We start from the raw sequence: 144,179 nt of genomic DNA, 5'->3' as shown, positions 1-144,179 counted from the left end.
ATTGAGGACAATGACCTTGGGTGAAGTCCAAAGGAGGGGCCAGCTGCCTCCAAGGGAAAGGAACTTGAAACTGTTCAAGAACAGACCGTGGAAGGCTTTAAACCTGTGCCAAAATTACTGAGGAACGTGATTCTTTTGTGCGAATTACCTTAGCCCTGTGAAATTTGTCTTCTGGAACTTTCTCACACTTTAATAGAAATTCCGAACCTTTTGGACTCTTCTTTCAGCCTATATAGTTCTGTGGTCCTCAATGAGTGCTGTGTGTTACTAACACTGCTATGTTGTTGTGAACAATGTGTCTGGGTGTGCCTGGGAAGAAAAGTGAGAAGAGTCAAAGACAAGAGATGCCCTTGTGCGGTCTTGGTGGGAATGACCAGACAATTGTGGTTATGAAGAAACCTTTTTAAAATAAGAATTAGAGGAAGCATCATAAAGAGAAAGATTTATTGAGGCTCGGTGGTTGGATACTGTAAGACTTAGATGCGCTGTGTGTTTGTGAACTATATTTATGCAAAAGTTCATAGCAGGTAATAATTACATCTACCCTTGGACAGATGCTAATCATTCTTTGGCTAGATTCTACCAAACTTCATTTTTAATGTTAGAAAAAGAAGAGCTAAGAAAGAATACTCAATGATGGTATTTTCATGTGTATTTCACTTTTTAAGTTTTATATTTTTGGACTGGAGAGATGGCTCAGCAGTTAAGAGCACCAACTGTTCTTCCCGAGGTCCTGAGTTCAATTTCCAGCAACCACATGGTGGCTCACAACCATCTGTAATGGGATCTGATGCCCTCTTCTGGTGTGTCTGAAGAGAGCAATGTGTACTCATATACATAAAATAAATAAATACATCTTTTAAAAATGTTTTTATATTTTTATAACAATTTGAATGTCAAACAAAATTAAGAGGAAGGTATAGAGATTTCTCCATATACACCCTACATGAAAAGGATTCTCCGTAGATAGGCTTCTACAACAAAGTGGCGCAGCCACAGCTAATGAACCTCGACACATCAGCATTACCTATCTTCCAGTTTCCACTGGGATTACTCAGTGTTACCAGACAAATGTATAGTGCTACATGTCTATTGTTGTATGTCATAAAGTGTCATAAAGACAGAGAAGTACCGTGAGCTCTGCCTGGTCATCCCCTCTCCTTCATAATTCTTCATTAATTCTTCATCTACACTATCTGCTGTCTATACAGTTCTGACAATTCCATGCAACTGTAGCCACCATAGTATGCGGCTTTTTCAGGTTGCTTCTTTTACTTTCGAGTATGAACTTGTTACTTTGATGTATTTTCATTGCTCGATAGCTCATTTCTTATCCTTGAATAATATTCCAATTACTAAATAAAACATTCCTATTTCCAATTAAATCATGTGCATCATACCTAATGGATTTATCTACCCAATGCAAGGAGTCATCTTTGCTCCACAGTTTTGACAATTATCAATAAAGCTGCTATATCGATCTGAATGCAGGTTTGGTGTGAGCATAACTTTTCAATGTCTTTGGGTAACTACTAGGGAGCACGCCATTGTTGGATGCTATGGTAAGCGTATGCTTTGTTCTGTAAGAAGCTTGCCAATCTGTCTCCCAAAGTGAATCATCTGAGGCCTCACCAGCAATGAATGAGAATCCTGTGGTACCCCATCTTTATCTACAGCTGGCGCTGTCATAAGGTTTGGCCGAGTGGGTGTGGAATGGTGTCTCATTTTAGTTTGTGTTTCCCTGGTGATATAAAACCACAAGACTCTTTCCATCAGTATGTGCAGTCTATATGCCTCTTTACGTGTGAGGTATCTATTTGGGGGCCATTTTTAGTTCATTTGTTTTCATCGAGTCTCCTCTGTTCTCAGGATTTGATTATTTGTTACTCTTAAGGACTCGTTTGACTGCAATTAGACTTAGAAGTAGAAGCTCTGAGTGAGAGCAACCCACGTCTCCTGGCACCCAGGTATTTCTCTTTGGTGTCCTTCATTCTCTTTGCCAAAACTTTAGCATACTACCAGCCTTCCTCATGTTTTTTCTAGCGGTTTCTTCAAAGTAATTCAGCAGTATTTGAGTTGCAAAACACGTGAAGTAGTAAGACACTGAATCTTGGGTGCTTTGGTCCTGGGCTTCTGACCTTCTTTCTTAAGGGCTTTCTGACAACATATTGGTGGACATCACTGTAGAGAGCTTGAAAAACATCAGGATTTTGCTAGATCCTTTGGGCCACACCACTAAGGCACAGTCATATTTTTCAGTCTAGGAACATCCCTCTCTCCTTTCTTTACAGTAACTAAGTTGAGAGCGCTCAGATTGGCATCCACTGTACATCCTTGAACAGACTCGATCTGTAAGAATCGTGCTTACTCAACAAGCACGCAGACTCTGCTGTAGGAGGCCAGGAGGTTACAGATAAGCACCAGGGGAACCAAGAATGTTAAGCACACAGCATTGTCTCTTCAAAGGGAGGAATGCATAATCTGTTTTCCCTCCAGGAGGCTGGGGGCAGACATGCTTAATAGCCTGGTAACCTTCGTGCTGTCTGTGTGATGGAGACCAGACCACACTGGATCCTCCTCCAGACCCACATCGGGAACGTGTCAATCTATAGAACCTGTCTTTATTCAAAGTGTCCCTTGTACTTTACAGAGTTTTGATGGAGTCATCTCTTAGATTTTACTGTGCACAGAGGATTAAGTTAATTATCACCAGTTATTATTACCAAATCATGCTGTGCTTAAGTATGCCTAAAATAAACTTACTCTGGGTCTGACTCTCGAAGTTTGAACCAACATCAACTATTTAGTTGTGTTGAACCAAACTACCCTGTTGCCTCCTGTGAACTGTTACTCTGCTGGTCCTGGTGGGTGTAGAAACCCCTGTACTCTGCCATGGATTCAGATACCTTACTTCTTGGGGTAACCTTGATTGTCCTTCCTGTCACTTATTCAGACTCCATAACCCTTCCACTCTTCACCTAGAACACCAGAAGCTACTTGTGCGGCCATGGGCTTCCCATATAAAATATAAAGCTTGCCCTCCTTGTTTAATGAGTTTCTGACAGCTGGTGGCTAGGAAGGGGATACTCAACTTGTCCTTGACACAGACAAAAGAAAAGCATTGATTTTTACTGAGTTTTAAGGAAAATAAACCGGGCTTAGAAATGACATGTTTTTTCTCATATACTGACTACATTTGGGTTGAGTATAGGTATGTAACTGTGAGTAACACGTGAAACCAGAAAGGGGACCATGAGGATAAGAAGTCTACAGGAGGGGAAAGGGCAAACAGGAGAGAATAATAATATGTCATGAAGTAGAGGAGGCCACTATTTGTGGGGAGGATAAGAATCAGCAAGAAGTTGGGGGAAGAGGAGAACTGGAGTTGAGCAAGAAAAAACAAAGAATAGTTCTACATTATGCATGAAAATATTACAGTGAAACCCATGCTAACCAAAAACTTAATAAAAGTCATATTTATTTCATTTTGGTAGCCAAGAAAGTGTCATATCCATTCCAAGAGTTGTGGCTATCCAATCATAATACACCATTCTTTTATTAAGCAGGGCACAGATATTCCATGAGTGAGAACATTTCTTTTACAGTGACCAAAGTAACAAAAGTGTTGCTATGATTGCATACATTCATACCTTTCTGAGTGATTTTCCCAAAATGTTTTGGTTTTTTTTTAAAGTATTGTTGAAAATGTCAGACATCTACAAAAGAGCATAATGTAATAAGCCCCCTGTTATTTTCACTTGGCTTCACAGTTCATCCGCTATGGACACTTTTGTTACATTTATGCCCCCACCTACATTGTTTCTGGATTATGTAAATGAAGTCTCAGGTATTGTTGTGTCCACAAATAGGCCATGGTGTGAATGGAAAGACACCATGTGTGTCCTTCACCCAATTGAAACACAATCTCACTTCCATGCACAAACATTGAAAATGCCTTTAAGAACATTGAATATTTGGTGAGTGTTGAGATCTGCATATGCTCTCAGCACCCTTTTCCAACTGCTTAGCTTAATTATGACTCAGATTAATAATCAGATTAACAATCTGCTCTGATCATCCGCACATCTTTGACTTTTTAATATCCAGGTTGACTTCCATTTCCCTGTATCTATCACTATCGCTCAAACACACCTACACTGGAAGTTAGATTTAAAGACTAAATTAAATTAAAATGTTATTCTTTATTTTTTTATACTACTATATAAGTGGAGTTACTATCTTCTATTGGTGATAATATCAGGCTTTGTTCTCTCTCTCTCTCTCTCTCTATATATATATATATATATATACACACACACATATATATGTATATACATATATATATGTATATATACATACATATATACATGTGTGTGCATATATATATATATGTATATATATATATGTATATATATATGCAACAATTGATGATCTGTGTTTAGGTCTGTTAATCAGAGAACCATAAAAATAGTGATATTTTTACTCTCTTTTCACTTATAATCTGATTTTTTTAATAGAGGGGAAATTTTCCCATCAATTGTTTGGATATGCACTTAGCACAACATGTAGAAGAAAGGCTATACAACTGTGCTTGATTCTCTCTCTTGAAATCAGTTTTCCACTACCACATGGGATTTCTCTAATCCTCAAAAGATAGTGAGTTTTGCTTTTAAAACTGAACAGGCTATATTTTTTTTATTACGTATTTTCGTCAATTACATTTCCAATGCTATCCCAAAAGTTCCCCATACCCTCCCCCCCACTTCCCTACCCACCCATTCCCATTTTTTTGGCTCTGGAGTTCCCCTGTACTGGGGCATATAAAGTTTGCATGTCCAATGGGCCTCTCTTTCCAGTGATGGCCGACTAGGCCATCTGTTGATACATATTCAGTTAGAGTCAAGAACTCCAGGGTACTGGTTAGTTCATAATGTTGTTGCACCTACAGGGTTGCAGATCTCTTTAGCTCCTTGGATACTTTCTCTAGCTCCTCCATTGGGGGCCCTGTGATCCATCCAATAGCTGACTGTGAGCATCCACTTCTGTGTTTGCTAGGCCCCTGCATAGTCTCACAAGAGACAGCTATATCAGGATCCTTTCAGCAAACCCTTGCTAGTGTATGCAATGGTGTCATCGTTTGGAGGCTAATTATGGGATGGATCCCTGGATATGGCAGTCTCTAGATGGTCCATCCTTTTGTCTCAGTTCCAAACTTTGTGTCTGTAACTCCTTCCATGGGTGATTGTTTCCAATTCTAAGAAGGGGCAAAGTGTCCATACTTTGGTCTTCATTCTTCTTCAGTTTCATGATTGGACCTGGAGGGCATCATCCTGAGTGAGGTAACACAATCACAAAAGAACTCAAATGATATGTACTCACTGATAAGTGGATATTAGCCCAGAAACTTAGTATACCAAGATATAAGATACAATTTGCAGAACATGCTATATTTTAAAACACTTATTATTCTGACTAATGCTCATAATACCCTATCTTTTGTTTGTTCCTTCTGGTTGACTGGCAAATTCATCACCAGTGGGATTTTTTTTTCTTTCATTGACTGCTGATAAATTCTCATATCATACTTTTCTGTCCTATGTCTGCAATTCCTCCAAAGCATTCCAGAGAAAGATATTTGTAGATCAAAGTGTTGGTGATGTGTTTAATGATGTGTTCAACAATGTGTTCCATGCATTTATTATAGTTTCTAGGTCATTGCAATAAACATAACTAGAAAATATGTTTTAAATCTTTTGATGATAAAATAGTTTTAGTTTATGCAGATATTTCCAGTTCAATTTTAGGGTAAAGGAACTATACCATTTCATTAAATTTTCTTTATCCTGTGCCTAAGTTCTTGATTTTTTTTTTAGATTTATGTTATTTTATTTGTATAAGTGTTTTGCATGCATGTATATCTGTGTAGTGTGTATGCCTGCAGTGAGCAGAGGTCAGAAGAAATACTTGAATCGCCTGTAACTGGAGTTACACAGTTATGAGCCACTATGTGGGTTCTTGGAGTTGAACCTGGGTCTTCTTCATGAGTAAGTACTTTCAACCACTGAGCCATCAATAAGGCATGAGGAAAATGCTGAATATAATGGTACACACCTGTATATCTAAATACTTTAGACAGAGGAACAAGAAAATGGATGCAAATTGAAGGCCAGCATGGGCTCTAACAGTAAGATCCTCTCTCTCTCTTTCTCTCTCTCTCTCTCTCTCTCTCTCTCTCTCTCTCTCTCTCTCTCTCTCTCTTTCTCTCTCTATCCCTCCCTCCCTCCCTCCCTCCTACACATACACAAACACACACACAAGAAAAAAAAGAAGAAAAACACAAACTCTGATAGAATTAATTAAAATGACCACTAGGCAGACAGAAAATCTCTCATATAACCTACTATTTAATTATTTCTTCATTCTATGGAAGAGGACAGAAAGCATAAGATGTTCAGATGGTGAAATGGCTTATCATCTGCTGCCAAGCCTAATGACCTGAGTTTTATCCACATAAAGGTTGAAGGAGAGAACAAACTCCACAAAATTTTCCTCTGACCTCCATATGGACACGGCTTGGTATATTTGTGCCTGCATGTGTGTGCAAGCGTGCGCGTGTGCGTGCACATGCACACGCACACACACACACACACACACACACACACACACACAGAGCTTTGGAAAGTTCAAGTCAAATATGCTTGGCCCATGGGAAATGGCAATATTAGGAGGTATAGCCTTATTGGAGGAAGCATAGCTTTGTTACAGAAAGTGTGTCAATGTAGAGGTGGTGCTTTGAGTTCTCCTACATATGGTCAAGTCTGGCCAGTGTGATCCAGACTCTCCTCTGGGCTGCCTATGGAAGACAGTCTCCTTTTAGCTGCCTTCAGATCAAGATGTAGATCTCTTGATTCTTCCAGTAACATGTCTCTCTGCAGGCTACCGTGAGTCCTTCCCACCAGGATGATAGTGGTCTAAACCTCTGAAACTGTAAGCCATCCCCAATTAAATATCAGCCTTTATTAGCCTTGGTTATGTTATTTCTTCACAGCAATGGAAACCCTAACTAAGATAGTGTTAGATATTTTTCTGTTGCTGGGATAAGATATCATGACCAAAAACAACTTCAACAACCAATGGCTTATTTTACCTTATTGTTTCAGAGGGATAAAGGCCTCAAAGCTTGGAAGGTATCGGGTGGAGGCAAGAGCAAAGAACTGTCTGTGAATCATATTTCCATCCACACACAGGAAGCAAAGAGAGAGAACAGGAGGTAGATGAGGCTATGAACCCTCAAGCCTGGCATTTTGTGACGTACTTCTTCCAGAAAGACTTCCCCCAAAAGGTTCTATAATCTATCTATGTGCCACCACCGACTGAGAATCAAATGTCGGAGTACATGAATCCGTGAGGGATGTTTCTCATTCAAACCACCCCACCTTGGAACTTTTTTCTCAGACTCTGCCACATGGACGACTGAAGGGACCGAGGAGGCCCAACTCAATCCAACTCTTTTGCTGGCCCAGACCATACTTTGTGAGTTCTAGCAGGACAAACAGCTCCCAGATCTTTAAGTGTGTGGGTGTTTTTAACTTGGATGTGTCTTTGTGATCCACAAACATGTAGTGCCCACAGAGGCCAGAAGAGGTTCGTGGTGGATATGTGAGGCCTGGGAATTGAACCCAGGTCTTCTGGAAGGGCAACCATTGCTCTTAATCACCAAGTCAAGCTGTCTTTCAGCCCCACCTCCCAGATATTAATCCAATAGGTGGTGCTGCAAGCCCAGGAACCCAGTTGTTGGCTCTGTGCATTTATATTATTAGCTGTGCTCCTTTCTGCTTTGGGATATTCCTTTCTATAGAAGAAGATTAACTATGTAATTTATCTATCTATTTACTATTAAGCAATTTACTGTTTCTCACACATTACCTCTCTGTTCAGTAGAAAAGCAGGAAAGATTATTGGGATGAAAAGAATGGGAGCTGGCTTCTCACACAGGAGTCACAACAGTTCCTGTCTGTGGAATTAGTGGTAGAGAAAGTTGTCTCAGATTCCCTGTGGAGTGCATCTTCCTTAATACCTGAACCACAGAGATCTGGTTGTTCCTGATCTGTTTGAATCTCTTCATGGAGTATCCTCTTTCATTTCCTATCCCTTTTTAAAAATCATCTATCAGGGTCCAACCCATATATTCTTAATTCTTATTTTAAGTCCTAGAAATAAATGAACTGGGCTCGGTTCTGGCTGCATAAGACTCAAATGTCAGTGCTTTGGAGACTGAGGTGGGAGAGAGAGGATTTTAAAGTTAGCCTGGGCTACTTAATAAGATGCTGCTGAAAGAAAAGGAAGAAAGAAAAGAAGGAGAGAAAGGAAGAAAGAAAAAAAAGGAAAGAAAGAAAGAAAGAAAGAAAGAAAGAAAGAAAGAAAGAAAGAAAGGAAGGAAGGAAGGAAGGAAGGAAGGAAGGAAGGAAGGAAGGAAGGAAGAAGAAAGGAAGAAGAAAGGAAGAAAGAAAGAAGGAAGGAAGAAGGTAGAGGTGAGATAGAAAGAAAAGAGAATGGCAGACGGGGGTGGGGGGTGTGGAAGCAGTGAAAGACAGAGACAGGGGCAGTCAGGCCAGAGACAGTGCTGTCTGTTTACAGTCCTAGTGCTGGAGAGGTAGAGGCAGAAGAATAGCTAGAATTCACTGACAAGCCAGCCTCATCTAACCCTGAAAACTCCAGGTTCCAGTGATTTTGTCTCTAAAATGAAATAAAATAAAATATATTTTTAAAAACATACTTAAAAAAAGACGGATGGTTGTCCGAAGGAAGAATACCCCAAAGTTCACATCTGGCTTACACATGCACACACACACACACAGTTTATGCACACACACATGCACACATACATACATAAATGCATAAAGGAAGAAAGGAAGGAAGGGAGCATGAATGGCCATGGTTCATGTTCTTGGATGTTTAATTACTGTGCACTTTTTGTTGATCCATATACTTTTGAAAGGTCACATAGCCAGAAGTAGCAGCTGTATTTTATCTCAACAGACACAAAGCTCAGCAAGGGGCAGGGCTTTGAGGCTATTATGTTCATGATGGGGAACATCACACCTGTCAGGCCTCTGTTTAAGTTACCTAGAACAGAAGGTTCACTAAATGGAGGAGAATCTCACAGTAACCAAGGTCAGTTACCATGCATCAGAATGTTTATTCCCCCTGGGTTCTTCCTTTCCTGTCATTTGCATGGGACAGCCACAAATTACAGAGGAAGAAAAGTTATCACCCGCAGCAAAGGCTAGGGAACCCTCGGAGAGGAGGAGGTATGGACATAAACTTAAGATTCCGTGAGAGTCTGGAGTGATGGGGGAAAAAAAGGCACTATTATTATTTTTTTTAGAATCAGATTTCCTAAGGAAATTAGTTTTGATCCTCTTAACTTATTCTCCAATGTTAATGAAGGTACATATTTCATACTTTCTTTAAAATTTTCAATTTTATTTTGCTGTGTTGTGGATTGAACTCCAGACTCTGCACTGCTAGACAACTGCTGTATCATTGAGCTCTGTCCACAGCCCAAATGTATCCACTTTAAACAAAGAAATCAACAATATGTCCAATACTATAATAGCATTCCAGAGATGATGATTTTGAAAAGCAGACGAATTTAAGGAGTACAGTCATTTTATAACATATGTTTGATCCATTACGGCTGGGCTATAGCACTAATCTAGCTCTGAGGGGTTATTTTTATCCAGGGGGGTAAAGTATGCGGACATACAGCTGGTGTTTAAAGAAGAGAGAGTATTAGGTGAAACAACACAATAGCTGAAGAAAAGCAATTAAGGCTGGAGAGAGCATAGTTTAAACTATGTGGACCAGTGCATGACGCCAACATTATAGGAGCTAGTCATTCCTGTCTGGATGAAGCAGCTCCCTCTTAAAGCTAGGAGCCCAGGGTTTGCTCTCATATGAATTGGAAGCTTGGTTTTCTCTTTTCTTAGAATGCAATTCAGAATATAAACGACCAAGAATGTATATGTCTGGGAATGGAAAAGAGTTCTATTGACAGCTTAGACTTGAATCGTTCCTAAGAGGAGAACAATACCTTTTGTGTTGGGAAGTGAAAGAGACAAAGTGTGGAGTAATGAATGGGTGTGTTGGGGCTCAGGGAGCTTCTAGAGGCTGCAAGTACTGGGGTCCCCCTAATGAAAGTAGAGAAAAGTATCTCCTTGTTCATTTCAAAAACTGAAAAATGGAAAGAGTAAAGGTGGAACTTGGATGCCAAAGCCTGAAGGTTGGTGGTAGAACCTCCGAAGGATTCAGGCTTCAAAGAAGTCAACAAGAAGTAGAAAATGAATACACTTCTTGAATGTATACACATTTTTATGGAAACGATGACAGAGTTGTTCTCTGGATAGAATAGCAGCTCAACCTGTGGCTTGCAATCGCATTCACAGGGGTCATATATCAGATATCCTGAAAATCAGATATTTACATTACAATTCATAACTAGCAAAATTACAGTTATGAAGTAGTGACAGAAATGATTTTATGCTTCGAGGGGATCATCACAACATGAGGAACTGTATTAAAGTCTTGTAGTATTAGGAATGCTGAGAAACACTGGTCAAGAGTACTGTGGAGATTTATGCCGAAGAAAGAGCAGTTATGGTCTACAGCAGCCAAGAGAGCGTGAGAAAGCAAACCAGAAGATTTGCAGAAATTATAGTGCAGGCCCTTCTGAACTGCAGGATGGGCTTAAGATGAAGCTTAAGTGAATCATCTGGGGACCAGCATCCTCAGATGGCATTTAAGGTACACTCAGCAAATTATTTATTCCTAGGCAACTTTTTACATGAATCCAGCATTTTAATGGCTTCTTTTTAAAGTGTACTTCCAAAGGTCATATGGGCTCTGAACATCTCCTGCTGTGCTTCTGCACTCAGACAGCCACTCCAACAAACCCTGGGTTTCATCTCCCAATTTCCCTCAATGTTTAAAGCTACTCTTCTTCTCCTGTATGTTTTTAAAGCTTGAAGCAGAAACTAAAGGAAACAACTGAGCATAATGACTGTTAGAATGGTGTGCCCCGTTCTAATTTACTCATGTGGTATAAAATGGTGGGTTTCCAGGCTCTGCTTTGCCCTAGAAAACTCCATTTACAAGCGATTTTTTTACTCCATTTGGGGGAAGAGGGATGATTCCCCACCCACTCACCCAATATAGAATGAAAAATGACTTATTCCTGGAAATAGAAGGGTAGCTACCCTGTAAGCAGAACTGGATGAACTAGGACTTTTGGAGCACATGGGTAGATTGAAATCATATCTGGGAAACCACAGCCAAGAACTTATCAGACATGTGAGACCAGACATGTACTCTACTCATAACGTGACAGACACCTTACTCTATGGTAATATGGCTTCATACCAACTTATCCGCTGCTACCTGGTATGTGTCAAGTCCTGAGGACTCCCCAACTGTTCCTGCAGCTTTGGCTTAACTCTGTTCCCTGATGTTAAAGTAGCCTACCTGACTGCCTGTCTGCTCACAGGTTCACAGTTAGCCCGTCTAGACCAGGTCTTGGTCCGCAGTTTCCTGCTGCTGATCTGCCTCTGGAGTTTCACCTCAAAGCTGAACTCTGCAGCTTCCTTCTTAAATCTGACCCCAGTAGCTCTTGCAGCAGCTCCCTCCTGGCACTGTCTGTGATCTCATTATAGCCTCTTTCTCACTTCTGAAACCCCATGAATTCTGCTAAAGTCTGGATTCATCTCATAAACCATATATGTACACATAGACATATAGATATATTTACTGTGTGATCTGAGAGTCATTAGCAGTTAAGCTTGGAATAAAAGACCTTGCATTCACCTTGGCAAAGCTAGGTATTCTATGGCAAACCATTAAAAATGTTAAACCTTACATATTTATTGTTACTCTATAAATTTGGACTTTATGGAAAGACACATATATGTTTATCTATGTTTCTGGAATAGTGTCCCCAGGACAGTGGTGCATGCCTATAATATGATTGTCACTCAAGTGGTAGAGGCAGGAAGACCTGAAAAGTTCAAGGTCATCTTTAGTTGCATAGTAATGTGAAGCCAGCTTGGTCTAAGTAAGACCCTGTGTCAAACAAATCAAAGAGAAAACAAACCAAAAAATGAATGGGATGGCGCTGAACTCATTTTGCACTGTTTTGAGGCATCAGAGACCATCAAACCCAAGGACATAGAACTCAGCCTTTAGTCTACATTGCTGTTTACAGAGAACCATCATAGAGAGAACACCAGTGCATTGAATGGATGCCTCACCTGTCAATTAAAAAACCTATGGCCTGTGGCTTAGGCAGGAAATAGAAGATGGGACATGGAGGAGAAAGAATTCTGGAGAGAAAGAGGCAGGAGATTTGCCAGGAAGATATAATGAGCTGAACACGTGATACCTGAGGACAGGTAACCAGACACATGGCAGAACATAGGCTGGAATGGAGAAAACATTTTGACTGTTTGATACTGATGTTTTTAAGCAGTTTTTCTTACAATGGATACTTTAAGTTATATCTAGCCAGAGAAAAGAGCCTAGCTATATGGCCAAGGTATTTGTAAATATATTCTGAGTCAGAGTCTTGCTTCTAGGAACCTGGGGCTGGGAGGAAGCAGGGACTAACTTCTACAAACCATAGTTGTTTCAAATTTTTCTTTAGAGGAGACTCTACTGTTTCCTTTTCCAGAACCTAACCAGTTCAGCATTGGAGTTATGTGATAGGAGTTACTCAAAGGAGCCTGAGCTGAATTTCTTCTGTAGTTAGCCTTCTTATCTTTGGGAAAAGACAAACTTAAAAAATGATAAATACATAGACTTAGAAATAATTTTTTAAAAATTCGTTTTTCAGATGTTAAATTCTCAAGAGATGTTGCTTGAGAAACTTTTCTTTAACTGTTGTCCTTTGTTTCTTTCTTTATTTTATTATTTTAATTAGGTACTTTCTTCATTCACGTCTCCAGTGCTATCCCAAAACTCCCCCACATCCTCCCCCACACTCCCCACCCACCCACTCCCACTTCCTGGCCCTGGTGTTCCCCTGCACTGAGGCATATAAAGTCTGCACGACCAATGGGCCTCTCTTTCCACTGATGGCCAACCAGGTCATCCTCTGATACATATGCAGCTAGAGACACGAGCTCCAGGGGGCACTGGTTAGTTCATATTGTTGTTACACCCATAGGGTTGCAGGTCCCCTCAGCTCCTTGGGTACTCTCTCTAGCTCCTCCATTGGGGGCCCTGTGATCCATCCAATAGCTGACTGTCAGCATCCACTTCTGTGTTTGCCAGGCCCCAGCATAGTTTCACAAGAGACAGCTATATCTGGGTCCTTTCAGCAAAATCTTGCTAGTGTATGCAATGGTGTCAGCGTTTGGAAGCTGATTATGGGACGGATCCCTGGATATGGCAGTCTCTAGACGGTCCACCCCTTCGTCTCAGCTCCAAACTTCTTCTCTGCAACTCCCTCTATGGGTGTTCTGCTTCCAATTCTAAGAAGGGGCAAAGTGTCTACACCCTGGTCTTCGTTCCTCCTGAGTCTCATGTGCTTCACAAATTGTATCCTATATCTTGGGTATTCTAAGTTTCTGGGCTAATATCCACTTATCAGTGAGTACATATCATGTGAGTTCTTTTGTGATTGGGTTACCTCACTCAGGATGATGCCCTCAAGGTCCATCCATTTGACTAGGAATTTCATAAATTCATTCTTTTTAATAGCTGAGTAGTACTCCATTGTGTAAATGGACCACATTTTCTGTATCCATTCCCCTGTTGAGGGGAATCTGGGTTCTATCCAGCTTCTGGCTATTATAAATAAGGCTGCTATGAACATAGTGGAGCATGTGTCCTTCTTACCAGTTGGAACATCTTCTGGATATATGCCCAGGAGAGGTATTGCGGGATCTTCCAGTAGTACTATGTCCAATTTTCTGAGGAACTGCCAGACTGATTTCCAGAGTGGTTGTACAAGCTTGCAATCCCACCAACAATGGAGGAGTGTTCCTCTTTCTCCACATCCTCACCAGCATCTGCTGTCACCTGAATTTTTGATCTTAGCCATTCTGACTGGTGTGAGGTGGAATCTCAGGGTTGTTTTGATTTGCATTTCCCTGATGATTAATGATGCTGAACATTTTTTCAGGTGCTTCTCAGCCATTCGGTACTCCTCAGGTGAGAATTCTTTGTTTAGCTCTGAGCCCCATTTTTAATGGGGTTATTTGATTCTCTGGAGTCCACCTTCTTGAGTTCTTTATATATATTGAATATTAGTCCCCTATCTGATTTAGGATACGTAAAGATCCTTTCCTAATCTGTTGGTGGTCTTTTTGTCTTATTGATGGTGTCTTTTGCCTTACAGAAGCTTTGCAATTTTATGAGGTCCCATCTGTTGATCCTCGATCTTACTGCGCAAGTCATTGCTGTTTTATTCAGGAATTTTCCCCCTGTACCCATATCTTTGAGGCTTTTCCCCACTTTCTCCTCTGTAAGTTTCACTGTCTCTGGTTATATCTGGAGTTCCTTGATCCACTTAGATTTGACCTTAGTACAAGGAGATAGGAATGGATCAATTTACATTCTTCTACATGTAAACCACAAGTTGTGCCAGCACCATTTGTGGAAAATGCTGTCTTTTTTCCACATGATGATTTTAGCTCCCTTGTCAAAATCAAGTGATCATAGGTGTGTGGGTTCATTTCTGAGTCTTCAATTCTATTCCATTGGTCTACTTGTCTGTCACTATACCAGTACCATGCAGTTTTTTATCACAATTGCTGTGTAGTACAGCTTTAGGTCAGGCATGGTGATTCCACCAGAGGTTCTTTTATCCTTGAGAAGAGTTTTTGCTATTCTAGGTCTTTTGTTATTCCAGATGAATCTGCCAATTGCCCTTCTAATTCGTTGAAGAATTGGGTTGGAATTTTGATGGGGATTGCATTGAATCTGTAGATTGGTTTTGGCAAGATAGCCATTTTTACTATATTGATCCTGCCAATCCATGAGCATGGGAAATCTTTCCATCTTCTGAGATCCTCTTTAATTTCTTTCTTCAGAGACTTGAAGTTCTTCTCATACTGATCTTTCACTTCCTTAGTTAGAGTCACGCCAAGGTATTTTATGTTATTTGTGATTATTGAGAAGGGTGTTGTTTCCCTAATTTCTTTCTTAGCCTGTTTATCCTTTGTGTACAGAAAGGCCATTGACTTGTTTGAGTTAATTTTATATCCAGCTACTTCACTGAAGCTGTTTATCAGGCTTAGGAGTTCTCTGGTGGAATTTTTAGGGTCACTATTATATCATCTGCAAATAGTGACATTTTGACTTCTTCCTTTCCAATTTGTATACCCTTGATCTCCTTTGTTGTCGAATTGGTCTGGCTAGGACTTCAAGTACAATGTTGAATAGGTAGGGAGAGAGTGGGCAGGACTAAATCAGTCCCTGATTTAGTGGGATTGCTTCAAGCTTCTCACCATTTACTTTGATGTTGGCTACTGGTTTGCTGTAGATTGCTTTTATCATGTTTAGGTATGGGCCTTGAATTCCTGATCTTTCCAAGACTTTTATCATGAATGGGTGTTGGATTTTGTCAAATGCTTTCTCAGCATCTAAGGAGATGATCATGTGGATTTTGTCTTTGAGTTTGTTTATATAATGGATTACGTTTATGGATTTCCATATATTGAACCATACCTGCATCCCTGGGATGAAACCTACTTGGTTAGGATGGATGATTGTTTTGAGGTGTTCTTGGATTCGGTTAGCAAGAACTTTATTGAGGATTTTTGCATCAATATTCATAAGGGATATTGGTCTGAAGTTTTCTATCTTTGTTGGGTCTTTTTGTGGTTTAGGTATCAGAGTAATTGTGGCTTCATAGAATGAGGTGGGTAGAGTACCTTCTGTTTCTATTTTGTGGAATAGTTTGTGAAGAACTGGGATTAGATCTTCTTTGAAGGTCTAATAAAACTCTGCACTAAACTCATCTGGTCCTGGGCTTTTTTTTGTTGTTGTTGGGAGACTATTAATGACTGCTTCTATTTCTTTAGGGGATATAGGACTGTTTAGATCATTAACCTGGTCTTGATTTAACTTTGGTACCTGGTATCTGTCTAGAAACTTGTCCATTTCATCCAGGTTCTCCAGTTTTGTTGAGTATGGCCTTTTGTAGAAGGATCTGATGGTGTTTTGGATTTCTTCAGGATTTGTTGTTTTGTCTCCCTTTTCATTTCTGATTTTGTTAATTAGGATGCTTTCCCTGTGCCCTCTAGTGAGTCTGGCTAAGGGTTTATCTATCTTGTTGATTTTCTCAAAGAACCAGCTCCTTGTTTGGTTGATTCTTTGAATAGTTCTTCTTGTTTCCACTTGGTTGATTTTGCCCCTGAGTTTGATTATTTCCTGCCGTCTACTCCTCTTGGGTGAATTTGCTTCCTTTTGTTCTAGTGCTTTTAGGTGTGTTGTCAAGCTGCTAGTGTGTGCTCTCTCTAGTTTCTTTTTGGAGGCATTCAAAGCTATGAGTTTTCCTCTTAGAAATGCTTTCATTTTGTCCCATAAGTTTGGGTATGTTTTGGCTTCATTTTCGTTAAACTCTAAAAAGTCTTTAATTTCTTTCTTTATTCCTTCCTTGACCAAGGTATCATTGAGTAGAGTGTTATTCAGTTTCCACGTGAATGTTGGCTTTCTATTATTTATGTTGTTATTGAAGATCAGACTTCGACCATGGTGATCTGATAGGATGCATGGGACAATTTCAATATTTTTGTATCTGTTGAGGCCTGTTTTGTGACCAATTATATGGTCAATTTTGGAGAAGGTACCATGAGGTGCTGAAAAGAAGGTATATTCTTTTGTTTTAGGATAAAATGTTCTGTAGATATCTGCCAGATCCATTTGATTCATAACTTCTGTTATTTTCACTGTGTCCCTGTTTAGTTTCTGTTTCCACGATCTGTCCATTGATGAAACTGGTGTGTTGAAGTCTCCCACTATTATTATATGAGGTGCAATGTGTGCTTTGAGCTCTAATAAAGTTTCTTTAATGAATGTGGCTGCCCTTGCATTTGGAGCATAGATATTCAGAATTGAGAGTTCCTCTTGGAGGATTTTACCTTTGATGTGTATGAAGTGTCTCTTCTTGTTGGGTTTTTTTGTTTGTTTGTTTGTTTGATAAATTTGGGTTGGCAGTCGATTTTATTCCATATTAGAATCGCTACTCCAGCTTGTTTCTTCAGACCATTTGCTTGGAAAATTGTTTTCCAGCCTTTCACTCTGAGGTAGTGTCTGTCTTTTTCCCTGGGATGGGTGTCCTATAAGCAGCAAAATGTTGGGTCCTGTTTGTGTAGCCAGTCTGTTAGTCTATGTCTTTTTATTGGGGAATTGAGTCCATTGATATTAAGAGATATTAAGGAGAAGTAATTGTTGCTTCCTATTATTTTTGTTGTTAGAGTTGGCATTCTGTTCTTGTGGCTGTCTTCTTTTAGGTTTGTTGAAGGATTACTTTCTTGCTTTTTCTAGGGTGTGGATTCTGTCCTTAGTATTGTTTTTTTGTTTTTTGTTTTTTTTCTGTTATTATCCTTTGAAGGGCTGGATTCATGGAAAGATATTGTGTCAATTTGGTTTTGTCATGGAATACTTTGGTTTCTCCATCTATGGTAATTGAAAGTTTGGCTGGGTATAGTAGCCTGGGCTGGAATTTGTGTTCTCTTAGTGTCTGTATAGCATCTGTCCAGGGTCTTCTGGCTGTCATAGTCTCTGGTTAAAAGTCTGGTGTAATTCTGATAGGCCTACCTTTATATGTTACTTGACCCTTTTCCCTTACTGCTTTTAATATTCTATCTTTATTTAGTGTTTTTGTTGTTCTGATTATTATGTGTCGGGAGGAATTTCTTTTCTGGTCCAGTCTACTTGGAGTTCTGTAGGCTTCTTGTATGTTCATGGGCATGTCTTTCTTTAGGTTTGGGAAGTTTTCTTCTATAATTTTGTTGAAGATATTTGCTGGCCCTTCAAGTTGAAAATCTTCATTCTAATTTACTCCTATTATCCATAGGTTTGGTCTTCTCATTCTGTCCTGGATTTCCTGGATGTTTTGAGTTAGGATCTTTTTGCATTTTGCATTTTTTTTGATTGTTGTGCTGATATTCTCTATGGAATCTTCTGCACCTGAGATTCTCTCTTCTATCTCTTGTATTCTGTTGTTGATGCTCACATCTATGGTTCCAGATTTCTTTCCTAGGGTTTCTATCTCCAGCGTTGCCTCACTTTGGGTTTTCTTTATTGTGTCTACTTCCCTTTTTAGGTCTAATATGGTTTTGTTCATTTCCATCACCTGTTTGGATGTGTTTTCCTGTTTTTCTTTAAAGACTTCTACCTGTTTGGTTGTGTTTTCGTGTTTTTCTTTAAGGTCTTGTAACTCTTTAGCAGTGTTCTCCTGTATTTCTTTAAGTGAGTTATTAAATTCCTTCCTGATGTCCTCTACCATCATCATGAGATATGCTTTTAAATCCTGGTCTAGGTTTTCGGGTGTGTTGGGGTGCCCAGGACTGGGTGAGGTGGGAGTGCTAAGCCCTCCTGGGCAGGGAGGACACCTATCCTCTGTCAGGGAAGGTACCCGGATGTCTGGAGCCCAAAATGGGGTCTGCCTCAGAAGCTGTCCTCTAGGGACCTTGTGGGTGTCCTCCGACTCTTCGCCCAGGTGACCCAGTGCTGGCACTAACCGGAAGGGACTTGTGACCCTGGTCAGGCCAGATTTACTGCTTCCCTAATGCTGTCTCAGGTCCTGCACAATTGGAATGGAACAGAAGATATGTTCCACTCACAGGTGATCCTAAGATTGCATGGAGAGTCCTCTGGGGACTTGGGTGGGGGGAGTGTTCCCAGACTCTGTGCCCAAGGTGCTTCCCTAATGCTGTCTCAGGTCCTGTGAGATTGGATTGGAACAGAAGATGTGTTCCACTCACAGGTGGTCCTAAGAACGAGTGGAGAGTCCTCTAGGGACCTTGGCGGTGTCTGCCGACTCCTTTCCCAGGTGACCCGGTGCTGGTGCTGACCGGAAGGGACTTGTGACCCTGGTCAGGCCAGATTTACTGCTTCCCTAATGCTGTCTCAGGTCCCGCGCGATTGTAATGGAACAGAAGATATGTTCCACTCACCAGTGGTCCTAAGATCGAGTGGACAGTCCTCTAGGGACCTTTGGGGTGTCCACTGACTCTGTGCCCCAGGTGACCCGGTGCTGGCCCCGACCGGAAGGGTGTCCTTTGTTTCTAAGTGTGTCTTCTTAGTGTCACATCAAACTACGGAGCCATCTGCTGAGGACCAGCCAGTGTTAACTGTACCTACATCCTAATCAGTTTGATTTAACTATGCAACAGATTCTGTTTCTTGAAAATCGAGTAAAGAGACCAGTGCAAAGTTTTCTGGTGGAATCTAAATTTTAATATAGGTTGAATTTATCCAGGTGAGGGACAACCAGTAAATGCTTATTGAGTGAGTATATGGAAGAACATATACTGGCAAAAATATGATATGGATTTGTTCTTAAGGAGCTAATAATTGAGAAAGCTGACTGAAGTATTCATTTAGCAAATGAAACAGCTGAAAAGATCAGCACAGGTTAGTATGTATATGCTTGGGTCATTTGAAGACTACTACATGTATATACATCATAAGGCAAAACAAGGAATCACTTTAATTATTTCAACCAGGTATTTGGATAAATGCCTATTTAACATAAAATTTACTGAATGAGATTGTTGTAGTTGCAAAATCCTGTTACCTCCTTCCAGCCTAGCAAGGCTGGCTGTGACCAAGGCTGGCTCCTTGAGCGGAGCCACCTGCTGTGCTGCTCTTTTGATGTGCCACTACCTGTCTGAGGCCCAACCTGCCAGAGGCTGAACCGGTTCTCTTCCAGGAATCTTCCGGAGTTAACACCAAACTTTGATCTTTGCGAGTTCCCACTAAAAGGCTGACCCATCTATTTCAAAGGAACTTTGCTTGGCCAGGGACGGGCCTCCCTTTTTCTTTATAAAGCCTATTTGCTGACATTAAAATTGAACCTTGAGCAGAGAGCTTTGTCTTGGTTCCTTCCTTATCTCAGCCCAGCCCTTCTTCTCTTCCAGGTTTCCAAAATGCCTTTCCAGGCTAGAACCCAGGCTGTGATCTGCTGGCCGGACACAACAAAATCCAATGAAAACATTTTGACTGCTATTGATAGTTTTAACCAGTTTGTCTTTCATACTGTAAAAACCCATGCCAAATAATTATTTACTATATTATAAGGCACAGTTAGGTTACAGAGAACAAGAGGCTTTAAAACACACTCTGTTTCCAATGATGATTGTTTTTAACCTTGTTGGTTAGACAAGGTTCCTTCCTATTATGATAATGGCAAGAATTACAGGAATTACAAAGGAAGAAGGAGCCTGTTAGGACTGTGGAGGATGGCTTTTGTAGGGGACTGGTGGGTTGAGGGAAATTTGGTGGGGGGGGGGGGGTTGGGCATTTCAGATAGGTAAAGTGTAAATTTTCAGGATCAACTCTGAAATGTACTCAGAACAGTTTCAGTGCAGAAATGGTTATTTGTGTTAGGATAATGGGATCCTTCTCTGGTAGTCATGGCCCACGTGGCTGCACAAGAAAATGGTGGCCACGTAGTACAAATTTTTAATAGCTCCACTGGAATTTTTACTTTATCCCAGGAAAGATTTTTGAGCAAGCAAGCAATCCTGTCAAAATACAGGTTTAATGAGGTGGTTCTTGAGGTGAGACACAAATTAATTTTTAGGGAACAAAGAGTGTGAAGGCAAAGTCCTCAGATTAGGGGGACTTGCTTGTGTCCAGATATAATTTTGAAAAGATTACAAATCAGGCTACAATTGAGAATGAAGAACAGACCGAACCCAGTGCTGGTTGGTCACTGTAGTTTTAGTTTAATGGCACTTATCCATTGCTATACATGAATAATACAAAGGAAATGCCTACTGGTAGGTAATCTTCACTGTAGACGAACCAGCATTCATGGAACAGTAGTTATAAATGAGAGCAGTATGAATTCTTTATCTGCATGATTTCATCAAGAACAGTATTTCCCAAATCCTATTATGTTTTACTTATACAGTTCAGGAAATATTTGAGGCAGGCCATTCTACTGAAAATTTAAGTCCTTGGGAAACTTTCTATACTTTTGAGGAGTTGGTGTATTTTCATCTGTCTCACAAGAGGGCTATGAAGGTCAGAGTTCCCTGAAGCTGGCAGGCTAAGACCCAGGCTTTCAGTTGCCCCACTAATGTTGTGTTGACTAGGTTATAGTCTTCTTGCCCCTTTGTTCTTAATTACTTGACCCTCCCTATATCTTGCTGGCATTTTGTCCTAACTCCTAAAACAGATCTCTCTCTCTCTCTCTCTCTCTCTCTCTCTCTCTCTCTCTCTCTCTCTTTCAGCATGGAACCAGATGTCTTCATCTAGCCCTTTCTTTGCACAAACACTAAGCTTATAACCAGACAGGACCCCCCCCCATCCCCACCCCACCCCACCCCTGGCAAAGCTCCCAGGGACAAAACAACCAACCAAAGATTACACAAGGAGGAACCCAAGGCTCCAGCTGCATACAGAGGGTGGCCTTGTTGGCCATCAATGGGAGGGTAGGCCCTTGGTCCTGTGAAGGCTTGATGACCCACTTAGGGGAATGCTAGAGTGGTGAGGCAGGAGTGGGGGGTGGGGGTGGGGGATCAGGGAGGAGGGGGATGGGATAGGAGGCTTGCGAAGGGGAAACCGAGAAGGAGGACAACATTTGAAATGTAAATAAATAAAATAACCAATAAAAATTAAGAAAATAGAAACAAAAATGTGGTCCTTTACCAACAGGACCAGGCATCACAGAGCCAGTTTTCAAAATTGTGAATTTTCAGACCCCATTACAGAGAAGTAAACCTTGGGGAGAGGCCACAATGCCTGTTGAATTAAGTCTTCCATGTGATTCTGGCAGATGCCGAAGTTTGAAAGCCGTTGCTTTCATGGGTAACTCAAGCTCGATTCTGGTCGATTTGTTCTCCTGCTGATAGTGTCTCTGCTCCATTCTGTATGTTTGGTCTGTTATTCTGCTAAATTCTATATGCACTCTCTAGAGTATAAGAATTCTTTGTGTCTTCGTTAGGGTTTCATTGCTGTGAAGAGGCACCATGACCAAGGCAACTTGTGTAAAGGACAGCATTTCATTGGGGCTGGCTTATAGGTTCAGAGGTTCAGTCCATTGACATCCTGGCAGGAAGCATGATAGCATCCAGGCAAACATGGTGCTGTAGAAGGAGTTGACTGTTTTGCATCTTAATACAACTGCAGCCAGCAGAGAGGCTGGTATCCTCAGGAAGCTAATAGAAAGCTCTCAAAGCCCATCCCCACAATGATGCACTTCCTCCAACTATGCTACACCTCCTAATAATGCCACTTCCCATGGGCCAAGCATATTCAAACCACCACACTTTGTTTCTTCTATCATGGGTTTCATACATGCTTGGCTATAGCTATAGTGGAACTATATATATATATATATATATATATATATATATATATGTATTGGTTTTTCGAGACAGGGTTTCTCTGTGTATCCCTGGCTATCCTGGAACTCACTCTGTAGACCAGGCTGGCCTCGAACTCAGAAATCCGCCTGCCTCTGCCTCCCGAGTGCTGGGATTAAAGGCGTGTGCCACCATTGCCAACTATATTCTTAAGCCCTCTTTTTGCTCTTTCTTCTGAGACAGGGTCTAAGTTTTTTTTTTTTTTTTTTTTTTGAGACAGGTTCTAAGTTGCCTAGGCTGGCTAGATTTTACTCTTTGGCCTAGGCTGGTTTTGAGTTTGGAATTCTCCTATTCTCAATTCCTGAGTAGCTAGCATTAGTACTCTCTCTCTCTCTCTCTCTCTCTCTCTCTTTCTCTCTCTCTCTCTCTCTCTCTCTATCTATATATATATATATACACCTATATATACACATATATAGGTAGGTATGTATACCGACATGTATGTTTAAATATGTATGTATGGAGGCTATCTACTTGTTGTAGTTAATTATAAGTCTTCTGAGTGCTGGGATTAGAGGCACATGCCACCACACCTGGTCCATAGGTTACTCCCTCAGCAGGATTGAGCACATAAACCTGGGGCTTGCTCCTGTCTAAGATACTTGACCTTAAGTGAATATATACAAGACCTTAGCAGAGAAATAGTTGGGAATTTCTTGGCTCACCTACAGTTAGACTCCTTATAGGAAAGAAAAGAGGTGAGGAGTGCTACTTGTCACCTGTACCACTGTCACCTGCACTGCTGCAACTGGAAATGGTCTAGAAGTGAGAAAGGTTACCTGTTCTGAGTTCTGAAAATAATTTCAGGCAGAACTGAAATGAAAGATTCTAAGCAAACTGGCTAAGAATCCAATTCCTACACGACACAGATGCTGTCTGATACATATACATATACATTTACATATACACATACACCATATACATATACACCATATACATATACACCATATACACCACCATATACATATATATGCACACACACACATTTATACATACACATACATACATATTTCATGGAAATGTGTTGCTCAGTGTGCACTTTAGAGTGTCCAAATTCCTCTCTAACCTTTAGGAGATACTTTGGAAATTTAAGTATGACAGCTTAACGAGCTAAATGACAGCCTGTGAGTTGCTTTGTGAGCATTATGGAAGGAATGAACTTTGGCAGAGATCTCCTACTAAGCAAAGACAGGACTCGTAGAGATGGAAAGTTAGGCTTTATTGGGTCACACTGTTATTCTGCATTTCTACAAAACAACGTTGAGTCCCTAAACTTCATCCTATCACAATGTGAAAGATGTTGGCAATAATGCTCCTGATAACTGGGTCAAAGGTGGTTTTGTTTTTCATTTGTTTAATAACAAACAAACACATATCTATTGGATATTAAAGGCACATTTGGGTCTTTCCAGGGGATTTTTCATCTAGCTGCATGTTCAAGATTAACATGTCTGAAGCAATACCCAAAGTACAAGATGATAGATTGCTAAGTATTAAATTGCATTGTCCTTGATGCACTCGGCTCACGCTTAGGTCTCCCCTCCACCTCTGCTGACACTTTCTAATAAGTGTGTGGTGGGCCAGCACTCCTCAGTCTTCAGTGATCTATACATAACCTGCTGCAAACATCTTTGACATTTCATTAGCATGGGATGAAAGTATTCTCATAACTGTTTCAATATGCACCATTCTAAAAGCATGTACTTATTTTTAAAGGGCATAATGGCTTAGATGTATGATCCTTGGTGGGATGATAAAAAATTTATAAATTAAATATTGGAAGAGCATACAGTCAACAGAGCTTGTATTACCTCAGTGGCATGGATGATGCTCTACTGAAACAAAACCCACCCCTAGTCCCTGGACCTGTTAATGCACACTCCTGGGACTTCTTTGGATCTTTCTTTACTTAGGATTTATTTGTATTCTATTTAATTGTGTGTATATTTTGGTATATGCATATCAGCATAAATGTTCAAGGAGGCCCGAGGTTCTAAATCTCCTAGAACTATAGTTACAGACAAGTATTAGAAGCCTGATGTAGGTAGGTACTGGGAATTGACTCTGGTTCTCTGAAATAGCAGTGAATGCTCTTAAAGTTGAGCCATCCATCTACCTTTTAGCCAGAGGTTCTTAACCTGTGGATCTCCACCCCTGCGTGGGGTGAACAACCCTTTCACAAATGTTATATATCTAATATCCTATATGTCAGATATTTACACTACAGTTAATAACAATATCAAAATTATAGTTATGAAGTAGCAATGAAGATAATTTTATGGTTGAGGGTTACCATGGCATGAGGAAGTGTGTTAAAGAGTCACAGCACTAGGAATGTTGAGAAGCATTGTTAGGCCTACTGTGTTGTTTGATGACTTAACACTCATCACTTGATTGAAACGAATGTGAAACAGTTTTATATAGATCCTGGGGGATATATGACCTGTATATTTTAAAAATATGTCTATACTAACTCTGCTTTTAACATTATCTCATAATTAGCATCAGGATGGCCCAAACTGATGGAAAGACAGATGAAAGGTAAAAATTACCATCTTGGTGGTACTTGATGTAAGGAAACCATTGAGCTGATCCTGATTTTCTTCTACCTATTACAGATTTTAAAAGATTTGAAGACATGAAATCCTTACTCAGAACGGAGGCTGCCTGTAGTAGGCACAGCTATTTCTCCCAGGTGTCTCTAGCCCCTGGCTCTTACCTCTTTACAGTTCGCTCAGCTGCAAATGGCAGTCTGACCTAGGGCCCTATTCTCTAGCAGCCGTATTCAGGCACTCATGAAGGGAGACAGCAGCAGGAACTTTTGCTAGGTACTCAGAACAGGTCCAGCCCTGTGGCAGGAGCCCCATCAGTATTAGAGTTCCACTTCTCATCTTCAGTTCTGATACCTTCCCTCTCTGCTGCTCCTTAGGATTCCCAGTAAATACCCTATATGACAACCTCCAAGTTAGCACCCACAACCTAGTCATTGCCCATGGTGTTCTCATGCCTTTAATCCCAGAACTCTCAGGAGGAAGAGACAGGCAGATCTCCATGAGTTCAAAGCTAGCCTGGTCTACATAGTTAGTTCCAGGCCAGCCAGGATTGCAGAGTGAGAACCTGTCTCAAAACCAAAACCAAAAACCAAAACCAAAAACAAACAAACAAACAAACAAGCATTCCCTAAACAAACAAAGCAAGCAAGCAAGCAAACAAACAAAACACCCTAGTCCACAAGAACTCCCTACTGTTCCCAGAAGGCCTGAGACACTGAGAATGTCTGTTCAATTGGGAATCCCGGATTCAAGGTAAGCGTTTAGTCTCTAGGTTCAGCTCCTGGTATGCTATAGTCTCAGCAAGTCTGGATCAGAAACACAACTGATGTCAGGCTAAGGCATTAGGGCAAGAGTGTATTTCTGTTTTCAAATAGCTCGTTCCTCAAATTCCCACAACTTCAAAGCCTAAAGATAATTTTTATATCCCATACAGATCTTTCTATGCTCATCCACTTTACTTTTTGTGCTTCATAACTGGGGATGGTGTTGCTTATTCATCCAGAGACCCACTTGCCCCTAAACAAAGTATATTCCCTAAGTTACAGTAGAAACCTTCTCTTTGCTGCTGGGGTAGCTATCCTATCTAAGAGTTGCATTTCCCTCTCCCTTCATTCTATATACCCATTAACCCTTTTGTTTTTCCCGAAGAAGCTCACCCTCAGTTCTAACCTCTAGTTACCTACTTATTTGGGAGCACAATACAGTGGTTGAGATACAAGATAATAATAATAATAATAATAATAATAATAATAATAATAATAATAAAAAATTGTATGGCTGAAAGCAGGTACTTAGTTTCTTAGGTACTTGGGTACTTAGGAACTTAGGCCTTCACTGGTCCTTCTTAATTAGATTAGGACAGTCACAATAAGATATCTGCCCTAGTTTAAGATAAAATATATATTCAACTTTTTAAATTTTTTTTTCCATATTGGCATAAAGAGTAAGGACAAGCAAGTCTAGATGCTCATCAGTGCTAATCTTGTGACAAAGAGACAACCCCGGGTGCATGTTGTTTAAAGCAGCCAGCTCGCTGAAAGATGCTGAGGTTCCAAATTGAAAGTTATATTGTCAGTTGAAGATGAGACCAGGAGGTGTTTGTGAAGGAGATGTTTTCAGGGAAACAGTAGAACATTTCCTGCCCGTGGGTGCAGTCCTGAGGATTTGTGATAGCCATGACGAAGCCTACCACCATCACCACCGCCCCGACGGGAAACATGACACAGGCCATTATCTTATCGGAATGTGTCCTTGGTTCTTCGGATAATTTCAGATAGCAAGCTGAGGGGATGATAAAAATCAAAGGAGCCGCGCAGAGCACACCCTGTGTGTTGAAGACAAGACACAAGGGAATGTTAGAGAGATGCCTTCTTTGGGTGGTCTTTATGTTCTGTTTTTCTGAGCCAGGGTTTCAATATGTATTCAAGGCTGGCATCAAATAGGCAGTGATGCTCCTGCCTCAGTCTCCCAAGTACTAGGATGACAGACATGTACCTTTAGGTTTTAAAAACTGTTATAAAACACTTATTTTTGGAAGGGAAGGGAAATGGCTCAGTAGGTAAAGGTTCTTGCCACCCTAAAATGCAAGTCTGGTGGCCTAACTTCCATCCCAGGAACCAACTCAAAGACAGAAGGTTAGAACCGAGCCTCCAAAGTCCTGTTTTCCACACATAGGCCAGGGCACAAGTGCTCTCCCACCTTTATCACACACACACACACACACACACACACACACACACACACACACACACAAACGTAATACGTAAAAATTTTAATCATCCAGTTTTAGAAATACTTTTTGTTGCACATATTAAAAGTTTCATAGGTTCAGTTGAGACACCAAAAAACAGAAAGAAAAGAAAAGAAAAAGAAACAAAATATTTAGGAAAGACCATCTAAGTTTTTGCTTTCCAACGGAATAGGTGCAAATTAAAAACAAACAAACAAACAAAAAAAACAATATAATGTGCAGCAAGCCTAAGGGCAGACGACAAGATGGACTCCTGGCAAAGCCCTCCTTCTTTAGTCACATCATCTTTCCTAATAATATCTATAAATCGTTGTATATCTATAGTGCCTTTCTAATCTGAGTGGTTTATATGCCATTTATGTACTAAGAGGGACATAGGGAGGTTTCTTTGCTACTGTGTACAGAGGAGAAATTGGGAAATTGAATGGGCTTCTCTTTTTCTGTTTGAAACTAGTGCCTGTTTGTATCAGAAGGAAAAATTTACCCTCAGGCTTTAGCATGAAATCCCATTTCTAAGCCTCCTTTCAAGTAAAGCTAAATGCATTAATTACCCTAGAGAGGAGAACTAAATGACAGTAACTTGCGACTCTCCCCAACTAGGGTGCCAATAAATTTAACCTAAGGGGAAACTCAGATTGAAAATTACGGGTACTAGAGCTGTTTATTGTAAAAACACAGACACACACTGACTTCAAAGAGAAAGAGGTTTTCCCTTTCAGTAGAACTCATTCTCACTAGAAACTTCACAGATGTTGTAAATGTTCGAATTCACTGTATTTTAGGCAGCACCTCCCCCCACATCATGTTAAGTATTAAATGTTATTAAAACAACAAAATTTTCTGACAAACATTTCTCATACTTCATAAGAGCTTTCTCTGTAAGTAAATCTCATTGTGGATATTAGAGGCTTACAGCACGGTGCTATGGAACACATGCAGGCAACATGTTACTCTAGTGAGACAATTTTAGAGGAGAACTCAATTACTTTTGCATATATGACAAGAATAACTGAATATCTATTATTTAACCTAATTCTCAAACACGGCACAGTGCTGTTAGTCTTTGTCGTTGTACGTTCAGCCTCTAGACTTGTTAAGACCGTCTGTTATCTTCAGCCCTATACCTCTGCTCCTTCTCCCTACCTCCACCCCCATCCCCCACCCCCAGGAACCAGATTTCTAGACTCGGACTCTATTTGCATTTCCCTTTACAAAATAGATTTCACATAATCAGCAAGGTCATGCAGGTTTCTTCTTTTTCATTCTGTGTCTAGCTTGTTTCAATCAGCATGATGTTCGCACACGTAGCGGCAAACGCAGGGTCTCCTTCCTTCTTTGTAAAGCCGAATCATGTACCACCGTGTATACAAGCTCTGTTTTCTTCACTCATTCACTGTGGATAGATGAGTAGGTTGTCTCCATATCCTAACACATGCATATATATAATGCCGCAGTGAACATACCGTGCAGACAGGCGTGCCTGATGCTCAGCGAGTCAGTAAACCTTGAATAGAAAACGCTGGCAGCATGGTCATCACTTCTTGAACTGCTTCAAGAACCTCCGGAACTTCCCCCATAATAGATGACAACCTCCATCCCCTCCAAGGATGCACCTTTGCCAGCATTTGTGTCCTCTTGCTTCTTGATAGTAGCATCTTTGTTAAGTGTGTAACAGTTTATCAATGGTGGTTTCAACCTGCACTTTTCTGAGAACGTTATAACTGCCATCTATTTTTATGTTTTCTTAAACATGAGGAGGTTGTTCAGGTTATTTTCCATTTATTTATTTATTTATTTATTTATTTATTTATTTATTTATCGAAAGCCAGGTTCTCAGCCCTGGCTGGCTTATACTCACTCTGTAGATCAGTCTGTCCTCTAACTCACAGAGATCTGCCTGCCTCTTCTTTCTGAATGATTGCTTAGGTAAAAGACATGTGCCACAATGCCTGGTATGTATGTATGTATGTATTTATTTATTTCCTTATTACTTCTGAAATAGGGTCTCATTAGATGTACAATACTTTAAAAGGCATTCTCCAGGACCCACCAATGCAAACAGAGTTTGAGACTAGGTGATGTAAAATTATAGACTATACCATAAACATCTTTTAAAGAACAAGTTTCTCAGTTCTGTCCAATAAAATATGTTTCATACTAAATTCTCCCTCCATACTAGAAGTTTTCAATTATATATTATTTTATTTTTAGTTTTTACAAAAGAATAGTGACAAATAGATGGCTTTGTAGAATGAGATTGTCCAAGGTAGTATCTAAAAATGTGAGGGAAAATGGTTTAGATCACACCACCAGGAAATATTTCCATAGTAAAAGATACAAGAATAGGAAAATACTAAGAGGTACTAATCTTAGTCCTAATTTTAAAATCCTTTAAATCCTAATTTAAAATATATGGGGCTGAGGAGATGGCTCAGTCACTGAACTTCTTGCCATACAAGCGTTTGGATCAGCGTTCGGATCAGCGTTCGGATCCCCAAAACCCATATAAATACCAAGTAGGCGTGGTGATCCACTTGGAACTAATCCTAACCCGATGAAGACGGGACTCTAGAGCAAGCCAGTTAGGGCGTTGTTATAGTGGCAAGCTCTGCGTTTGATTGAGAGACCTGGCCTCAAGGTAGCTGAGCAGGTGGGGATGGTTGCCTACATGAACTTTGGGTTTCCACATGAATGTGCATGCACTCTCCAACACACATGTGTGCACATACATGCAAACATGCATATATACACACACGTATTACAGAGAGAGATGGAAGGAGGGTGGGAGGGAGGGAGAGAGAGATATGGAGGGAGGGAGGGAGAAACAGAGACAGAGATTAAAATTTGTGGAGATGCCTTAGCAGTTAAAGAGCGTGTACTACCTTTCCAGAGGACCTGAGTTTGATTCTCAGCACCCATGTCCTGTGCCTCACAACCACCCATAACTTCAGCTTCAGGGAATCTGACTCTGCTGGCCTCCTGAAACACCTGCACCAATGTGCATATACTCCCACTCAGATACATACACATAATTAAAAGTAAATAAGTACGTCTTTAAAAGAAAAAAGTGTCTGGAGCCATTTGCTGCTTCTCTGAAGCAGAGAGAGAGAGAGAGAGAGAGAGAGAGAGAGAGAGAGAGAGAGAGAGAGAGAGAGAGAGAGAGAGAGACTGCCTGCCTGCCTGCCAGGCAGAGTCAAGGCACGTCAAGGTCTGTTGGCAGATTTCCCAGTCTGCTGAGACATGCAACGATAAGAGGAGGTAGACCTGAGTCTCAAGGTGAGGGGTTGAAGATTCTATGGACCTTGGTAGAAGGAATAGGGGAGGTTTGGGGTGAGAACAAATGTCTTATGTATATTTCAGCAAAATTGTTTCTGTTAGCTTGTGGCTTTGCTTCCCATGGTTCTGTAGTATAAGAAGGCTATGAGAAATACACTCGGGGCTGGCATGGTATAGACCTGCAGTCCTCCCACCGCTGTCTCTTGCATCTTTTTTTTCTATCTTTCCTATAGTCACCCTCACTACCCCCTCAGAGGACGGTTGGATGTTTTAGACGGGTTATTTATCCATCTAGCACTTGAATAGATCTAAGGATTTATGAAAGGCGCCTAGCAAATTAAAAAATAAATTCTCAGATGGCTGAAACTAACTGGACTGTGAACTGTCAACAAATACTTGGAGTTAAGTTATGAGAAATATTATGGAAATGATGAGAGCCACTTGTGGGGATGAGGGTAGGATCTCACCAGGCCTCTTGCTGCTGCTGTCTAGGTAGGTTCCACTGGCATAGCACTCAGGTGCTGGGATTTGCAGACATGGTCTCTTTAGTCCTATGCAGCAGTCATATCTAGGTGACTACACTGAGGAGGGGCACCCAGGTCTTGGGGAGTGACAAGGGTGACAAGGGTGACAAGCATGATGCACTTCTGAAAGTCCCTGCCTCTGTCCCTGCTTTTACCCCTCAAGGCAGTGAAGTCTGTAGTTTCTCTGGGTATGGAGACACAGCTTCTGAGATCATCAAAGGCCCCGCAGGGTCCAGCCTGCCAACTGCTCTTCTTTAGTAGCCAGAAAGGGCTGCAGGACAGAAGGGCAGGATCCTTGCTCCTTAGAGAGAAAAACCAGACAGGGGGTATATGAAATGATAGTTGGTGATCTAAAGGTGAGACTTTCTCTGAAGCCCCTTTCTCCTTGCTATTGGTCCCTGCCTTCCTAGCACACCAACAGAGCATACCTAATGACCCTGGGGGCTAGCTACTTCTGATGAAGCACCATGCCCTGCAGGCCCCATCCCCTCCTGCAGAGTCCATATTTGCCTTGTTCCTGGTTCCTTTGTCTCCTCAGAGGAATACTTTTGGATCTCCCTGCGTCCCTAGAGCTTTTCTTATCCTTTCCTCTCTCTTCCTCCTTCTCCATTGCTGCAAATATTTAAAAGCAGAAAAGAAAAAAAAAAAGAAAAGGACAAAAATTATCTATCTTTTAAATTTCTTCTTTATAATCAACGGATACTCATGACATTTATATCTTATCTTAGGAAAAAGATAAAAGGCTTCATCCCAGGAAGTATGCCAACTTGAACTCTGGTTTTCTCTCCCAATGATTATATCTCTCTGTCTGGGTTCTCACTAGCTGCTTTCTTCTGCCAAGCAAGCAGTACACAGTGCTTTTGGGGCTGGTTCCTGTGGCCATAGCACCAGCTGTTTCTTTTTTTCTTTCTTTCTTTCTTTCTTTTTTTTTCATTCTCCCCCCCCCCCGCCCCACCCCTTCTTTGTGCTGCAAGTAGAAACCCATAGGGCCCAATTACTGCAAATACATTCTTTTCCCTAACAGCAACATCTAGCCAAGATGCTGAATGGAGTCTTGCAACAGAACAGGTCAAGGACTTTTTTTTTCCCTCTAAAATGGATTCTTTAAAACTGAGACTGTCTCTGCCTTGAGACTATTTCATTGCTGTTCTCTGTTATGAAAACAGTGCAACAAAGGTGACATTCCAAATGGGCTTTGGAATTTACCAGGAAACGGAAAAAAGTTAGCTTATATTTATTCAGTTTTTCCAACAACAGTATTTTTCTAGTTATGCATGTTCTGATCCTAACCCTTACCAAATCTCTGTGGGTGATTGTGATATCTAAAAAGCCACAACAGAGAAGTGTTTCTAAAACACTACAGTTAGTGCCCTAACAGGGCTCTGGTCATGCATATCCATTCACAGAAATTCTATTAATTCATATGAAAACTACAAACAAAAAAATGAACACAGAAATCTTTACTTCCAATTTATTTACAGCCTGGTATTTATTTTAGTTCATTGAAAATCATTTCATGTGTAGCATGGATTATTCTTAAGCTTATTTTTTTTTTTTTTTTTTTTTGGTTTTTAGTTTTTCAAGACAGGGTTTCTCTGTATAGTCATGGCTGTCCTGGAACTCACTTTGTAGACCAGGCTGGCCTCGAACTCAGAAATTCACCTGTCTCTGCCTCCCAAGTGCTAGGATTAAAGGTGTGCGCCACCACCACCCGGCTTATTCTTAAGCTTATTAAAGACAAATTTAATCTCTCCCTCTCTTACTTTCCCTACCCATTATTTTTTTCTGTGCTGTGTATAGGACCCAGACCCCTGAATAAGTTAGAAAAGCACTGAATCCCTGAGCTATAGTCCCAGATTTTGTATGTGCAATGAATGTTATATATTCATACGCATGTCGACATGTTCACACATATGGAAGTCAGAAGACTTTGGGTTTCCTATTATATCAATCTCTACCTTATTCCTCTGAGACAGGGAATCTCAATTGAACCTGAAAATTGATGTTTCAGACAGAATGCCTACCTACTGGGGTCAGGGAGATGGTGTGGTATTAAGAATACTTGTTACTCTTGCGGAGGGCCCAAGTTCAACTCTAACCACACACATGGTAGCCTACAGCAGTCTCTTTCTCTAGATTTAGAAGATTTGGTGTCCCCTACTCCATCTTGCCTCTGAGGGTACCACATATACATCCACTTACATAAATGCAGTAAACCATTTATACACATAACATGAATAAAAATTTAAAAACAAATATGATCTCCTGACAATATGGTTCAGTGGGTACAAATCTGACAGCTTGAGTTCAGTCCCCAAAATCAAGGTGGCAGGAGATAACCAACTTCCACTGACTCTGATGTATGTATACAGTGGCAGACATGTGCCTGTCTGCTCTCTTCTTGCTCACTGTCTCTCAGTCTCTCTTACACACACACATACACACACACACACAGAGAGAGAGACACACACACACACAGAGACACACACACACAGACACAGACACACACACACAGACACACACAGACACACACACACACACACACACACACACACCATGCATGCATAATGAGTAGATAGCTTGAAAACTTTTTTTAAAAAGTAAAAAAAAAAAAAAATAAATAAAAGTTTGGAATTCAAATCGGATAAGTCATAAACCCAGGAAGACCAAAGCAGAACAAGAACCAGGATGGTGGTATTGTGACTTGAATGAGAACTAGGCCCATGTTTTTATTTGAACACTTGGTCCCCAGTTAGTACTGCTGTTTAAGAAAGTCCTCTACAGGGTGTGTCCTTGCTGGAGGAAATACATCACTGGAGGGCAGGCTTTGGGGTTTAATAGCCTTGGACCCATTTCCTATTCTCTGTCTCTCTTCTTCCTTCCCTCCCCCCTTCCTCCCTCCCTCTCTTCCTTTCTCCCTCCCCCCTCCCTCCCTCCCTCTCTTCCTTTCTCCCTCCCTTCTCCCCTCCCTCACTCTCTCTTTCCTGTATAAGAGGATGAAATGTGATCAGTCTGCTTCCTGAATGCTAGGCTGGTCTCACCCTGGCATCCTGTTGCTGTAGCTTCCAGTCATAATGAACTGTGAGCCAAAATGACAAAGTTGCTTTTTCAGAATATTTTATCATAGCAGCAGAAAAATAACTCTATAAGAACCATTAATTTGGACATCTCTACTCTACAGTTGAAATGTTAATGCTACCTACAACACTGTAATATATGTATATGTATACATATATGTATATGTGGTGTATGATAGATATACATATTTTCCTTAATTTCCTGCTTCTATTCTAGTGGATGCTCTTGTATCTATGAATATTTATATAACTGGGTCCTAAACTGTGATCATAAGACATAATCACTTATATAATGATTTGAGCCCAATGTTCTCAACACAGTACCCAGTGTGGTGGACTATGATGAATGTCATAAAATATGCTTGTCTTCAAAGAGCCTACAGTTTGGTAAGTAAAGATAATTCATGGACAGTACAAATATTATGTGTTCAAAGATCATATATAAAAGTTATTTCATAAGGTTATATGAAAACCATTCACAGGAATTAAGATTCCCATATGATTTTACTTCTGCAATATGTTTTAGAGATGAGGTCTTGCCACACTGCTCAGACTGGGTTCAAGTGGTCCTCTTGCTTAGTCTTCTGAGAAGCTAACTAGCTGGGAATACAAAGTTGCAGCAACATACCAAAGGAAGGCTTTTTCCTGTTGTTGGTGTAATGGACGATCCCTTAGGATCCTTAGTGTCTGGGACTTGGGGGAGATGGAGAGTCTCCCTTTCCACGTTATCTGATATAAGAAAAGTCCAAATTATTTACTCCTCAACAGACTATGTTCCTCCTTTCGTCTGGAATTTGTAGTCACATTGGCACTGGGATGGTATTGGGAAAGATAAGCCTTCAGATATGCCCAATTCTCATAGCCGAGGGTGTATGATGAGTTAGTTGGAGTCTCTCCTGTATAACTCTGTCCTTCCTGTGGCAAATGACCAGGAAATGCCAACTGGATTCCTTCTGATTAGAAATCCTGTAAGGCTAGTGTAAGGGAAGAATAATGACCTTGCCGTGGTGGCTTTCATTCATCTCATCAAAGGACACCATTATCCTAACTGGACTAAATAGAATGGAATTATTCTTGATGTGCTTCTCTGTCCCTCTATGTTCCCAATGGAATCTGTCACCAAAGTGTGTTAACTGTGTGTGTTCTTCATCATCTACAAAGCAGCTAAACCTTCATGTTGGTGAGAAAGGTTTGATTTTTCTTATTTCCTTCTGTCACTGTATTTCTACTGAGTAATACAGAGCATTGCTCAATTACTATATGGTCAATGAATAAGTGAGTTAGAAGTTGCACTTGGCAATAGTCATTGTAAGACTTAGACAGACATAGAAAAATAATTATTGCAAGAGGGCAGGAGAAGGAACAAATGGAAAAACATATAAGGCAAAGGACAAGAGGAAAGATCAATATGGCATAGTTACAGGCTAAAAATAAATCTAACAGCAAAGCGAGCCTTTGGAGAAGCACATTGGAAACAAGTTTCCATAAAGGCAAGGGCTAAGTTATAGGACAATAGCATTTCCAATTTCTTTGAAAGAAATGGATCAATTCAGACAGGACACAATAGAGACCTACATCTGAGTGGTATTAGAGATGACAAAAGTCTGAGGAGAGAAAAAATATTTAAAGAAAAAATATTTGGGTCATCCAAAGCAATTATGTAATTGGGATAAAATTTTCTTCCTTCTATAAGTCCAACAAGTCCACAAGATATTTAAATTCCAAGTCCAGTGAAGAATTAAGTCAACGTGCGATATACCTTTATAGTACAGGGACAAGACTTGTACTCATGGAAGCTCTGGAACAAACTATATGTGTCCATAAACAGCAGAGTATCATCATTAGCAATATGTATTATTATGTTGTAAACGGATTTTCATTATACTTCAGAAAGTGATACTTAAAAAAAAGGAAAGCACATTTTGTACTTTAAGAAAGAAAATTTTAAGAAAGGAGGGAGCAAAACATTCAATGTACTTACATTGAGTTCTAAAACTATTCCAAGGCAGTCAATCAGCAATGATACCAGTGTGGCTGCAGTAACGATAACCACTGTTAAGATGGTGTGGAACACTGATGAAAGAGTCCCACCAAAAAACACATTGGCAATTACCTGGCAAAGAAGTAGATCAGACTGAGACATGCCCTTGAGGCTTACTGGAATCACAGCAACACTATGACTGTGTCAAACACTATCAGTGAGGCAATTGGTCAAACCTTAGGTCACTAGGAACATGATTATCCTTCCAAAGTATTTCCATATTCACATACACAGCAATAATAAGTATTGTTTACTAGGTTCCTTGTCAGTTGATGTCTTATGCTGTAGACCCAGAGCATGGCACACCAGTGTTATATTTTTTTAGGGTAAGAAATCTCTTGGATTGTTGCCTTATCCTTCTTGAGCTGGTAGGGTTACCACTAAAACAAACTACAAATATAATTGATTATCTAATGGCCTCTAAGGAAGGTGTTGGGATTTACCCTTTTCATGATACTTGGTGAGTACTGTCCTTTATTAATAGGAAATAAATGCTAGGCACATAAAACCCACAAAGAGGAAAGTCAAACTAAAATGAGTTCATCATTATTTTCTATGAACATGCATACCAGGAGGCTAATCTCTAGTCATCTATTGGATGTATCCCATTCTGATAAATTTACAATAAGAAGATGTCTAAGGGATGAATCCTATTCTCAAGAATTGACATCTCCAAAGAAGACCCATAACTTTTACAAAGAAACAGAGAACAGTTAGTGGCAGAATGAAAAAGACTAAATAACGTTTAGAAAGCTCTCCAGTTGTTTAGAATGGTTCAGTGTGGGGAGTAGAGAAATTCCTGATGAACGTGTAGGGAGCAGATGAAGACTTCAGTGAATGTGTAATATTGACATGAGAGCAGCTATGTCAAGGACCCCAGTGTCTCAGACCAACGTGATTGGCCAACCCTTTCCAGAGTCCTTGTGCAATTGTTGACAGAAAGTGTACTCTGTCTCAGGTTCCTCCTCCCAGATGCTGACAAACTGAGACCTCTCCCAGGACAACCTAACACCTTCTCCTTACCCTGTATATATATAAGCACTTTTGTTTCTAGGCTTGTCAAAGTAAGTGCATTCCATCAGAGCAAGCACATCCCACCCAACTCCAGCTTTTCTGCATGTGTGTCTGTGTTTTTTCATTCCTATGTCACCCCAGGCAGGTTTTTAGAACCAGGGCACACAAGTGTGTCAGCTTCCTTTAAAGTACTCCTTTTTATGCCATTGCTGAAATGCGAGTGACCTGTCAGAGCTTGAGGTAGGGATAAAATTTAGAGTAGAATTACACGCTGAGGCCACAATCTACAGAAAAGTAAAGGAGAAAAAAAATGAAGACGTCATCTATGGAAGACAGAAAGGAGAATCTGAACTGAGCATGTGCAAAATCCCAGAGAAACAAGAAGTGTCATTTGGGAAGAGAGGGTCAGGTGCTGGGTACCATGAAGATGACATGCATTGAATCATCCAGACAGATGATGTCCCCACAGATCAGCTGCTCCAGCGCTGATACTAATGGTGATACTAATAACTGTAGATGATATGAGTTTGATGTTTCCCCAAATTCATCTTCTTTAATCACAACTCTCCCATATATCTCTAAAATGAGATTCTGAGGCTGAAATAACCACTTAGGCATGATAGCAAAGGACATATATCAGGTTTCTATCCTCTTTAGGTGTGCCTGGCCGTTTTACCTATGAAGAGAAATAGTTCTGCTAGCAGCCTTCAGATGAAGAGATAGAACTCTCAACTCCTCCTGCACCATGCTTGCCTGGATGCTGACATGTTCCTGCCTTGATGATAATGGACTGGGTTGTGCCATCTGTGAACCTGGGTATGACTGAAAAGAATGCACAGTACTGAACATCCCCTGCCATGTCCCAGGACTGCCTCTCATTGCCAGACCTGGCCTGCAGTGAGAAATCAGCAGCCTGGCAGATTAGATAGGGAATTTAAGATCCTGTTGGTGGTTCGCTTCATACATTACAGTCATTCACCCAGCAAGCTGTGTAAACAGCCTGTAGGAATAGGTCCTGACTAAGCCCTTTTCACAGTGACTATGAAAGAAGCTCTGTGAGCCTGGATGGTGGGTGCTGCTACTCAGCACACTGGATATCTAGCCAACAGCATAAGAGATTCCTGACAAGCCATATCACCCAGTCTTACATAAGAATAGAGTCTCATCCATTTACACAACTACCTGTATTTGTAACTACGTAAAATTCATATAAAACAGTTAGATAACTATAGATATAAAAATATATCTGTAAACTTATAGTTTTAAGTTTAAGTTTGGTTCCTCATAGACCATAATATTTTAAATATATAAATATATATTTATATTATGTAATATACATTTATACATAATATATGATACTATATTGTATAAATACATGTTATTATATATTAAATATAAAATAAAACCCCCTTTTCTGGCCTATGGTAAATAAACAATGACTTAACTAACATCTTGGCAAAATATAATTTTAGAAACAATGTCTTTGAACTTTCATCCTTAAGTTATTTTTTGACATTCCTTTAAAAATAAAAAGCAGTGATTTTGATTTGGCTGTCCTAAAGGCTGCTACTCACTTGGGAAAGAAGTGGAATATCTGTGTTTATGATAACATAGACTCGACCCTGGAGCATAATTTATAGTTACAACATGTGAAACATTTGATTCTGTAAATATTTGAATATATATTTGAATGATAATGAGGTTATGACCACTCCTGGGTATGGTTGAGGAGAACATTTTTACGTAGATATGAGGGAGAAAAAACAGCCTGAAGCATCTTCAAGAATCCCGAGCAGGGAAAGAAAGAAGCACATTAAACATGACTAATAGACTGGACAGGGCCATGAGAGGAGAGACAGAGGTGAGAAAGCAAGAGAGGAAGAGGAGAGAGAGAGAAGAGGAGAGAGGGCAGACCAAGAGAGGAGCCAAGGACAAGAGATCAAGAGAGTATGTGACTGAAATGGCTGGATTGTATAAGAATCATGAGTGATGGGGGTGAGGTGAAGTGGTGGGGGAGTGAAGCTTGGGATCTAGAGAGATTTAGGGTAGGTAGTTAGGGTGAGAATTGTGGAGGGGAGAAGTGCACAAAGTAGCCCGATTCTGTGAAAAATACTAAGATAGTCTGGCAGCCTATGTCTGCTTTGATATGTTAATAGACACCTCAGTTGGCCATTTGTCCCAGGTTTCTTTAGAACTTAACGATATTCATCTGTAGATTCTGATACTTAATAGCCTAAAGAGAAGGCTGTATGAATCTATCCCCTGTCATCATGTGTTTGAGAATTTGTATATTGAATTATCTATGTCTTCCTAAATGTAGTAGAACCTATGCTTACCTCTCTGGTCACAAAGCATTCAATCGGGTAAGTCAAAATGACAGTGATACCATAACAAAACCTCCCAAAGGTCACCAGGTCATCACTTCTGCAGTAATTTTCAAACAAGTCTCCTGGAGAACAAGAGGAAATAGATTTATTTGCAATGTATTGGGGATAACGAACAAATGAGATTTTCCTTTGTATAAAAGTGATAGCCTCTCTCTCTCTCTCTCTCTCTCTCTCTATATATATATATATATATATATATATATATATATATATATATATATGTACATATACATATATACATATACATATATATACACACATACACATATATATATACCTACACAGACATATATATATGTATACACACACACACATATATATTTCATATCATTAAAAACACATAGATTACCAGGTCTAAGTATAACATACTTTAGTAGCCCCAGGTTTATTCACTGCTATTAAAACTAGTGTATATTCTATTTGAAAGTAAACTTGTCACTGGTAGAGTTCTTATTTGTTTTCAGTATACTTGCCTTAAAGTTGTGCCAACTTTTGAAAAACTACTTAGTCCATTGTTTTGGGTTTTTTTTTCCTCTTTCTTTTAATAATAGAATCAACTCCCTAAATTCTTATGTGTTAGCCTTTATAAATGGCTTCTGGTCTTTGTTTCTGGTGACTGTATTATTTTTAACAAATGTCTATTAAAATAAACAAATTTCTCTTTGAAATGCTATCTTTAGCTTGAGGACAGCCCCACAAGGAAGAGGAGAATCAGGGTATGTGGGGAGCTGGGTTTCCTGTGCTTGAGGTATGCAGGTCCTGATCACAAACCCAGGACCACACCAAGGAATTCCAAAGATACACTGTCTTTCACAACATTTGATACACCCAAAGGTAAATGCATATTTCACTGGTTCAAAATTGAAAAGGGGGGCAATTTCAGGAACGGACATTAACTTTATTTTCAAATCAAGAAATAAACCATATATATATATATATCTTATGCTAGTTCTTATGGAGACCCCATTTGTTTTCAGAAGTCTACGAAGAAAGGCAGGGCTCTATTCTCAGATCATATGCCAGCACATACTTGCTGAACACAGCCTTCTGGCCTCTTTATTTCCTGAACATAACATGGTTAAGCGTGCACACAGCAGTTGCCTTTTTTGAATTAAACCAATTAGAAAATCAGACGGAAGCCACACGCTGTTTCAGAGGAGCTTGTTTTTATTAAAGAGTGAGGAGGCAACCTACTTGCACATCCTCCTTTTGAGACATGCTTTAAGTGGCCATGTTCTTCCCCTCCACCAATGACACCAGATGTGTGTTACCCTTTTGCTCCCCCTTCTGGTCAGAAAAAGATGACAGCACAAAGCAGTAGTGGCAGACACCAAGCTTCAGTGTTGACTGAAGAGTCGACACTGTGAGAAACCCAAGAACAAAGGTTCCCATCACTAACCACTAATAACTAGGTCCTGCATCTTCTATGAGGTCCTAGGGAATAGCAACAGGACACCAGACTTCCCACGACCTTACGGGCTTAAATTTTCCTGATGAACAATGGAGCGTGTAGTTTACACAAACAAGACCAGATCGACTGTAAAAATATATTTTATTCGCCAGATGTAATTGTCTCCCAGGCTTACAACCTCAGTCTGCTAACTTAGGCCTAGTCCTGGAATGCTTTGTACAATCTTATCTAGGCCTGGAATGTTTTCAGCCTCTGAGAGTTGCTGCTGAATATAATTACCCCATCCTAATTCTTTCTGATCTCTGGCTGGCTGGTTCAACTCAGCTGTTCTGGCTCAAACTCCTCTCCAAGCTGACTGACTCATTCTGGGTTCTCTTGGCTTCCCTTGAATTGCTCTGCTTGGCCTCATACTAACTTTGTCAATATATTCTAATCTTTTGGCTCATTCTCATTCTCTGACTTGTTCTGTTTTCACTTGTGTCTGGCTTATTCTTTCTCTACAACCTGTCGCTGTACAACTGTCCCTGTAAAACTGCCTTCTCTCCTTTTCTACACTGCTCTCTCTTAGTTTTCCTTTCCTCTCCTGGTGAGAATTGATCATATCTTATTCTGTCAAATCTTTCTCTGATTTATCATTATGTCTGCCACTCAATTAGACATCACTTTCAAACATGGATGCTTCCTTCTACAGACTAACTTTATCTTCATTGTTTAGGGTTAAAGGTGTACTAAGGGCATGTCTGTATTCCATCCAGAGGGATTAAAGGTGTGTGCCAAGGGCTGAGCCACACCACAACTAGAAACAAGTTTTTCCAGTAAACAACACAATCTCAAGGCTCACAGTGGGCTTAAATATCCCACAACAATTGACCTAAAGAGAAATGAGCTAAAGAAGCAATGCTGGCTGATTTCAGCCTGCGTATAAGTGTGTCAGGGAATTATAGTGAAGAAAAAACAAAAACAAGGGCAAAAACTATGACATCAAAGACTGGTCAGCCTTTTTTATATGGAGATATGTGTGAGAAACAGTGTATGTGTGTGTATATGAATATATGTAGTATATGCATATATGTGTGTGGGTATGTGCATGGACTGTGGAGGCCAGAGAACACCAGGTATACTGCAAATCATGTTCTGCCTTATTATTTTTGAGATAGACTTTCTCACTGAAGCTATGCTGGCAGCCAGGAATCCCAAGTGATCTTACTGTCTCATCCTCATGCCCAAGAATAAGTACATGCACATGTGGCTGCACTCAGCTTAAAGAGCCCCTGTCACACTTTTCTTTATAGGATAAAGTACTACTATATAGCACAGGCTACACATCTCCAGCCTTAACTCCCTGTGGGTTGTGTTGGAATTACAGGTGTTAATGACCACATACAGCTGTTATAAGTATTACAGCATAGCAATTACCAATGCTAAAATCACTATGAAGATGTCACTTGCAAAAACAGAGAGACATTTACAAACCAAGGTTACCATGCACGCAGGAACCCTTAGGCCATTCAGCTTGGTATATTATGTAGTAATCGTGACTGGTAAATGGCAGTGTTTGAAACAGTTCTTATCAAGACTTTCAAGGTTGCTTTTAACTGTACTATCCTAGAGCAGGTAGAACACACACACACACATATGTATGTATGTGTGTGTGTGTGTATATATGTGTGTGTGTATATACATTTATCTATGTGTGTATAATATATATATATACATATATATATATAACTATATTGGTATCACATTAATCATTCAGTTTTTAAAAAATCTTTCTTATTTTCTGAGAAATGTATGTATATAATCATGGTGATCTATGACAGGTATTCAGATCAAGGCATCCCAAGAGTACCACAGTGACACAGAAAACTAAGCCAAGAGGAGCTGGACACTAAGAGACTACTAGAGGTTCTGTGCAGATCAAAACTTGGGAGACAGACAGAGAAGGGGCAGGGAGAATATCTGAGCTTGAGCATCAGTAGACGGGAGTACTGGTTGCTACCAGCCAGCTGGGGCAAGTTACTTCTATTTCTGTGTAAGCAGGAAGAAGAACTAGTTATTCCACTTACATTCAAAGGGTTGTGGGAAGGTCAAGTGAGATCCTAGACCTGCAAAAGCTGCAGAATACATGGATCATGGCATCTGGCTGCTGTCAGGCTACCTTGAGTACTAAACCCTTAATGATTGGATAAAAGCGTTAAAAGCAGTAAAACGGGGACCACGTAGTTACTGGGACCACGAGATACAAGAAAAGAGAAGTCACTTTGAAGGCAGAGAGGGAAAGGGCTGGCTTTATAGGAAAGGTGATGTTTGCTGATTTAATCCAGAATGAGACAATTAAGCAGAAACATCCTACAGGCCTGGGCTTCAAGGGCAATGGGAAGATCACTCAGACTATTTGTCAACAGAAAAGCAGGGCCCCAATCCTTGAGTGGCGTGGGAGATTAGAAAGGTCTGAGGAAGAAAACAACAACAAAAATATTAGCACAGAAAAAGAAGAGCGGTAACAGTACAGTTATTCTTTCCTCAAGTGGGAGGCAGTTCAGTACAGCTGACTCAGAAAGGTTCAGAGAGACCAGAGGCAGAAAGGTTATCAGCTTCAACTTTGGGAGGCTATTAGTACCCAGGAAAGGAAAAGTACAGAGCAGAGGGGAGCCAGAGTTCACGTCTGGCAACAAGCAAACAAGTGCACCTGGGAGCAGAGAGTACGGATCACAGAACTAAATCTGAGAGGTTAAGAAGAGAGAAATTGTGGAGCAGACAATAGACAGGCAGGAGGAGAAAGCGGAGAGTGGGTGGAAGAGGGCTGGGGTGGGATAGTCCCCTGGAAAAACTTTTCCAGAAGTGGGCAGAACACTGATCAACTGGTACCAGTGCACTTGCACCAGGATGGGCTGTGCTTTAGTCTTTCATGTTACCTTGAGTGAAGCCAGTAAAAGTGAAGTACCCGCACGTTGCAAAGAGCACACAGATGAATACAGAAACCAAGATGGATGTGTGGATAATCCGGCGCCACTTCGCTACTGTGGGCTCTTCGAGAGAACCGTAGACTAGGAAGCAGTTATGGTGGCAAATGAACGCTGGAACACAAAAGAAAACCTCATGACTCGGGAAACAGCAGGACTGTGTTTTCTACTTTGAAAAGGTGAGAGATGTATACTGCCTTAGAATATCTAATATCTAAAATGAACATATATTAATTTACAGCACTAAGTAAGCCAGAATGTAAGGCCTACATACAAGGAACTTCACAGAAGGCTTACCTAGTAACTTCATGTAACTCGCAACATAAACCAGACCTGTCCAACAACTTTCCTATTGTTTCCTCTTCCTCTTCCTATCTTCAGGAAAATTTGTACCTTGCTTTATTTGGCAGCTGGGACATAGTGGAGTTATAAATATCTAGCGAAATCCTAAATCCTTTCTGCAAAGACTTTATAGAAGTCTATGACATTTACTGGACTTTCAAGTTAGGAAACACACAAACCATTGGTGGAACTAACACAGGTTTGACAAAATCACACTGGGAAACAGGTCTCATGTGGGGGGGCTTATTAAAGGGAGGGGCGATAGAACATAAAGGAAGGAAGGAAAATGAAGTGGTTTGGGGTTGGGAAAAAAGTGGCTTTTTATTGGGGCCATGACACATGAGCAGGAGGACATGTGACAGGGGCAACAATGGGAATTGTTTTGCCTCTGAGCAGCCAGGGATGATATGACTTGTTGCCCAGTCCCTCGGGGCTGGCCAGGAAGGTGCCTGATTGCTAACATTGTCATGGGGGTCCCTTTGGGCTGGCCAGGGATGTGCTTGAGTGCTAACTACTGTCATGAATGTCCAGCATCGAAACACTGTTCTCCAATTAGAAGCAAAATTTAGTAACAAATGAGAAAGTTTAATAATGGACAAGCCAGGCTTGAGCTTGATTTTATATCAACACGAACTAGATTGTGTACTGCTAATGGGGAATCTAAACGTAAAAGACCCTCTATACATGGACCAGAACTTCTTCACAGAGCAGATGTGTCATACTGACAAAGAGTTTTGAAACCAGGTACTCACCAAAAGACATCACCCCAATAGCCTGGATGGCATTGGGCTTTGCAAACACCCAAGCATTGTCTGTCTTTGGTCTAGAAGAAATTCATTTAATTAGATACATTATTAAACAAGTGTAATAATAAGTTTACTGGAGAATGAGAAATGGTGTCACCCATAAAAACTGAGTATCTTTCAATAGGAACTTAATAAGTGAGCTGGAGAGACAGCTCCGTGTTTAAAAGTACTTGTTTTCTTTGCACAGGACTCAGGTATGGTGCCTAGTATGCCCAAGGTGACTCATGGCCATTTGTAATTCCAATTCCGGGGTTGAATGTCCTCTTATGAACTCCTTAGGCACCAGATACATCACACACACACACACACACACACACACACACACACACAGAGAGAGAGAGAGAGAGAGAGAGAGAGAGAGAGAGAGAGAGAGAAGGATACAGAAACAGAGAGACAGGAAAACAGAAAAAGAGAGAGAACAATTTTATAGACAATAATACCCATACATATAAAATAAATAAATTACTGAAAAGAAAAAGAGAAAATTAATAAGTGGTTTTCATCAACATACCTTTCCTGAGGGCATCAGAGTTTCCCAACCCCACTGCTCTAAAATGCCTGTTGAACACTTGGACAGATTCTGTGTTTAATTATACATATAAAATACTCACTGACTGCGTGACTTGGGGAAATCGATTTGCTCGATCAATATAACAACAAAAGTTAATATGGAGTCATCACACAAGATCCTATGGGAGATAGACAATTGCCAGTATCCTATAACTCCTCTCCATTCACCTCTTCAGCTTTTCCAGTTCCATCCGCCTGAGAGAGGTGGAATGAGGAGGGTACACATGAGTTGATGCTGACTGAGGGTGTACTGTCTATTTCTGGGGGAAATATCCTGTGTTATTTCATTTGTTTCTTGCAGAGACATTTAAGAATTATCAGTGTTTACACCAGACATAGTGTAACCTTAGCCTCTAGTGGGCAGAGGCAGGTGGATCTCTATGAAGTCAAGGCTAGCTTGATGTACACGTTGAGTTCCAGCTCAGTTAGGGCCACACACTCTGTCTCAAACCAAAACCAAATCAATTATTTTTGTTTCACATCAGGGTAGTCTCTGCTTCATGGTCTGATTTGCTTTGCTGCCTGGTGTGTTTCGTACAAAATCTTTTCGTGCATTGGCCTCAAGAGTCTACCTGTTGGTAGACTTCTCAAGAGGAATTTTGATCATACACACTTTTAAAACTTATATTTTACTCAGTTATTTGTTTTTGGGACAGAGTTCCAGGTTGGCCTCAAACTTGTGATCCCCCTGCCTCAGCCTTTATTATAGCTCTGGGATTAAAAGGGTAGCGTCATCATGCCCATTTACGCACTTTACATTCTCGAGCAGCATAAATCCCAGTAGAATTAAAACATCCAGAATCAGCACGGATTGGCCTACCTAATACATACCTTCCCCTCTACCTCTGGTAATAATGGATAGTACAGGCCTGGAGTCTGTTCCTCTGGCCTCTTCTACTTATTGGCTAAAGCATGTCGTTAGCCAAGTTAATCGATCCCTGTTTCAATTTCTGCATTTGTTAAATGGGTGTAACCATATTATCTAATTCCCTGAGCTATTGTACCGATTAAATGAGATAAGGTGTGTAAATCTTCTGAGCAAGGAACTGTAAGGCAGTATCTATTCAATAGACAGTCTGTTTTATCAGTACTGTTTATTAATATTGGATTAATAGCCTTTCTTAAGTGTTCAAAGGCAAATAAGCATCCACAAGCATGGCACGCTTCTATTGACAGGTTTGAATGAGACTCAGGAGAGTGTCTGGAGGTAGACAAGGAGCCCACTGGAGAGCACGCAGTTACTTGGGGGCTAAATAAAAAGGGCAATTCTCGAGATGAAAACTCAGCTTTCATGTTTGTTATTCATTGTCTGAATGAAGAGGACACAAACGAGTCCCATTTGTTTTGTCAACGTCTGTGGAGTTTGTGCAGTATATCATCTTTCTATAAATGAACTGAGCAGCTCTCAGAGGGGGAAAACTGTCTTTCAGGAAAGCTAGCCTAAGCGGGAGGCCTCCTGTCGTTTCCGGACCTGCTGGGAATCTCTGTTCTTTGAGTGGAAGCTACTGCCACCTGCTGCCTCCGCTGCTCTCTCTCCCTCCAGTCAGCCTGGCAAATTCCAGCCTTAATGAGCAACTGAAACGTGCACACTTATTTAATATATTTATAAAATGATCCCTGTTGGGCAGTATTAGCAGAGGGCTTTAACTTTCTGATATGCTCTGAATGTGCAATGTGTTCCAAGTCTAGGAAAATGATAGAGGTAACAGGATGTGGGTTTTCAACGGTTTGTCACAGAATAAGACTGAGTTCAGAAACAGGTCCAGGAAGGAGAAGGGAGGGAGGGTGGAGAGAGAGGGAGGGGGAGGGCAGAGGGAGGGGGAAGCGCAACTAAGGGATGGGGATGGGGAGGGGGTAAGAGACATGGGGGACAGAGGAAAAGAGAGAAAAGAGAAGAAAAGGAATGGCTATCTCCTCCTGGTATAATTTATGAGATGACATAAAATTTGATATCCAACCTAGCTGAAAAACCAATGAAATTACAGTCTTTCTGCCTTTAGATGACAAATGTCAAATACAAAGATATTAGCAATACGTTCAAGCAATTTGTATGATTAATACATCACCAGAAATGGCCTTCATAATCAATGCCAGGCTAGTCTCATAGAAACATTTGTTAGTACACTTACCATGTTAACAGATTAGTGTGGGAAAGCATATGAATTTTAGCACATACACAAAAGCATATGATTCAGCATTTCTTTTCTTAGTCATAGCAAGCAAGCTGTTTTCCTACAATTTTACCAAATCAAACTCGTATTGGATGCTTAAACAGGCACATGTACTTCAAACGAAATTTGTGGTTTTAAGTGAAGGAATATTTTTAAGGGTTACTCTCATAGATTTCTTCCCAAAGATTTCATCTAAACACTAATTCTGATATTTCTTACTTTTTCTTCTTTTAATCTTTGGATCACATGTAGAGTAACAGAGACTAGAAACTGGCAGGTAAAGGAGGGACTCAGGCTGGGTGGTGGTGACACACTCCTTTAATTCCAGCACTTGGGAGGCAGAGGCAGGTGGATTTCTGAGTTCGAGGCCAGCCTGGTCTACAGAGTGAGTTCCAGGACAGCCAGGGCTACACAGAGAAACCCTGTCTTGAAAAGAAGAGACTCAGAATAAAGCTGGTAGAAAATTTGTTAGGTTTTTCATCTGAACAAAAATCTGCATATGTATGGAGGACCTGTGATTTTGTTGTGATACATGTATAGACCAGGTAAATTTTAAATCAGGACAAACACACACACACACACACACACACACACATGCCCATTTACATACTCGATCATTTATTCTTTATCATAAAAATATGTAAAATACTTTTTTCTAGCTTTTAACCATAAACAGTACATTATCATTATCAATAACCATTCTACTGAATATAGAACTTATTTCTGTTAATTGTGGCTTTGTATACCTCCTTCTAAGCCTCTCCTGGCAACCATTTAACTCTTTAACTTGTAAGAAAGTAACTTTTTTGTGTGCTTTTTGGAGACATGCTCTCATTCTATACCTTAGCTGGCCTGGGATTCCTACAGATCTGCTTCTTTCCACCTCCCCAGTGATGGTAGTAAACACATGTGGGACTAAACCCTTCCTGAGATCAACTTTCAAAATATTACACAAGTGAGTGAGATCATGCAGTACTTGTCTTTCTGTGTGTGGCTTTATTTTATATTTTTATTTATGATTTTCAGTCCCCTGTTGTGGCACATTATATGATTTGGGTTTTGTTGTTGTTGTTGTTATTTTTTTGTTTTGTTTTTAATGGTGGAATAGCATTATGTTGTATGTGTTTGTTGTATTTTCCTTATTTATCAGTGGGTAGAAACTTACATTGTTTCTTTATCTTCATTATTAGAAATAATGTTGCAGTAATTAGTTGGATAATTTTTGAGAAAGAATTACTTATCTACCTGTGATGACTATTCTTGGTTGTCAACCTGATTATGTCAGGAATTAACTAAGACCTCCAAATGGAGCACATTTGTGAGGGATTTTTTTTTTTAAACTTGAAGTGGGAAGATCTACTTCTAATCTGGATATTTGTGGTGGGAAGACACACCTTTAATCTAGATCTTTTGAGGATGGAAGACCTAGTTGAAATCTAGTCCACTCCTTCTATTTAGGGATTTTACTTTTTACCTGCTTGCTTTCATTTCGATAGCATGTCCATTCCTCATAATTGTCATTAGAGCCAACTTCTTGGAGATTCCAACATATATAGAATGCCAACTAAGATATTTATCCTCATGGATGGAATAACTATTGGATTCTTGAAACTTCTATTTATAGGCAGCCATTGTTCAATTAAGTGGACCACAGCCTGTAAGTCATTCTATAGAAAATGTCATTCTGTAGAATATATACAGAATATATTCTATATTCTAGAGAACCCTGACTAATATACCATCCCTTTCCATTAGATAACAGCAGAGTATAAACTCCACAGAAAGAGAAATAGCTTTTCTAAAGCATAAAATGTCTTTGAAATAATAAAATTTGCACTTACACCTCCATGTAAACCAATACTAAAACTTTTAACCTGGGCCTAGAGAGATGATTTGGCAGTTGAAAGCACTTCCTGCTCTTCCAAAGGATTCCAGTTCTCTTCCCACTATCCATATTGGACCTCTTCTGGCCTCCGCAGGTACCAACACACACACACACACACACACATGTATAGTTGATTATATAACTAAACAAGGATAGGACACATGGATTTCCCCCTCTGTCCTGAGATCCCAGAATCTTTTACTAAAAGAAGAGACATCTGAGGAGAAAATATTTTGTGAAAAGAAATTGGATGTTTAAGTCATAACTGTGGAGAATCATGAGGAAGACACACATCATGAGAAAGAGTGGCTTAGGTCATGCCAGCTGGTAGTGGGCGGGGCTCAGACACTAGTGAGCTACCCTGGGTGTGCCAATAAAAGGGGAAAACAAAGAAAAACAGGGTGCTTTGGGATCCTGGAGAGAGAGTGTCTGGAACAGGGAAGAGGCAGAAGGTGGGGGATGGGGGTGGGACCCTAGGGTGGTGGTGGGTGGTACTGGAACAAACAGAGAGGCTGATCTCTCTAGAAGGCTTAGCAGAACAGGAAGCCAGTCAGGGTGACCCAGTATCTTACCTGTGTGAGCATTTGGAAGAAGGTTAACAAAAGGGATTAAGTCTAAAAGTCAAACAGGGCAAACCAGCAAACAGGAAAGTGAAAGAAGGAATGAAGCAGGGAAAAGGGAGAAAGGGGTAGGAAGGAAGAGGAAGAGAAGGAAAGGGACTTCATTTTGAAAACTTTAGTGTCTATGAATTACAAGGTCTGAAGTGACCTTGGGCTTGGTATAGAGCAGTTTGCAGCCGTAGAATGACCAGTGCTTCAAAAAGAACTGATTGCTTCCTTTACATAAAAAACCTTAACAGATGTTAATTATATAATTTTTGTTTAGCCTTTTTGGTGGGGGTGGGGGGATGCTGGGATCAAAATCAGGGTTTCCTGTATGCTAATCACAAAGCTATATACATAGTCCTATATGCTTTTAAAGAAAAAACTTATTTTTAATCATTTTTACTTATATGTATGTCTGTGAGAGCATATGTCATATATGGGCATGCCTGAAGAGGCCAGAAGAAGACATAAGATCTTCTGTTGCTGGAGTTGCAGCTGGTGGTGAGCTGCCAGATGTGGGTGATGGTTTGGATCCTTGTAGTCCTGCATCTTGTATTGATTAGAAACTTACATTTGTTATCTTCATAATGGCCGAGGGATCAGAAATGTTGTCCTACCAAATAACCCTGTCTTTATGAAGTGATTAAAAACAAGCTTCAAGCTGGGCATGGTGTCTCACCTGAAATCTCAGCTCTCAGGAGGCAGAGGCAAGTGGATGTCTGTAAGCTTGGGTTAGCCTGGTCTACAAAGCAAATTTCAGGCTAGCGTAGAATATATTGAGCCCCTGTTTCTAATAAATAACACAAAACAACAACCAAGCTCTGAGATATTCCTGCTGGACCTTAGGACACTGCACCTCTGGGCCAGGAGGCTCAGAACACCTTGTACCTTCTGGTAGCGCACACTCAAACTCTTCCGCAGAGCACAGGATGCTTCCAAGTGATCCAGTGTAGGCAGAACCTGTTCTAAATTAACTGCTTCAATCAGACACAGCTTAGAGTTAAATGCTCTGGCTACCCCTAGGCACAGCTCAGCGTTTCCTGTTTTCTATCATAGCACAAGCTCTAAGCGACAGGCAGAGCTGACCACTTCCCCAGGCTCAGCACCAGCTGGCTCCTCAGCCACCGCTCCCTCCCAGAGCATTTGTGTCAGACTCCTTGATACAGATCTGTGTTTGACATGAGCTGGCAGGAAAAAAAAAATCCTCCCTTGTGATTACGCTCAATGTCAAAATGGATTCACTGACTTTAAATACAATTTTTAAACTTTGATTTAAATTTTCAGAAAACTTAATATTGATTTTGGGGGGTGGTGGTGGTGACAGAATTTACTTTTGCTCTTACAAAAAAATGACCCACGGGCTGGAGAGATGGCTCAGTGGGTAAGAGCACTGACTGCTCTTCCAAAGGTTCTGAGTTCAAATCCCAGAAACCACATGGTGGCTCACAACCATCCGTAATGAGATCTGACGCCCTCTTCTGGCGTGTCTGAAGACAGCTACAGTGTACGTACAGTGTACTATTATATTACATATAATAATAAATAAATCTTTAAAAAAATCACACACAAAGAAAAAAAATGACCCACATGAAACAAGTCATATAATCATGGACATGTTTTGTCACTTGAGATATCAACTTCCTTTGATTCTAATTATCATCTATTCTTTGATTCCCTTGCTGACTCTTCACTAAGTGCTCTTGCTGGGTTGATTTCACACAAACAAGCAGGTGGGATGGAGTAGAGTAGGATCTTACCTCAGAAACCATCAATAGCATCATTATTGCTGTTGCTGTGTGTTTTGTGTATTCATTTGAAGAACACCATTATGGGTGTGTATAAGAACATGAGTGTGTAAAGGTCAGAGGACAACACCAGTGTCTTCCTCGGTCACTTTCCACCATACCCTTCTTCCCCCATCATAATATTTCTATTTATTCTTTGAGGATTTCACATCATACACCCCTATCACATTCACTTCCCAGTTCTTCCCTGCCCACCCACTCCCTTGTGACCTCACCCCAGCAAAAAGAGAAAAGTCTACTGAGTGTTATCGCCATACTTACTAGGGCTTGCTCAGACTCTCAGTGGCCTGCCCCTTCAATAGAGCTGAGCGTTTCTCCTTCTGCAGACCTGCTGGAAGGCAGTTATTGTGGAGAGCAATATTTCATCATTCTTTCACAGGTTTTTGTTTTTGTTGTTGCTGTGGTGGTGGGTTTTTTTTTGTTGTTGTTTGTTTGTTTGTTTGTTTGTTTTTGAGACAAGGTTTCTCTGTGTAGCCCTGGCTGTCCTGGAATTCATTCTGTAGACCAGGCTGGCCTCGAACTCAGAAATCCGCCTGCCTCGCCTCCCAAGTGCTGGTATTAAAGGCATGCACCACCACTGCCCGGCCTATCACAGTTTTTAAGAGATCTCTTCGACGGCTGCCTGCTATGATGTTACTCTCTATTTGGGGGAGGATTATTTTTCAGTGAACCTGGATTAGTTGAGTCTGGTTGGCCAGCGAGCCCAGAAATCTTCCTGTCTCCATTTTCCTACTACTGGGATCACAAGCATACACCAATGATTTAGCTTTACAAAAGGGGCTCTGGAGATTTGAATTCAGGTCCCCATGCTTGCGCTACAGGCACATAATGACTGAAGCATCTCTCCCCAGACTCGTAATTTTTTAATATGATAAATATTTGCTAGAATTATGGTGTTCTTTGGATCTCTGATGGTTATATGCCCAACTCTACCCTCAATAAACTTTAATAGCTCCACAGAGGGGGACTAGGTTATGTCTACCTTTGTAGCCCCATAACCTAGAACAACTGACTCAATAGGCATTGATTGACACTAGACTCATCTGTTTCAGCCTTTGGTGGTGAGTTCTGGACCACCTATGAATCTAATTGTTTAAGCTAAAAACTTTGGTATCAACCATCACTCTATGCAACTCTTTCTCCTTTAGCCCCATCCCATAGTCACTAAGTCTAATTAACTTTATCAGCTTAAAGATTCCTCCTTCTTCATGTCTACTATCCATGTACATATACTGTACCAGGTATCCTGTGCCTGGACTCTTGGCATAGGCAGCCTTCTTCCAGGCTTCTGTTCTCCCCTTTGCCCTTACCTCGGGCTGTAAGAATAACCCAATTAAAACAGGAGCTTTATCTGGCCACACTTCTGTTTCAGAACTGCTGCTCTCTGCCAGTTTGACAAGAAGACAAGAATTTTACACTGCAGCAAAGTCTTCCCTTCATCTTGGTCTCTTCCAAACCATCTATGGTTTAGCAAACTATTTCTTTGTATACTCCAAGCAGACTTTTACCCAGAATCAACAAAACTCTAGTTATGCCTTAAACACAGTATCGATGTAGTGGGGGAAGCTAGTAATAGAAAAGTGGGGGTTAGTGGTCATTATGATCTGGGTTTGAAAGAAAACTTAAAAAAGTTTGCCTTGATAGTAAATACTTTTACATGAAAATTTCATTACCTCGGGTTGATTCCTATTCTTTAATTATATTGAAATTGTGTTCGGCCAATCCTGGGGGTGAACTGATGAAAGCCAAAAGGCATATGATAGCTGTCCAACTGGTGATCTGGCAATTCTTTGCTGAGCATTGAAGTCTGGGCTGAACATTTTGGAGAGCTAAGCATGCAGTATGAAAGAGCAAATGTGACCTCTGTTTTCTGGGTACTTGTAGCAAGATGAAAGACATCAAGTACCCTACAAGAAGATGCTTAAGAGGTGAAAAGAGAAAATTCAACAAGAAAAATGATCATTTTATTTCTAAGTAGAGAACTCTTCTCAATTCCTTTTGGTAAAAGCTCCAAATTTACAAAGCTCCAAATTTAAAATCTCAAGTTCTGAATCCATTCCCAATCGCCATTCCAGGACAGCATCCGAAGCTCCTGATGTAAAACTCACATTGCCTACATGACCTTCAGTACAAAACCAACTGTTCCTCTCTGTGTCCTTAGGCCACACTTTCAAGAATGGATATCCCAGCTTCTATCTAAGGATCATGCAAACAATGCACCAAATGCTGTCAAGAGTTCCTAGAAGCCGGATATGGTGACACACAACTTTAATCCCACCATTTGGGAGCTAGAGTTAGATGGATTCTGTGAGTTTGAGAGCAGCCTGGTCTTTATACTGAATTCCAGGACAGCCAGAGCTACATAGTGAGACTTTGTCTCACCCGCTCCTGCCAAAATGAGTTAATCTTTAGATTCATCTTTTGATTTTTTTGATTCATCTATAATTTGCTCAATAGTTCCTACATTTAAAATAAAATAAGGTATTTTAGCTCTTTTTTCACCTTAGGCCAGATTCACCCACCACTTTACCTCATTTGATACTCTTTATCAAATAAGGAGGATGGGAAGACAGAAGAAGAAAGAGCTTTGTCTAGATTCATTGTTTTCTACTGAAATAACTTTTAACAGTTATACCATATGGTTTATAAGTACATACATGACATGAAATACTTCGTTAGAAACATGTGGGATTTTTCTTTTCTTTTTAAAAATTTCATTAAACCATTTCTCCAGGTTTCAATAGGAGTATTTTTTTTTCATGAGGATATTTATCATTCACTTATATCTTCAATTCTGTTGTGTGTTCTTCCCATACCATCTAATACAACCCCTGTAATCTAAATGGATCCTGTAATTTGCAGGGTACACTGGCCCATCCACATTTCTAACCATTACTGCTTTGATGTCTTCTGGGGACACTCATTTTCCTATTCAGTCTGGATGTATACTCGATCGATGTGAACCTATTTTTCGCTCCAAGGGTGGGTACCTAGCAGGAGATCACAAGCAACTCAGCACAGATCCTGGGGTAGGAATCTGTATAGATCCTCAACAGAGCCAATTGGGAATAATCCTTCTAGTGCCCTGGAAGCACCTGAGAGGGAAAATTTTCTCTTTTTGAGGACTTAGACGTGAACAAGTATAAGTTGAGATGACCTGCTGTTATCTTAAGACAGTAAGCAGGCATTTCAAACACGAGTAAGCAAAAGACATGGGGATAAAGAAGGGCCACGTCTGACTTCATTAACTGAGCTCCTGGATACAACAGACGTATATTACCCTACCCAGCACCCAACCTTGACCCTTTATGGTTGAGTTAATAAATTGTCTTTTACTGCAGTCAGATTACAGTTTGGTGATTGTCATTTACAACGAAAGCAGCAACAGTTCATATGTCATAACAGTTAAGTGATTGGCATTTGTCAGAACTAATCAAAACTCTCCCTCAAATATGTACATTTACATATTTTTAACCCATTTCCCCCCCGATCCTCTCTTGAATCCTATCTAGTTTATTAAGTAATAGCATTTTAGGCTTAGAATGACTGAGTAAGGAAATTAGTGTTGCTTGCCAGGTTCTAGAGTATATTTGTGTATCTAAATGTGTCTGTATATAGTATAGGCATATATACTCCAGTTATGCTTAGAATGCTAAGTTATTGATTAAAATGCCATAACAGATATCATATAAAAAAGTTTTAAGTTTGGTTACATGTGATGATTTCCACACTGATTGTAAGATATAAATATTAATCATATTCCAAATAAAGAATTTTTTAAAATGCCTCTTATTTAAGTTAGAAAAAAAAAAAACCAAGTGTGTTATTGCATTTTTATACTTGTGCCCTTTCTGGAAAACAATTAAATTGCCTTGCTACCTCAATTTTTTATAAAGCAAAGACCTAGAAAATACAATAAAACTGAACATAATTTCCAAGAGAAACAGAGAGTGGTTGGGCTGTGGCTATTTGAAATCATACCAGAAAGCAGAATTTATGGCCCTATGAGTTATGGAAAAGGAAATTGAATTGTGTTTTATTTTTAAACACAACCACTAAAAAGGTGTTTCCATGGTAACAAGGTCAATACCAGCAGCTGTGACAGACCTGCCTCTCTTCTGATAGTGGGTTTAAAGATCCTTTTTCAAATACCATTTTAGAAGACCTAGGGGGAGAGGAATCTACAGCTTTTCTGATCATTCATCTGAACTGAAAACGAAGGAAAGCACACACGGTGCATTGGATTTCTCATGTCTTGTGGATGATGAGCATCTTTGCCTGTCTTATTTCCAGAGAGAAGCCTGCATGGCCAGCTACTGTGCCAACCTCTACGGAGATTTCATTAGCCTGGCAGAAGTTGTTTGCAGAGCTATTCAAACAGAAATAGGGGGCGGCACCGTATGAAAAGGTACACTTCTTACACATCTAAATATTGCGAGAGTTAAATAAACAATCCCCATCACTGTAAACATCCAGTCCCGGATAAAATATTATATCACCAGCAGAGGCAATTAAGGCTACATTTTTGTTTAGAACCCAAACAAACAGTGCCTTAAGCTCTTTAGTCACAAAATGAACTCGTTTAACCTGACAGGAAGTGAACATCGCTGCCTGGTAGTTACCTACAGAGCACTATTTCCCCACTAAACGGGAGACCCTTGAGAGCAAAGATATTTTTTTTCTCTTTGTATTCAAAATAGTCTGTCACATGACACTTTCCACATAAAAATAAATACTGGAAAACACAAGTGAAGAATGAACCACCAACCACCGACATTGAGAAGAAACAAAAAGCCCTGGTTTCAGGTGGGGGGTGGGGCGCAGTTGATGTATACTTGTGGCCAGTCTCTGCGTCAGAGGTTCTTTCTAGCCTCTGGCTTCTGGCCTCTAATTGTTCCATACGGAGTACAGTTGCCTGTCCCCTAAGCAAATGCTCTCAGAGGCTCAGTGGGTGCGTAGTTGGCACGTCAGTGATTTAAGCCAGTCAGGTAAGTGAAACGTGCAGTGGAGTTTGGGAACATCATTTGCCCCTCCTGGAGCATAAGTGAGTTCTGATCCATCGACTTCTCAAGTCCCCCAATTCTCTCTCTTCCTTTCCCCTCTTTGATACTGCCTCACAGTGTTTTATATATCCAGTGAATAAAACCTTTTATTACATATACTTGCTTAGATTTATTTCTCAGTATGAAAGTTTCAGTCATCATACTTATGTTTCATATCATCACCATTTTGCCTAAATTGTTACTTATTGTATTATTTAACCCATTGACTATCTTCTGGTTCCTGTACCTCAGTTTTTGAAAACCAGGATGGAATACAGTATCAACGCAGTCAATACCGAATGATCAGCAATCGAACTGGCCATACGCCCATGTGTTTCCATGTGCACATTTATGGAGACTACAAGGCCTTTATCCACTTATCTTTCTAAAAAAAGTTCTAATCTATCTGTGAAGATACTCGGATCACACACTGTTCCCTCCTCAGGAAAGCTTTCCTAGATCCAAGCAGGTCGTGATGCCCTCCCTAGTTCGGGCATTACCTCTAGCCCCCCTTATCACATGTATGGCATTTATTTTCCTTCTGGTTTTAGAACATCCAACTGATGAATAACTTGCAGTAGATGCTGATTTAGATAATGCATTCCTCTTTTCTCCCAGTTCACAGCAAAATCACCAGAAACAATAGGTGCTTAATGAGAGCCTTCTGAAAGTGGGGAATAAATGGCCATGTTGACCTGAACCAAATCATGTATGTTTCAAAGCTGTTACAGGGGTGTAGGGCTGGATTAGTGACCCGTCCCCTCCCTCCCTCCCTCCCTCCCTCCCTCCCTCCCTCCCTCCCTCCCTCCCTCCCTCCTTTCCTCCCTTCCTTCCTTCCTTCTTCTTCCTTTCTTTTTCCTTTCCTTTCCTTTCCTTTCCTTTCCTTTCCTTTCCTTTCCTTTCCTTTCCTTTCCTTTCCTTTCCTTTCCTTTCCTTTCCTTCCCTTCCCTTCCCTTCCCTTCCCTTCCCTTCCCTTTTCCCTTTTCCCTTTTCCCTTTTCCCTTTTCCCTTTTCCCTTTTCCCTTTTCCCTTTTCCCTTTTCCCTTTTCCCTTTTCCCTTTTCCCTTTTCCCTTTTCCCTTTTCCCTTTTCCCTTTTCCCTTTTCCCTTTTCCCTTTTCCCTTTTCCCTTTTCCCTTTTCCCTTTTCCCTTTTCCCTTTTCCCTTTTCCCTTTTCCCTTTTCCCTTTTCCCTTTTCCCTTTTCCCTTTTCCCTTTTCCCTTTTCCCTTTTCCCTTTTCCCTTTTCCCTTTTCCCTTTTCCCTTTTCCCTTTTCCCTTTTCCCTTTTCCCTTTTCCCTTTTCCCTTTTCCCTTTTCCCTTTTCCCTTTTCCCTTTTCCCTTTTCCCTTTTCCCTTTTCCCTTTTCCCTTTTCCCTTTTCCCTTTTCCCTTTTCCCTTTCCCTTTCCCTTTCCCTTTCCCTTTCCCTTTCCCTTTCCCTTTCCCTTTCCCTTTCCCGTTCCTTTTCCCTTTCCCTTTCTTCTATAGGGCTGGGTTAACAACTTCCCTCCTTTTACATCCTTCCTCCCTCCCTGTTCCTTCCTTCCTTCCTTCCTTCCTTCCTTCCTTCCTTCCTTCCTTCCTTCCTTCCTTTCTTTCTTTCTTTTTCTTTTTCTCTCTCTTTCTCCTTTCTTTCCTTCCTTCCCTCCTCCTTCCTTCTTCCTCCTCCTCCTTCTCCTCCTTCTTCTTCCTCTCTCTCTGTCTCTGTCTCTGTCTCTCTGTCTCTGTCTGTCTGTCTGTCTGTCTGTCTGTCTCTCTCTCTCTCTCTCTCTCTCTCTCTCTCTCTCTCCTTTTGTTGATCTTGGGTAATGACTTAAGGGCCTCCTTGCATAGGAGCTACCATTCCCCAGCTATCTGTCCCAATCCTTATGACAAAGCCCTGATATTTCAGTGTGGTGGTGTCTGACAAGAAGGCCCTTGGGAGGTACTAAGGCTCAGATGAGATCAGGAGGGGAACAACATAGCTGGTTGCCATGTGGTGACCTGTAGCAAGGGGACAAGAGACTCTCCTAAATCAAAGCATGTTGGCACCCTGTCTCAGATTTCCTACCTACTTGAGTCTAGTTGTTTGGTTTGTGATTTTTTTGTTTTTTGGGGGTTGTTGTTTTTGTATTGTTTTGTTTTGAGCATTCTTTTCTGGCAAGCTATGGAGCTTTTCATAAGTATGTGCCTGAAGAAGCAACAATTAATCAAGAAGGAAACAGACTCCCTGTGCACTGCACTACCAATCAGACGTATGCACTGGTTTCCCTCCCCCTTTCTTTTCTTAGAGACCATACATAGAAGACAGTGTTCCTTGCACTGCTTAAGACACAGCACAAATTACCTTCTATAGTGTTTAGTACATTGCAGGTCTCTCACTGCATTTACTAAGTGTAAGTCTTTCTCTGATTCTTCCAGGTACTAACTATATAGGGTTTCTTACAGCTGTGTGTGTGCGTATGACCGCTTTCTTTCTTCCTTTTTTCCCTTTTTCCTTACTGATTTCCTATTTTGAGACTGAGTCTCCTGTCTGGCCTTGACCTTGCTACATAGCTGAAAATGACTTTGAAATCTCAATCTGGCTGCCTCCTTACATCTGGCTGTATCTTTTCACTTCTTATGTTCCTGAATATGCTATATTTAAGCAAATCTCGATGTAAAATCAAAGATACAGCAACACTTACATGTTTGGTCCCAAGGAAATGGCCCTTGTCATTACAATCCCAAGAATTATAGTTGTTAAAATTGTAGAGATGAAAGAGATCTGCAAAAAGAAATGCAAAGACATCATCACTATAGGATGCAGATAAATTATGCAAAATACTGCACCATTTAAAAAAATCTATAAACAAAGGGGAGGGAGAACCTGTAGATACCATATAGAGAGGTTAAGCACAGACCCTTGGTTGAGAGATGGGGCCACCCACCCATCTCCAAAATTTTAAACCAGAATGGCTCTTCTCTAAAGGAAATACAGGGACAAAGAATGGAGCAGAGACTGAAGGAAAGGCCATCCAGTGACTGTCCCACCTGGGGATCCATCCCATATGCAGACACCAAACCCAAAGACTATTGCTGATGCCAAGAAGTACTTGCTGACAGAAGCCTGATATAGCTGTCTTCTGAAAGGGTCTACCAGAGTCTGACCAATAGATGCTGATGCTCACAGCTGACCATCAGACTGAGCACAGGGACCCCAATGGAGGAGTTAGAAGAAGAATTGAAGGAGCTGAAGGGGTTTATAACCCCATAGGAAGAACAACAATATCAATCAAACAGAAACCCCACCCTGAGCTCCCAAGGACTAAACCACCAACGAAAGAATACACATGGAGGGACCCATGGCTCCAGTTGCATATGTAGCAGAGTATGGCCTTATTTGACATCAATGGATGGAGAGGCCCTTGGTCCTGTGAAGGCTAGATGCCCCAGTGTAGGGGAATGCTAGGGCAGTAAGGCAGAAGTGCATGGATGGGTAGGGAAGCACCCACATAGAAGTAGGGGGAGGGGGATAGGATTGGGGGTTTTCAGCGGGAAAACAGGGAAAGGGGATAACATTTGAACTGTAAATACAGGGGAAGGGGATAACATTTGAACTGTAAATACAGGGGAAGGGGATAACATTTGAACTGTAAATAAATAAAATATCCAATAAAATAAAATAAAATAAAATAAAAAACAAACCAAAAAAAAAGACAAAGAACAACAACAAAAATCTATGAACTTATTCATAGACTGTCTTTATCCAGTTCCCAAGTGGTTTATACATATATAGACCAGTGGGTATGTAGACTACTTATCATAACATGATTTTTGTCCCTAAGCCACAAACAGAGAATCAAGTGTCTACTGTGATCTTACAACAAAGCTTTAAGAGCTTTTATCTACTTCTGGCTCAGGATACAAAATGAGGATTTGTCCTGGAACTTGCTCTGTAGATCAGGCTGGCCTCGAACTTATAGATCTACCAGCCTCTGCCTCCCAAGGGCTGCTATTAAAGGCGTGCACCACCACTGCCCAGCCAAAGTGAGGACTTTTAACTTAGAAAAGTAAAAGTGAAAATATCTTGTTTCCTTCAGACCCCATTTTAGTATTGACTTATAGGGCTTCCTACCGATAATCGCTTCTTCTATTTTTATCGTCCCCTTCTTTCAACATAACATGCATACACTCATTTTCATTGTGGGTTTTTTTTTAATGTCTGCCATTTCCTCTTAGCTCTCCAGCTAAGTTAGTCTATTTGTCTGGTGTAGTTTGCCCTTTGCTCTGTTTCTGGGTCTGTTCTTTGTCTTCCTCTCGGCGCTATGCCTATTTCATCTGCTTAAAACACAATCTGGTGCGGGTGTGCATGCGCTCTGCTCTGTATGTACACTTACTCCAATAGGTTTGTGGTTTAAGTCTTCATTTAAAAATGAGTAAGCACATTTGAGAAGGTTTCTATGACAAGGGAAAAAAAAAGTCTCAGAATGCTTTTGTTTCATGTGATTATTATTAACATTGGGTTCTAAGTTTTTAATGTTTAATTTGAAATACACACCTATGATGAGTTCCCAGTCTTGTGAAGAACAGGGAGAAAAATTAGCAAATTGAAGTTCACAGCTAGAAAGTAAAGGGGCAGTATTCAAATGCCACAGGCATATTCCAGAGGGAGCCAGTGCTGTGCTCTGTTCATTGGGATTTCAGTATGACATCTTCAGGGGATAATTACTATGTTCAGTAATACCACTTCCCCATGAATGTTTTTCCTTTCTTCTCTCAGAAGATAATACTTATTATATCTATATTGAACTTGTGAAGAGAAAAATTGCTTACTGATTCATAGAATAACTGGCAAATGAAGATTTTCCTTTTGATGTACTTTTTTTTTAAAGACAAGATCTCATTCTATAGTCCTGGTTGACCTAGAATTATGGATAGATCAGGTTGGCTTCAAAGTCGTAGAGATTTGCCTGCCTCTCCCTCCAACTCCTAAATGCTGGGATTACAGGTATGAGCTGCAATGTCTGGCCTGCCTTTTAATACATCCTTCCTTGTCTCTTGATGGATGTTAAGGATGGAAAGCCTGGTGGTAAGAATACTCAGGAATGGTGACTCTGTGTGCAAATCTGTCTGGAAGAAGGGGCTTCATCACTGGATATACGAGGTCAAAAATGAACGCAAGGAGTGTGATGTGCTTGATGGTTGCAGTTTTCAAAGCAGGTTGTAAAAGTATCTCATAAGTAATCATTATCATAATGTATGACCATGTAGACATAGTACCAATTATACTTTGGGTAAAATAGATATATTCCTTGGCAATAAGAGAATAAAATGTAGGCAGATACGGGCCTGGAGAGATGGTTCAGTGGTTAAGAGCAAAGACTACTCTTCCAGAGGTCCTGAGTTCAATTCCTAGCAACCACATGGTGGCTCCAACCATCTGTAATAGTATCAGATGCCCTCTTCTGGTGTGTCTGAAGACAGAAAACAGTGTACTCATGGAAATAAAATAAAAATTTAAAATATACAGGCAGATAATAAATAGTTGATATAAATAAGCTTCTATGGGTAAGTCAAATAATTATTTAGTTAATTTTATTTTAAAAATTTAGTATCATAGGTCAAATTCTCAACAATTAATCAATCAACAAATTGATATTTAAATTCACAGAGTGGAAAATGTGCATAAAAGACATTGGAATTTACAAATTTAAAAGATTTTACATCACTTAAGGGATAATTTGATTTACCATTAATTTTGACTGATATACAAAACATAATATAGATTAGGGGTACCACAGGAAATTTGTTACACACATATTATACAATGTTACATGCATAAGTTATACAATGTTACCTAAGATTAAGCGTTTATGACTTCAAACACTCAACGTTTCTTTGTCACATTTAGCTTAACTGTTTCAATTATCCATGAGAAGGACGGGGGCACTTTCTAATAAAGTAGACTTGCTTTAAATATAGTTCTCTATATTTTCTAAATTTAAAATTATTGTCTGATATCATGTTACCTACTTTAGTGGAGACAAAGGAAGAACATATTTTATTCATAGTTAACCACCAGTTTCCTCAAATGAGCTGATCACAGTTTGCTCAAGCATACTTGTAACTAGTATACATGCATACCAGCATGCTTGTATAGGCTATTGTAACTTGAAGAGGCTGTAAATCCATAAAGCTCGGGCTATTTAAGATATAAAAATGGGGCTGGAGAGATGGCTCAGGTTAAGAGTACCGGTTGTTCCTATAGAAGACCGGGCATGGATTACCAGCACCCACATGGCAGCTCACAACCCTCTCTAAACACTCCAGTTCCAGAGATCTGTTGCTCTCTTCAGGCTCCTGCAAGCCCATGGTTCACATCCGTACATGAAAGCAGAACACTTGTATACATAAAAAAATAAAAATAAATAAATCTTTAAAATGTAAAAATTACCTTTCCAAGCTTTGCTATATCTCGGTACAGTGACAATGGCAGAGTACATGTAACCGTTGAAACCACAATAATGAAGTGCCGACTAATAAACCAACCTCCAGGATCAACTAAAATATAGTAAATATTATTTAGTTTGCAGCTATAAATAGCACATTGGTGATATATTTAACTACCTAAACATTTCATTATGAACAATGAATTAAAAAACATAAATCATATATAAAGATTATTTTGAGTTAATAAACAACAACAACAAAAACCATTTTAAAATAGAAACATACCAGGGCTGGAGAGATGGCTCAGTGGTTAAGAACACTGACTGTTCCAGAGGTCCTGAGTTCAATTCCCAGCAATCTCATGGTGGCTCACAACTACCTGTAAAGGGATCTGATGCCATCTTCCAGTGTGTCTGAAGACAGCTACAGTGTACTCATATACATTAATGAAGTAAAAAAATAAATCTTAAAAAAAAGACTGTGTGAGCTAAAAAAAAAAAAAGAAACATACCACAACATATAAGCATAATAATAAAAAATTAGCTTATACTTCATATGATGTCATAGAATTTTACATTCCTATGAATAAATAGCTTCTTTAAAAATTTATTTATTTACTTATTTAATGTGCATGGCTCTTTTGGTGTACATACGTCTTTGCATTGTGTACATGACAGTGCTCAGGGAGGGTGTTGGATTCCCCTGGACCTGGATTTACAGATGGTTGTGAGCCACCATATAAGTGCTAGGAATTGGACCCTGGTCTTCTGCAAGAACAGCCGGTGCTCTTAACCAGGGAGCCATCTCTCCAGCCCCAATAGCCCCGAAGTCAGAAGGCAACCAGACACATGCCTCTGAATCACACTCATAACCAGGACATGATAACATAGCGAACAGGAAGAAGGTTTGTGATGCATGCACAATTGCCCCACAATGGAAACAATACAAACGTTCCTTAGCTGAGTGACACACTGGTTACTTTGTATTTCCACACTATGGAAAACTCCTAATAGAAATATCAATGGATTACTTATAGAGCCCCAGGGAGTGACAAATCTCATCTACATACAGCCCACTGAGTTTGAGAAGCAAGACTCAGAAAACTAAATGTTCTTTGGTGGCATTTCCTTGGTAATCTGAAAAAAAAAATGAAAAAGCAAAACTATAAAGAAATAAAATGGAAGTTTATGAAAATTAGCTTTTTTTTTTTTTTTTTTTGGACAGGGTTTTTCCATGTAGCCCTGGCTGTCCTGGAACTCACTTTATTGATCAGTGTGACTTGGAACTTGGAGAAAGTTGGAGTGTTGGAATTAGTAAAGCCATGCACCCCCATGTGCAGAGAAAAATAGAAACTCTTAAAAGCTAATATAGATCTGTGGCCTGGGATAGATGTGGATTATGGGAACTGCGAAGTCTGTGAGGTAGTGCAACCCTTCATCAAATATTTTACTTATAAATGTTTATAAATTACGTGATGGCTATGCAACATAAGCTTATGCAAATCAATCACATTTCATTTTTACCTACCTCCTGGGAGTCTTTGAAAAACTTTGCTCAAAGTATCTCCAGTTATTATGTTGTAACTTATCATAGCTGAAAACACAGGGACAAGAATGGTCATTGATAAGGCTGTAATATTTTATCTTGCATATTCTAAACAACGGAAGTTATTAGTTTTTAAATATTTACATATTTTAACAAGTATTTTATATACTTTCTAGTATGTGCAGATTAAGGATAACTTGACTGTTGATGTTTGTTCTGTTGCTGTGTATTGTAATGCTAAATTCTATACCCAAAGGTCTAGGACTATGAGTGATTTCTCGTGTTTACAAGCTTTTGTTGTGCAGACCTTGTTCCTTCATTTAAAACTATTGGTTAAATAAAATTGGCAGGGGGCTGGTGAGATGGCTCAGCAGTTAAAGCACTGACTGCCCTTCCAAAGGTCCTGAGTTCAAATCCCAGCAACCACATGGTTGCTCACAACTGTCTGTAATGAGATCTGACTCCTCTTCTGGAGTGTCTGAAGACAGCTACAGTGTACTTACTTAATAATAAGTAAGTAAGCTCTTCCGGTCAGAAAAGCACCGGGGTAGCGAGGGCGCAGGGTCGGCTGACACTCGCCAGCTACCCACAACACCCGCCACAGGATCTTAAGACTTCTGGTGAGTGGAACACAGCTTCTGCTCCAATCCAATTGCGCGCGGACCTGAGACTGCATTAGTTAGGGAAGCAGAAACCAGCCTGAGTAGGGCCACAGGCCTCATCCGGCCGGATCAGCGCCGGGGAAGCTAGAGCGCAGGGCTGCCTGACACCCGCCAGCTATCCACGACCCCCGCCACAGGATTTTGGGACTGCTGGTGAGTGGAACACAGCTTCTGCTCCAGTCCAATCACGCGGGACCTGAGACTGCTCTGGTTGGGGAGAGAGAAATCCGGCCTACATAGGGCCACAAGCCTCTTCCGCTCAGAAAAGCACCGAGGTAGCTAGGGCGCAGGGTCAGCTGACACTCGCCAGCTACCCACAACACCCGCCACAGGATCTTAAGACTTCTGGTGAGTGGAACACAGCTTCTGCTCCAATCCAATTGCGCGCGGGACCTGAGACTGCATTAGTTAGGGAAGCATAAAACCGGCCTGAGTAGGACCACAGGCCTCTTCCGGCTGGACCAGCACTGGGGTACCGCCAGCTACCCACGACCCCCGCCACAGGATTTTGAGACTGCTGGTGAGTGGAACACAGCTTCTGCTCCAATCTTTAAACAGTGACAACGATAACAACTAACCCCAGAGATTACCAGATGGCGAAAGGTAAACGTAATAATCTTACTAACAGAAACCAAGACCACTCACCATCATCAGAACCCAGCACCCCCACTTCGCCCAGTCCAGGGCACCCCAACACACCGGAAAAGCTAGACACGGATCTAAAAGCACATATCATGATGATGGTAGAGGACATCAAGAAGGACTTTAATAACTCACTTAAAGAATTACAGGAGAGCATGGCTAAAGAGTTACAAGTCCTTAAAGAAAAACAGGATAACACAATCAAACAGGTAGAAGTCCTTAAAGAAAAACAGGATAACACAATCAAACAGGTAGAAGTCCTTAATGAAAAACAGGAAAACACATCCAAACAGATGATGGAAATGAACAAAACCATACTAGACCTAAAAAGGGAAGTAGACACAATAAAGAAAACCCAAAATGAGGCAACACTGGAGATAGAAACCCTAGGAAAGAAATCTGGAACCATAGATACCAGCATCAGCAACAGAATACAAGAGATGGAAGAGAGAATCTCAGGTGCAGAAGATTCCATAGAGAACATCGGCACAACAATCAAGGAAAATGTAAAATGCAAAAAGATCCTAACTCAAAACATCCAAGAAATACAGGACACAATGAGAAGACCAAACCTACGGATAATAGGAGTGGATGAGAATGAAGATTTTCAACTCAAAGGACCAGCAAACATCTTCAACAAAATTATAGAAGAAAACTTCCCAAATCTAAAGAAAGAGATGCCCATGAACATACAAGAAGCCTACAGAACTCCAAATAGACTGGACCAGAAAAGAAATACCTCCCGACACATAATAATCAGAACAACAAATGCTCTAAATAAAGATAGAATACTAAAAGCAGTAAGAGAAAAAGGCCAAGTAACATATAAGGGCAAGCCTATCAGAATTACACCAGATTTTTCACCAGAGACTATGAAAGCCAGAAGATCCTGGACGGATGTTATACAGACACTAAAAGAACAAAAATTCGAGCCCAGGCTACTATACCCAGCCAAACTCTCAATTAACATAGATGGAGAAACCAAAGTATTCCACGACAAAACCAAATTCACACATTATCTCTCCACGAATCCAGCCCTTCAAAGGATAATAACAGAAAAAAACCAATACAAGGACAGGAACCACGCCCTAGAAACAACAAGAAGGTAATCCCTCAACAAACCTAAAAGAAGACAGCCACAAGAACAGAATGCCAACTTTAACAACAAAAATAACAGGAAACAACAATTACTTTTCCTTAATATCTCTTAATATCAATGGACTCAACTCCCCGATAAAAAGACATAGACTAACAAACTGGCTACACAAACAAGACCCAACATTTTGCTGCTTACAGGAAACTCATCTCAGAGAAAAAGATAGACACTACCTCAGAATGAAAGGCTGGAAAACAATTTTCCAAGCAAATGGTATGAAGAAACAAGCTGGAGTAGCCATTCTAATATCTGATAAGATTGACTTCCAACCCAAAGTCATTAAAAAAGACAGGGAGGGACACTTCATACTCATCAAAGGTAAAATCCTCCAAGAGGAACTATCAATCCTGAATATCTATGCTCCAAATACAAAGGCAGCCACATTCATTAAAGAAACTTTAGTAAATCTCAAAGCACACATTGCACCTCATACAATAATAGTGGGAGACTTCAACACACCACTTTCACCAATGGACAGATCATGGAAACAGAAACTAAACAGGGATACAGAGAAACTAAGAGAAATTATGAATCAAATGGATCTGGCAGATATCTACAGAACATTCTATCCTAAAACAAAAGGATATACCTTCTTCTCAGCACCTCATGGCACCTTCTCCAAAATTGACCACATAATTGGTCACAAAACAGGCCTCAACAGATACAAAAATATTGAAATTGTCCCATGCATCCTATCAGATCACCATGGACTAAAGCTGATCTTCAATAACAAAATAAATAATAGAAAGCCAACCTTCACGTGGAAACTGAACAACACTCTTCTCAATGATACCTTGGTCAAGGAAGGAATAAAGAAAGAAATTAAGGACTTTTTAGAGTTCAATGAAAATGAAGCCACAACATACCCAAACTTATGGGACGCAATGAAAGCATTTCTAAGAGGAAAACTCATAGCTCTGAGTGCCTCCAAAAGGAAACTAGAGAGAGCACACATTAGCAGCTTGACAACACACCTAAAAGCACTAGAACAAAAGGAAGCAAATTCACCCAAGAGGAGTAGACTGCAGGAAATAATCAATCTCAGGGGTGAAATCAACCAAGTGGAAACAAGAAAAACTATTCAAAGAATCAACCAATCAAGGAGCTGGTTCTTTGAGAAAATCAACAAGATAGATAAACCCTTAGCCAGACTCACTAGAGGGCACAGGGAAAGCATCCTAATTAACAAAATCAGAAATGAAAAAGGAGACATAACAACAGATCCTGAAGACATCCAAAACACCATCAGATCCTTCTACCAAAGGCTATACTCAACAAAACTGGAGAACCTGGATGAAATGGAGAAGTTCCTAGACAGACACCAGGTACCAAAGTTGAATCAAGATCAGGTTAATGATCTAAACAGCCCTATATCCCCCAAAGAAATAGAAGCAGTCATTAATAGTCTCCCAACTAAAAAAAGCCCAGGACCAGATGGGTTTAGTGCAGAGTTCTATCAGACCTTCAAAGAAGATCTAATCCCAGTTCTTCACAAACTATTCCACAAAATAGAAACAGAAGGTACTCTACCCAACTCATTCTATGAAGCCACAATTACTCTGATACCTAAACCACAAAAAGACCCAACAAAGATAGAAAACTTCAGACCAATATCCCTTATGAATATTGATGCAAAATCCTCAGTAAAGTTCTTGCTAACCGAATCCAAGAACACATCAAAACAATCATCCATCCTGACCAAGTAGGATTCATCCCAGGGATGCAGGGATGGTTCAATATACGGAAATCCATCAACGTAATCCAGTATATAAACAAACTCAAAGACAAAAACCACATGATCATCTCGTTAGATGCGGAAAAAGCATTTGACAAGATCCAACACCCATTCATGGAAAGATCAGGAATTCAAGGCCCATACCTAAACATGATAAAAGCAATCTACAGCAAACCAGTAGCCAACATCAAAGTAAATGGTGAGAAGCTTGAAGCAATCCCTCTAAAATCAGGGACTAGACAAGGCTGTCCACTTTCTCCATACCTATTCAACATTGTACTTGAAGTCCTAGCCAGAGCAATTCGACAACAAAAGGAGATCAAAGGGATACAAATTGGAAAAGATGAAGTCAAAATATCACTTTTTGCAGATGATATGATAGTATATATAAGTGACCCTAAAAATTCCACCAGAGAACTCCTAAGCCTGATAAACAGCTTCGGTGAAGTAGCTGGATATAAAATTAACTCAAACAAATCAATGGCCTTTCTCTACACAAAGAATAAACAGGCTGAGAAAGAAATTAGGGAAACAACACCCTTCTCAATAGTCACAAATAATATAAAATATCTTGGCGTGACTCTAACTAAGGAAGTGAACGATCTGTATGATAAAAACTTCAAGTCTCTGAAGAAAGAAATTCTAGAAGATCTCAGAAGATGGAAAGATCTCCCATGCTCATGGATTGGCAGGATCAACATTGTAAAAATGGCTATCTTGCCAAAAGCAATCTACAGATTCAATGCAATCCCCATCAAAATTCCAACTCAATTCTTCAACGAATTAGAAAGTGCAATCTGCAAATTCATCTGGAATAACAAAAAACCTAGGATAGCAAAAACTCTTCTCAAGGATAAAAGAACCTCTGGTGGAATCACCATGCCGGACCTAAAGCTCTACTACAGAGTAATTGTGATAAAAACTGCATGGTACTGGTATAGTGACAGACAAATAGACCAATGGAATAGAATTGAAGACCCAGAAATGAACCCACACACCTACGGTCACTTGATCTTCGACAAGGGAGCTAAAAACATCCAGTGGAAGAAAGACAGCATTTTCAACAAATGGTGCTGGCACAACTGGTTGTTAACATGTAGAAGAATGCGAATCGATCCATTCCTATCTCCTTGTACTAAGGTCAAGTCTAAGTGGATCAAGGAACTTCACATAAAACCAGAGACACTGAAACTTATAGAGGAGAAAGTGGGGAAAAGCCTTGAAGATATGGGCACAGGGGAAAAATTCCTGAATAGAACAGTAATGGCTTGTGCTGTAAGATCGAGAATTGACAAGTGGGACCTCATGAAACTACAAAGCTTCTGCAAGGCTAAAGACACCATCAATAAGACAAAAAAACCACCAACAGATTGGAAAAGGATCTGCACCTATCCTAAATCAGATAAGGGACTAATATCCAATATATATAAAGAACTCAAGAGACGATGCTGGGGCCTAGCAAACACAGGAGTGGATGTTCACAGTCAGCTATTGGATGTATCACAGGGCTCCCAGTGGAGAAGCTAGAGAAAGTACCCAAGGAGCTAAAGGGATCTGCAACCCTATTGTTGGAACAACATGATGTACTAACCAGAACCCCGGAGCTCTTGTCTCTAGCTGCATATGTATCGAAAGATGGCCTAGTCGGCCATCAATGGAAAGAGAGGCCCATTGGACTTGCAAACTTTATATGCCCCAATACAGGGGAATGCCAGGGCCAAAAGAATGGGAATGGGTGGGTAGGGAAGTGGGGGGCGCTACGGGGGACTTTTGGGATAGCATTGGAAATGTAATTGAGCAAAATATGTAATAAAAATATTTAAAAAATAATTAAGTAAGTAGATAAATAAATAAATAAATATTTTTATTAGATTTTTTTTCATTTACATTTCAAATGCTATCCCCTTTTCTAGTTTCCTCTCTAAAAATCCCCTATGCCCTTTCCCCTCCCCCTGCTCCCCAACCCACCAACTCCTGCTTCCTGGCCCTGGCATTCCTCTATACTGGGACATAGAATCTTAGCAAGACTAAGGACCTCTCCTCCCATTGATGGCTGACTAGGCCATCCTCTGCTAAATATGTAGCTAGAGACATGAGCTCTGGGGGAGCTGGTTAGTTCATATTGTTGTTCCTCCTATAGGGTTGCAGACCCCTTCAGCTCCTTGGGTACTTTCTCTAGCTCCTTCATTGGGGACCCTGTGTTCCATCCAATAGATGTCTGTTAGCATCCACTTCTGTATTTGCCAGGCACTGGCATAGCCTCACAGGAGACAGCTATATCACGGTCCTGTCAGAAAAATCTTGTTGACATATGCAATAGTGTCTGGGTTTGGTGGTTGTTTATGGGATGGGTCCCTGGGTGGGGCAGTCTCTGGATGGAGACCAAAGTGTGTATTTTGTTCCTTCTTGGAACGGGGAACAAAATATCCATGGAAGGAGTTACAGAGACAAAGTTTGGAGCTGAGACTGAAGGAAGGACCATCTACGATAAAGAAATCTTTAAAATAAATAAATAAAATTGACTACAGCCAATGACTGGAGAGATTAGAGATAGGTGGGTTTGGAGTGACCTGGTTGGGGGAGGGAAATGAGAAGAGGAGGAGGAAGGAGAGAGAGGCAGCTGCCATGAGGGTAGACTGAAGATGGATACATGGCCAGTAGAAACAGCAAGTACCTGGGGTACACCACTGAAGAGGTAGCCAGGTCAGCAGTTAGAAGAGTAAATTTGACCACCCAGTAATTGTCAAAACCAAATAAAATAACCATAGTCTGAGTCACATTTATTTGTAAGCTAGTCAGGGATAAGCTTAAATTGGTTGTATACACTTGATAGATTTACATCAGAGTGTCAACTTGAGCTTCAGGAAGATTCTCACTTTATAATTGGTTTATCCTAGAATCCTCTCAAGAATTGAGTTTGACACTCATTTAAAATGTGATTTATTTTGTTGTTGAAGGTTAGTCTGCAAACACTTTTTCAGGAACATATTGTGCTGCTTAAATTGAAATCAAATAACCATAGTAAAATTTAAAGGCACAACCCCCACCTCAAAATACCCTCAACTGAAATGCAGGCAGCATATTTTATATTTTTGTGGAAACATGTAGACTTACTCCAAGCTTCTTTGATTTTGATATAAAACATGAAGTCAACATTGAAATTCTCAAAGAATGAATAAGATGTTTTATAAATGAACTAAATTTGGTCATTCATTTATATGAACATTTTATCTATTTAAGAAGGAGTAGGGGCTGGTGAGATGGCTCAGTGGTTAAGAGCACCCGACTGCTCTTCCGAAGGTCCAGAGTTCAAATCCCAGCAACCACATGGTGGCTCACAACCATCCGCAATGAGATCTGGTGCCCTCTTCTGGAGTGTCTGAAGACAGCTACAGTGTACTTACATGTAATAAATAAATAAATCTTAAAAAAAAAAAAAAAAGAAGGAGTAGTCTGCTTTTCACAACTCTAGTACAAACATGGGTATACAACTCCCCCAAATCCTTATGTTTTCATAAAACAAAATAAAACGAAGATAACTGTATTAAGCCTTAAGAGAGACTTATTGTCATTCACTTTAAATCCCAAATCATTGTAGTTATACAATGTTTGTGTGCATTTGTGTGTGTATACAAGAATATATGTGTATGTACACATGCCTCTGTGTGCGTGCGTGTGTGTGTGTGTGTGTGTGTGTGTGTGAGTGTGAGTGACATTTTTGTGTGTATGTATGTATGTATGTATATTATATACTTATATATATTCTGATGACCGGGGTGGGGGGAGAGAATAGGACACGTAAGGAAAATCAAAAAAGTAACCAAATCCCCATTCATTTTAGAAAATATAGTCACAGAATAGGTTGAAAGTACCAGCAAATCAGAAAGAAAATAATTAATATGCAAACACTTAAATTAGACAACATTACCACTACTAATTTGATGACTCTCAAATGTCTATTAAAGCTACTGTTATTCATTCAAAAAAGACCATGCTGGTACCAAGTATTGTAGCATCTGTCTTCACAGCCATCTATCTTACCTATGAAAGGGTACATAAACTGTAGGGTAGAGAGCAGCAGGTACCCGGGAAAGCCAAAGGTCTTGTTAACCAAAGACTGGTAGGAGTCTGTTCCAGAGAGGGCTCCTCCTTTTATCAATAAAACTAGGGAGAAGTCTGTAGTGAAACAAAACAAAACACAAGTCACTTGATATAAAATGTATTTGGTTAAAGCATTTGATACAAAGCGTTTGCATGCCTCAACTGAATTGTCTTAGAAAACAAAGGATGCCCATGTAGCCCGGGCTGAGCTCAAACTTGCTATGCATCCATGGATGACTTTAAACTCCTCATCTCCCTGCCTCAGCCTCCTGAGTGCTGAGATTATAGGCAAGTGCCACCACGCTGGGACGTTGGAACATGGCCTGAGAATGGGATTGTGGGAGAACCTGTAAGAAGACACCAAGAAAACAAGAAAAGGGGCTCGAGACCTCAGTTTTCCTCAAAACTACAGAACTGCTCTTGGAATGTGCTCTCGTGCCCCTCCCGGGTGTAGCAGAGAGGAATGAGATTAGGAGTCTCCAAAACTCTTGCAGTAGGAGAACGACTAACATTTACTACCTGTTGATCTGAAGGCTTCATCAGAGGCTGTAGGAAAGCAAAGGAGGCTGGGTGTGATGCATACATACACATATATTCATGCATAAACACATGCACACACCTTGAACACTAGCACTTGCAAGGCAGTAGTGGGTAGATCTCTGTGAGTTTGAGGACAGCCTGGTCTATATAGCAAGTTCCAGGGCAACCAGGATATCACAGTGAGACCTAGTGACATATACATAGGCAAGAGAAAAACCATAGATGTCTGGAGATGTAGCTCAGTTGTTGAGTGCTTGTCTATCATATATAAACCTTGTGTGTGATCCTCAGCAACGTACAGACTAGGCTCGATGTCCCATGCCTGTAATCTCAGTACTCAGGAGGTGGAGGAAATAGAAAGCTCTTCTACCCAAGAGTCAGCCCCGAAATGAGATTTTTGTCTCAAAAGAAATCTAGAGATAAACCACCATTTAATTGTAGTGTTCCTAAGTAACTTCCATAGGGTCAAATGGCTAATAAGGACCACAGAGTTAAGGACACAGGATTTAAATGGGAACCTAACTTGAAGACTTAAGATTTTTAATTACTATGTTGTCCAATAGAGCCGTAGCTTTTAAAAACAAAGACTAATTCCATTAAAAAAAACAATTTTAGTGTTAATTTAAAAAAAAATTAGTATACTGTACTTGCAGATTTTGCTCTTCAAACATAAGAAAGGAAATGAATATATTGAGATATAAATTGTTTGGCTTTTGTGAAGGGAATCTTTGCTTGATTAAAATTCTTTAAGGATTTGGATGCTGATAGTAAGTGACGTGGTCAGTCATTACTCCTGAGAGTAAGCTTACAGTGCATGACTTTGGTGAGACTGTACATTGTGGGTAGGCCAGCAATGGAGCACGCTACTTCCATTATGATTTATTTAGATGTAATAGGATGTAGGTTTACCAAACTATTCATTTTCTTCCAACCCTGACACATGGGTGAGATGTTTAATTTTCTCTGCCTGCTGATTTATAATTATGTGTTTACAATACGCTAAAGCTAGGGTAATACACCTGGGTGGAAATTAAATATTTGTCAGCACTCACTGGGAAGCAGGAAATTAAAAAATGACCAGGCTTTTAAAGATACTTGTATTTGTATGCATAGATTAACGTTTCTATGCATATTCAGGCCTGGTCAGAGGAGCTGCGTTTTGCAGTGGGCGACAGTTGATGCATAGATTCCCAATTGAGGGCTTGACCCTAAGTGAGACATATTTACTGCCCCTTCTACAGTTCAGGAACATTGTAAAAAGGGAGCCGAAAAATGGAGGAGCCAGCAGGAGGGAAGGGGGCTATGAGACAGTGTCTTCTGCACACTACACATGCACTCATGAACACTTTACCACCTGCACAAGATAGGGGTCCATTATCACCCCATCATGCCCACTGGGGAGAGGCTCCTGAGACTCCACCCTTCCTTGTTAATGGTGGCTGGGCAGCAATGGAGGTTATCATTTTCTTCAGTGGTATAACCAATGGTAAGTTGTCCATGTTCAAATAATAACCCCTGCCTCTGCTCATGCAAGGTACTGTAGTTAAACTCAGTGGGACACACACACACACACACACACACACACACACTTACTTCATGGAATGACTGGATAAGGCAGAAGAAACAGGTGTGTCAAGGAGGGAGTCTTGGGTGGAGACTAGCAATGCCCCAGGATTGATGGTGTATCTCGGGAACCCCAAGTGTACCTCCCATTGCACTATGCCTTCCCTGTGGTTGAAACAAAGTTTGACTGGTTTTTGGACTGTTAACAGTAATTGCCTGAATCCCTTGTGAAACTAGGATTGGGGAAAGTGTATAAACTCATAGGAAGAGGGTTTCTTGAGGCCCAAGCCATAAGTTCAAAGAGGAGACAGTTGAGGGGTTTTCCACTAGTTGGTAAAAGGCTTCCATCTAGACTACCACTGATAACTGTTACCACAGCAAAAACAACAACAACAACAAACAAATATGTAAACAAAGCCCTGTGTATCTGTTAATGACTGCTGCTCTTTCACAGTGATCCTAAGTCAGAGAAAAGCTTTACAAAGTAAGCCGGTGGGATGGCGGGATTGGCTGGATTGAAAATTATAGCAAGGAGACCTGGTCTGAGTGCTGAACTTGCCTTTACCTGAGGAGTGGCAACCTGTGGTGACAACCTGTGGGTGAAGATGGATGTTGGATGAGCGGGGAGTAGAAGAGAAAGCAATCTGGAAGCAGCTTTCTGTTGTGCAGGAAGGCACTGGCAGACACAGCACACACGGGCAGCACTGGAGAGAAGGGGCTGGCCTTGCCAGCTGAACACCCAAACCCCCAGCATCACCTACATAAACACAGCCAACAATGGCTGCCAATCTGCATGCACCTGCCATATAGCTCTGCCTTGGGCACTGGGGGGTAGTGTCTTCTCAGCTGCCACCAGCCTTGGGAAACGACTTTCTCATCCACCAGGTTCTGCTTGAAGTGAAACAGCCACATGACCAGCTTTAAGCTTTGTGATATAGCGCTACTCTTACTAATCTGTTTAAAGGATTAGGGAGGAAAGCAAATGCAAATCTCCTCAGATGTGGTGCTTAAATTCCTTAGGACACTTTGATGCACTTCTTAATGAAGTAGGAAATCCAATTGCAGGATGTATTTGTGCAAGTGAAGAAGTCATTGCACAACTTAAGTTGCAGGGATATGCAGTTATATGCTACTTACCTGTGATGTATGAGACCAAGAATAAAAGCAGTATTCCCAAGGGAAATCCAGCTTGCTTCATTGAATAAGGCAATCCTGGAAAAACATAAAATGCCCCAACCTCACGTCAGAAAGGCATCTAGAAAATGCAAAAAGCTCTCACAATTCATATATAGAAGGTAAAATCAATTATATAAGTGATTTAAAAGTTGTGATGTGGGAATGGGGTAGTCCAGAATCAAATATCAGCATATTAGCACTTATTTCAGAATGGAATGTCATTAGCTTAAGGACCTGTCAAGAAAGCCAGAGCATGAGGTGACAGAAGAAGAATTAAAAAGCAGCACATGAAAACCTGATTCCAGTTCACACAGAAAATGCTCATCTCCGGGTGATGGTTAGTGCCCTGGACTCCTCGTAGAAGGACCACCCCTTCCCTCCATGCTGCTGTGGAAAGCACCAGGGCACAGCTGGAGGATCTTAGGGAAGACTGATTCCGGAGCCCAAATGGGGAAACCATGTAGAAAATAGAGAGCATGTGGAGGGACAGGAAAGCAAAGTGACTTTTTCTCAAGCGCAATGGGGTTTATAACATTATTTTTCACTGCTTTGTACATATGGGTCATTTTAGATTATAGACTATAAAATATCCAAAGTAATATAATTTAAGCACTTCTACCCAGAACATTTCTTTTTCAGGAAAAAAAAAACCAAAAAACAAAAACCTCTTTTAAATAATTCTGCTGAGGGCAGTGAAGGGGAACATTTTGACTTTGCTAAACTGGATTAGCCTGGAAAAGTTTTCACATCAGGAATTCTAGAATTCTGTCAGGTTGAACGCTCCATACTCCCTTGATACACGGAGACAGGGTTTTAGACAAGCATGTGTCCCTGCTCGCTTCTGCTTTACCTCAGGAACCTCCAAATTATTGTTCATTTAAAAAAATGTGTATGTGGATTAATGTAAAGCCAGAAATCACAGCATCTTGTGGGGAAAAAAAAGGAAATTAACCCAGGGGCTAGAGGGATGGCTCAGCAGTTAAGAGTGCTTGTTGCTCTTACCATATACCTATTTTCCAGCACCCACATGGTGACTCACATCCGTCCTGGAACTCTTGTTCCAGGTTATCACACACCCTCTACTGACCTCTGTGGGCACCAGGCATACCTGTGGTATATATACATGCAGGCAAAACACCTATACACGCACATAAAATGAAATAATAAATAAATAAAAATAAAAACAATCCATTTGATAAACTCATACTTTTAAGTAAATTAAAATCTGGAAAATTTATAGTTAAAGAGTTATATATTTGGTGTGTATTGCAGTAGATAGGTTCTTGTTTTCCTTGCCTTTTCTGAAATGGAATGTCTCCAGCTATAAAAAGAATAATAAACACTGGAAAATACTGCTTCTGTTAATGGAATGCAATAGCTTTTAAAGTTTTTACTTTTATAGAAGCTTGCCCTTGCTTCTAACTTGTTGGGATAACAGGGACTATTCTTACCAATTGTAAGCACTGCTGTAAATGAATTCTATTAATAACTAGATGTAAACAGTATTTCATAAGGTCATATTTTAAATTTAAGATCATATAGGTGCACAAGGAGATATTATCTAGTTTAATTTTCATAGGATTCTTAAAAGTCTCCCATTAAGCTTTTGTACACATAATATACGCAAGAATCTGCAAGTTTCACACTGACACTAAGATGGTTTTTGTAATACAGTCTGCTTCAGAAAGAAGAAACAAATGCATTTACTTGACATGATCCACTGACCAGGTAATCTATGAAAAGCCCATTTTCCCTGGCCCCTGTGCAGCCTCTCCCCCAACTGGAGGATGCTATTGTCTGATGTGGGGGAAACAGTGCATCTTCCGCATAAAGAGGACAGATCATTACTAGGATGGAAAAAAATATAAAAGCTTTTGTGGAAGAAAACCCCATTGAAGTTTTAGTGAAAGCTAGCATCATAATAACACTTTGAAAAACTTGTCTTTTTACTTCATAAACAGAACCAAGCAGACACGGGTGGCTTACCTATTATCCCAGATCCTATAACAGAGTTGACTACATTGAAAACAGCGGCAGACTGACTAGATTTCCCTCCGTGTTCATGTCCGGAGACCAGGCTTTCTCTGTCACTCGAGTCTGTCTCTCTCTATTTTAATAGATAAAATAACGATTTTACTAGTTTGAAAATGAAAAAAAGTCAGATAAATAAGCAACGCAGGATTCAAACATAGTAATGACATCAAGTTATGCCTATAGTGTTAACAATACGTCAATAAGCAGGGAAAAAAAAGAATGGCCAGCAATCCAAAGAACTTAAAGTCTATCCTTAACTCTTCATAAGTCTCCATGCTGTAGCTGCCCAACTGCTTTGACCCAACTCCAGAGTCTGTTAGGAATCTTTCATAGATTTTATGAAATTAAAGAAGTTATTGGTGTTATTGAAAAGTGTTTGCCAAATAGGTGTACGTCAGATTAAGTCAGATCTACCCCTTTTTGCCAAACCAAGATCCCAGCATGAAACTTAAGGAAGTTGTTGAGCTCTTGCCCTTGTTGCCAGTTTTACCTGTAGAGGACCCCTCAGCTGTGGCTGCTGATAGCTCATGTCTGAGTCTGCGCAAGGGCAGGTTCTGAAGCTCGGAAGCAGGCTCCCCCCTGGCCAAACTCCCCTGCAGGTTTTGCCTGCTCAAGTTCGCCAGCGAGATGGAGGGAGCCGGTGCAGCGGGTCCCTGGGTACTCTGGGCACTAGGCTGCCGCTCAGAGGTCTCCGCCTTCACGGGGCGGGGCGGGTGCACACTGCTCGCTGCTGCGGGTGAGGATGCTGGACATTTCTAACCCTGTAGCTCAGATTCCCCTCACTCAGGGTGCACCGCACTGATCTCTCTATCTAAAACTGCAAAAGTGCAACCTGTTCCTTCCACAGCGCGCGTTTTCCCTTGCTTCTCTCTCTGTTCCTATGCCAGAGTCTGAAGCCAGCTGAGAACCTAGCAACTCAGCAGCCCTCATCTCCACAGAGTGACATTTTTTACAGGGTGTTCCTCCCCCTACACCTCTTCTTGGATAGAAAAGGACTGTGAAATGTTAGAACTTTTATATTAAGTAGAATTTGGAAGCCTCATAAAGAAATAAACAGAAAGCAAAATACTACATAGAACACTGTGCTTCGGACTTTAGCCAGCTTGTTTGCTGTGCATGCCTTAGTCAAAGAGGCCCTGGAAACTTCCGAGAAGGAAAAATTAAGAGAAAGGCGCGATAGATTGATACTGTGGATTCAGGTTATGATCCTTTAAAAAGGGAAAGGGACAAGCAGGGGTCAACAAAGGGAGAGAACCTAGAATACCTAGGCTAGGAAGAACTTTAAATGAAATTTTCTATTTGTCCTTTTGTGTTAAACAGGATGAAACAGACTGGAAGATGGGCAGAGAACGTCCTCTGGGGCAATAAAATAATAATCCATAGATGCTAACGAAACGGAGAGGTTCTTTCTTTCTTTCTTTCTTTCTTTCTTTCTTTCTTTCTTTCTTTCTTTCTTTCTTTCTTTCTTTATCGTGACTATTTAACTATGAAAAAGAGTTTAAAATATACAGAAAACAAACAAACTGGGGCTTGGGGAGGTGACTTCGCGGGCACCTTGACATGAAAGCACGGAGACCAGAGTTTGGGTTCTCCAAACCCCTTGATTGACAGTTGAGTGTGATGGAGACCTGTCTCAGGGCAAGCTGGACATCTAAGCTTGCTGATGGGTAAACTTTGGGTTAAAGTGAGACATGCTTCCTCAGTGAATGAAACAGGAATCCACCTCACCCCTAAGCCATCATTCATGCACAAATAGGCATCCACACACACCTACACAGCATGCAAAAGAAAGATAAAAGGTTAGAAAAACTAGAACTATTTAAAAATCCTCCACTACTCTGTACCATTAATTAAAGAAGCTTCAACATTTGCTCCTTTCTTTTTCGTTTGTAAAAATGAACACTCAGTGTTACAGTAGAAACCCCCACCGACTTCTCTTTCTTTGATCCTCACAGCTCTAGAATCAACCAGTTCATGAAATTATCAATATTTTTCCAACTATCATTCATAAGAATTTATTTGTAACCATAAGTTACACACACACACACACACACCATTAATGGTCTATAATGTTGTAAACCACATTCAACACTGTAATGTTTTTTTTTTTCAATTTACAGAATTAAAGAAAATATTTGATCTAATGAAAGAACACAGAGAGATGACAAGATATGATACTAGCTTAAGTATATGCTAATTTTTGTACCACAATAATTAACAATCAGATACAATTTGAAAGAATATAATACTATCAGTGACTAGTTATTCAGTATAGCACTAAGCATACAAATCCTTAGTAATAAGTGCAGCAAAGTCCACAATTGTATTTAATCTCTTCAGAGAAAATCAGGACAACCAAGGGATACCAAATAAGGTATTAGTAGACAGATATCCTGTATTCACTAACAGGAAAGGTATGATGTTCTAAGATTATCAATTCTAAGTTTAGCTTGCAATTAATTTTACCACAGGCACCACAAATAATCAGGACTATAAACTGAAATGATTTGTAAAACTTAACTCTTCAAAAAGAAATTTTTCATTTTTAAAAAGCATGAAATGAAGAGGAAAAGAAAATGGATAGCCAGAGGGAGAGGGGTGGGGGGAAGGCCAGTGGAGAACAGGATAAAGAAAATGAAATAGACTGACATAAAGACGTGGTACCACAAAGCCGTTACTTTGTGTGCTAACTTAAAAACTCATGTAAAAAAAAGAGTGGAGGGACTGCAGGATGACTCCATCAGTACAAGTGCTTGCCACAGGAGCCTGGTGGTCTGCATTCTGTTACTACAATCTGTGGTTGATGGAGAGAAATGACTCAAGAAAGATGTTCTCTGGCTTCCCCAAGAACACCCTGATGCGCATGCTTGTTTGCCGTACCCCCTCCTCCCTCACAATAACTAAAATTAGTGGAACAGAAAACAAAAAATAAAGTACAGATAGTTTTGTAAGTTGTCTTATTTCTGCTCCAGAGATAATCTTAAGATAAAGAAAACTGTATGTACTTGTCTGTGTATTTATTTTTCTATTGAAGAACATAGAGTATGTGAGTTTTAAAATATGTCCATAAAGTCTCTCTCTGATATTCCTGTCAAAAGGCCATTTAGTTCATTCATTCATTCATTCAATTTCTTGGACAAGGGTCCATCTAGGCACAAGTCTGGATTTAGAAAGCTTTTCCTAATGGTTAATCTGACCATTTTCTGGCAGTTTTGTTTTCATGCCTGGACGAGGTTCCGTGATCCCCTTCTAATAACCAGCTTGTGATAACAGAGATGTGCACCATTTCAGATACCAAGTCATAGAAGTCTCTGTGGCCACTGAGTTGCTGCTTCTTTGGTCATGTTAGGAATTCTAATTGTGTATGGAGAGGCTCATGTGGTCAGGCATGCTACAGTGGCATGTGGCTGACACATAAAGAGTCTTCAACCTCAGTCTCCTATCTGGAGCCTCTCACAGCAACCTAACTCCTGATATACAGAAAATGTCAGCTAACAAGTGTTATTGATTTTCTAGGTAGGCCACTAATTTTATAATTGTTTGTTACAAAGAAATACATAGCTAAAATAAGATGTATGTGTGTATGGAGTATGTATGTATATTTATATATTGATTTCTATATGCATAAATAACTGTTGAATAGTCTTTTTTACATATTTAATGATGGTTTTTGAATGGACATTTTCATGATTTCAAAATTACTGTTATTTAGTATAATTTCAAAAGTACTAGATTCGCAATGAGAAAATCTGAAGAAGAAGAGTCAACATAGAATCACTGGCAGTCCTCCCCCGCAGAGGTCAGCATAACTAATGTTCTGGAGCCCTTTGGTTTAGACAGATTATATAGTGCTTTCTCGGTAGGATAAGTGCATAAGGAAAAACATGCAACAGGAAAACAACCACCGAAATTATTGAGTCTGTCTGTTGTAGCACTAGACTGAGGCCAGAGAACCAGACTTCTAGCAATATAGTAAGCCTTAATTTGAGCTTTTTATAGAATCACGCAATTATATAAAGCATACACTTTGCTCCTGCCGGATATTGCTTTTCTTGTTTCTTTCTTTATAATCTACACTAGTTAACTTGTAACAGAACACGGCTTTCTTACAATTCATGGACAAGGGTCCATCTAGGCACAAATCTGGATTTAGAAAGCTCTTCCTAATGGTTAATCTGACCATTTTCTGACACCTAAGTTAAGGTGTGAGTAAGGAAAGGATTGTTAATTGGTCTATAATAAAGCCTTCATAAATGATTGCTGTACCTAAACAGAAAAATACTTTGTTGGGCCAAAACTGTCCAACTGTTATACAGGACAAAGCATCTATGTCTTAAGTTGGGTTTTCTATTGCTGAGATAAAACACCCCGGGCAATAGCAACTTGGGGAGGAAAGGATTCTTTTCATCTTATACTTCTAGGTAACAGTCTGTCACTGAAGGGAGTCAGGGCAAAAATTCAAGCTGAGAACTGAACACAAGAACTGAAGCAGAAACCAAGGAGGAGAAACCAAGCCGTCTCCTGAAAACACAATACCAAGAATAACAAAACAACAAGATAAATATCCGGATATTCAATACATACGTGAGGTTTGGAAGAAATACATTTAATATTGTCTTAAGCAAAGTTAACCTGAGGCCTTTTGTCATTTGCACTCATTCATTTCTTAATATACCCTCACAGGATATTAATATTATAATTCTAACAGTCAAAGAGGATTTGTCCACTTTAGGTATTTCTATTTGTGTGGTACCAGGAAAGGTTCTTTAATAGAATTCCTTTCAGATGTCATGGGATAGTTCAGTTTATTTTCTTAAAGTGTACATTAGTAAAAAAACAAACAGCCCACCCCTGCATGTATCAGTAATCATCTAGGAACCATGGAACACCAAGGTGTGCAGTTTTGCCTCCTCAACAAAGAACTTGGAGCCTACAAAGCTGGGAGAATACTCTGCAGGTTCGTTCTGGGTCCCCGTCTGCAGGTCATCTGTGGGTTTTTATCTGAGAAACTTGGGTATGTGATGGATGTGACTGGCCAGCTCTTGGTTTGGGATGTTCTGAGAAATCTTCCTCCCCTTATGGATGTGAGTCTAACTTGGAGAAACTGCACTCTGATTTGTCAAGTGGGTTCTTAGTGTCAGGTGCTGTGTTGCTATGACTCTCTTGTTGAGATGGAGGTTAGAGTTTGAAAGTTTTGGGGTGGGGGTGGTATTTCTACCGGTAATCTGAACTCATTTAATCTTTCCTGTTATAGTTTTATTTTTTTTTCTTTGAAAGATGATCAAACATTGAAAGAAAATAAAACTTGAAACCTGTGATTCATGTAATTAATGTCAAATCGCCCAAAGAGTCGTTTGTGAGCTTTGAAACCTGGGGCTGAGAACATAGCAGAACAGGCCAGGACATGCCCAGGCAGGCCCATCGTTAAGACATTCCTGTGGCTGCTTGGCCATAAAGATAAAGAGAATGACATGTCCGGACTGGCCCGGTGCCTCCCTATCTCCCACCCTTCTGACCATAGTTAAATGTTATCTGCATGTACAGTCTGCTGATGTTTAAATGAACCAATCATGTGAAACCGCGCCAATTCCTCCCCTAGCCCCAGACCCTTTTCTATAAAAACTCCTAGCTTCCAAGCCTCGTGGTCAAATCCACTGTCTCCTGCGTGAGATACTTTTCGACCTGGAGCTCTGCCATTAAATTACCTCGTGTATTTACATCAAGATGGTCTGTTCGTGATTCTTGGGTGCACGCCAAATTGGGAACTGAGTGGGGGTTTCCCCACTAGGTTCTTTCAACATCTCTTAGCCTCTAGGAGATGATATGGTCACCTGGTCTTTGATGCTTACATTCATGTGACGAACACAATGCAAACTAACATGTGAGAAAACAAATCTACTTAAAATATTAACTGTTATTATTCATTAATAATTTTTCAACACATACACAAAGTGACAGGGTGGAAGGAATGAAGTTAGATGCTGTGTGCTTTTGAATATCTCTTAGTCAAATGAGTCTATGGATGTTAAACTGAAATAATTAAGAGCTCACGTACTTATCGCTTACCCCTATGTCTCCTTCTGATTTAATAACGTTTAATCTGCCACATTTTATTCTTATCTTTGTAGTATTAGACTAGATGAAAGGATATTATTACCCATTAGGATGGGCTGATTAAGAATTCACAAGAGGGCGGTGAGATGGCTCAGTGGGTAAGAGCACCCAACTGTTATTCCGAAGGTCCGGAGTTCAAATCCCAGCAACCACATGGTGGCTCACAACCATCAGTAATGAGATCTGACTCCCTCTTCTGGAGTGTCTGAAGATAGCTACAGTGTACTTACATATAATAAATAGATAAATAAATAAATAAAAATAATTCACAAGAGAAGCCGGGCATGGTGGCACATGCCTTTAATCCTAGCACTCGGGAGGCAGAGGCAAGTGGATTTCTGAGTTCAAGGCCAGCCTGGTCTACAAAGTGAGTTCCAGGACAGCCAGGGCTACACAGAGAAACCCTGTCTCGAAAAACAAAACAAAAACAAACAAAAAAAAAAAAAGAAAGAAAATAGGGAAGTTGGGTGACACACTGGCAAGGTACAAAGAGGTTACTGTATTCTTACACAAAACAGAGGAATGCAAACACGGAAGGACTGGCAGGAACCAACTGGGATAAAATTCAATGTTAACAACTGGGATAAAAAAATGCTCCACCTAAGGTCCACTTAATCTTAGAAGCCAGGGTCAAGGGCTTTATGTCCTTGCCATATTTCCTATTCTAGTCTATTATATAGTCCACCTTCCCCCTAGGCCATTGTAAATACTTGTGTATGGGTGTAACTCAGCTATCTATAGTTAGGACAAGGAGCATCCGTTATACAGGATGCCAAGCTTCCAGAAGACTAGGTTTCCGTGAACTTTTCACCTTGGGACAGCACCCAGGTTTTTGGGGCCTATTGCGTTTGTCACTACTGGAGTGGATGTAGAAGTGATGACTTCAGCTAAAGTAATGAAAGTGAAGTAGAGAGTAGCCTGGAGCTCTGGCAATAGTAGGTTGGGGACACTTGTGGCTGCATTTTCTGTGAGTGGAGCATTGTCTTCTCATACATGATGTTTGTAAGAATACATCTGTGATAAAGAATGGCAAGTGAGGCTAAAGCTGGGAGGTAAGTAAAGAGGCCACAGAACCTTTTGACTATAATGCTAAATCTTCCCTGTGACAGACATTCCAGGCAAGCTATTCCCCACAGCTCCAAATCTTACATCTCTGTGCTTGTTAGCTTTATTCAACTTGACAGAAACTGAAATCTGGGAGGAGTGAGCCTCAACTGAGTAATTGCCTCCATCAACTTGGCCTCTGGTCATGTCTGTGGATCAGTTTCTCGACTGTCTGATGTGGGTGGGGCCACTGTGACTGTTGCCACTCTTGGACAGGTGGCCCTGGCTTGCATAAGGAAGGTAGCTGAGCAAGCCAGTACGCATCATTCCATCATGGCTTCTGTTTCACTTCTTACCTCCAAGTTTCTGATAAGTTCCTACCTAGATTTCCCTTAGCAATAAACTGTTATGTGGAAACATAAGATGAAATAAATCCTCAAGTTGCTTTTGTCCAGTGTTTTACTGGAGAAACAAGAAACCTAAAACAATTTCCTTCTTTCTGAATTTGAGTAATTTTGTTTACTCCTGAACTGTATTAATTCATTTTTTTTTTAATTCGCGCTAAAGGTGTATGTGGTCATGTCTGTGGGAATAGCAATTCTATTGAGGGAAGGATTTATAATTGTTTCCATCAATCCATGCAGTGGTGATTCATATCATTGCTGTTGCTCATTAAAAATACACCAAATGTACCTTACACTATGGAATACTTTTCAGCTGTGAGATTTGAAGGTAAATGGATATAACCAGAAGAGATGACATTAAGTGAGGTGAGCCAGACCCAGAATGATAAATGTTTTGTGCTCTCATCTGTGGCTCCTAGCTCCAAATCTTCGGATATGAATATATAATGTAGAGTAACTGAAGAAACAGGGAAATAAAAAAGGACTAATGTCCAATGCAGGGTGAGGTGTTGGAGAGAGCAAAGAGAGGAAGCAGCAGTGTACTAATGATCTGAAGTGGAAATTGGGTAAAACAAGAGGGATCTAATTATGGAGGGGAGGGGGAGATTAATATGGAAGGAGAAGATATTAATAGTAAGGTTATCTGGAAAAGTCATAAGGAAACATATACCTATCTATCTAAAAATACCCATAATATATGCAAGTGAATATACATATACAAACACACACACACACACACAGAGAGAGAGAGAGAGAGAGAGAGGAGAGTTTGGATGAAATTTTCCTATCTGATCTGACAATGCTGACAATGCCATAGACTACAAACAGAAAACAAAACAAAACAAAACAAAACAAAAAAACCTAACATCAGGAATGAGAAGGCCTGTTGTGAACTGTTGGTCAGGGATGTCGAAAAGACTCCTGAAATTTTATATGCAATTGCTGTTGTCTTGTTGCCTCCTATTGCTGAAGATTCTATGCACTTCAGACAGAGGGCCCAGGAGACTCATGTTTGAGCTGAACCAAAAGCCTCCTCTGTAGGCATCTATTTTTCTCAACCTACTTTAATACATCTCTTTAGCCTTTCTCAACCTTCCCTCGAGTCCACCACCCACCAGAAGTAGAGGAAAAGGAGGGTTGTTAGGATACGGGCAGAAGTGCGCCTGTTTAGGAAGAGTTCTTTGGGGGCAACTCCAATCTTTGTTGTTCTCAGTACAGTTCACTGGCAAACACCAAACATGAATCAGCCTCTGAAGTCCAGTCCACTTGACAGATAGCACACATGAATCAGCAAGGGAAGTTCAATCCAGAAGAAACCCTGAGTCTCGCCAACCAGCCCGAGTCCTCCTCGGAGGCAGCAAGACGCTGCAGGAACCTCACAAGACGTTCTTTGGTGAGTTTCTCTCTATGAAGTCACCACAAGTGAAGCCCAACAATTCAATGTAAGGTGAAACAAAAAGTGTGTGTCATCAGTGAACACTAGCAAGGTGGAACAAGGCAGACCAATGCTCTAGCTCTCACTGTCTGTAGGGTCATATTTATATTATTTATAATTATCACATATTCTTCCACATGTTTACTTTAGCAAAACATCCTTTTACCTGTGTGGCCCAGCAGAACATCATTTAATATAACTGACTTTCCAAAGAAACCAGATGTTTCCACTTCACTCCTCACTGAGGACTAGATTTCATGGTACCAGAAGGTGCTACTTAAACCAAAGGAGGGAAGCAACCAGGAGTCTTATCCAGCCATGATGCCTATGAACCAAAAGGAAGAACATAGCATGCTAACCCTAAGAATGCTGTAGTGGAATGCATATCTTGGTGATAACCAAGAGATCTGGAACTGGAATTACATCCAATAAGATTAAAACCATGCCTGGTACTGGAGACCTAACCAACCCAGGGCTAGTGTGGCCATGGATCTTGGAAAAGAACCTTCAACTGCTACTTTATTAAACCATTTGTGGGTACAGACAAGTGTAGTTTTCACCCTTAACCAACAAAATTTCTCTTTGCAACAGATGGAGAGCGTTATATAAAACTAGAACTGATTTAAAATGTAGAGTCGTGGAGCTCAGTCCCAACTGATACATCTACAACACAATTCCTTCATACTAGGCTCAGAGGTCATTATAGAAGAGGAGGCAGAAAGACTGTATGAGCCAGAGGAACAGGAGGTGGGCTGTAAGATTGTGTCTCCTTGAAATCAGAGAAGAAACACTCTTGAAGTCTCATCAACATGACTGCTTAAACATGATCCAAATGAGGACAAAAGTAGACATGCCAAAGAGAGAAAGACCACGAGGCCACAAACTTACAGAAATAAATACAAGAAATGGAATTAAGAAATGCAGAGTCAGCAAAATAGTCTTCTACAAGGAAGAGGACACCAATTGGTGATTCAATGCCAAATAATCATCCTTGACAACATACATCCAGGTAGCATTATAGAGACTGAGCAGTGTGTGTGTGTGTGTGTGTGTATGTATCCCTAGGAATACAGTAGTGGCATGCATATCTTGGCTATATAAAATATATGATATGTGTGTACATATTTATATATGCTAAACTTATAAATATATACATACATATATGTGTAATAACAATTTTAAAAAGAGACATGAATCTGAAAGAGAACAAGAGGGAACATGGAAAGAAAGGAAAGGGAGAAATCTTATAATCTCAAAAAATAAAAATTATCTTTAAAAAGGGCATATGCCACTATGACTCACTCAAAAGTAATACAATTTTATTTGTAGAAAATTTTCTTGCTGAGTCTGTGTTGGATTTGTGAATTTCTTTTGACAAATAATAAAATTAAAAAATGAGTTTTTAAAATATATCAAATAGAAGGAATGTTCTCAGAGGAATTAACTAGGAAAAACTGTGGGCATTAAGTGGCAGTAAGTTTGGTGTAGACGGCAATAAGGGGCACCAGGAGAACACTTAGAACTGCAGAATTGTGAACCCATATGCTTCTAGGGTCTCTTTTGAGAGGCTGAGAAATGCCTATTTTCTTTCTGTTTATTGACACATACACAAAGTATTAAAAGATATTTCTGTGTATTCTCTCTCTCTCTCTCTCTCTCTCCTCTTTAGTTTACCTTTAGAATTGGTTTGGTTTTTTGTTTTTTGTTTTTTGTTTTTTTTTTTTTTTTTTACTTTTTATTGGTTCTTTGTGAATTTCACATCATGCACCTCACTCAATCCCACTCATCTCCCCTTCCCTCATACCCACCCTCCACACTTGCAACCTCCTCCCCCAACAGAGAAAAAAACTCACTGTGGAGCTGTGTGAGTTCCCACAGTATATCCTTATGTCCACGTTTCTTTGCTTGCAGATGTTCATTGCTATTGCAATGGTACAAAGGTCTGTTACGAGTCCCCTGGCTTCTGCTACTCAATCAATACTGGAACCTCACTGGACTCCTCTCAGATATCCTGTTGTTGCCCTGTGTCATGGAGATTCTATGGTTTTGGATCAGTACTACCAGTTCACTGGTGTGCTCCAGCAGTTCGTTAATGAGGTAAATGTTGAGGTGAGCCAATTCAAAGTCCTGGATCTGGGCCTGGGAGGTGGAGTGGAAGTTTCCAAATATGTCAGGCAGGTAATGCAGACTCATGTGATGTTTTGCTAAAAGTCAAGACCCCAGGGAGAACATATGATGTTTGGAGAGAGTATAAATAGGACTCAACAGAAAGTGATGGTGCACTTCTTTGGTCTCAAGTCTTAGCTGATCTTTGCTGATCTTCATTGATTTTCATTCATTGAGAGAGGCATGGCAGAGAATTTCTTCTGCCATTCCCTGCCGGTCCTGGTTGCTCCTGCTAACTCTGGCTGATTCTGTGGAGGCTTGGCTGTTTCTGCTGGACCGTGCCTCTGCTGCTGATTTGTGTTTTGTATCCTGACCTTACTAAACTGAACTACTTGTATCCTGACAAACGAAGAAAGAACAACTTCTAAACAGGTCCACATCCCCTTGTCCCATTTACGATCTTTTCTCCCCTACCTTTGGACAGTGGGCTATAAGGTCAAAGCACTTGTGAACCCTTATTAAAAGTAGGTTTTGAAAAATCTAAGCCTATACACACACACACACACACACACACACACACACACACACAGAGAGAGAGAGAGAGAGAGAGAGAGAGAGAGAGAGAGAGAGAGAGAGAGAGAGAGAGAGATACTATGATGGTCAGCCCACCTGCTTTCCTGCTGCTCTCTTGCTCTTACACTCTCAGGGCCATCTCACCTGCAAACTCCTGCAACCAGGGTCAGCTCTACCCTACTGACCAGGAGAGGCACAGGGCCTGCTCTCTGAAGTGCTGTAGTAGGTGAGGGGTAAGAACAGCTCTCCTGCATTCAGGTCAGCTCTCTGCAGCTGGTGGTAAGGGATGAAGGGGAGGAGGTTATCTCTTCCCCTAGCTCAGCAAAGATAGAAAGTAACAGACAAATATAACATCCTGACATTGGATGTTAAAATTCAGTTCCTATATATAGGTATAAGATGGAAATAGACCTATGTGAGAGCTTGCATGTGCTCATGTGTATGTGTGTCTCTATACATGGGAGACAAGGGTAAAGCCATGTCTCCCACACTTGTATCCTCAGGACCACTGACCCTCAGCTCCCACAGTGTGCAGGGAGGTGGAAGTGGGAAGGTAGGGAGGGGAGGGTGGAAGTGGAGGGTACTCTCCTGAGTTACTGTAGTTGGCTAGGGCCAGGGTCAGCTCTACTGCTTTCATAACCCTAATGTCAGCTTTCTTCCCTCCAACCCCCAATGTCCAGATGAGGGGTGAGGCCAGTTCTAAACAGCTGGCAGCATCCCAGACCAGGGATGTCCACTGGCTTTTGGTGGTAACTGATCCCCGCTGTTTCAGGGCTAAGGCACTAGATGTGCCCCACCCATGAAAGCACAGGTCAGGACCCTGGCATGGCATTACCTGTTGCATCAGGGTACTCCTCATTACCCCGAAGTCTACAGTTCTGTCTTTCTTCATTGTGCCTACACCCTTCGCTTTCTTTTTCTCTTCCAATTTTTCACCATTTACTTGCTCCTCTAGGTGGCACCTGGGGTCTCTAATTGTTCAGGGTCATGTCAGGAGTGGCCTCGGGAGTATTATGTCTTGCTCATATATTATGTTGCCAGGCAGGGATCCTCTCCAACGTGCTTTGCTCCCTCCTTTTTCCCCCAACACACACACAAGACTGCAGTGCTAGACTTGTGGTTATCTCAGGCTCACTTTTTTTTTTTTCAGTGAATGTTAGGCTACTAATCATTCAGATGTTTATGAACACTGTTATGTTATGAACAGGTCAGAACACTGAACTTAGACATAGCGTCTCTTCTCTCTGCCACCTACTGATGCACATGTGACACAGCAGCCACACCTGCAATACCTTTAGGGGCAGAGCCTACCTTTTCTTTAATAATGCTGTTGGGAACCCCAAAAGACACAGGGAAGGAAAGAAAGTAGTCAGCTGTGGGGATTCACACCTGTGCAGTCCCCAGTAGCCAAGTCTTGCTTTTGCTGGTATCCCCCTTGATCCATAGCTGTGGGGTATCCTAAGTCAGTGGGTAGCTGCTGGTTCAAGGTCTGGTGAATTGGGTAGCCACATGAGGAACTTGCAATGCTTTGAGGGGGCAGCCCATTCCCATGGACTACTGAATATAGTGGAATCTAAAGTAATTATGGTCCTTTATGAACCAGATATCCTGTTTTTTTTTTTTTTTTCAAGCAAGGTAGTTACTACCTTCTTGGCCTCCTTCTCCATTGGGATTTCAATGGCAGCAGCCACTGTGTCTCTCCCTCCTTCCCCTCATTCTTTTTGATATATTGGATATCTAGAAGAAAAGGAGAGTGATTAATAAAACCATCAAAGGATGATCACTGCTTTAGCTCAGTATCATGCAAGGGATGGCAGTACCAATTGGGCTGATGAAGGTACCAAGGCTTTTCTTTAATCAGGGAGCAGAGTGGAAGTGGATAATTGGTTAAGCTAGAGGTGGCTATTGTCAGTGCTATACCACGAGCAATAAACTGATATTCTGGACAGCTTTAAATGTTCTCTGTACCCCGTAACTCCACATGTCTAGGCTAGAATTAGAACAGACATGCAGTGACTAACAGCAAGTCCAGGAGGTACTCACAGAGGTACTCACAGAGGTACTCACAGAGGGCAAGGCAACATGGGTAGTTGGAGCAAGAAAAGCAATGAACAGGAAGAGGCAGCCTGAACCATATAAACGTGAGTCCTGGTCAGTTTTAATTATTGATATTATTTTCAATTTGCAATACCGCTTTTTGCCACATATTTCACTCACTGACAAGGTCCAACACACAGGCATGTAACTACACAAAAAAAAAATTAGCGTGGGTTCCCAACTTGCAAAAATAGAACCTTTGAAAATGTGAAATACTGATTTGGTGAGTTAAACTTAATATGCTGTTATGCTAAGTGTTTTGTGGATAGCCCTGATGCTGTTTATATTTTGATGCTAACGCCCCTCCCTCTCCCACCCCGCTTCTCCAGGAGGCGTGGCCTGGGATGAGGAGTGCGCCCTGTACCCAGGTGACTTCTTGCGAACCTTCCCCTAATGAATAAAGATTTCAAGGAACCAATCACTGGGTGAGGAGTAGGTGGGACTTCCGGGTTGGAGAGAGGAAGCAGGGAGGCAGGAGAAAGGTGCTTTTGGCTGGGAGAGAGATGATGAAGCCAACATGTAGGTAGTGGAGGCCCTTGGATCAGGTGGCGTATCCGTTGGGATCTGCTACCAGAGGATTTAACTTAGAATGGCTTACAAATCAGGATGCTAGTTGTTACGCCCAGTGATTGTGTTACCTACTGATCCTAAACTAAGTATGTGTGGTGTTTTCCTTTACGTGGCGACTCAACTGGGTTCCACAGAGAAAGGTACAGTGGCAAAGCATGGGTTTGCAAGAAGCGCACCCCAAAAAGATGTGAGAATTTGGAAGCATGGGGCTGGCGTGGTAACAACCCGCCATGAGAACTTAGTGAGCTGGGTGGGGAGATTTCGGAGTTCTGGGTCAGAGAGGCTGCTGAGATGAGAACAGGCCGGCCTGCCAGCAGATGCCTTGCCAGCATAGTGTGGATTGCTTTTTTTTTTGTTTTTTGTTTTTTTCGAGACAGGGTTTCTCTGTGTAGCCCTGGCTGTCCTGGAACTCACTTTGTAGACCAGGCTGGCCTCGAACTCAGAAATCCGCCTGCCTCTGCCTCCCGAGTGCTGGGATTAAAGGCGTGCGCCACCACGCCCGGCCGTGGATTGCTTTTAAAAAAAAAAAACTCACGCTACACTAAGTGTCTTCATTGTTATTTATGACTAATTTCTTCATATTGAAAACAATATAGGAAAAGGGCCAATGAAATGGTTCGGAGGATAAAGGCGCTTGCTGCTAAGCCTAATTAATGATCTGAGTTTGATCCTCACATGGTGGAAGTGGAGAACCTCTTCCAGAAAGTTGTCCTCTGATTGCCTTGCACATATTGTGGCAACATCATGCATGTGTGTGTATGTGCGCGCGCGCACACACACACACACACACACACACACACGTAAATAAAGGAGGAAGGAAAAAAGTAAAAGCTGGGAAAATACCAGCATTTTTCATGATATTGTTTGGGGGCGGGCATCAATTTTCCATTTTAATCATTATTATTTTTTTTTCTTATCTGAGTTTCTGTCTCATGGCTGCTACAAACTATTTCCTGGAGGCCAGAGATTCCAAGATGTTTCTAAGACAGTATCACAGGGACCACTTGCCACATAGGCAGCGAGGAGCTAAGGCTGACCTGAAGAAGCAACACTAAACCCTAAGCAAAGTAGGGCTCAGCTTGGATTTGCAATGAGCACTGCTACCTTCTTTATTTTGTGTCCTGTTTAGTAAGCAGCACTTGCCCCATTACAAGAATTTGCAACTCCCTGCTGGCTTGAGAAGGAATGTCCCAGACTCAGTCACATTCCCATGACCTTCCTTCCCTGGGGCCTGTCCAGATGTGGTGGGAAGGACGGGGTGGAAAAAAATTTTTTCATGCTTTATCCTGGCCTGGCTTTACAAATTCCCACTGCAAAGGGAGAAAAATGCTAATTTTTCTTATCATGAAATATGTAAAGCCTATTGAAATAAAATGTAAATTTTTAGAGAGGTTATGGACTTAAAGATTGGACATGTGGAATACTAAGAAGAAAGGACGCCTAAGAGGACAGACGTTTTAAAGTCTGACTATGAAATTCTGTCAGTTTGTGGGGCATAAAGGGTGTTATACTAAGAGTCTATGCATTTTATCTTTAGATAGCTTTGGGGATAACATAAGAGCATTCTGATAAGTTCAATGCTAAGTTATGCCTCTGCTCTCACATAGCGTGATCTATTTTGGTAGAGAGTGAAAACAAATGAGGTTTCTATTCCCCTTTTAACTTGGATGCCCAGTGGCTCTCAGGCATTTAGCTCCTCACTGATTCAATCAGAGGAACAAACAATTACATGTTTTTCTCATTTGCCCTCTTTGATGTACCTTCCTTAGAAGAACCATCATTCCCTCTTAGACGTTGCTTTTTAAAAATGATTTTCTATTTCACAACAAGCTCTGAAATTATTTTTTTCCAGCATCCATTCATGACCTCTCCCTTTTTCTGAGCTTACTTTTCTTATGAACGAGGACAGACTCTTCTTTGTCTAAGACGTCACTGACAACACGTAAGCAAGGCAGCTTATCTCTCCCTCAGTGAGTTCGTGATAATACAATTGCACACTGTCAGGAATCTGGTCTTAATTAACTGTGAAGTTCCCAATACATTTCAGTTATCTGTGGTCCTCCTCATTCAAACAATGGGAAGACCAAGCCTGGGACCAGTTTAGCAGTGGCTTTAGACCATATGCCTGGGCTATCGACCACACAGTATCCCTGGACAGTGGTGAATTGGGTGTTTGTTTTTGTTCTGTTGTTTTGTTATATTCTCAGCCAGTCCAAATGCTGTTTATCTTAGAGAGGAACCTAGAAATTTCATTTCTTGTTTTATTCTCCTTTTATACCCTTTCCCTCACTAATTTTCTCAACCTATTCACCATTTTTCATTCTTCCCAGGCCTCAAGTCCATTTGGTTGAAGTAGTGTCTTTTCCTCTCTGGAGAATCCTCACTATTAAATGAAAAAAACAAAAAACAAAAAACAAAAAACCTGACATTTGTTGTTGTTGTTGTTGAGACAGGGTCTTACTTTGTAGCCCTGGCTAGCCTGCAACTGTGTAGATCAGGCTGGCCTAGAACTCCCAGAGATCCACTTTCCTCTCCCTACTGGGTGTCACCACACTCAGCCCCTTTCTTCACCACACACACACACACACACACACACATGTTCTAACTGTCTTTCTTAAGACTTTTCACAACCTGAGCCCTGCTCTAAGCTATTCAATACTATGTAAAACAGTTAGGAATGGATCACTGCAAAGTTTCTGCAAGGCAAAAGACACTGTCAATAAGACAAAAAGGCCACCAACAGATTGGGAAAGGATCTTTACCTATCTTAAATCAGATAGGGGACTAATATCCAATATATATAAAGAACTCAAGAGGGTGGACTCCAGAAAATCAAATAACCCCATTAAAAAATGGGGCTCAGAGCTAAACAAAGAATTCTCACCTGAGGAATAGCGAATGGCTGAGAAGCACCTGAAAAAATGTTCAACATCCTTAATCATCAGAGAAATGCAAATCAAAACAACCCTGAGATTCCATCTCACACCAGTCAGAATGGCTAAGATCAAAAATTCAGGTGACAGCAGATGCTGGTGAGGATGTGGAGAAAGAGGAACACTCCTCCATTGTTGGTGGGATTGCAAGCTTGTACAGCCACTCTGGAAATCAGTCTGGCGGTTCCTCAGAAAATTGGACATAGTACTACTGGAGGATCCTGCAATACCTCTCCTGGGCATATATCCAGAAGATGTCCCAACCGGTAAGAAGGACACATGCTCCACTATGTTCATAGCAGCCTTATTTATAATAGTCAGAAGCTGGAAAGGACCCAGATGCCCCTCAACAGAGGAATGGATACAAAGAATGTGGTACATTTACACAATGGAGTACTATTCAGCTATTAAAAAGAATGAAATTATGAAATTCCTAGGCAAATGGTTGGACCTGGAGGGCATCATCCTGAGTGAGGTAACCCAATCACAAAAGAACTCAAATGATATGTACTCACTGATAAGTGGATATTAGCCCAGAAACTTAGTATACCAAGATATAAGATACAATTTGCAAAACACATGAAACTCAAGAAGAACGAAGACCAAAGTGTGGACACTTTGCCCCTTCTTAGAATTGGAAACAATCACCCATGGAAGGAGTTACAGAGACAAAGTTTGTAGCTGAGACAAAAGGATGGACCATCTAGAGACTGCCATATCCAGGGATCCATCCCATAATTAGCCTCCAAACGATGACACCATTGCATACACTAGCAAGCGTTTGCTGAAAGGACCCTGATAAAACTGTCTCTTGTGAGACTAGGCCGGGGCCTAGCAAACACAGAAGTGGATGCTCACAGTCAGCTATTGGATGGATCACAGGGCCCCAATGGAGGAGCTAGAGAAAGTATCCAAGGAGCTAAAGAGATCTGCAACCCTGTAGGTGCAACAACATTATGAACTAACCAGTACCCCGGAGCTCTTGACTCTAGCTGCATTTGTATCAAAAGATGGCCTAGTCAGCCATCACTGGAAAGAGAGGCCCATTGGACTTGAAAACTGTATATGCCCCAGTACAGGGGAATGCCAGGGCCAAAAAAATGGGAATGGGTGGGTAGGGAAGTGTGTGGGGGGGAGGGTATGGGGGACTTTTGGGATAGCATTGGAAATATAGTTGAGGAAAATACGTAATAAAAAATATAGAAAAAAAAGAATAAGTTTCAAAAATTTAAGAGAACAGTGTATGTTCTCTTCTGCCTATCAAATACACTTCAGGCAATTTGCTCAAAACAATATAGGTAGGTAGCAGAACACGATAAGAATCCACATATCCTCTTTCCCAATTGAATTCTCCTTATACATGCAAGGTAAATTTAAAACATTGATTTCTTGATGTCATTTTATTGAATTTGTGTTTTATTTGATTACATTTACCACAGTTATCTCTTCCCAGTCAACAGAACAAACTTAGCTCCATGATGACAATCTGACCATTCTTTAAAATGTATTTCCCTTCAGGAAAACATATTGCAGTTTCTAGATAGGTGATTGACAAGAGAATCTTAATCATTTCAGAAGACATACAGGTTGTGTAGCATCTTTTATGGCTACATTCTTATTATTTGGTAATCAAGGAGAGGTTAACCAATTCAGAGGTGAGTTGCCTTTTTGAGAAGTGCAATTTGAATAAGCTCTGAGTCCTGTTATTGCATTTAGTTGTGACTCAGATGAGCTGTGCATGTGCATCTAATTGATGGGCTGGGATACTCCATCACCCAGAACAAGGCATCAATGACATTTAAAAGATTTGTTGAATTAAAGAGCTAGCAAAACACATTTCTTTTTGAAGGTCCCTGGTTTCTAAACGTCCAGAGTTCAGATAAAATTTGCCTGCGGCAAAATTCTATTTAGACAAAGAAATTCAGGAGCCAGGCATAAGATTGTGCCTTAGATGTTAGAAACAGGAAACATATAAACATCCGTCCATCTAGTCATTTTCATTAACCTTTTAATAAAAAATAAATAAAACAAAACATAAATACTTTTTCCTGTTCTTTAGATTTGGATGGGATGAAAAGGAAAACAATTTTCCTTTTTAGCTCCTGATGCAAGTTTAAATCATTATTGATTTCTAACAAAGTAACAGAGTACATTAAATCAGCAGTGTACTTGAAAAGTATGGACTCCACTTTGTATACACTGTTTTTCATTGAATTACAGTGTGTGATGAGCCCAGGCCTCTTCAATCACTGGGTAGAATACATGAAAATCACTTTAGTTTGTAGACAATGTTTATTATTCCTCCAAGATACTGTATTTTGGTAGTTTAATCACAGTTCTCGACAACTGCCTTGATATTTAGAGATAAAAGTACTGTCCAAGTGTGGCATTCTTAGTCACAAAAATAGCTGCAGAACAAGCTCCGTTGTGAAAGATGGATGGGTGTGGCCAAAAGGCTGTTTTATATTAGTTGAAGGATATGTCTTAAAATGTTTCTGTTTTTCTCACTAATGATCGGTTTGGATGAGGGAAACAGGAAGTAAGGATTAATTCACTGGACACTTGACACCTGGTTGGCACTACTCTGAACAGTGTGTGTATAGTGCAGTATGTGTCGTGAGCTGTGCCTGACACAGTTCACACTGCGAGTTATTAAATGGCTTCATTTAACCTTTACTGGGGTCCTACAAAGGTCAACACTAAATGCTGAAGGCAAGGCTCTTTGGTTTTAATAGCTGCATAATAGCACTGGCCTACTTTGAGTAGAGACCTCAGAGCTGAGCCATAGAAACCTCAAAGCTGTGCTGTTCTGAATTTCACACTGCCTCCCAAATCATGCAATCTCTTGCTGCATGTCTCAAGAGAGATATTACCATTTGAACAATTAACAAGAATTTATGATTAAATATTTCTAAAACTTCTCAAATTCACCAAGCAGGGTAGATATTTAGTTTTTCTGTGCTTTTCAAAAATTTAACAGTTTTTAAATGTTTGTTCCATTTTGAGATGTTCAGATTGGGTTGTTAAAATATACTTGAAAAATGTATTTGGCTTGAGTCAATGACCTTGTACTTATATACACTTTTGTCAGTGATATTTTAATGTTTTTTGCCTGTATATAAAATGCTGTATATAAGAGGAGTTATCCAGATGTGTACCAGGTTCAAGTCCTGGCCTTGTGTCTTCAGTTGCTTGCTCCTTTGATGGGTGTTGGTGAGTTCTTCCTGAAGATCTGTTGGTTCTACATTCCGTAGTTTCATGCTGAGCTGGCTACTTGCATCTTACTTTGGTTATTTATCCTATTTTGTTTGTATTCAGAGCCTCTGGATTCAGAGCATTTGATTCATGTTTGCTTATTCTCAGAATGTTTATTTCTGACATTAGGTCCTTCATCCTGACACCCTTCCAGTATCTACTTTTGCATTTTTGAGACCTCTCCTCGCTCTCTGCAACCTTGCCACCTTAAGTCTGACTGCCAATCATAACAAAGACACTTAAAATAAAGGGTCCTTCTTACCTTCATCCCAACAGGACTGAGGGTTTAACTCTACACTGTACAATCACTTCATAGACTGCCCCTGTGCCCATATGTACTCCTGAGTTTGAAGGAACTTTATAGATTATACCTAGGACACACACAAAAGAGTTGATCACCCAGTGTCTTCAGCATGCTCCTATTCTTGTATGTGATTAGGACCAGTCAAAGACCCAGTAGGAGGAACCAATCTCAAGGAGAGAGCCTACGGAGCTACTTCCAGAAGCAACAGACCAATGTCATCCAAAACTCACATATCCCCAAAGCAAGCATGGAGAAACTTGTAAGTTTTAGGAAAAAATGGAAAATAGGGATTCAAGGAAGGAGGACATATTTGGAAATAAATCACAGTTTGGAACTCTGGCTTGTTTTAATACCGGCAATTATGTCAATTTAACAAATATTTGGTGATCAAATGGGAAAAAATCTAAGTAAGGGTAACTCGGCGTATGCTTCTGTCAGAGAGGGAGCATCCTTTTCTGCATGTTAACTGCAAGTTCTAGGCAATAGGGTTGACGATCACGATTAGGAGGCCATCTTTAACTTGGATTTAAAAGCATCTAACTAAAAGAAATGATGGAACTACCTATTTTTAAAAGTGAGTTTTAGAAATGGCATAAAGTTAAAACAGATGTTGATGAATAGCAAATGAAGAAAATTCCATAGATTGTGTCAGAATGAAAGAGAAGTCCTGAGGAATCTCACTTTTCTCATCTATGCCCCACACTGGCCTTGCCCCTTCCATCTTTGTCTCCAGGGAAAACACAATTATAATCACTCCATAGACTGCCCTCCCCCCATGATGTACGCCTCCTGAGTTTCACAACAGCATTCACAACAGCAAAGGAAAAGATCATTATGGCCTGCTTTAGGAAAATACCTACAGGGAGGAAAGACGACATAGATCATTAAACACTTCCATTGATATGGGTGTCACGCCCTTCCCTGGCTTGGGTCCCAGAACCATAACTTGGGACCACAAGGGAATGAAGAAAGGACAGACACACAGATGCACAGGAAATCTGGGATTCAGCAACCTGGGCACTAGGACTGGGAAAGCCTCGGCACCTCAGAAGCTCAGTGTGATTATTATAGACAACTGATCAAGGAGACGGGGCTTATTCTACACAGCTGGGTCAAGGAGACAGGTTTAGCTAATCTCAGTAGGAGCAGCCTCTGTGGGAGAGCTGTCGTCACACAGCAAATATCTGGAGGAAGAGGGCAGTGATTGACATTTTCTTCACGTGCTGTCAACATGCCTGTTCAGATTTGAGGACATCTTTGCCATCCCTCTGAGCCTCATCCTGTCAGACAGGGAAAGATCTCCACCATAGTTTACCCACCAAGCTCACCTTCTGATCCTTCTATCTTCATCGGGCCTTTCTTAGATGTCACAGACAGAGGAGTACGACCTTTGTACTGTTTCTACTGAAAGTACACTCTGACTTATTGCAGTCTGGTTATACGTTCATGTGGTGAGTGTTTCCACAAACTGTGTCCCAGTTTGAGTCTAAAACATGAAAAAACTCAAGTCTTAAGATTCCTGAAGATAACAGAATAGCAAGCTTGGTAGCTACTTCTTTTTTTTTTTTTTTAAATTTCAGGAGAGTATTTCTCCATGTAGCCCTGGCTTCTCTGGAACCCACTCTGTAGACCAGTCTGGTCTGAAATTCGGAGAGATCTACCTGCCTCTGTCTCCTGAGTGCTCAGATTATATGTGTGTGCTACCACTGTTCAGTTCTCAGATAACTTTTACATTTACAATTATGATGTGTGACACAGAAGCTGTTTCCTGGCTGCCTGTGTTCTCTTCCTCGAACCCTTTATTGCTGCCTTTTTACAAAACCAGAACTTTTTCAAGGTATGATAAAAATCTGAAAAAGGGGGGGCGGGGACGACTGGTCATTTTGAAAAGCCAAATTGTTGCTGTCTGATTAGTCCTTTACAGAAGTATCTCAAAATTTCCTCATGTGAGTGAGTCATCTTAGTGTATTTCATTATTTCCTAAGTGTTATCTCTGCCCCATTGTCTTTTACCATGTGTTTGTGCTTTTAGCTTTAACATTGAGTGAAACAGTCTAGGGGCATAGGTTAAATGATTCACAGCCTCACTATACAGGTAAGCAGATGACCGAAAAGTAAGAGCAGAGATGCCAAGCTTCTGCCTGTCTTGTTTGTAGCACTGTGAGCAAAACAAGAAAACTGTTGTTAGCAGGCGCACTAAAGACATGCTGCTGGAGGCCTTGATTGTTAGCAAATGGCCAATATAAATTTTGTTAAGACAACAGAAATATCTGCAGCACGTTTTGCCTGTAACTGTTAGATACTTAAACTACTCTTCATGCACAGTGTCTCAGAGGGTTTTCTGGAGTTTTCATGTAGGACAGAGATATTTTCTGAAGAAAGAACATTTTCTAAAAATTTACAAAGGGGAAAAAGGAACTATGAGGTAAGAAAAAGAGGTTTGTTTTTTTTTTTTTGTAAAGAAGGTTATAGAAAATGTGATTTTTTTTAGGTGACAAAGGATTTTTTTTTAATGATAAAATGAGATATTTGTCCTAAAGGTATTGCTAAAAATGGAAATAGATAAATGAGGACAATCCTGGTTAAAGGAAGGTGGCATGGGTGAAACCAAGGTGTTGAGAGTTAGGAAAGCTTCTTAAGGCTTGGAACAAGGGGTGGCTCAGATGCTAAGAGCACTGGCTGCTCTTCCAGAGGACCAGGGTTTGAGTCCCAGCACCTATATTGTAGCTCACAGCCATCTGTAACTCCAGTTCCAGGAGTCCGATACTTTCCTCTGGCCTCCATGGGAACTGCATGCGTGTATGTGGTACATAAACATGCATGCAGGAAAAACACTGAAACACACAAAATAATAAATTAATGAAGAAAATTCTCAAGGTGGGAATTCAATATTCTGTGTAGAACTGGGGGCAGATTCTTTGTTTTCAGTAGTAAGATATTCTTTAAACGTTCGATTGCTTTCAGTAACACATTAAAACCTGACCAGATTTTATGCTTTATCATTTTTACTTAAATGGACTACTTAATGCCTGGTGTGTGTGTGTGTGTGTGTGTACATATATGTGTGCTTTAGCTGACAACCGAATAACAATTTGTCTAGTTAAATTTTCCCTTAAACCGATGAATTAGTGAGCTCAGTTTCTAGGCAACATTTTCAAAGCTGAGATGTTAAAAAAAAATGACAAAAAAACACATGTCTTCAGGTCCAACTAAAAATGCCCATCTAGGACATTACAGAATCATAGGATAGCTGCCAGGGAGAACTTCAGACAGGGAGTGGAACTACCCAAAAGGAAGAAATATGTTGCAGGCAGCGAAGAGAAGGGCTGCCCTGTCCAAACCCTCTCTAACAGGGGACATGAAGCTTCTGAATTTGGTATTCTCCCTGCTGGGTTTTAGTGTTGCTTTGCTGCAGTATGTCCGCGCTATGCCCCCTTTCCTCAGTTTTGGAATGGCATATGTATAGTCTGTGCGGTTGTATGTTGGAAGCATGGGATCTGCTTTTTGTATTTTATAGGAGGTTGAAAGTAAGAGGTTGCTTCGAGTCTCAGAGAAACCTGGACCTTAGACTTTAAAAGGGCATGGCAATGGAAATCCTGGGGACTTGTGGGCTTGTACTAAATTGCATTTTGTAGCCGCCATTCTGTGGGGAGCAGGGAGTAGAACCTGGTGCTTTGAATAAGCTCCGTTCCCAGCTCGGATCGCAACAGCCTTGCATATGACATCAAGCACATCTTTGATATCTGAGCAGTTCGCCGCCAAAATAACTTCATAAAGCCCTCCTTGGCTAATTCTTGGTCCCAAACATGGATATTGTCTGTTCTCTTCTCTTTGTTCCTATCTTCCCTGGGAGGAGGAGGGTCATCTCTGTGGTAGGCACACTACTGAGTGATCTTCTTCATTGCTGCTGTATTAACATTTAGTAAACATCATCTTCTTCTCCTGCCACTGCTCTGGAATCTTCCAAACATGGTCTTGATGATCACATATCACTTGGCAGTCTCTTATCAAGTTTCTATCTCTCCTTCACATTGTTGGAATTTTCTCTTCCATCTTTACTGAAAATCTGGTGCTCCGTCCCAAGACCACAGCCCCAAGTATAACAGACACAAAAATGTATCCACAAAAGAAGAGAAAGACAAAAGAAAAAAGCCACTACTCCCTGGTAATCATATTTTATCTCAATGCTAAGTATATATGTTTCTTTTTGGGTAAAATCCTTCACTCACCAAATATCTACCATCATAGCAATAGGAAAAGTTCTATTTATATACAATTATTCTGGGCTGATGAGATGACTCAGCAGGTCAAGGGCTTGCTACACAAGCCTATGAACCTGAATTCAATCCCCTAAAACCAGGTAAATTTAGGAAGAGAAGGGCTGGGCGGCAGTGGGGGGGCGGGGTGGTGGTGGTGGTGGAAATGGCTCAGCAATTAAGAGCACCTACGGCTGTTACCAAGGACCTGGGTTCCATCCCAGTACCCACAGCATGGCTTACAATCATCACACCATCAGTTGTGGGCGATCCAGTGCCGCCTTCTGTCTTCTGATGGCATCAAGCACACATGTGGTACACATACCTACATGCAAGCAAAACACTCATGTGCATTAAAAACAACCTTCTTCTTAAAAAGTAGAGGGGGGAAACAAAGACACCCCCCTGGTCCCCAACCCTGCATTAAAATGTTCACACACCCATCCACGCTTATCATTCACACTTATAATAGTTATAAATAGCAAATTTTAAAAGAATTATTCTTACTTGTACAGTTTATACTAAATTACATAGTAATGATGAGAGGTATTTTAGTGAGCACATATTAAAATCTGTTTTAATATTTTGGCCTGTTGTAGAGAATTTTCATTGTGACGGTGAGCTCAATCTAGACTGTTGGTTAAATGTACAATGCCACTAATTGACAAATTAACTAAAGTGTTTAGAATTTGTTAGAGCAAGATTGAACCCATTGGTGCTGATCATTTAAGATTTGCACCTTTTGGAAAACATAATTTACTTATAAAATAACCAAAAATCATACAAAGTACTTTATGAGTCATCTTTGATAAAGGGAAACACTTTACACTATTATAATGGGTTTTTTTAAAGCTCATAGATAACTAAAAATAAGAATTAGATACAGAGTTTTTCGACAATGAAATGAGATGAAGAACTAGAAAAATAGGAGCTCAAACCAGGTGACTTCATCAATTGGGCAAAAGACACATTTCAAAGACACCTTCCTGCCTGGAAGGAAAGGGCTCTGCCAGGTCCTTCCCCTATCTCCTCTGCTACCGCTACAAGATGTGTTCTTAGGTTCATATTGCTCATTTCAGCCTTGTGGTAGCTTCTAGAAACCATGTGGAACTTCGTGAAAGGTTCCCTGTGAACTTCTGAAAAGATGGACTCCTCCTCAGCTACCTGACACACGAATACCCCCAAGTAGTACCCCAAACCCCTTCAACAACATTTATTCTACCATTTCCTGCTGTATTTTATTTCTTCATTCTTTTAGATTTAGCTACTGTACATATTGTCTGAGGTTATTTGGAATTTTCTTTAGTATATGCCTAAGTGATCAAAATGACACTAGTTTTGGTTTGGGTAAAGTACAGATGCGAATGGTATTGTGTTCTCACATTGAGTGTGTTCTGACTGTTGGCTCATGTAGCCCTCCTATGCTACTTGACACAAAATTTTTTGTTTAAAAAGGGTGGAACTTTTTATGATTTCCATAAGAATGATTCTCATTAGTCGATATAATTTGGATGAAGAAAAAGCCCAATGTTTAAATTGGCAAAAACTTAAAGTTTTTCAAAAGGAGCTTCATTTGGGAGGCATATCCATTTTAAATCCAAACTCTTAGAGCCAAAGCAAAGAAACTCCTTTCTACTAAGACAAAAGGGAAGATTGTTGGCTGGGTGCAGCCAGTTGGACTTCGTTCTATTACTTATATTAAAGATGCTAATGGGATCCCTTCTGCGTGCTCAGACTTCCAACTCCTTTAACTTCCAAGATCCCCTGGATCTTGATAAAGATGCCTGAAAGTTTTGGTTAAATTTTTGTATCCAAATCCTGTAAGAGGCATGGATCTCCAAGGACAACATTCATAGTATTTTATACCTTAAAACACTACATACTTTTAAATCCCACATTTCTTGATTAAATGAGTACTGAAGGTGCTCTGTAATAGAGTTAGGTGAAATTTAAAAGATTAACCAGTCTCTGTATTTTCAAATAAAATGTTAATGTTTGATATTGAAAAATGGTACCTATTAGAGTCCCATTTCTCCCTCTGACTATTAAAAAAAAAAAGTTAGCTGTGCTGGAATCCTGTTTTCCTCCAATTCTAACTCCCAACCCTGCTAATGGTACTTGCTACATGGGAAGGATAGTGTCTTGAAATGATACTTGATGGTTACCTGATTTCTGTAATACCAAAATAGTAGAACAAAGAAAGTTATTATTCACAAATAATGGCTACGGTCACTTAGATATGAGAGACCAATCTTTTGTAAAATTATAACTAGCCATTCCACATGAGATAATATCCATGATATCCACAATATCAAAGCAACCAAAAAGAAAACTAGAATTAAAAGATAATACTTTATTTTGAATACTACAAGTATTTAATCAAGTATTCCACAGAGTACAAACAGCTCTGAACCCACGAGAAGACAGACAGCTAACTTACTTCACGTATGATTTTTAATCAGTTAAAATATCTTTTCCGACCAGGCATAGCGGCTTTAATCCCAGTTCTAGGAAGGCAGGGAGAAAAGAGGCAGGCAGATCTTGTTGAGTTGAGGCCAGCCTGATCTACGTAGTTTGGTCCAGGACACCCAGGAAGGTGTAGTGTAGTATGTAGTGATACCATGTCTTAAAAAAAAAAAAAAAAAGCTGCCTTTATTTCCTTAAGACCATACTGTGCTATTGTTGTTTATTTTAACTCATCACAAAACTCTTGTATGTATATGTCACATGTAAATGCTGTGTATGATATGGAGGGCAGAAAAAAAAAAAGAGACTAAATCATCTTTTGTTGTTTTGGTTTTTTTTTTTCTTTTTTTTTTTTTTTTTTTTTCGAGACAGGGTTTCTCTGTATAGCCCTGGCTGTCCTGGAACTCACTTTGTAGACCAGGTTGGCCTCGAACTCAGAAATCCGCCTGCCTCTGCCTCCCAAGTGCTGGGATTAAAGGTGTGCGCCACCACCACCCGGCTTAAATCATCTTGATTATCATGGCTGGCCTGGTGGTTTGAATGAGACATGTCTCCACTAGGCCCACCTATTTGAATATCTGGCACTTAGTTGCTGGTGCTGTTTGGGGAGGTTGCAGAACTTTCAGGAGGTGGAGCCTTGCTGAAGGAGGTACTTCTCTGGGGGAGGGTTTGCCTCAGCCCACTTCCTGCCCCCCACCTCCTATTTGTGGTTGAGGATTTGTGCTGTCAGCTTCCAAATTTATTGGTGACATTTTGGTATCTGAGTATTTTCTTTAAAAATGTCACTAAAAACTGGAACTGGAAGGGCCGAGAATCACAAGGCTAAAGGAGATGATTAAAAGGGACCAGAACCCATCCATTAAGAAGCAAGAACCCGGCAGTGGTGGTGCATCCTTTATCCAGCACTTGGGAGGCAGAGGCAGGCAGATTTCTGAGTTTGAGGCCAGCCTGGTCTACAGAGTGAGTTCCAGGACAGCCAGGGCTATACAGAGAAATCCTGTCTCGAAAAAACAAACAAAATACCCCCAAAACCAAAAACAAACAACCTGGGGGTTCCCTATCTGGAAGGCAGCAACCAAAAAATACTTGGGGCTACATTGAAATTTGCTAATATTGATAATGAAGGCCCCTCCCCTTTTCGTATTTCAGTTCTTTCAAAACCTTATTAGGTTTTTTTTTCCCCTCACAAAAGTCTCTTTAGCAATGTGATAAAACTGGAATATATTTTTCTTGAAAATATTACCTTAAATATTTCTTGAAATATTACCCCGAATAATTTTTTGAAAATATTAAATATCAATTCTGTTTTACCCCACCTTTTGAGAGTGTTTTTTTTTTCCTTTTGAGTTTTAAAACTTCAAAATTAGACGTGGTGGGGTGTGCCTATAAGGCTAGTTGAGAATCAGGAGTTCAAATCAAGGTTTCCATTAGTTACACAATGAGACCCTCTCAACACAAACGACATTTCAAAATTACAGAAAGGGAGTAAGAATAGTGTGATAGCCACACCTTCCTGCTTAGTGCCAGCACTCGTTTATATTTCCCTATAGTTCTCTCTCATTCTCTTTACACATACATGATGGTTTGAATATGCTTGGCTCAAGGAGTATCACTATTAGGATGTGTGGCCTTGTTGGAGTAGGTGTGTCATTGTTCGCATGCCCTTTAAGACCCTTGTCCTAGCTTCCTGGAGGGCAGTCTACTCCTAGTTGCCTTTGGAACAAGAAGTAGAACTCTCAGCTCCTCCAGCCCCATGTCTGCTGTGCTCCCATCTTGATGATAATGGACTGAATCTCTGAATATATAAGCCAGCCCCAATTAAATGTTGCCTTTTATAAGAGTTGCCTTGGTCATAGTATCTCTTCACAGCATTAAAACCCTAACTGAACTGATATACATGCATGCACTCAATTGTCTAGACATAAAGTTTACAAGTTAGCATATCTGTGATGATATGTATGTGGCCACATGTGCACTAATATATCTTTGTGACTAAAGTGTTTGCGAGAAAGTTTAGACATCATCACACTTTAATTGAAGATGAAATAAATTCTTTGATCAGTATTTTATTAACGGCATGGACATTCTCTCTCTGTTAATATTCAAAATTTAATCATGATAAAAGTATACTTATTGTCTGGCTCATTTAAATGTTTCCATTGTCCTAACCATTCCTGTTCTCAGTGGCTGTCCTCCTCACATCCTTAATCCAATCAAACATGAAGCCTTGAATTCTGTTTGTGGAGATTACCCCTCCTTGGGGAGCAAAGGTCTGTTTCACTCTATCAGGGAATGATGTCATCTCTCAGAGCCTGTTGTGCAGGCTGGACTCACAGACTGCAGGATGGATGGCACTGGTTGGAGCTGTTGTTTCCCCAGCAACAGCTAATGGGACCACTTGAGGTCACCATCGGCCCTGGGGACTGAGGCAGTGCTCTATGGTCTGCCCCAAATGAGCCATAGCCTGGCTGATTCTCCAGGGAATACTTGGAAGATGAGGCTCTATGCATTTTTTCATCTCAGGGATCACTTTTAGGAAAGCGAGTCTCAGCAGCTAGCCTGGGCTCTTCGGTGCCTTCTTGACCGTTCCTTTTTAAATGACTTGTTCTCAGTTATATTTTTTCTGTTTTCATGTTTAAGTTTACAGCGGACATTTAGCAAGAAGTCTATAGAGTTGATGATGTCTTTCTTTTATTGACATTTTATTTCGAGACAGTCTTATTTTGTAAGTCAGACAGGCTGGCCTAGAACTTGTAATTCTCCTGTCTTGGCCTCTTGAATTCTGGGATTAGAACTATGCCTTAGAACTGTGAGGTATCTAACAGAGAAGACTACTTGGACATGGGTTTGACCCAGTAGAAATTCTTTATTAGCCTGCTGGTGTTCAGAATCCTAATACAGACCTAAGCCTTTTTCAGAGTGAGTTTTAAGCACAAAAATGTACATCCTGGGTCTGTACAACCCAGTTAGCAAGAACAGTTTGCCAGAAGCAGAATTACAGAAACCAATGAACATGTTTAGTACATATGGGGACTTTTCCAGTTTTTCCAGAACTGTGTGCTTTGAGGGATTAGGCCTTTGGTCTCACTGTTGCAGGTGGGGAGCCTCTGTGCTGGGCTCCAAGGCGTGAATGGGACATGCATCTTGGTGTCAGTTGTGCTAAGGTCTGGGGTTAGAGTGATGGGCTTATTTTCCTCTTCTTTTTCTTCATCTTGAAATCCTTTGGGGGAAGTTTGTTAGATGCTTAAGACATAAAAATGATCTTCCAAAAGATATTGGTGATGTTTGATCTCATTTAATTTACATAGTATATGAAAGGTTTGATTTAGGGCAGAATTATTTAGGACACAGTCCCTGGAGTTTGCACTCTACAGAATAAAAAGAGTTTTGAAGCATGCACGTGCGTGCACACACACACACACACACACACACACACACACACACACACATTCTGTGGTTGAGCATATGAGCTGTGGACTTCCTGTCTTTGGCTGAGACCCTTTGTGGTCTGGCCACTCTGCCCAACACTTTCAGCCACCTTTCATGTACCACAATGAACTCTCATCCCTCTGGAACTGTAATCCCTAATAAAAATCTTTCTGCTGTAAATTGTCTAGGCCATGCTGTCTTCTCAAAGCAACAGAAAAGTAACTAAAGGAAAGGGGGGAGTAGTTGTGGAGAGGAAGGCAAACATCAGGAGAGCGAGAGTGAAAAGAGACAGTAACGGGGCACCATTATAATAATAACACATTGTATGGAGTTATTAAAAGTAGGTCATTTTTTACTTCAAATATTAACATAGTGAGGTTGGTAAGATGACACAGTGAATAAAGACACTTGCTGTCCAGTGGTCTGAGCCTGACCACCTGAGTTCTAACATGAAGTATAGCATATAGATTTTACTACCCTACTTTAAGCTCCAGACAGACCATGCTACCAGCCATGCCCAGGTCCCATCGGATTCATAGATAAAAGACACATGTACACATTAGCTTAATTTTGATATGCTTTAACTTAATGGCTGGGCTCTTCTAAGTCTTCTTCAGCTATTGTGCCCTTTATTTTCACTCCCAATTCAGTACCCAAAACCTGCCCTCAACTTTAGTTGCTCAGTTACCTTTAGTCCTAGCTCAGAACTCTAAATCTGCCCTCAGCTCAGTTGGTCTCTAAGCTCCTGGCTGCTACCCCAGGCCCAGTCAGGGAAGCAGCTGATGGCCACTCCACCCTGGATCTCACAGGGCTGCTGGCTCTTTCTCTCTCCACAGCATGGCGAAATCTCTTCCTCCTCCCTGACGTCTGCCTGCAGGAAAACTGGAAGTCTTGTGGATTTTGCCCAGCTTATTGGCAGTTAGCGTCCTTATTGATCTAACAAAAAAAAAAAAATTAGGGAACAGGACCTTCAGGGTTCACACGCAGATTCCCAATCAGAGCATGAGAACCACGGAGTTGTGAGAAAGGCGAACCAGGCATACTCAATGAAACTGTGCTTCTGGGATATATATTGCCTTTTCTGTACTATATGGACGATATGTCCTTTATAGTTTGGATAGCTATGGAAAAACCATTTGACCCCATGTCCTATGTTTTGCCAGTATGTGTGATTCTTGACTGTCTAACTCCGTCTTCCTCTAGCTGTGTTGTATTCCTTTCAGTAGCAGAGACTTTTCAATCCCTTCATTTGGACCTCCTCTCAGCCTCCTTCAAGGGAAGTTCCTTGTACTTAGCAGTACCTGGAGTTTATCTTCTGATATAATCAAATTGTAGGGTGTTTACACTTATCATGCTAAGCAACATGGATAACTACTAGGGAGCGCACACCTGAGATGTTCCAGGGCCCCAGGAACTTCTCCTGCCCTTGTCTCGTGGACCCAGAGGCTCCAAAGGCCCCAGCCTAAAGGGAAAACTACAGAAAGTTACCTGAATCTGTCCCCTCCGCGGTATATCAGTCTATGACACCTTCAGCACAGAACATGTATGAATGCCCGGCTGTGGCCCTAAATTCAGTGTCTGGGATTCCTGGATGACTATCTCCTGCTCCCCTAATTTTGTGGTATGCATCCCTGATTGTCTTTACTGTGTGTCTCTCGCCATATGTTTCTGTTAGTTCCACTGGTTGGAGGAAAAAACAACTCTAAAATGAAAGGAGGGGTGAACAGTTTCGAGACCTCAGCTAGCCTAGGACAACCTGAGGTAGCAGGACGTCACAGAGAAACCCTGCCTCAAAAAACAACAAACAAACAAGCAAACAAACAGAAAAATCTCCATGTAGTGTGATTTAGAACTTAAAGAAATCCTTGCCTGTTTCATGTAACCGTGGACACATGCCTTAGGACTCTCTCTGCCTTGGCTTTGATGGCTTTTGGGTAACAGAATCTTAGGGTGGTGTTTGTATCAGTTTTGTCCATCAGCCACTAGATGGAAGCATTTTGCTTCTTTTGAGATCTAAAGCTCCTCTTGGAAAATGCTGACCTATACCTGGTTCCTTTGTGGAGTTGAAAGTCTTTAGGAAACCTCATTGCGATCTGCCATTCTTTGATCTTCGAGAGAGGAAGGAAATGTTCTGTGTGATTACCTTTCCACGTTCTGGGTAGAAAATTAGATAGCTTGGCCAAGTCCTTAGTCTTTGTGGCTAGGAAGTTGTCAGAACAGTGAAACTCTAAATAAAATATAGACTGCTGGAGCCACTGGTGAAGCTTTCTGCCTTAGTATATTCTAGGCAGACTGTAATTTTACCTTTCAGGCTAGCGGCACTTGCTTGTCTCCGTTACTTTTCTATTACTGTGAAAAGACATCATGACCAAAGCAAGCCCCACAAAGGAAAGCATTTAGAGGCTTGCTTATGGATTTAGATGGTTAGTCCATCACCAGCACTGTGGGAAACAGACAAGCCTGGCACTGGAGTAGAAGCTGAGAGCATAATATCTTGATCTGCAGGCAGAAGACAGACAGACAGAAACACAGAGAGAGAGAGAGGGAGAGAGAAGAGACAGAGAGAGGGAGACACACACACATACACACAGAGAGAGAGACAGAGACAGAGAGAGAGACAGAGAGACAGAAAGAGAGGGAGAGACAGAAGGAGAGATGGGAGAGGGAGAGGGAGAGGGAGAGGGAGAGGGAGAGGGAGAGGGAGAGGGAGAGGGAGAGGGAGAGGGAGAGGGAGAGGGAGAGGGAGAGGGAGAGGGAGAGGGAGAGGGAGAGGGAGAGAACTTGAGCCAGGACCTGCCTGTGGTCTTTTGAAACCTAAAGCCCACCTCCAGTGACACACCTCATCCAATAAGGCCACACTTCCTAATCATTTCTAAACTCAAACAGTCCCACTAACTGGGGACAAAGCAACCAAATACATGAGCCTATGCCACTGTTCTCATTCAAATCACCATATTCTCCCTTTGAACAGTATTGCCCACAAACATGTAAACACGTACCAATGCAGTGCACGCCCCTCTGTTGTGTTTATAAAACGATGAAAAAAGGAATATGTTTTGGTGGAGGTGTAGTCAGGTGTAGGGTAAGGGGGTTCTGAGGGCCCATGCTGAGGCATCCCTTCCCCCTGAGGGATCAGCCACACAGAATAGAGTTTATTCAAGGCATGGAGAGGGGAGCTGAGAGGGTAGTAGAGACAGAGAAAGGCAGAGAGAGAAAGAGAAAGAGAGAGGGAAGAAGGGAGGCGGGAAGAGAGGGAGGGAGAGGAGAGAGGGAAGTAGAGGCAGACCATGAGCATGTGGAGAGAGGGGGAAGGAATGGGGAGAGAGTGGGAAGCAGCAAGAGGACAGAGCAGGGGAGCAAGAAGGCAAGAGAGCAAGAGGGAGGGGAGAGGACAAGAAGCCCCTTTGATAGTGAGTCAGACACACCCGGCTGTTGCCAGGTTACTTTGGGGTGAAGCTTAGACAAAATGCTAACACCCTCCTGTCCATGCAATCTGCCTGCAGACTCCACTGCACCCACTGCTTCTATCTGCCCTTCCTGTCCATCTCTTTTCTGTTGGCTTTTCTTACCGTTTGTTTGTATAGCTTTAATTTTAATGTGGTTTTGTGTGCTTGCTATGTGTATATCTCTTCAAGTTACTCATAAAGGCAATGAGGATGGAGAGTACATTTTACATTTCTCCTTTGTCTTTTGTCTCCTACTGTAGTCGAGAGAGGGAACGAAAAAAAAAAAAAGTTCAACAAAAACTTCCTGAATCCAGTGCAATATGAAACAATACTGCAGAGACAGGCCAGTTGCAAAGTTAATTGGTGAATTTCCTGATGGCCTCTGGAAACGCCCATAATTTCGCAGGCAGACATCCTATTTCCCTCTCTCGGGTCCACTGCCACTCTGTTCCTAGTCCAGTTTTCCTGCTTCATATCTTGGTTCATCAGGGCTTATTAGTGAATTAATGGAAACTAGTGTCCTGATGGGGCCACATGTCTCCCTATACATGTCCCATAATCTATAGAATGTGCGCTGCTTATCCCGTATCCTGTTTCACAGCATCCTCTCAGCAATTCATAAAGCGTGTGCTTATTTGCTGAATTCCTGCTTTCCTCTTAGGCCTTGACCTTGAAAGCAAAGCCCAGACTGTTTTGGTTTGCTATCCTTTCTCTATTTAGATAACATCTTGCTATGCAGCCCACCCTGACCTAGAACTCACAGTCCTCAGGTCTGGCATTACAGGTGTTCACCACCTTGTCTGGCTTGCATATCGACTTTGTTCACTGTGTTAAGTAACCTGCTTCTGACTGAGCTATGCTCCTAGAACACAAACGTAAGTCTACACTTAGGGTACCGTGCCTTAGTCAACGTAGTCAATCTGGATGCTTCTTCTTTGCCTTATGTTAAGTTGAAAACTAATAATCCCCCAACAATCCCAACCCTACAGTCCAGAAGCTGAGCCCATCCAAATTTTGTCTCTTTGCTTTGGCCACTTATAGTTTCCAGGATCCGCGGAGACTTTTATATTACACGGTTATGATCTGAGAGCAAGATCTCTTCTGGGGATGTTTATTGAACTGCAATTTTAAAACTTTGTGAAGGATTTCTAAATGTTCCAGAGGAAGACTAGTTTTAATGATCCCTGTTTAAAATGAGTACATTCTGTGTCATATGAAACAAAGATTTTTTTTCTTTAGCAAACAAATCGCCATAGCTCACGAAGCACCATATAGTCTGAAAAACTGGTATAAAGTAGCTACTCTATGTAGTCAGAGAACTAGCTAGGAATCAGCGTGTCCCAAAGGAATGAGCACAATAAAGATGCAGGAGCAATGGATGAGGAGTGAGCTCAGCAGAGAGAAGAAGGGCACATTTTCTCGCCACTTCAGTTACAAACATGACAGGAAAAGGCCCTGTGTGCACTTCAGGCCTTTGTTGATTTTTCAAAACCAAAAATATTGGAATTCAACCTTTTAAATATAAAAAGGCATGCAGAGGCATATTGCTGTAGATCGTGAACATAGAATAAGGTAAAAATATACAGGGAGCAATGCTTGCCTATCAGGAACAAGGTCCTGGTCTCAATTGTTAGCACAAAAAGGATGGGGAATTATTGAAATCATAATTTAAAACCTATGAGGTTCTATCATTTTCGTTTTTGAAGAGGCATTAAATATTTTCAGAGATCTCAAACCTAATTACATTTACTATTCTGTTTCTAATCAGATATTTAAATGTTCAGCATGGCTGTAACTCATTTACTGTGTTATTGAGAGAGAACAGACTAGTTATTGACATTAAGTGAACTTTCTTAGTATTAACCTTAAGTCATGTTGGCATATTTGTGCTACACATAGGGGCTCTCTTTTTATCCCATGTATAGTGCCTATATCAAATAAGTTTTTTTCTGTTTTCATTTCCAAATCGTTAACAGAGGTGACAGTGCTCTATATCAGTGACTGGCAGCTTTCTCTGGAGTTGGAATTTTAAGGTGTTTTTACATTTATATAATTCTGTCTGTATATCATGCATTCATAAAATTCTGTATATTCAGTAAGATGATTATTTAAACGTGCTCTTATTGTACACCGATGAGCTCGGATTTTCCTAAAGGCTTTCTGTTTCGATTAAGTCTCAGAGATGCATGCATTTAAAATAACAAAAACATAGCTACACATAGCGAAAGGTTGAGACTTGCTAAGATGAAAGCCAGATCCAGTTGCTTAAAAAAGAAAATCATGTAGGACGAGTGTATAATTTCCCTACTATCTTTGGGCTTGGAGAAATGCCCAGGTTAGTGACAAAGGAAACTTTGGGAAGAGAATCTAAATCTACCACACTGTAAGAGAGGAAAATGGAAAATCAGATGGATAGCTTCATTTAAAAGCACAGCCAGGAAGAATCTTGGAGCGTTCAAGACATAATAGTAGGATTTCGATGGACTTTCTTTTTGTCTAATTGAAATATTACTATGATTTACCAGTTTAAATTATTGTGCCATAAGCAACCAATGCAGCTGCGAAGCATTAGCTACAGTCCGTCACCACGAGCTGCTCAGTGGCCGACTTTTCTCATCCTGCATTCATCCGGTCTTAAGACCCATCGCCCTCTTTGGCATTTGCCCATTTTAAACAGTTTGATTTTATTTTACTTTTTTGCATTTCTTTACTTTTTTGCATTTTTTTCTTTTTACTGATTTCTTGTGAGTTTCCCATCATGCACTCCAGTCCTGCTCAGCTCCCCATCCCCCCATGTCTGCCTTTCGCACTTACAGTCTCACACCTCCCCCACCCCGCAATGGAAAAAACAACAGACAAGATCAAAGCACAGAGAACATCTCATAGTGGAAGCTGTAATATCCCATAGTATATCCCTCACACTCCTGGCTCACCCATGTTCCCATCACTAGGGCCAGTCTACTGTGCTGATTTCTTGGGCCTGCTTTCTTGAGTGCTGCAGCTAGAGAGCTGCAGGGCTCTCCTATGCTCATGACCCTGTGGGCAGCTTTCCCTGCTGCCAGAGGAAGCGAACATTAACTCTGCACCCATGCCACCCCAGTCAGGGTCAGCTTTCCAACACTCATGCCTTTGGGCCAGCTAGGGACACCCCAGCCACCAGAACCAGTTCCACTGAGCTGCCAGGGTGAGAGATGGGGCCAGCTCTCCAGAGCACAGCAGCCAGTGAGGGGCAAGGCCCGTTTTACACAGCCCCAAGACATCCCCGTGCTTCCTGGAGGCTGCCTCGACCAGGGATGTCTACTGAGCCATGGATATTGACTCTAGCCCTTGCCACCCTGTAGCCAAGGACACAGACCTTGCCCTCAGTGGCAGCTCGGGTTGGGACCTTACCATGGCCCCAGGTGGTGGGGCTGGGCACTCACAGCAGGCTACTTCTCTTGACCCTCCAGACTTCAGTACCATCTATCTTCATAATGCTCAAGCTAGCTCACTTCTCTTCTCTCCCATTTGACCACCACAAATATTATGCATTGTGGTAACTCCTACTGCAAGATGGTGACATGGCTGATGGGCCCTTGGGTGGCATCCTCCATTTGTGCCACTTGAAGTGGCAGCAAGCCAGTGTCTAGGGTCCACCTGGGCCATTCTCTGGAGGGCAGGTCTGTGGGTGGCAATGGCAGTTCATGGGTATCTCTGTCTGTCTTCCTCCTCTCGTGCTACACTGCTTGGATTTGATTTGATTTTGATTTTTGATTTGTCCTAGGCATAAAACAGCTTTGGCCACCAAGCCAGTCATCAATCTTGGATGGACAAAGAACTGCCATCTGCTCTGCCTCTTATATAAGAAAAATACCACCCAAAAGCTGCCTCTTTGCTCATTGCCATGAGGTAAAAGTTCTTATTTTTAATTAGGCATACCGTGTATTCGTGTGTGTGTGTGTGTGTGTGTGTGTGTGTGTGTGTGTGAGAGAGAGAGAGAGAGAGAGAGAGAGAGAGAGAGAGAGAGAGAGAGAGAGAGAGAGAGAGAGAAAGAGAGAGAGAGAGAAGGTCCGGTGCTCTAAGAGAACAGAGGAGGGTTCCAGATCTCCTGGAGGTGGAGTTACAGTCAGCTCTGGGATCTTAATCAGGATGTTGGGAACTGAAGTTAGATCCTCTGGAAGAGCACCAAGCACTTTCTCCACCAGTCACCTCTCCATCCCCTTTTATCCTTTTTTGAAACACAATTTCTCTCAGATTGACCCTTTCCAGTATTCTCACTTGGATGTTGTCTTGAATCTAGGGTGCTGTTTCTCATTGAATGCTCTCACCTGGAGATCTGGACACTCAGGTTCAAGGTTGAGGCGTCTCACAAGTTCCTAGCCTTGTTCTGTGGGAAGCAGGGATAACAGCTTCCACATCACAACACCAAAAGCTGTTTCTATAGCACTACTTTAATGAGGGTTTTCCTTGGCTGGAAACCACCAGGAAGCTGACAAATCTAGTTTAAAGCCCAAATCAAATCATTTGCTGAAGAGAGAATCTCTTGTACTGAATGGAAGCTTCATCCATCAATCAAAAGCCGATTGGCCAATGAACTGAGGCAGGAAATAGGAGGTGGGGGTTTCTGCAGAGAGAAGAACTCTGGGATAGAGTTATGCTTCAAGCATTTAACCAGAACTCCGAGGGAGCCTGGCACATGAAACCGAAAGGAGAGGTAACTAGCTACATGGCATGGTTTAGACTAGTTTAAACCAGATAACTGAGCTATGAAGTAGCTGAAATGAGTCAAAGCTATTGGCCTAGGCATTTATTAATCTATAAGAAGTCTCAGAGTTGTTATTTCGTAGAACTTGGGCACGGGCAGAAAAGCCCACAGTTACAATTTGCTGCCCTTTACCTGAAATAATATTAACTCTGAAATAAATTTATGACCTTGTTTTTTTTATGGCCCCCCTTTTAATAATGATGAATTTTTAAAGTAAAAGTCAGTCAAACTGTTTTAATCCTCTGTAGAAGTGTGTTTCGCCAGAGCTTGCAGCCAGCAGGCTTGCTAGCTCCTTCCCTGCTACTTTCTACGTGTAATTCAGAAGAAAGGAAGGAAAATGGGGGAGCCAGGGGGACTCACAAGTGGGTGGTGGCGAGGCACAGCTCCTTACGTTTGTATGAATACGGTGATGGCCTTAGTCTGGAGCGAAGGCTGCTGAACTTCCTTGTTGAAATCCATATTGACTCCATGTCCCTTTGATCTTTCGGGACACTTGAGTACCAGACCCCACGACTGAAATGTTGTGAATTACCCAAGCTCAGGTGTTCCCAACACTGTGCACACTTTGTAAACTGACCTTTGGGGCTTTCCAGCTCAGTCCACTCTATGTCCCAGAGATGAGATATTCAGCCTCTTCCATTTCTGTGGGGAGAGGTAATTAAAGTTCTCTTACATCATCCTCATTAGGTTTAGCTACCTGTGTCATACACACTTTGTAAGAAAATCTATTTTCTACATTCTGAAGTAATTAATATGGAATTAGGGTTATTTGATGTTGGAGGTCATGTGAGGTCAACTGATTAGTTGACTCAAGGATGAGGTAACTTCCTTCTATGGACTTTAGTTGACTTGAACTAATCATATTTAATGGATAAAATCTGACCAATTAAATTTACTAGAACATCATTATCATTTCATCTCTATATTGTTTTATAGAATTGTATGAAATTGTCTTAAATTAGTCTCTAAAGCATCTTTTAGTGGTTATTTCTTTCCAGAACAAGTAGGCAACTTATCTCCAAGTAAATTAGTGATTTCTCTCAAAACAAAGCATTTTAATTTATTTTTCTGTTTCCTCTAAGAATTCCTATCTTCCCTCCCATCCTCTTCCTCCCTCCTTGTTCCCTCCCTTTACCCTTCCCTGCCTGTTGCGAACTTTGTTTTCTTTCCCGAGGATTTTGGGTTGACATTGTAGTTCCTGTATTTTTATAATTTCATCTCTATAGATATAAACGCTGATGGGTTTGCCTTTCCCTGTAAATCAAAAAGAGACATTTATTTACACGACTCTCAGTTATAGACCAGCAACATTTATGAGTGCATCTGTCTACTTCATTTAGGGCACCCTGTATCTTGTTGGAAGGCTGGGGCTGATGATAGCTAAGGAAACATTTGTGGCAGTGGGTTGGTTGGAGTTCAGGTTAAACTTGGCCAAGCTCTGCTGCCTAAACCAGTAGTTACTCAATTTCATCTTCATGGTTAATTAAAAAAAGATGTCAGGCAGATGTCTTTGCAGGAAGGTGGCCCCTCCATGTCCTAACCTGTCAGGATCTCTCTCAGGTCAGGATGGTTAGGAAGGAAGACTAGACAAGTTTCAGGTCTAGCAGATATGGGTTCTATGAACCTGCACTAGTCAGCTCACCTGGTTAGGTCCTCACAGGCTAACAACATCTTAAACCATTCTTCCAGGTCAAGAGACCCATGAGATCAAGAATCTAAAATGTACACGCATGTGATCCTGAGGACGTCAGCACGGGGATGATGCTATACTCCATGTCACATATACCCACATCTCCCTCTCAGTGAAGCAGGCTATCTGGCCCAAGTTGGGCAGGATTTCAGCTACCACTCTGTGGTACTCTGGTGCCTGTCAGTATTTTGGATTTCACTGTGGTCACAGCTCTGATTCTGTCATACATAACATACTTTTTTTTTTTTATCCACAGCAACAGCATTGAGGATCAGTGGTCAGTGCAGAGGCCTCCAAGACCTCTTGAGCTACAAAATTCTGATGAAGATGATGATGATGGTGATGGCAGCAGCCATCCTTCGAAGAAGAAAGCTTGCTCCAGTAATTCATTTTCACTCTTATTTGCTATTTTTTTTCTTTCTTGCTCTTGCTGTGGCTTGCATTGTCTATTTCTTTATGATTCGGGGTTGGCATTTCAATTCCTATACTTTTGTTCTTCCATTTATATTGATAAAAATGCTCACGGCTTTGAATTTTCCTATGAGCACAGCATTCTTGCATGTTGATTTTGTGATTATTACTGTTATAGAGGATATGAACTTCTGGGTAGTGTTTCTCTTTGTACCAGGTGCTTAGTAGGGAATTTTCACATTTTCAATTGGAGAAGACACTTTTTGATTCTCCTTATTTTTATTTATAGGGTCAGAGAATGTTTGGAGTACTTCTACTTTAAGGGTATTGAGAATTTCTATTTGACATAAGGTGGAGTCAGTTTATATAAATATATTCTAATCATTAAATTTTTCTATCATATTTTATATGTTTGCTCTCTCTTCTCTCTCTCTCTTCTCTCTCTCTGTGTGTGTGTGTGTGTGTGTGTGTTCATGTGCACATGTGTGCCACAGTGCATATGTGCAGGAGTTAGTTGTTCTCTACCACACTGGACTTGGGAATCCAACTCAAGCTGTCAGACTTGGCAGCAAATGCCTTTACCCTGTGAGCTATCTCAGTAGTTTGAGGATGTGTAAGTTCTGATGACACATTTACAGTATACTCATAGGCACTTTCTTATTTGCTGTATAGTAAGTGTTAATATCCTTTCTGGGAATTTTCTCTTTCTTGCCTTTCTCTGCCCGGGGCCTCTGTTCCAAGGACCAAGCTGTTAGTATGGTTCTGGCCATTTCTTCTTCTGGCATTTCCTGGGGTTTCTATGGTTTCTGTTATTTAAAAACACGCTGTCCATCATTCATTATATGATAATTTTTATGGTTTTAATTACTGCCTTTTGACAATTTACAGCTAGTCCAATTTTAAAGTTGTCGACCCTGCCTCTTGAACCTGGGAGAACATTTTCCATCATTTCATTTTTTATCATCCCTAGATTTGATTTAAGGGAGCTTTAGTATATCATGGAGGGGTGGGTCTCTTTAGTAAAAATGAAACGTGTCTGCATATTGGTGAGCGTAATATGACCGACTCCCATGGGAACACGTTATTGTATGCTGATTGGATAGAGTCTCATAGTTACATTTTGCCAAGTTGCTGTTGACTTGCTTTTTGAAGTGAGGGGCAGCATATTGTACATGCAGGGATGTTTGTAATTTCCCCAGTGATTACCTTTAAAGTAATGCCTGTACTCCATTCGTAAGCCTCTGCCCTTCAGCTTGTCCATTTAAACTCCTGCCCTCTACCGCTACACAATGTTCAGTGAGTATACTCCAATTTGTCAGTTGTACATTTTAATCTTTGTCAGAATTATATCAGCACCATGTTAGTTGTTCATCTTTCCCCCTTCAGCTTCAGATCTATGATTACCTATATATAATGATATATATAATGAATCCATTGAAAACATATGTTGTCTCTGTTATTCAGCACCTGTGCTGAAATGTCTCAATCCCTCTCTTTTAGAAAAACCTTCTCTCTGTCTATCACTGTGGGAGAGCGCATATGTCCCACACCTTGGGTCTGTTGTATGTCTGAAGCTGTCTTCTGTCTTTGAGGTTGTGTGCACAGATTGCATCTGTGTGGTTTTCAGGGTTACAGATGGTCTCATGATAAAACAGTGAAGTCCAGCTGTTAAAACAGATAGTGCTCTTGAAAGGGGAGCTGGTTGGTTTTCTGCTTCTAATTTTTTTCCTTGCTTCTTTCTGTCTGCCTTTTTTTTTCTTTTATCTTTCTTTTAAAATGTCTTCTTACTTTTTTTAAAATTTTTAATATTTTTATTACATATTTTCCTCAATTACATTTCCAATGCTATCCCAAAAGTCCCCCATAGCGCCCCCCACTTCCCTACCCACCCATTCCCATTCTTTTGGCCCTGGCATTCCCCTATATTGGGGCATATAAAGTTTGCAAGTCCAATGGGCCTCTCTTTCCAGTGATGGCCGACTAGGCCATCTTTCGATACATATGAAGCTAGAGACAAGAGCTCCGGGGTTCTGGTTAGTACATCATGTTGTTCCGACAATAGGGTTGCAGATCCCTTTAGCTCCTTGGGTACTTTCTCTAGCTTCTCCATTGGGAGCCCTGTGATACATCCAATAGCTGACTGTGAACATCCACTCCTGTGTTTGCTAGGCCCCGGCATCTTCTCACAAGAGACAGCTATCTTTGGGTCCTTTCAGCAAAATCTTGCTAGTGTATGCAATGGTGTCAGCGTTTAGAAGCTGCTTATGGGAAGGATCCCTGGATACGGCAGTCTCTAAATGGTCCATCCTTTCATCACAGCTACGAACTTTGTCTCTGTAACTCCTTCCCTGGGTGTTTTGTTCCCAATTCTAAGAAGGGGCACAGTGTCCACACTTTGGTCTTCATTCTTCTTGAGTTTCATGCGTTTAGCAAATTGTATCTTATATCTTGGGTATCCTAAGTTTTGGGCTAATATCCATTTATCAGTGAATACATATTGTGTGAGTTCTTTTGTGATTGTGTTACTTCACTCAAGATGATGCCCTCCAGGTCCATCCATTTGGCTAGGAATTTCATAAATTCATTCTTTTTAATAGCTGAGTAGTACTCCATTGTGTAAATGTACCATAATTTCTGTATCCATTCCTCTGTTGAGGGACATCTGGGTTCTTTCCAGCTTCTGGCTATTATAAATAGGGCTGCTATGAACATAGTGGAGCATGTGTCCTTTTTACCGGTTGGGACATCTTCTGGATATATGCCCAGGAGAGGTATTGCTGGATCCTCCGGTAGTACTATGTCCAATTTTCTGAGGAACCGCCAGACTGATTTCCAGAGTGGTTGTACAAGATTGCAATCCCACCAACAATGGAGGAGTGTTCCTCTTTCTCCACATCCTCGCCAGCATCTGCTGTCACCTGAATTTTTGATCTTAGCCATTCTGACTGGTGTGAGGTGGAATCTCAGGGTTGTTTTGATTTGCATTTCCCTGATGATTAAGGATGTTGAACATTTTTTCAGGTGCTTCTCTGCCATTCGGTATTCCTCAGGTGAGAATTCTTTGTTCAGTTCTGAGCCCCATTTTTTAATGGGGTTATTTGACTTTCTGGAGTCCACCTTCTTGAGTTCTTTATATATATTGGATATTAGTCCCTTATCTGATTTAGGATAGGTGAAGATCCTTTCCCAATCTGTTGGTGGTTTTTTTGTCTTATTGATGGTGTCTTTAGCCTTGCAGAAGCTTTGCAGTTTCATGAGGTCCCACTTGTCAATTCTCGATCTTACAGCACAAGCCATTACTGTTCTATTCAAGAATTTTTCCCCTGTGCCCATATCTTCAAGGCTTTTCCCCACTTTCTCCTCTATAAGTTTCAGTGTCTCTGGTTTTATGTGAAGTTCCTTGATCCACTTAGACTTGGCCTTAGTACAAGGAGATAGGAATGGATTGATTCGCATTCTTCTACATGAAAACAACCAGTTGTGCCAGCACCATTTGTTGAAAATGCTGTCTTTCTTCCACTGGATGGTTTTAGCTCCCTTGTCGAAGATCAAGTGACCGTAAGTGTGTGGGTTCATTTCTGGGTCTTCAATTCTATTCCATTGGTCTATTTGTCTGTCACTATACCAGTACCATGCAGTTTTTATCACAATTGCTCTGTAGTAAAGCTTTAGGTCCGGCATGGTGATTCCACCAGAGGTTCTTTTATCGTTGAGAAGAGTTTTTGCTATCCTAGGTTTTTTGTTATTCCAGATGAATTTGCAGATTGCACTTTCTAATTCGTTGAAGAATTGATTTGGAATTTTGATGGGGATTGCATTGAATCTGTAGATTGCTTTTGGCAAGATAGCCATTTTTACAATGTTGATCCTGCCAATCCATGAGCATGGGAGATCTTTCCATCTTCTGAGATCTTCTATAATTTCTTTCTTCAGAGACTTGAAGTTTTTATCATACAGATCTTTCACTTCCTTAGTTAGAGTCACACCAAGATATTTTATATTATTTGTGACTATTGAGAAGGGTGTTGTTTCCCTAATTTCTTTCTCAGCCTGTTTATTCTTTGTGTAGAGAAAGGCCATTGATTTGTTTGAGTTAATTTTATATCCAGCTACTTCATTGAAGCTGTTTATCAGGCTTAGGAGTTCTCTGGTGGAATTTTTAGGGTCACTTATATATACTATCATATCATCTGCAAAAAGTGATATTTTGACTTCATCTTTTCCAATTTGTATCCCTTTGATCTCCTTTTGTTGTCGAATTGGTCTGGCTAGGACTTCAAGTACAATGTTGAATAGGTATGGAGAAAGTGGACAGCCTTGTCTAGTCCCTGATTTTAGAGGGATTGCTTCAAGCTTCTCACCATTTACTTTGATGTTGGCTACTGGTTTGCTGTAGATTGCTTTTATCATGTTTAGGTATGGGCCTTGAATTCCTGATCTTTCCAAGACTTTTATCATGAATGGGTGTTGGATCTTGTCAAATGCTTTTTCCGCATCTAACGAGATGACCATGTGGTTTTTGTCTTTGAGTTTGTTTATATACTGGATTACGTTGATGGATTTCCGTATATTGAACCATCCCTGCATCCCTGGGATGAAACCTACTTGGTCAGGATGGATGATTGTTTTGATGTGTTCTTGGATTCGGTTAGCAAGAACTTTATTGAGGATTTTTGCATCAATATTCATAAGGGATATTGGTCTGAAGTTTTCTATCTTTGTTGGGTCTTTTTGTGGTTTAGGTATCAGAGTAATTGTGGCTTCATAGAATGAGTTGGGTAGAGTACCTTCTGTTTCTATTTTGTGGAATAGTTTGTGAAGAACTGGGATTAGATCTTCTTTGAAGGTCTGATAGAACTCTGCACTAAACCCGTCTGGTCCTGGGCTTTTTTTAGTTGGGAGACTATCAATGACTGCTTCTATTTCTTTGGGGGATATAGGGCTGTTTAGATCATTAACCTGATCTTGATTCAACTTTGGTACCTGGTATCTGTCTAGGAACTTCTCCATTTCATCTAGGTTCTCCAGCTTTGTTGAGTATAGCCTTTGGTAGAAGGATCTGATGGTGTTTTGGATGTCTTCAGGATCTGTTGTTATGTCTCCTTTTTCATTTCTGATTTTGTTAATTAGGATGCTTTCCCTGTGCCCTCTAGTGAGTCTGGCTAAGGGTTTATCTATCTTGTTGATTTTCTCAAAGAACCAGCTCCTTGATTGGTTGATTCTTTGAATAGTTCTTCTTGTTTCCACTTGGTTGATTTTGCCCCTGAGTTTGATTATTTCCTGCCGTCTACTCCTCTTGGGTGAATTTGCTTCCTTTTGTTCTAGTGCTTTTAGGTATGTTGTCAAGCTGCTAATGTGTGCTCTCTCTAGTTTCCTTTTGGAGGCACTCAGAGCTATGAGTTTTCCTCTTAGAAATGCTTTCATTGCGTCCCATAAGTTTGGGTATATTTGTGGCTTCATTTTCATTGAACTCTAAAAAGTCCTTAATTTCTTTCTTCATTCCTTCCTTGAACAAGGTATCATTGAGAAGAGTGTTGTTCAGTTTCCACGTGAAGGTTGGCTTTCTATTATTTATTTTGTTATTGAAGATCAGCCTTAGTCCATGGTGATCTGATAGGATGCGTGGGACAATTTCAATATTTTTGTATCTGTTGAGGCCTGTTTTGTGACCAATTATGTGGTCAATTTTGGAGAAGGTACCATGAGGTGCTGAGAAGAAGGTATATCCTTTTGTTTTAGGATAGAATGTTCTGTAGATATCTGCCAGATCCATTTGATTCATAATTTCTGTTAGTTTCACTGTGTCCCTGTTTAGTTTCTGTTTCCATGATCTGTCCATTGATGAAAGTGGTGTGTTGAAGTCTCTCACTGTTATTGTATGAGGTGCAATGTGTGCTTTGAGATTTACTAAAGTTTCTTTAATGAATGTGACTGCCTTTGTATTTGGAGCATAGATATTCAGGATTGATAGTTCCTCTTGGAGGATTTTACCTTTGATGAGTATGAAGTGTCCCTCCCTGTCTTTTTTAATGATTTTGTGTTGGAAGTCAATCTTATCAGATATTAGAATGGCTACTCCAGCTTGTTTCTTCATACCATTTGCTTGGAAAATTGTTTTCCAGCCTTTCATTCTGAGGTAGTGTCTATCTTTTTCTCTGAAATGAGTTTCCTGTAAGCAGCAAAATGTTGGGTCTTGTTTGTGTAGCCAGTTTGTTAGTCTATGTCTTTTTATCGGGGAGTTGAGTCCATTGATATTAAGAGATATTAAGGAAAAGTAATTGTTGTTTCCTGTTATTTTTGTTGTTAAAGTTGGCATTCTGTTCTTGTGGCTGTCTTCTTTTAGGTTTGTTGAGGGATTACCTTCTTGTTGTTTCTAGGGTGTGGTTCCTGTCCTTGTATTGTTTTTTTTCTGTTATTATCCTTTGAAGGGCTGGATTCGTGGAGAGATAATGTGTGAATTTGGTTTTGTCGTGGAATACTTTGGTTTCTCCATCTATGTTAATTGAGAGTTTGGCTGGGTATAGTAGCCTGGGCTGGAGTTTGTGTTCTTTTAGTGTCTGTATATCATTCGTCAAGGATCTTCTGGCTTTCATAGTCTCTGGTGAGAAATCTGGTGTAATTCTGATAGGCTTGCCTTTATATGTTTCTTGGCCTTTTTCTCTTACTGCTTTTAGTATTCTGTCTTTATTTAGAGCATTTGTTGTTCTGATTATTATGTGTCGGGAGGTATTTCTTTTCTGGTCCAGTCTATTTGGAGTTCTGTAGGCTTCTTGTATGTTCATGGGCATCTCTTTCTTTAGATTTGGGAAGTTTTCTTCTATAATTTTGTTGAAGATGTTTGCTGGTCCTTTGAGTTGAAAATCTTCATTCTCATCCACTCCTATTATCCGTAGGTTTGGTCTTCTCATTGTGTCCTGTATTTCTTGGATGTTTTGAGTTAGGATCTTTTTGCATTTTACATTTTCCTCGATTGTTGTGCTGATGTTCTCTATGGAATCTTCTGCACCTGAGATTCTCTCTTCCATCTCTTGTATTCTGTTGCTGATTCTCGTATCTATGGTTCCAGATTTCTTTCCTAGGGTTTCTATCTCCAGTGTTGCCTCATTTTGGGTTTTCTTTATTATTTCTACTTCCCTTTTTAGGTATAGTATGGTTTTGTTCAATTCCATTATCTGTTTGGATGTGTTTTCCTGTTTTTCTGTAAGGACTTCTACCCGTTTGATTATGTTATCCTGTTTTTCTTTAAGGATTTGTAACTCTTTAGCAGTGTTCTCCTGCAATTCTTTAAGGGATATTTGTGCTTCCTCTTTACTGTCTTCTACCTGTTTACCAGTGTTCCTTTGTATTTCTTTAAGTGTGTTATTAAAGTCCTTCTTGAAGTCCTCTACCATCATCAGGAGATATGCTTTTAGATCCGTGTCTAGCTTTTCCGGTGTGTTGGGGTGCCCTGGACTGGGCGAAGTGGGAGTGCTGGGTTCAGATGATGGTGAGTGGTCTTGGTTTCTGTTAGTAAGATTATTACGTTTACCTTTCGCCATCTGGTAATCTCTGGGGTTAGTTGTTGTCGTTGTCACTGTTTAAAGATTGGAGCAGAAGCTGTGTTCCACTCACCAGCAGTCTCAAAATCCTGTGGCAGGGGTCGTGGGTAGCTGGCGGGTGTCAGCCGACCCTGCGCTCTAGCTACCCCGGTGCTGGTCCGGCCGGAAGTGGCCTGTGGTCCTACTCAGGCCGTTTTTCTGCTTCCCTAACTAATGTAGTCTCAGGTCCCTCGCGCAATTGGATTGGAGCAGAAGCTGTGTTCCACTCACCAGAAGTCTTAAGATCCTGTGGCGGGTGTTGTGGGTAGCTGGAGAGTGTCAGCCGACCCTGCACCCTAGCTACCCTGGCGCTTTTCTGACCAGAGAGCGTCTTCTTACTTTTAACATGTCTTCTTACTTTTCATCCCCACTGGTGTTCAAAGCATGTTTGCAGCCTGGCTCCAGCTGCTGTCTTCTTCTGCAGAAGCCCTCAGTTTCCCCAGCCCACTGACTCTGTTTCCAGCACCAGCCCTCCACTTCTCCACAAGTGGGTGCTCTGGGTCACTAGGACTCATCTCTGCTCTCAGAGCTGGCCCACTCCTGGGGGAGCTTTTCCCTCCTAGGAGTGACTGATTCGCTTCTGTATCCACGCTTATTTTATTTCTAAATATTTAGTTGGTAGATCCATATTACTTGTCACATATTTGTTAACATAGGTCCAGCTGCGGTGATTATGTTAGAATAATTCACATATTTATCACACAGAATGCTTGTTATTTCTTCATAGAAGAACATTTAAGACCTTTTTCCTTTAGGTATTCTGAAATATCCAAGGAATTAATCCTAACTATAGCTACCTTCTTGTTTTATAGAATGCTGGAACTTATGATTCTTTTCTAATATGTTTTCTTTATTCATGCACCCAATGGTAAATACTTAGATTGCTCCACCATCTTGGCCATTGTGAACACTGTAAGATAACATTCAAGGGACAACGTTCCAGGACAGATATGTCTGTCTCATACTGATTTCCTTTTCTTAGGCTTGATACCCAGTGGCGGCATTGCTGAATCATTAAGAGTTCCTTTCTTTTGTTTGTTTAATTTTCCTTTGTTTTGTTTTAAGGTTGAAATCTCTCGAATTCTCTTGCTGTTTAAGGTTGAAGTCTCCTGCTATTCTGTGAACACAGGTTATAAAGAATTGTATTCACTGCTTTTCTGGACCTGTATGAGTTTTCGAGAATGTGAGCAGAACGTTGATTTTAGGCAGATACAAACAACCTGTGAACTCAACCAGGGACAGATAGCACATTTTTTGCTTTAGTAGTTTTAGTAGTGTTGGGGAACACAGAGGTAACACTCTGTATAGCAGTGATGGTAATGCTCCCTGGCAGAAGCTAATATTTATGAGCAATAGTTTTTTTTGTTTGTTTGTTTTGTTTTGTTTTTTTTGTTTTGTTTTGTTTTTGGCTAAATTTACTTAGTTGTTAATTCAGTGACCTAGCCTTCCTGTCACTGATAATTTATTATCGAACTTAAATATATAATTTCTTCTGTTCATTTGGAAAAAAATCCTGAAAGATAAATCGATACGAATCTGTTATTATAAAAAAAATGTGGTAATTTTTTTTTTAACCTGATAACATATAGAGTGAGGTTAAGTCTTTATTGCAATTTAAAAAAAAAAGGACACAGTGTGTAATTATACTTTAACTTTAAAAAATACATATATGTTAAACTCTCCTCTTAAAGCTACTTAGAATGATGTCAGATAAGGAAAAGACACTTGAAAAATTCCAGAGGCTCGTGCCAATGATGTGATGAAGCAAAGCTGGCAGGGAAAAGGGTGGATCTGAGAAAAGAGACCTTGCCAAGTAATTCTGGTGTTTGTAGTAGATGCTTTACTTCTGCTTAATCGTGTGGCGACATGATGACACCAAACAGAAGGACTCAGAGGACATGAGTCAGCACTACTTCTAGGAAATGCAACTTGCAGTGGCTGCCATCTTTTTATAGAGCAGAACTTGCTGTGGTAGTGGATGTGTTCTGGATTTGAGCTTTTCTAAGGAAAGCCACCAGGGATAAATGGACTGCATTTAAAATTCTTTATAATACATTATATAGTTGATGTGATTCATGGCTATTATATTAGACACAAAAGAGACACCTGTGGGGCTTAGTTTTGGAGATAGTAAAAGTTAAGAAGAATGAGGTGAAAGTGAAGAATATATGTATGTATGTATTATCTATCTATCATCTATATATCTATCTACCTATCTTTCCATTCATAACCTATTCATTCATTTTGATTATCTATCTATCTATCTATCTATCTATCTATCTATCTATCTATCTATCTATCTATCTATCTGTTAGCATTTTCTATATGTTTATTTATCTTCTGTAAAAGAAGGGAAGAAAGTGACTACTCTTCAGCTAGGAAAAGAAATGGAGAGTTGCTTCTTACTATTTGGTAAACCCAGGTCTACAAACTATAAAATGAAGGTCTTACAAACTATAAAAGACCTTCATTTGTTGCCTCTGTTACTTCATACTGAACTATCATATATAAAATCTGTGTTCATTTCCATTCCCTGACAGACACTTCATACTAGTTAAATGCATTCACAAAACATTCCTTGGCAAATCGAATATTTTGAGTACCTAGAAATATATATTCACATTGGCCCAATTATCACATTAGTGTATGTTTGTATTTGTTCTACCATGGCCAAAAGCTATGCATAGACTTATTGGCTATATCTGTGCTTCATTGATTTGGAGGGTTGCCTAGAGTTTAGGCTAAGATCTAGAACCCAGACTGACAAAATTTGACCGCCATACTCTCCGCTTATTAGGTGTGGGAATCTTGGACAGATACTTGAACATCAGTTTTCCATTAATGTTGTTATAAAAGTTTAAAAACCCCATATTTCCCCAGTGCATACCATGGTGCTTTGTGCTGTCTATTGATATGTTAAATGAAAATGAAGAGTTCAGAAGCTCCCAGTTAATAATAACATTCATGCCACTTTCTCACAAGAGTGTGTTTAAATGCCCATCATATGACAGAAAGCAGAAATGCCCATCACTTATCTAGATTGGTGCTGGTCTGTCCATCTTAGCCCTGAGGGTATGTAACTCAGGGGATTTGACATGATTGCACAGAATTTTTTCCCCTGCCAGCATTGAGACTTTCAATGCGACCTCTATGAGCAAACAGGAAAACTATGGCTCTAGTTTCACAGTCTTGGGATGGATCTGTTTCCGGAATGTGAATAGGTCCCTAGGTTAGGCTGGTGGAATTCAATATTCTGTTGCTAAGGATCTAAGCCTCTTCATGGCATCCTATTTTTAGAGTGCTCAAGAGTGAATCAGAGACCTATGATTAATTATTAATGATTATGAAATAACACTGTTGGATGACAGCAAGTAGAAACTTCTAATACCAGCTGCTTTGAGGATTACTTTTTAACAAACACATGAAAGCTTTTCTGAAGTTATATTTACCTCTTCGAACACTGCTTATTTTGAAATATTTTTCCCTAAGTGTCTATTGTGCCATCCTCTCTCGGAGAGAAAAGACTGGAATGACAAGCTTTGGAAAATGACACCTACTGCTTTTTCTTTATTACCATGCAGACTAACTTTCTCAAATGAGGAAATGCTTGCTTGACAGCTTGTCAGAATAAAGGAAAACTTTAAACCATTTGCCCTAACAGTACTCTAATGACCTGTAATATTGATCATTCAGGCTGTTTTCTCTAAGTTAGGTGGATAAGAAAATTCAGGAAGATTAAGTACCAAGCTATACATGGTTGGCACATGATTGTAATCTCAGCTCTGGGGAGAGAGAGAATGCAGAATCCCGGGTTTGATGACAACTTGAGCTATATACTGAAGCTATATCTTAATAAGCCACATTGTCTTCAATATTTTAAAGGGGATCGTGGATTTTCCTAAAAAAAAAAAAAAAAAAAAGACAGCGTGACCCAAGGCAAAAAATGAAAGGACCTTTAAGAATATTTTTTCCCCTTTACTTCTGTAGTAAATGCAAGGAACAGACTCTGTATTTCAAGATCATTATCTATTGGTAGCCATTTCCACAAAATGCTTATTCACCCACAGTTGATCCTAAAGATGTTTGAAGAGACCATTCCAAGTAACCGTCTTAGTGTGATGCCTAAGGCGTGTCCTTGAGACTTCTTTTGCTTCCAGTTTACTCTGTCACTATTAGGACAGAGCCTGTTTATTCTCAGGTGTATATAATATAAAAGGTACCCCAGTTATGACAGCCTGTAAAAACATTATGACTGTTATTCAAAGCCTTGAGTAAAGCAGAGGGAAGTTCAAGTAGGAGTTACTGTTTGGAAAGAACATGGTGGGACTTCCATGGCTACCCTATACACAGAATCGTAAGTCAAATGCAACTAGAAACTTAAGACACTAATCAAATCCTGATTATGGATGCTATCCCATGATGTAAGAGGCAGTTCCAACAGCCTAGGATATATGATCAAAGTTTAGCTGCTCAGGGAAGGAGGAGAATGAAGACATTTAGTTGACTTCATGGACAAGGCCTCCATTTCTTTCTGTTTCTAACGTACATACATACATACATACATACATACATACATACGGTCTAAATGTATAGTTCAGGCTAGCATTGTGCTCATATGTAGGCCAGCCTTGGCTCCTGGCTGAGACTTGTGTCAACCCTGCCCCAGCTTGCTGAGTACTGGGATAATAGGCATAAGCAACCATGTGACTAGGACATGCACCACCATGTCTAGCTTATTACTCTTACTATCTTTTTCACCTCCTCATTCTCTTCTGGCATGTTAGACAGACTTGTATCTTGGCTCTGTAGCCAAGGTTGGTCTTGAATGGTAGAAATTCTGTTTTAGTTTCTCAACTGCTGGGATTCCAGCATGAGTTACCACGCCTGCCTCTGACTCATGGTTTACCCTTCCCACTTCTGCCTTCTTCTCTGTAGTGGCTATGGATGCTCCACAGAGAGGCAATGAATGGTTTTGAAGTCTTTCTTGATGAGATCTTATTTAGCACACTGTGCTGACATACAGTAGGACAGAAGGCCAGTGGTAGATACCAGACATGAGGGAAGGACAGTCAACAAATTCCAGAACACCAAGAACAGTGAGAGTGGATGGCTTTACAGAGAATCAGCAGAAACCATCACATTGGAATGCTCTGAACCAAAAATGCTGAAACTCCTACTGTCTGAGCCCTCCCATCACTCACAACAGAAGTCCCCCAAGAAGGCCAGCCTCTCCTGTGTTCTCTCAATAGCACCATTTCCAGTTTCTTAAGAACTTTACATTCTATGCTGCCTTCTGTCATCCCTTGTTCTCTTCTTGGGGCCATTCATCATCCTTACGTCTCTTTCATCTTAAGGAACAAAATACCCTTGTGTAATAATAGCCCAGTCTCTTTTTCTTTGATAGACATTTTGAAAGAGGAGTCTAGGATTTCTGCTTACATTTCTTTAGGTACACAGGGTTAGATATTTAGACGAGGTGAGCAGTTGTTCCAGTCTGGGACCCACTCCTACTTGATCCTCTCAGTTCATGTTCCATTGTTTCCCAAGTCTGTGTCATACAGAGATTCATCTTGAATGGTCTGAGCTATAAACAGCCTTCAGCACAGCACTGGTGTCTTAATACTCCTCACGTAAGTCCCATTCTCTTCTGTCTTCCTAATCTACTCTTTGTTCAAACTTCTGTGATAGCTTCCCCTTGAACTCTCACTCTGGCATCTCCAAGGGCTAAGGTTCTAGGCATCAAACCTCCATTTAGTTGATGTCGCCTTAGCTGTGAACATGAATGTTTAGTCATATGAGTGACAAGCTTATGCTAGCATCTTATAGAATATAAAATGCTATACATGTAAAACTAAATGTGTCCTTTTTCTGAAAATCTTGTCCTTTTGGGTATTTAACACACTGAGACATCAGGTGCCCATTTGCCCTGGCAGGCACTTGAGCAATCATAGGTCTCCTTGGGTGCTTTTCTGCTGTGTTCCTGATCACTGTATGGAGATGATTTTCTTCTTGCCTTAAGTCTCTCTGCACCTTTCTACTGCTATGACCTTCAGGCTAAAACACACAGTCCCTTATTTGAGCTATTGCGGCTGCTTCTTCATCATGATCTGAAGAACATTTTTCACCTACAGTCTGTTTCCCCCCTGAGAGCTGGTGTGCCAGCTTAATAGCATGGTGACCATTGGTAATTGAGAGATTGAGCTATAACATGATTTGTGATTGGTTGCTGTTCCCCAATCTGCCTCTGTTCTTGAGGGAGAGTGAGCTTCTTATGTTCAGGGGATCCAAATCTCGGCAAAGTTCTTCTACAGTGTCTTCCAGTACCCAAAACACAACATCTTGGAAATCTCACCTGTACTTCCCAGAGTCATCTCTATGCACATTATGGCCTGTGAATACTGACAGGCAATGCTGGACTGAAATGAAATTCAAGACTCCACCTACTGGAATTTGATAGCTCTTTTTTAATTTGATAGCCCACAGTGTGCTGCACTAGTAGGTATATATGGTGACTTCACTAACTTACTATATAGTGACCATGAAATGTTTTAGATCATGCTGTGTTGTGGAAAAGTTCCTACTGTATCTTTTAAGCATAGTCCATATGTAACGTCACTGGTTAAACCCTTCTACTATTATCTTTGCCCTTGGGATATATTTCTAATCACATGGGCTGTGAAAGGCAGCTTCAACCTCAAAACCCCTAGAGCAGACAGTTGGCACAGATGCATGTTCAATCCACTTCCTTGAAAGTCTACAGTGTTTTTGTGGGGCTAGGGACATTTGCATGTCCTTCTGAAAGGCATTTTGATTAATTTTCAATTGAAAAGAGGGCAGAAGAGGTGGCTCAGAGATCAAAGCACAGTTGCTGCCTTTTCCAGACAGAGGAACTGAATTCAGTTTCCAGCAACCAAATTGGGCAACTCAATAATCATCTATAACTCTAACTCCAGGGACTCTGATGCCCTCCCCAGCCTCTACGGGTAACCCTTAACACACACACACACACACACACACACACACACACACACACACACACACACACACAGAGAGAGAGAGAGAGACCGATGAAAACACAAAATTACAATCTTTAAACAGGTGAAACAGGGTGTAATCCCTAAACAGGCGAATGGGAAGGAAAAATTGAGACTCTTACAAAGTCACCACTTCTTCACAGTCCTACAGTCCTCTTCCCTGCCCATTCGGTGGCTTTATGAAAAATGTGTGGCTTCTCCCTCCCATCACAAGGGTTAGGAGCAGGCGTTCTCTGTGTCTGGTATGCTTTTGCTTTTATACCTGACTACCACCTTGTTGTCTTGCTATGCACAGACGCTCTTCCCTATTAAGGCATACCTGGCCATTTAGCATTTGTTCGGCTTTTTATTTGTCAGATATAAACCTTTTCCTCTCTCTCAACCTACCCACTCTTTCTGTCCACCCATTTTTGACCACTCCCATTCTGTAAATCTTTATTAAGCATCTTTTCCTTGGGAAGCTCCAATCTCTCACATGCCCTGAGTTTCTAAACTGAACGAGCTGGCTAATGGAAGTAGGGACAGGACAAAAGAAATGAAAAATAACGTTTGGGTCCTAAGTAAAACTGATGAGACTATTCTTAACCACAAACAGTCAGGATGGAAGGAAGTTTGCAGTTCGCAAAAAACAAAACAAAACAAACAAAAAAAACCCAAACAAACAAACAAAACCCATCTTCTCTTATTCTGAGATTGAAGACGGATGCCTAGCATATGAGCTGTCTGGATAACCATTGGCAAATCATTTGCAGAAGTGTGATTACAGAACCAGGAGACTACTTAACAGCTCCAAGGCACAGGATAGACTGAAAACAAAACAAAGAACAGAATGTTAAAGATTAGCGTATTAGGAAAACTGTGTCAGAACAAAAATTTTCTCCTTTCACATTTTGTATGTTATGCAACTTGGAAAAGGAGAGCATTTTTTTTTTCAAATCCTATTTTGTTCCTGTATCCTGGGAAGAGGTCACGATGTCCGTAATGTCACGGGAGAAGGGCGGTCGACACAGCTAACATGGAAATGCATGTGCACAAAGTAAGGTTTGATCCTTGCTTGATTTATGACTGTTCTCTAGCTGTCCAATGTGGAACCTTAATTAGCCAATTAAATCTTGCTTCCTTGTCTTTTCTACTTCTAAAAATATTCTTGAGCAGTTTTCAGAGGTGGAAAAAAACGCTCCCATCTATTTGTAACAAGACGGGAAAACATTATTTAGTAGAAACTCGTCTGCACAGAGATTGAGTCAGAGCACAGCCAGATTCCTGGAATCTGCCAGAGATGTCAGAGTTTATTGCCTTCCCTCCATTTCCAATGGGTTTGTAGATAGGATTTTCTGTAGTGTTATTCTCCATCTTTGCACAAGAGGGCAGCAGAAAGGCAGAGAAAACCCCCAGAGAAGCCGATCTGAGGCTCCTAAAGCTTTAATTTTGGGCGTAGTGTTTTCAGAACCATGGTTCAAAAATTAAATCACATTGTATTCTCTTAAAATAACCCCAGTCAGTTCAATTGCCTGTGTCTCTTCAAAAGAAAAATCAGATCTTCTTATAGGTGTGTGTGTTTCAATCCGGAGTTTGTCAGAGCTGTCTGCTCTCCCAGGTTATGTTCCCCGGTTTTCCTGGGGGTGGGGGTGTCACAGTTTGACAAATGAGTATGTTTATTTCCTAGCTCTTTAAAGACAGTTATTCTGAGTATAGTCCAAGTAACGATGCTTCATTTTGATCCATAGAAAGGAATCAGGCTCTTATTATATACAATTTGAATACAAGATTGATGAAATAACATTCAATATTTTGGGGTTATATCTTAGCATGCAATAAAAAAAATACAGAGTTAATTTGAATATCGTGAACACAGTGTGTTAAGCTCTGCATGTCTCTGGCTGCAGGCTTCCTGTCCTTCACAGGGCCTTTGTTCTCTCACCCAGAAGCCCTCCAAGCCCCACCCCCATCAGCGCCCAGCTCACTTTTCAGCCCCACCCACTCTTATCCGAGGAATATCCCAAGCCACTCTGATCTCAGAGTAGAGGCAGCACCTCCACATAGGCTACCCGGTGCCTGTAGGTTTTTCTGGCCATAAGAGAATCGTGGTCTCTTATTTACTTCTATGATGCCATACAGGCTTCTGTGGAAACTATGCTCTTGATTTTATCTCCAGCACCTAGTACTAGCTACTCAGTAAAGACCCAAATAAAACAATAAGTATCAGTACTTAGAATCTTTTTCAGTGATTCGGGTAGCAATTAGGTATTAGGAACAGATTTATTTTATTTTTTCTAACCTGTGAAGAGGTTAAAGGGTTTGTTTACCCTGCCTGTTTAAGAGTCGGGTGGGAGTTAACTATTTTAGGTTAAAGCAAAAGGGCACATCATCTCACATCTCAGAGACTTGGGTAAGATGAGTAGACCTTGGGTCTGTGGTTAGTGGGGGGGTGGGGGGTGGGGTCAGCAATGGGACTTAATACTGAAGGGAGTTAGAGGCTTAAAACACATAGATTTGTATAGTGGTAAGTGCAGAGGGCATGGACACTGCATCTCTGTTGCAGAAACAAACGGAACACAGACCTTGGAGGGATCTTGGCAGAACTCCTCGGTGGAAGCTTTCTGGTTGTTAAGGTGATTCTCTCAAGGGCATCTGCGTTTGCTGGAGGTCATTGCTGCACTCAGCAAGGAGGGGAGAGGGGGAGCTGTTTCTAGAGAAGACTCAGCTTGCAGCTAGCCTTCTTAGCATCTTGTTGCTAGGCAACGGCTCCTCTGTGAAAGCTCATCTCTCTCTCTCTTTAAAGATGGAGTTAGGTCTTGCTGAGGGAAATGTAGTTTGGATAAAATTGAACCATATGCAAACACCATTTAGTTCCAGTCCTTAAAACTGCTTTCTCCTACAAGGAAGAGAGATAATTTTTACTGAAAAACCATTACTTAGCAACCACGTACTAACCCCACCCCCACCCCCACCCCCTGCCAAGCAATATACTTCTTTTTTAATCTTATTGATTTATTTTTACCTACCTACCCATATGCCTTTCCAAACGGATTTAATGAGATTCAGGAGGGCATTGTTTGTGATAGTATTTCCCTAGACTGCTGAATTAATTTCCATTTGAAAAATTACATAGGATCTGCAACTTCCAGCCAGCACATAGTCTTTTGCTTTAAGAGCATGCTATGTTACATAATGAAAAAATGCAGTGGGCTGTCAATGTGAAGGAGTAACATGTTAAGAATGTGATTTTAAAAATCTAGCTGTAGACAACATATACTATTAGAATGTAGTTGAAAATCTAGAGAGTACTTGCTAGACCTTAACATTTCAACAGCGAATACAGACTAGTTATTGATTTCAGATTATCCTTAGGCTCTGAGAGTTTGGGGCATTAACATTTTACCATTTTAAAGTGTTGGTCAGTTCACAGCCAAATTTGCAATTTGCCTTGATTTTCTTGTCACAGACTTCTTCAGAAGCCAATGACCAAGCTTTCTGTTTTTTTTTCCTCTTGTTTGTTTATTTAAGTTCTAAGAAGCTACAATTATAGTGTATGTTGCAATTGTTTTTATGAGAAGCTTTAAATTCTCTGCCAATTATTATTTTGTGATTTACATTGCAACACCTTATTCTCAGTACAAAGCATTTTTTGAGTATTGAGTTTGATTCTGCAAGCCCGACACATGGTTGACAATCAACACCAACCATTTGATTAGAAGCTGCGGATGTTCTGATTGCTTGCATACTTTTAGTGATGTTAAAATGGTGTTCATTTGAAAGTTTCCTAAGGGCAAGTGATACAATATAGAAGGGAGGAGAATGGGGTTGGAAAATTTCAAGCTTGAAGACAGGGATAGAAGAGAGGTGGGAGGGGGCAGGGAAGGGAGGGTAAATCAACCAAAATTAACAATATATGAAAAAAACATAAGAAAATCTGATAATGGGTAAGCCAATGAAAAAGCCAGGTTTAGAAGAGGTACTCTATGTGTTAGATAAGTGTATTTACATGTGCTATAGTTTATTATAAAATAATCCCAGTGCCAGGAGTAGGCTACCTCCCTACAAATTGAGATCCCTAAGATCCTACAGTTGACAACACTGCTGGATGTCTACCAAAACTAGTTCTTAACACTGACACAGGGATTCTCTGTGTAGCCCTGGCTGTCCTGGAACTCACTCTGTAGGCCAGGCTGGCCTTGAACTCAGAAATCCACCTGCATCTGCCTCCCAGGTGCTGGGATCAAAGTCAGGCACCACCACTGCTTGAGTAAGACCAAGTTCTTAAAGATACTATATGATCTGGTCCCTGGACATAGAGAGATGAAGATGGCACTGCTGCTTTCTGCTTGCTGGCAAGCCCTCATGGTGCCAGGAAGTGCTAGGCAGGCTACTGAGAGAAACTCTTATCAATAGCCTTACTCAATACATGGCTACTGACTGGTTCGTCAGGATATGGCCACTGCTGCAGCAATGCTGGTGGACTATGAGGGTAACGAAATACTTTTGGGTTGGGTTTGAGGCTGAGTATGTACGAGGGAATTCACACCTTGTTCTTTAAAACCTAGTCAAAAGACCATGACTGGAGAGGTTGTGTAAGCCCTCGTGGGGAAACTACTTACATTGCTTTGCTAAAAAGATGTGATGTGCTGATCAGATTGCCTTTCTAAATAACTGTGTGTATAGCCCTAGACCAGTGCTGTTGACAGCTTTGGTCAGAGAGGCTTCTTTTTACTGTGACTGGCAGTAACTGCAAAGACTCCTATCAAAGTGCTGACAGTGACAATAAATGAGTATTCATAAATGAGGCATTTGTATCAAAAGACCCAGGGGACTTATAGAAGAAGGAGGAAAAAGAATGTAGCTGTTGGAGGAAGGAGGAAAGCATAGAATGCTGACTTTGGGGTATATTGTGGTTGTTGCACTCTTGGACTCAGAGAACAAGATTACCTGCCCAAGACTGTGTTCCTCTTTATCTTGTCACTGCACAGAAGATGCTCAGAGAACCCTACTACTCTTTGGGGATTTGTATGTAGTTACTGGCTGATGGGAGAAACAGAGTGTGGTGATTTGAACGTGCTTGGCCCATTAGGAGGTCTGGCCTTGTTGGAGGAAGTATGTTACTGTATAGGGAGGCTTTGAAGACCTATGCTCAAGCTTTATCTAGTGTGAAAGAGAGTCTCCTTCTGGCTGCCTTTGGATCAAGTGCTAGAACACTCAGCTCCTTCTAGAGCACCATGTCTACGTGCTGGCAGGCTGCCATGCTTTCCACCTTGATGATAATGGGCTGATGATACCTTTGAAACCTTAAGCCAGACCCAATTAAATGTTTTCTTTTTTAAGAGTTGCCTTGGTCATGGTGTATCTTTGTAGCAATGAAAGGCTAAATAAGACAGAGAGACATTTTCTTCAGTGTTGTAACCACTGGTAAGTTGCCCACAGTCCTGTCAACAAGCCCTCATCTATGTTCTTGTAATCAGCCCCGGTGAAAATCATGTGTGATTTAAAGGAATGAGTATAGATGAGGAGTTAATTGGAGATCAGCAGTGAGAGGGGGAACAAGAGGGTAATGGGTTAGCTATAATCACTGGAGCATGGTCAGACTCCCCAATGGCCAGTCTCTGAAAGAAAACTGAGGCCTTGCTGAAGTGGAAGTTTCTGGCTATGTCATGTGATGCAGACTCACATGGTGTTATGCTGAGGCAAGACCCATGGGAGGACATGTGATGTTTGAAGAGAGTATAAATAGGACTCAATGGATAATGACAGGGGCTTGCATAGTTAGCTGTCTACTGCTTTATTGTTCTTGAGTCTTTGTCTTCCCTGATCTTCACTTCCTTGAGAGAGACACAACCAAGTACTTCTCCTGGCATCCCAGATGGTCCTGGTCACTCTCCCTAAGACTCATACCTGGTAGTTTCTGCTGGCTCATGCTATGGCTGCCGATTCATGTTTGGTATCCTGACACTACTGAACTGGACTGCTGGTGTCCTGACAAACAGATTGGAATCACCCCCAAGGAACTACTTATAAATAGATCCACACCCCCTTGTCCTATTTACTATCTTTTTGCCCCTATTTTTGGATGTAGCTGTTCAGCAGCCATGGATGAACTGGGTATACCTAAAAGTGGGGCTGGAAATGAAAAGGAGCAAGGTATGAGAGAAGGATGAAGCCAAGACAAAGTTTGTGATCAAGGCTCAAAGTTTAATATTCAGCACTGGGTTTATATAGGGAGAGCCCACAGTGCCCACCCTTTGTTTCAGCTGGATTGAGTTGCAAAGCAAGCTCAGCAGGCCATCAACACCTCAGTGCTCCTGTAGTAAATTGCAGATGTGTTGAGGCCCACTGACTCCAGTTAGGTTGTAAAACTGTTGTAGCTTTGTTCAACCTACTCAAGGCTGGGGGAAGAGCACATTTTAACAGTGGACTAGAAGGAGGGGGGGGGCGTGAAATATTTGAGAACCCTTATTCAAAAGTAGGTTTTAAAAAGAAATCTAAATCTACACTTTCCCCACATCCATCACCACCAGAAGCCATCAACTATGAAGAGCTACACTTCTGCATCCCTATCACAATTTTTAAATTTTAAAAGTTTTCTTCAATGACTTCCAGTCTAGACATTTTTTTCTTCTTTTCTCTTCTTTTCTTTCTCCTTCCTTTCCTTTTTGACGATAATAGGTGAAAATTAGTGTTAATACAGAAAAATGATGATGATGCCAAGAATTTACAGCACAGAGGCGCTGGTCAGAACATCTTGTCTTTATGGTAGAGGTGTTTGTTATGTGTTCAGACCATAACCATTTGTCAGGTTAATTGGGAGACTCCAGCCTTCAGGTCTGAACTATCAGGGAAGTGTGAATCTCCCTCTACAGATTAGTACTTGTTTTGACAGGGAGCAGACTTCTGGGTGGCAGTCTTCTGGGTGGCAGTGTAGTAAGCTGGGAAATGCTCCATTCCTTAAAATTCTTTTACCAGTTTCAAACAACTAGGGAGTTGTTGTAAGCAACAATTTCTTAGACTTTGGTGAATTATGTTTTTACAATGTAGATTTTAGTATTACTCAAGTATGACAAAGGCCCCAGATTGGATGCTAGTTGACATCAAAATGACGGCTCATCATTCACAATTCCCACAAGGAGAAGGTGGCAGGGATAGCCAGGAAGCACAGTGAGGGAGAAATGAAAGAAGTAAACTTCCTTGTTCTCTGTCTGGGAAAGAACAGGACAAGTGGGGCAAGCTGACTGAGAAATGGCAGTGTGGGCACTTTCCCTGGCTCTGAAGGGTGGAGGATAGATCTAGGGTCTCCCATTGTGACAGTCCAGAAAGCAGAGGGGCGTACTGAAGGCAAAGGCTCACTTTATGTGAAGGAGGCCAGTGGATGTGACCTATTAACTGGTAAGCCAATGGCTCTTCTGGTGTCAACAAGACCTCAGATGTCCAGTTATAGGAAATTCAGAAAATTAAAAAGGCATGATTAATCCAAAATTCATTACTCTTGCCAATATTTTTGTAGAGTATATATGAACAGTACAGCAATTACTCCATAAAATACACAGGAAAATAAATTTCAGACAGATCCAATTAATAGGCATTGAAAATACAAATGTAGTACCAGGAAAATGATGCTTATAAAGTTATGACAAGAATTCGCCAAACTGTAAAATACCTTCTCTTTCATTGACTGGTAAGGAAACTAGTCCTGATTTGCTGGTTAAAAAGAACCACATCAGCACAAAATATCATGCCTGCCTCTTGCTAAGGCATCAGCTGTTTCACGATATGAATAATATCTATTATGCCCAAACTGGAATGACTAATTCAAAATAGCAGCACATGATTTAAAAACTTGATGAACATACTCTGGGATTTTCCTGACCACTTTCTTTTCCCAAGGAGGCCGTGCCAAGGTGAGTTTCAAAGGTGAGCTTTTATTTCTAAGTACCCACCATTTAGTCAGCTGAGATGTCAAGAAAGAGCATCATGCAGGATGAGGAAGCCTGTCAAGTTACAAATGTCTTCTATTTCATCTCTGCAGACTTTAAAACATAGTAAGAAGAAAATGGCAAATGGAAGATGTGCATTTTCATGCAGATATAACCGTATATATTCATAATTAAAGTAAAATGTGGGACTATACAAATGGCCACATTAATATAAAGAGAACTGGGTTTTATTGTTTTACTCTAATTCTCAATTTACATAACTTACCTGTCTACAATAACTTTATTTTTCATTTTGACTTACTTTTCCATTTTTTTCTAAATAACACATAATACCTCCTATCAACTACAGATACAGTCTGAGAAATGCTGAAAAGGAATATGGTTTTTTGAACTAAAGACAGTTATTGTGTATATAAGATGCTTAAAATTCATGTATTCAGTCTCTCGGCAGTTTAGTGTTGTACTATATACATAAAACATGCCAATTTTCTAAAGTGTAGCTAGAAAAATGCAGGACTTATGCTGTTCATAATAATTTCATTTACAGTAGATCTGCAGTGAATATATTACAAAACAAATGTGACTTTTACTGTGCTTATTCCTGTGACCGAGCAGACCTCTGCTGATCTCGGTGCATCTCTGTGCTCTCCTGGTGACCTTCTGTTCCTTATTCCAGGCAGTGTAATTAAGAGTGAAAATAATTAAAGCCTTTTCATGGATTTATGCGGATTTATGTCCTGTTACTAGTTGAGGTATTAACAAAGCATTTCACTGAAATTTATTGTTCATGAAGGCGAAAGCTGGTGACAATGTTGTTCTTGTCTTTGGGGTGGGAATCTCATTTGGGGTGGGAATGCACTTGGGGGTGGGTGGATTTGGAACTGTAGGTCTTTCAACCCTGTGCCTTGCCCTTCAGAGTTCCAAGTTTGAAAGTGATTCTTCAGCGGAGTTTCCATTAAAGGACCGTTAGAATAACAGTGTTGCAAATGCAGGTAAGTTCCAAGAAAGTACAATCTTTTAGAGATAGTCTTTAAACTGAAATGCAGCGATTGTCAAGTGAATAGCAGTAGTTTGTAGCCTCCTATTATGACAACCTAGAATTCGATTTGTTTTTGAAACTGAATATATAACATTACTAATGCAAATGCTTGATTTGCCATGGCAGCAATGGAAATGCCACGCCTGTGTATCTCCTACTAATGCAAATACAGACTGCGGCTGTAGCACTGGATGACTTTGTCATGGTGCTTTGGTATTGTTTGGTCTGAGTTAATAATGACCAGGGAAATATGCTTTAATACAGAGGCTATTTCAAATTGTCCTATTAAAGCCACCAGGGGGACCGAATGCCATTGCTAAGATTTTCAGATAACCCAATTACAGATGAGGTGACTCAGCAGAGGTGCCAAAACCAAGCACAGATCTGAACTAGATGACAACCTGCCTGCAACAGCCCTCAAAGTGCTTCGTGACTATTTGGAGCTAT

The 144,179-nt window shown here is 40.6% G+C and overlaps 1 protein-coding gene and 1 pseudogene across 1 annotated transcript; both read right to left on the bottom strand.

The window, feature by feature from the left end:
* Positions 1 to 26,454: 26,454 nt before the first annotated feature.
* Positions 26,455 to 79,445, bottom strand: Slc38a11 (solute carrier family 38 member 11). The gene is made up of 12 exons (XM_021156695.3): positions 79,375 to 79,445; positions 78,837 to 78,957; positions 76,812 to 76,886; positions 73,512 to 73,646; positions 65,258 to 65,323; positions 63,735 to 63,841; positions 59,986 to 60,065; positions 45,192 to 45,262; positions 44,050 to 44,211; positions 39,673 to 39,785; positions 36,263 to 36,394; positions 26,455 to 26,978 (listed from the first exon to the last, which is right to left on the bottom strand). The coding sequence occupies exons 1-12, from the start codon at positions 79,411 to 79,413 to the stop codon at positions 26,718 to 26,720; spliced, it is 1,362 nt and encodes a 453-aa protein (XP_021012354.1). The 5' UTR covers positions 79,414 to 79,445; the 3' UTR covers positions 26,455 to 26,717.
* A 12,267-nt stretch (positions 79,446 to 91,712) lies between these two features.
* Positions 91,713 to 91,865, bottom strand: LOC115030498 (small nucleolar RNA SNORA17; annotated as a pseudogene).
* Positions 91,866 to 144,179: the final 52,314 nt, after the last annotated feature.

Source organism: Mus caroli, unplaced genomic scaffold, assembly GCF_978045245.1.
Source record: "Mus caroli unplaced genomic scaffold, Mus_caroli_1 scaffold_2, whole genome shotgun sequence".
Classification (NCBI taxonomy): Eukaryota; Metazoa; Chordata; class Mammalia; order Rodentia; family Muridae; genus Mus; species Mus caroli.
This window is presented reverse-complemented; position numbering and strand designations above follow the sequence as displayed.

Bases quoted from the DNA above. Each gene is read 5' to 3' on its own strand.
- Slc38a11 (XM_021156695.3), bottom strand. From the start codon at position 79,413: ATGAGCTATCAGCAGCCACAGCTGAGGGGTCCTCTACAG. The intron at 73,647-76,811 runs GTAAGTAGCATA...GTTTCACTACAG, and splicing joins CTTGGTCTCATACATCACAG to ACTTCTCCCTAGTTTTATTG. The intron at 65,324-73,511 runs GTAAGATAGATG...CTGTGTTTTCAG, and splicing joins GTTTATGTACCCTTTCATAG to CTATGATAAGTTACAACATA.